This window comes from Mesoplodon densirostris, chromosome 3 (genome assembly GCF_025265405.1).
Source record: "Mesoplodon densirostris isolate mMesDen1 chromosome 3, mMesDen1 primary haplotype, whole genome shotgun sequence".
In the NCBI taxonomy this organism is placed as follows: domain Eukaryota; kingdom Metazoa; phylum Chordata; class Mammalia; order Artiodactyla; family Ziphiidae; genus Mesoplodon; species Mesoplodon densirostris.
This window is the reverse complement of record NC_082663.1, coordinates 139,485,731-139,629,909: the sequence shown is the minus strand read 5'-3', so window position 1 is coordinate 139,629,909 and position 144,179 is coordinate 139,485,731. Positions and strand designations below refer to the sequence as shown.

Genomic DNA, 144,179 nt, shown 5'->3' with positions numbered 1-144,179 from the left:
ATAGGGAACTTTTAGATGCATTATTTTAGAAACAAGAACCCAAGGTTACTTACTGTCTCTGCTGTTCTTTAACATGGAACTGAAAGCCATGAGCAGTGCTCTAAGGAAAGGAAAAGAGAGAAACTATATCAGTTAGGAAGGGAAGAAACATGATCGTGTACATAAAGAAGGTGAAAGAATCAAGATGTAATATATTAGAACAAAAAGAAGCACAATGCTGCAGAAGGCAAGATCAACTTCCGAAAAACATACATAATATTTCTCATAGTATTACATCAGTAATTATCATTCAAGACATAAAATTTAAGTAGGATAAGACTCTCAATGGTGACATAGACTATAAAGAAAAAGCCCTTGACCCATTTTAAGTAGTCATTCCCTATTTCCCTCTCTTCCAAACCCCTGGCAACCACTAATGTATAATATTTTCTCTTTCTATGGATATGCCACTGCTGGACATTTCGTATAAATGGAACCATACAATATGTGGCCTTCCGTGTCTGACTTCTTTCACTTAGCTGCATCCATGATGTAGCATGTATCAGTAATCCATTCACTTTTATGGCTAAATTCCTTGATCCTGTTTTCTTCATACTGTTTGAATACAAACTTACAAATACGTTGAGAGTGAAGCTCTGTTTTAATGGAACATCTATTAGGCCAATTCATTTAAAGAAGGTGAAAATGGAGATATTGTTGTGAAATGATAATCGTTGAGAAGCCTGAGCCAATTTGATAATGAAAAGTTTGGGAAGTGTTGCAAAACATTATCTGCTTTGTATTAAAAGCCTTTTAAACAGGGGGAAAAAAAGCCCTTGAACATTTTGTTCTCAGGATCCCCTTACAATAAAAAATTATTGAGTGCCCCAAATGGCTTTTGCTTGAGTGAGTTACAACTATCAATCTTGACCATTTCAGAAATTGAACCTGAGAATTCTTTTAAATATTTAGTAGAAGAACATTTAAAAGAACAGTAATAAACTTATTACATTCAGGCCAATATCACTGATGAACATAGATGCAAAAACCCTCAACAAAATACTAGCAAACAGAATCCAACAGCCCACTAAAAGGATCATACACTATGATCAAGTGGGGTTTATCCCAGGAATGCAAGGATTCTTCAATATACGCATATCAATCAACGTGATACACCATATTAACAAATTGAAGGAGGAAAACGATATGATCACCCCAATAGATGCAGAGAAAGCTTTCGACAAAATTCAACACCCATTTATGATAAAAACCCTACATTTTAATATAGTAACACTTTTAGGAAAATAACAACATTTTCAAAAACTAAGTAGTGAGAATAGTGGCCTTGTTTTACATTTTCACAAATACGTTCAACATCTGGCCTGATGGGAGACAACTTGATGCTGGTGTCCGATTCTTCATTTAGTCTGTGGCAATACATTGTTTTACTTGAAGCACATGACAAAAATGCATCGTCACATGGGAAAGTAAGGACCTGATGGACCCCCCCAGAAATGGTCTCTGGAACCCCCCTGCGGTCTCATATCACACTTTGAAAACCTCTGATATAAAATACCTAGGATTTAACAAAAGATATGCAATACCTCCAAAGACAAATATTTTAGCCAATAATAAAAACATAGAAGATGATTTGAATACATGGAAAAGAGTCTATGCTCTAGGATGAAATGATCTAATACGGTAATGATACCACTTCTTCCCTAAATTTCACCATCAGTACAATTGCATTTACAACTCCAGTGAATGGATTATAAACTTAATAACTGTCTTAAATTTCCACTAAAAATAAACTCAGTGCAAAACTATATTAATCATAAATTGGAGTAAACAGGAGAAATACATCCTCCCAGGTATTGTGACACATTATAGAGTCATAGCCATTTTGAAAATATAAACCAAGAACAGACATAAACACTGGTAAATTGATTAGATATCTTAGAAAATATCCCATTATTATTCAAAATCTAATATATGATAAAGGTGGCAGGAAAAATAAAGGAAAAGATGCCTTGTTTCACTAGTTTGTGGGGAGAAAACTGCTCCTTTTATGAAGGAAAGTAAATCTGAATTTCTGCCCAAGACCACATGCAAAGGTGGAATCCAGATGGATTCAAGACATAAATGTGAAATATAAACCATAAATTTAATAGGAGAAAGTGTATGAGAATTACTTTGTTGATCTAGCAGTGGAGAAAACCTCCTAAACAAAACTACTAGGGACTTCCCTGGTGGCACAGTGGTTGAGAATCTGCCTGCTGGTGCAGGAGACAGGAGTTTGAGCCCTGGTCCAAGAAGATCCCGCATGCTGCGGAGCAACTAAGCCCGTGCGCCACAGCTCCTGAGCCTGCACTCTAGAGCCCAAGAGCCACACCTACTGAGCCCGCGTGCTGCAACCACTGAAGCCCATACACCTAGAGCCCGTGCTCCGCAACAAGAGAAGCCACCACAATGAGAAGCCCGCACACTGCAATGAAGAGTAGCCCCTGCTCACCGCAACTAGAGAAAGCCTGCACGCAGCCACGAAGACCCAATACAGCCAAAAATAAATTAAATAAAAACAACTTCTAAAGCACAAGCCTTAAAGTGACTTTAATAAGACATGAAAACATCAATATTTTGAATTTCTGTTCCACAAAGGATATCCTAAATAAAGTTAACAGGCAGATAGAAAATTTGTACAAGATCATTTACATTGTCTAAAACTGACAAGGGAACACTATCAAGAAGAATAAACAAGAAGTAGGAAACTCAATATAGATATGAGCAAAGGATATGAGCAGAGAAATCACAGAAGGAGTTACTCAGGCAAATGAAAAGATGCGCGGGCTTCCCTGGTGGTGCAGTGGTTGAGAGTCCGCCTGCCAATGCAGGGGACACGGGTTCGAGCCCCGGTCTGGGAAGATCCCACATGCCGCGGAGTGGCTAGGCCCGTGAGCCATGGCCGCTGGGCCTGCGCGTCCAGAGCCTGTGCTACACAACGGGAGAGGCCACAACAGTGAGAGGCCCGCGTACCGCAAAAAAAAAAAAAAAATGAAAAGATGCGCAAAAAAAATGACTGGGTGAGATGAATGAAAGCAATGAAATTTCACTGCATACATATTCAATTCCCCAAATTAGAAAATGCTATGGTGATTGGGCAATGGAGAGAAAGGAATCCTCCGACACTGCTGGTGAGGATGGAGAATGGTGAAAATTCAGAATATACATGCTTTGTATACCAGCAAATCCATACCATATCTTATAAATTTGTTAAAATCCATAGAAATTACAACACAAAGAGTGAATTCTAAGGTAAACTCTGGACTTCAGTTAATAATAATTGATCCGTAATGGTTCATCAGTTGTAACAAATGTACCACCCTATTACGTGTTTGTACAATATTTAACAGCATCCCAAGCATCAAGCCACCAGATGTCTGTAGCATCCCTCCCTCCCAAGATAATGACAACCAAAACTGTCTGTGGACATGTCCAAATGTCCACTGTAGTGCAGAATCACCCCAGGCTAAAAACTACTGACTTAGGAGACGCAAAGGGAACCTAGGCTGGGTGAGAACCAAGGACCCAGAATGGGTAAACTGAGAAGACCCCCAGCAGCCTCTCAAGACTGAGATCCTTTCTTCTGGACCTTCTTCCCAGCCCTGACTCCATCCCCAGGCTTGGCAGTGCTATCCACAACTGTCTGATTCTGCCTTCCTACCCTCTCCCTCTGGTTCCCCTCAGCCTGGCCTGCCTCTTCCATGAAGCGGCTAGCAGGGAAGGGCAGAAGAAGGTCTCCTGCTCGATGCTGTCAGTGGTAACCACAGGCAGGTGTGGGGTCAGACATAGGGCCTCCTGGAACCGATCCTGTATGCTTTATCCCTGCTGCAGGTTTCCAGCAGGCTGCTCCCCAGGGCCTCCCCAGGAGACCAAAGTAGATTTGTCCTCAGGGTCTGGAGACGCTGGGAGGGACCTCAAGGGGCCTTTGAGAACTTGTAGCCTCTACTCTTTCCTTCAACTATCCACATAGAACAAAGATGACTAGTGTTTTCTCTGCTCAGAGAGACATTAGTCTCTGCTGAGGGCTGAGGAGCTCCCAATCTCAGGGGAAGACAAGGCTTGATGCAGATGTCCTCAATCCACTGCAAGGTAGGGTCAGAGGGAAGGCAGAAGCTGGAGGAGCCTAGAATGAGATTCCACGGCTGTGTCTTCAGGTGAGGACAGCTGGATGGCTTTTCAGAATGATTCATTTGGAGCTGGGTCTTGGAGAGTGGTTTCTCTTGTGCAATGTAAGTCTTCTGGCCAAACTGGTCAGAGGTCACCTCTCTTTCCAAATTCTACCCTATTCCCATTGCCCTGGTGGTCCAAGCCAGGCAGTCTGATATTTGCATATGCCTTCCTGTGATGTCATAAAACATAAATATTTAGTCTTTTTGTGTTGGCCTTGGTTCCTGACCCTCTGATAAAAGTGTCTTTTGTATACTAATGAGATGATTGGTGGCTGTGGGTTTATCCTTATAAAACTCAACTCAAAACTCCAACTCAAATATTTGGCCTCACCTTTGAGTTAACAACTGATATCCCACATAGGGCTCCCTTTCTGGATCCTCAGTGATCTATATTCCCAAACACCAGCATGGGGGTCAGATAGACCTAAAGTTCCCTGTGACTCCCTTCAGCCACATTTGTGTGACCTCCACCTACATTTTCCATGTGCATACTGAAGGTACCCATCTTGGCCTCTGACCTCTGTGCCATCTTGAGACAGCGCTCTAGCTTTCAACGCACCCCTCAAATAGATGCAACTTTAACACAGTAATGAAAACTGATGTTTTACTGAAAATTATGTGTGGGAAAAATGGAAAGAGATTTCCATAAGATGTCAGATAACACCCTTTAACATGTCTGTGTTCTTACCTAAGCACTGATCACTCTTCCCTTTCTCTCTCCTCCCATTCTCTCTCCATCTCTCTCTCTCTCCCTTCCTCCTTTCTTACCTCCATCATCTTCCCTTTCTTCCCCTTCCTCATATGCATATCGCCCTATTAGCAACCTCCTTCTGCTTCCTCCCATCTTGCCTGGATTTTGCCCCATATAGTTTTTAATGAATTGAATGATCAGATCTAAAGGACTCCAATCCTACTTGCCTGCTCTCTCTCTCTCTCTCTCTCTCTCTCACACACACACACACACACACACACACACTTTGACTCTCTCTCTACTTTGAATTCTAACATCCTTTACTCAGTTCACCTTGACAGAAAAACATCCATTACTGTCTATAACTCCAAAATCAAGTGAGAAATAATAAACCATTTTCTCTTAGGAAAGTATTTTCCTTTGTACATTTGTAATAATTAAAATATAATAATAATAATAAAACACTAGGCCCAGTACTTTATACATAAAAAGACTCAATTTTGGTGGCATTTATTACTATCTTTTGTTATTTTGTTTATTCTTATTTTGGGGGATGGGGGGGTAAAGTCTTCTCTTGCTAGTCCATTCAAGAAGAACCACATGCATCAGGGTCCTGACACATCCATGTGGTGCTGCCCACCGGCCTATAGATAGATAACACATTCTTAGGCATAGATAATTGGATGGAGTTCATCTCACTTGGTATAAATAAGAGGTTATGGTGATAGAGCCTAGGCAAGAGGGGGAAATATTGGAGAGAAACAAATAGCTAGTATGCATCAAACTCCTATGGAGTGTGGGTGTTTTACAGACCTGAATCATTACAACAGTTCTGTAGAGACAGGCATTATTTAAACCCAAGCCATCTGTCACACTTCCATACCACCAAACTGGCCATCAGGAGCTTAGGGGACAGAATGTTCTGTGGAAGCTTTTCTTTATGGCGCTCTTCAGCTCCTTATTCCTGAGACTGAAAAAGATCGGGCTAAGAAAGGGGGTGGAGACTGTATAGGTGGTGGCCATTGTGCTACTGTCCATAGAATGGGGGCCTTTGGGTTTGAGGTAGATGATGGAGGTAAAACCGTAGTGCACCACCACTATGGTGAGGTGGGATACACAGGTGGAGAAGGTCTTGTGCCAGCCCTCAGCAGAGGGGATCCTCAAGATGGCGGCCATGATGAAGACATAGGAGAGGATGATGAGGAATAAGCACCCCAGCAGGGCTGTGACACAAACAAGGATCACACCCATAGTGACAGAAGCTGTTTCCTTCCCATAGGCCAATTTCAAGAAAGAAAGCACGTGGCAGAGAAAATGGTGAATCATATTAGACCCACAGAAGGTGAGGTGAAAAACAACCAAGGTCACCATCATCCCCACGACTGAGCCACCAATCCACCACCAGGACACAAGATGGGCACAGTCACGTGTTCTCATGAGCACATTGTAGCCCAGGGGGTGGCAGATGGCCACATAGTGGTCATAGCCCATGATCATGAGCAGAAAGGAATGGGTGAAGCCAAACGTGGGGGAGAACATGTGACTGACACAGGCCACAAAGGTGGTGGAGTGGTGGGTGGAGCATGTAAACCAGCATTCGAGGGGTGACCGCAACAGTGAACAGTATCTCAGAGATGGAGAAGGCACACAGGAAGAGGTACATGGGTGTGTGGAGCCTGTGATCCCTCCAGATGGTGGCCATGATGAGCAGGTTCCCTAGCAGTGTGAACAGGTACATCAGCAGGTACAGCAAGAAGGTGGGCAGGAGCTGCTGAGGGAAGTTGGAGAAGCCGATGAGGATGAATTCAGACACCATGCTATAGTTCTGACCAGACAAGGATGCTGAATCTGGTGAGATCAGAAACAGAATGAAGGCACAGTGGTTAAAACATAGGCTCTAACATAAGATTAAATGGCAATTGAAGACCTCTATACTGTATAACTACTTTCTTAACTTGTCTGGGTCTCAAAATCTTCATCAGTAAGATTGAGTAAATCGTAATAGTCCTTACCATTCAGCATTGTGATAAACATAAAGTGAGAGCAGTATATTAAGTGCTTAAGACATAGTTTGGTTCCTGGGTTTTTATTAATGGTGATGAAAAGAAATAAAAGATCCAGGTGTGTAATTTTTAAGACAGGCACAGATGACCAGGGTCATATCCTCTTGAATAGTGTGCCAGTTCTAGAAAACATATTTTTGGATATTGAGGTTCTAACGTTTTTTTCTGAGTGTCATTGTCCTTTTATTGAGTGACCCATTCATATTTATTTTAATACTGTTTTATTGGTATTCATTTCTGCCATCGTATTTTGTATTAACGTATTTACTCCTCTAAAGGAAATAAGCAGAAGGTTTGAAAATAAAAGGATGGACAAATATATCCCAGGCAAATATACACCAAAGGAAAGTTTAGGCAGTACTCTTGAAAGCAGAAAAAAATGGAATTTAAGGAAACAATGATTATAATATGCGTTACCATATGCCAATAAAAGGAACCAGGTAACTTAGAGAAATGGTCTGTGCATAGATACAAGCCTAGGCCATCTCTGCAACAGTGAAATAGAACTTTCACTGAGCAATGTGTTAATGTTAAAGGATGCCAAAACAGTATGGATGGTCCTCAAAAAACTGAAAATAGAACTACCATATGATCTAGCAATTCCACTCCTGGGTGTATAACTGGAGAAAATGAATACACTAATTTGAAAAGTACATGCACCCCAATGATCATAGAAGCACTATTTACAACAGCCAGGATATGGAAGCAACCCAAGTGCTCATCAGCAGAAGAATGGATAAAGATGTGGTATATAGTTACAATGAATTATCATTCAGCCAGTAAAATAATGAAACCTGCCATTTGCAGAAACATGAAGAGACCTAGAGAATATTATTCTTAATGAAATAGATCAGATGGAGAAAGACAAATACTGTATGATATCACTTATATGTGAAATCTAAAAAACAATACAAATGAGTATATATGCAAAACAGAAATAGACACACAGAAATAGAAAACAAACTAATGGTTACCAAAGGGGAGAGGGAAGGGGGGAGGGAGGAAATTAGGGGACTGGGATTAACATATACAAACTACTCTTGTAAAATGGATAAGTAATAAAGATATATTGTATAGTATAGGAAATTATAGCCATTATCTTTTTTTTTTTTTTTTGCGGTACGCGGGCCTCTCACTGTTGTGGCCTCTCCCGTTGCGGAGCACAGGCTCCAGACGCGCAGGCTCAGCGGCCATGGCTCACTGGCCCAGCCGCTCCGCGGCATGTGGGATCCTCCCGGACTGGGGCACAAACCTGTGTCTCCTGCATCGGCAGGCGGACTCTCAACCACTGCGCCACCAGGGAAGCCCTAGTCATTATCTTATAATAACTTTGAATGGGGTATAATCAGTAAAAATACTGAATTATTGCACTTACAGCTGAAACTAATATAATGTTGTAAATTAACAAAACCTCAATACAAAATAATAAAAAAAATTACAAACACATGCACACACCATGGGACAAAGAAGAATATTTTATGAAGGATAGAAGCACATTTTAGAGACCTGCATAAATATAATTAACCTATATAACAATATACACTAGAATATTAGTAATAAATAGCACAACGTTACTGAAATAGATATAAAATACAAATAGCTAAATCAACATTGGGTAGATAGATAAAAAATTGAAGTTGGAAATTTTAAGAGTTCAGAAATGCAATTTGGGAATTATAATGCAATTAATACAGACATTAGCCCCTGAATATATTTATGTTCCTTACCAAACAGAGATTAAATATTGTTTTCAAAAACATAGAGGACTTTAACCAAATTTGACCTTGTTTTTAGACCTAGAGAAACCTCCATCCACTTCAAAGTATATATATTATATACATTATAATCTGTTAAAATTGGAAACTGATATGGGAGAATTGGTTTTCCAAATTCCATAAATTAGGAAGCTCAAGAGAGTTTTTTTAAAAAACACGTTTATTAGAGTATAATTGCTTTACAATGGTGTGTCACTTTCTGCTTTATAACAAAGTGAATCAGTTATACATATACATGTCCCCGTGTCTCTTCCCTCTTGCATCTCCCTCCCTCCCACCGTCTCTGTCCCAGCCCTCTAGGTGGTCACAAAGCACCGAGCTGATCTCCCTGTGCTATGCGGCTGCTTCATACTAGCTATCTATTTTACATAGATTCCATATATATGTGTTAGCATATGGTATTTGTTTTTCTCTTTCTGACTTACTTTACTCTGTATGACAGTCTCTAGGTCCATCCACCTCACTACAAATAACTCAGTTTCGTTCCTTTTTATGGCTGAGTAATATTCCATTGTATATATGTGCCACATCTTCTTTATCCATTCGTTATCCATTCATCTGTTCTTGGACATTTAGATTGCTTTCATGTCCTGGCTATTGTAAATAGAGCCACAATGAACATTTTGATACATGACTCTTTTTTTTTTTTTTTTTTTTTTTTTTGCGGTATGCGGGCCTCTCACTGTTGTGGCCTCCCCCGTTGCGGAGCACAGGCTCCGGACGTGCAGGCTCCGGATGCGCAGGCTCAGCGGCCATGGCTCACGGGCCCAGCCGCCCCGCGGCACATGGGATCCTCCCAGACCAGGGCACGAACCCGCATCCCCTGCATCGGCAGGCGGACTCTCAACCACTTGCGCCACCAGGGAGGCCCCATGACTCTTTTTGAATTATGGTTTTCTCAGGGTATATGTCCAGTAGTGGGATTGCTGGGTCATATGGTAGTTCTATTTTTAGTTTTTTAAGGAACCTCCATACAGTTCTCCATAATGGCTGTATCAATTTACATTCCCACCAACAGTGCAAGAGGGTTCCCTTTTCTCCACGCCCTCTCCAGCATTTATTGTTTGTAGATTTTTGATGATGGCCATTCTGATAGGGGTGAGGTGATATCTCATTGTAGTTTTGATTTGCATTTATCTAATGATTAATGATGTTGAGCATTCTTTCATGTGTTTGTTGGCAATCTGTATATATTCTTTGGAGAAATGTCTATTTAGGTCTTCTGCCCATTTTTGGATTGGGTTGTTTGTTTTTTTGATATTGAGCTTCAAGAGTTGCTTGTATGTTTTGGAGATTAATCCTCTGTCAGTTGCTTCATTTGCAAATATTTTCTCCCATTCTGAAGGTTGTCTTTTCGTCTTGTTTGTGGTTTCCTTTGCTGTGCAAAAGCTTTTAAGTTTCATTAGGTCCCATTTGTTTATTTATGTTTTTATTCCCATTTCTCTAGGAGGTGGGTCAAAAAGGATCTTGCCGTGATTTATGTCATAGAGCATTCTGCCTATGTTTTCCTCTAAGAGTTTGATGGTGTCTGGCCTTACATTTAGGTCTTTAATCCATTTTGACTTTATTTTTGTGTATGGTGTTAGGGAGTGTTCTAATTTCATTCTTTTATATGTAGCTGTCCAGTTTTCCCAGCACCACTTATTGAAGAGGCGTCTTTTCTCCAATGTATATTTTTGCCTCCTTTATCAAAGATAAGGTGACCATATGTGCGTGGGTTTATCTCTGGGCTTTCTATCCTGTTCCATTGATCTATATTTCTGTTTATGTGCTGGTAACATATTGTCTTGATTATTGTAGCTTTGTAGTATAGTCTGAAGTAAGGGAGCCTGATTCCTCCAGCTCCATTTTTCTTTCTCAAGATTGCTTTGGCTATTCGGGGTCTTTTGTGTTTCCATACAAATTTTGAAATTTTTTGTTCTAGTTCTGTGAAAAATGCCAGTGGTAGTTTGATAGGGATTACATTGAATCTGTAGATTGCTTTGGGTAGTAGAGTCATTTTCACAATGTTGATTCTTCCAATCCAAGAACATGGTATATCTCTCCATCTATTTGTATCATATTTAATTTCTTTCATCAGTGTCTTATAATTTTCTGCATATAGGTCTTTTGTCTCCTTAGGTAGGTTTACTCCTAGATATTTTATTCTTTTTGTTGCAATGTTAAACGGGAGTGTTATCTTAATTTCACTTTCAGATTTTTCATCATTAGTGTATAGGAATGCCAGAGATTTCTGTGCATTAATTTTGTATCCTGCTACTTTACCAACTTCACTGATTAGCTCTAGTAGTTTTCTGGTAGCATCTTTAGGATTCTCTATGTATAGTATCATGTCATCTGCAAACAGTGAAAGTTTTACTTCTTCTTTTGCAATTTGGATTCCTTTTATTTCTTTTTCTTCTCTGATTTCTGTTGCTAAAAATCCAAAACTATGTTGACTAAGAGTGATGAGAGTTGGCGACTTTGTCTTGTTCCTGATCTTAGTGGAAATGGTTTCAGTTTTTCACCATTGAGGATGATGTTGGCTGTGGGTTTGTCATATATGGCCATTATGATGTGGAGGGAAGTTCCCTCTATGCTTACTTTCTCAAGGGATTTTATCATAAATGGGTGTTGAATTTTGTCGAAAGCTTTCTCTGCATCTATTGACATGATCATATGTTTTTCTCCTTCAATTTGTTAATATGGTGTATCACGTTGATTGATTTGCATATATTGAAGAATCCTTGCATTCCTGGGATAAACCCCACTTGATCATATAGTATGACCCTTTTAATGTGTTGTTGGATTCTGTTTGCTAGTATTTTGTTGAGGAATTTTGCCTCTATGTTCATCAGTGATATGGACCTGTAGTTTTCTTTCATTGTGACATCTTGTTCTGGTTTAGGTATCAGGGTGATGGTGGCCTCGTAGAATGAGTTTGGGAGTGCTCCTCCCTCTGCTATATTTTGGAAGAGTTTGAGAAGGATAGGTGTTAGATCTTCTCTAAATGTTTGATAGAATTCCCCTGTGAAGCCATCTGGTCCTGGGCTTTTGTTTGTTGGAAGATTTTTTATCACAGTTTCAATTTCAGTGCTTGTGATTGGACTGTTCATATTTTCTACTTCTTCCTGGTTCAGTCTCAGAAGGTTATGCATTTCTAAGAATTTGTCCACTTCTTCCAGGTTGTCCATTTTATTGGCATATAGTTGCTTGTAGTAATCTCTCATGATCCTTTGTATTTCGGCAGTGTCAGTTGTTACTTCTCCTTTTTCATTCCTAATTCTATTGATTTCAGTCTTCTCCCTTTTTTTTCTTGATGAGGCTAGCTAATGGTTTATCAATTTTGTTAATTTCTCAAAGAATCAGCTTTTAGATTTATTGATCTTTGCTATCATTTCCTTCATTTCTTTTTCATTTATTTCTGATCTGATCATTATGATTTCTTTCTTTCTGCTAACTTTGGTTTTTTTAAAATTTTTCTTTCTCTAATTGCTTTAGGTGTATGGTTAGGTTGCTTATTTGAGATGTTTCTTGTTTCTTAAGGTAGGCTTGTAGAGATATAAACTTCCCTCATAGAACTGCTTTTGCTGCATCCCATAAGTTTTGAGTCATTGTGTTTTCATTGTCATGTGTTTCTAGGTATTTTTTGATTTCCTCTTTGATTTCTTCAGTGATCTCTTGGTTATTAAGTAGTGTGTCGTTTTGCCTCCATGTGTTTGTATTTCTTACAGATTTTTTCCTGTAATTGATATCTAGTCTCATAGTGTTGTGGTCAGAAAGGATACTTGATACGATTTCAATTTTCTTAAATTTACCAAGGCTAGATTTGTGACCCAAAATATGATCTATCCTGGAGAATGTTCCATGAGCACTTGAGAAGAATGTGTATTCTGTTCTTTTTGGATGGAATGTCCTATAAATATCAATTAAGTCCATCTTGTTTAATGTATCATTTAAAGCTTGTGTTTCCTTATTTATTTTCATCTTGGATGATCTCTCCATTGTTGAAAGTGGGGTGTTAAAGTCCCCTACTATGATTGTGTTACTGTCGATTTCCCCTTTTATGGCTGTTAGTATTTGCCTTATGTATTGAGGTGATCCTACGTTGGCTGCATAAATATTTACAATTGTTATATCTTCTTCTTGGATTGATCCCTTGATCATTATGTAGTGTCCTTCTTTGTCTCTTGTAATAGTCTTTGTTTTAAAGTATATTTTGTCTGATTTGAGAATTGCTACTCCAGCTTTCTTTTGATTTCCTTTTGCATGGAATATTTTTTTCCATCCCCTCACTATCAGTCTGTATGTGCCCCTAGGTCTGAAGTCGGTCTCTTGTAGAGAGCATATATACGGGTCTCGTTTTTGTATCCATTCATGCAGTCTATATCTTTTGGTTGGAGCAATTACATTTACATTTAAGGTAACTATCCATAAGTATGTTCCTTTTACCATTTTCTTAATTGTTTTGGGTTTGTTATTGTATGTCTTTTCCTTCTCTTGTGTTTCTTGCTTAGAGAAGTTCCTTTAGCATTTGTTTTAAAGCTGGTTTGGTGGTGCTGAACTCTCTCAGCTTTTGTTTGTCTGTAAAGGTTTTAATTTCTCCATCAAATCTGAATGAGATCCTTGCTGGGTAGCGTAATCTTGGTTGTAGGTTTTTCTCCTTCATCACTTTAAATATGTCTTGCCAGTCCCTTCTGGCTTGCAGAGTTTCTGCTGAAAGATCAGCTGTTAACCTTATGGGGATTCCCTTGTGTGTTATTTGTTGTTTTTCCCTTGCTGCTTTTAATATGTTTTCTTTGTATTTAACTTTTTTTTTTTTTTTTTTCGGTATGCGGGCCTCTCACTGTTGTGGCCTCTCCCGTTGCGGAGCACAGGCTCCGGACGCGCAGGCTCCGGACGCGCAGGCTCAGCGGCCATGGCTCACGGGCCCAGCCGCTCCGCGGCATATGGGATCCTCCCAGACCGGGGCACGAACCCGTATCCCCTGCATCGGCAGGCGGACTCTCAACCACTGCGCCACCAGGGAGGCCCTGTATTTAACTTTTGACAGTTTGATTAATATGTGTCTTGGCATGTTTCTCCTTGGATTTATCCTGTATGGGACTCTCTGTGCTTCCTGGACTTGATTAACTATTTCCTCTCCCATATCAGGGAAGTTTTCAACTATAACCTCTTCAAATATTTTCTCAGTCCCTTTCTTTTTCTCTTCTTCTTCTGGAACCCCTATAATTTGAATGTTGGTGCGTTTAGTGTTGTCCCAGAGGTCTCTGAGACTGCCCTCAGTTCTTTTCATTCTTTTTTCTTTATTCTGCTCTGCAGTAGTTATTTCCACTATTTTATCTTCCAGGTCACTTATCCGTTCTTCTGAACGCTTGTTCATCTTTAGTTCTTCTAGGTCCTTGTTAAATGTTTCTTGCATTTTCTCTATTCTATTTCCAAGATTTTGGATCATCTTTACTATCATTATTCTGAATTCTTTTTCAGGTAGGTTGCCTATTTCCTCTTCATTTGTTGGGTCTGGTGGGTTTTTATCTTGCTCCTTCATCTGCTGTGTGTTTTTCTGTCTTCTCATTTTGCTTCTCTTACTGTGTTTTGGGTCTCCTTTTTGCAGGCTGCAGGTTCGTAGTTCCTGTTGTTTTTGGTGTCTGACCCCAGTGGCTAAAGTTGGTTCAGTGGGTTGTGTGGGCTTCCTGGTGGAGGGGACTAGTGCCTGTGTTCTAGTGGATGAGGCTGGATCTTGTCTTTCTGGTGGGCAGTCCACGTCTGCTGGTGTGTTTTGGGGTGTCTGTGGCCTTATTATGATTTTAGGCAGCCTCTCTGCTAATGGATGCAGCTGTGTTCCTGTCTTGCTAGTTGTTTGGCATAGGGTGTCCAGCACTGTAGCTTGCTGGTCGTTGAATGTATCTGGGTGTTGGTTTTGAGATGGAGATCTCTGGGAGATTTTTGCCGTTTGATATTACGTGGAGCTGGGAGGTCTCTTGTGGACCAGTGTCCTGAAGCTGGCTCTCCCACCTCAGTGGGACAGCCCTGACGCCTGGCTGGAGCACCAAGAGACTGTCCTCCAGATGGCTCAGAATAAAAGGGAGAAAAAGTAGAAAGAAAGAAAGAAAGAAAGAGAGAGAGAGAGAGAGAGAGAAAGAAGGAAGGAAGGAAGGAAGGAAGGAAAGAAGATAAAATAAAAAATAGTTATTAAGAAATAAAATTTTTTTAAGAAAAAAACAAAACAGATGGATAGAACCCTAGGACAAATGGTGAAAGCAAAGCTATACGGACAAAATCTCACACAGAAGCATACACATACACACTCACAAAAAGCAGAAAAGGGGAAAAAATAATAAATCTTGCTCTCAAAATCCACCTCCTCAATTTGGGATGATTCGTTGTCTATTCAGGTATTCCACAGATGCAGGGTACATCAAGTTGATTGTGGAGCTTTAATCCGCTGCTTCTGAGGCTTCTGGGAGAGATTTCCCTTTCTCTTCTTTGTTCGCACAGCTCCCAGGGCTCAGCTTTGGATTTGGCCCCGGCACGCCGTGTGTTCTCCCTGGTAAGTTGTCCCTGGATCCCAGGACCCTGGTAGTGGCGGGCTGCACAGGCTCCCCAGAAGGGAGGTGTGGATAGTGACCTGTGCTCGCACACAGGCTTCTTGGTGGCGGCAGCAGCACCCTTAGCGTCTCATGCCCGACTCTGGGGTACGCGCTGTTAGCCGCGGCTCGCGCCCATCTCTGGAGCTCCTTTAAGCAGCGCTCTTAATCCCCTCTCCTCACGCACCAGGAAACAAAGAGGGAAGAAAAAGTCTCTTGCCTCTTCGGCAGGTCCAGACTTTTTCCCGGACTCCCTCCCGGCCAGCCGTGGTGCACTAACCCCTTCAGGCTGTGTTCACGCCTCCAGCCCCAGTCCTCTCCCTGCGCTCTGACCTAAGCCCGAGCCTCAGCTCCCAGCCCCTCCCAACCCCGGCGGGTGAGCAGACAAGCCTCGGGCTGGTGAGTGCCTGTCAGCACCGATCCTCTGTGCAGAAATTTCTCCGCTTTGCCTTCTGCATCCCTGTTGCTGTGCTCTCCTCCGTGGCTCCGAAGCTTCCCCCCTCCGCCATCCGCAGTCTCTGCCCGCGATGGGGCTTCTAGTGTGTGGAAACCTTTCCTCCTTCACAGCTCCCTCCCACTGGTGCAGGTTCCGTCCCTATTCTTTTGTCTCTGTTTATTCTTTTTTCTTTTGCCCTACCCAGGTACGTGGGGGAGTTTCTTGCCTTTTGGGAGGTCTGAGGTCTTCTGCCAGCGTTCAGTAGGTGTTCTGTAGGAGTTGTTCCACGTGTAGATGTATTTCTGGTGTATCTGTGGGGAGGAAGGTGATCTCCACATCTTACTCTTCTGCCATCTTTCCAATTCCCCCAGGCATGTTTTCAGATGCCACTGGGGATTCAACATGGAACTGATTAGATGTGACACTGATCTCAGTGCTTTCAGTTGAGAGAGGAAGATGTGGCTATTAAACAAATAATCACACTGATTAATATATATGATACATTGTGATAAAAGCTATGAGGAAAGAAAGAAGTTGCTATGAGTGCTTATAATAGGAGTGGTGACTCAGTATGGGGAAATCAGGGAAGGCTCTCCTGAGGAGGTGACATTTAAGGTCAAGTCTATGGATGTGTAGGTGATGCCAGCAGAAGGGTATTCCAGGTAGAAGCAGCAGCATGGGCAAAGCCTGTAAGGTCTGAGTGTGCTTGGTTTATTGCGGGGATAACCAGGATGTTAGAGTGGCTGAAGAGCTGGGGAGGACTGGGGTGTAATGTTGAAGATGAAGCATGGAGCTGACCACAGGAGAATTTGTACTGTGTCCCAAGGATATAAACAGACAGGGGATTTTTCAAGTTTTCCCTTTCGAAAGATCCTTCTGGCTGCTGGACAGAGGCAGCTTGTGGGGGTTGAAGGTGGAGGGGAAGAAAAACATCCTTGAGGAGGGGACTGGACTTTCATCCATAAGCATGGCTGTCAGGGTCTACACTGCAGAAGGGCAGAACAAGAGAAGAGAAGGCAGCAGGTTGCATCATTCAGGACGGTCTTTGCCTTGAGCAGTTAGCATGGAAGCCCACGGTGGCTCCATTAGCACCAGGAGGGGGGACCCCTAAAGTCTGGAGATCTCTCCATCAGCAGCCTTTCTCTGTGCTCCAGACCCTTTAATCACCTCTCTGGGCTCTGGCCCCACCTTAGGATACCAAAGCAGGTGGCATAGCAGGTACCATTAGTAAGGAATGGCAAACAGCTAGGAATGCAGGCGGTGGAAGAACATAAGAAAGTGGAAGCTGAATAATAGAGGGGAGGGGAGGACAGGCCCTCGGGGGGGGGGGCAGGGTGGTCCTAGCCAACACTAGTGGGCAGAAGGGCAGGGCTGTCTTCACTCCTGTGCTGGGAGGGTCATCACCCAAAGATGCTGGTTGTGTTGACACTGATGTTTTGGCATTTATCTCTATTTTCCATCACCAGATAAGTGAATGATGGCTTCAAATTTTTGAGCTGTTGCAGGGAAAATAAAGGCAAGGTATTTTCGGGGGTTGGGGGAGATAGGGATGTCTAACAGTATCAGGACTAGGGTCAGGCAAGTGAGACACTCACACTGACAGCTAAATTTAGGGGGCCACCACAAAATTCAGTAATTAAGATAAATCATATTTTACGCAATATTTTACAAAATCAAAATTAATGTAAAAAATTCACGATGGGCAATATATCAACATTTTAAATAAAGACAGGAAGCAGCACTGCAGTTTCATGACGTTGCCTCATTCTTCTAGTCCTGACCCAGCCCTTGGGTCTAGAATATGCCACTTAGAGAAACAGCATACATTCACTAAGTTCAACTTCTTTGGTCATTTTAAATTTACAATACAACTAACAGTAAATAAAATAAAGGAGTAAACATATGGTTTATTTAAATTTCAGAAAGCGTTGTCATTGGTCAATCAAAGTAGAATAAATTGATTTTTTCTATTATGACCACAGAGAACCACACTGGCACTCTTGGATATAATTCAGAAGTCAGCTTTGCTGTCAGCCCCTTCATATTCACATAGTCTGACTCTTACATATCTCCCAGGGCAATCGGTATGTTCGAAAAGTCTCCAGATCTGTGATTTGCCAAAGACCACTGGCTACACCTCAAGGCTTGTGCTGGCCACTTAAACATTCCTTGCATGTGACAGCTTCAAGAAGGCAGTCCTTATATCTGGTATTCCTTCACCATTTATAGGGGAAGCAAAGGATGTCCCCAAATATTGCTAATTAACTATCTTAAGTCTTCTCAGTATAACCCAGGAACCTGGCTTTAAAAGGATTCAGTTCTTTTTGTTTTGTTTGTTTTAGCTCAAGCAACTTCATGTTTAAACATGACACTCTTTTCCATATTAATACCACTGCTAAGGAAAAGCAAACACAGAATGCCTATAGCCAGTTTTTGTCAAGGTTAGGTTATGTCTCCCCAGTCCTCTCACATTGGGCATTTCTTCCTAACCTCCTGAGGTCAGCATATTTTCAAGGTCTGGGCTTATTTCATTTGGTGCCTGCTAAAACCGGTCTTTTCTTTCCAATCCAGGTTTTCATCCCTTCCTGGAACAGCTGGCCTCCCGTCCTCATAACTCCTGAGAAGTGTATGCTTCTGAGCCCCAGCTCCACCTTAATGAATTCTAGTTTTTTTCCACTTCAGGAGAAAGATTTAGCTAGCAGACTTAATCTCTTTATATCTTAATTTCCTCATCTTGAAAATGGAACTAATAATCTGACCTCCCTCGTGGAGTAAAAGAACTGATGTGTGTAAAGCATTTAAGACCTTACCTGTCTTCATCCATCAGGGAAATGCTAATCAAAACCACAATTAGATACCTCTAGAATGACTACAATCAGAAAGTTAGATAACAACAAACGTTGGTGAGGGTGTGGAGAAATTGGAACCCTCATACGCTGCTGGTGGGGATGAAAAATGGTGCAACCTCTTTAGAAAAGAGTCTAGCAGTTCCTCAAATGACTAAACATAGAGTTACTGTATGACCCATCCATTCCACTGAAAGGTATATACCTCCCAAAATGAAAACATAAGTCCACGCAAAAACCTGTACATGAATGTTTATAGCAGAAACACTCATGGTGGCCAAAATGTGGAAACAACCAAAAAATGTATCAACAGATGGATGGATAAACAAAATGTCATATATCCAAACAATGCAACTTTATTCAGCTATAAAAAAAAAGAATGAAATTAGTGATACATGCTGTGACATGGATAAACCTTGAAAACATGCTACATGAAAGAAGCCAGACACAAAATGATAAATATCGTATGATTCCATGTATATGAAATGTCCAGATAAGTCAAATCTATAGAGACAGTAGATTAATGGTTGCTTAGAACTAGAAGGAAGGGGAGAAAGAGAGGTGATAACTAAAAGGTACAGCTTTCTTTTGGAGATGAGGGAAATGTTCTAAATTCGCTGTGGTAATGATTACACATATCTTCATATGGGTTATATGGTATGTAAAGTACATTTCAATACAGGTATTTTTTTAAAGACCATAATAGCTGATGATAAATGATCAACAAATGGGAAACTGTTATCTTCATAACTATTAAAAAGAAAGGAAGAAAGGGAGGAAGGAAGGAGGGAGAGAGGGAAAGGGGGAAGGGAGGGAGAAAGAGAGAGAGAGAAAGGGTGAGACAGAAAAGCTACTTCTGCCTCCAACTCAAATATGTGGCTTCATATTTGAGCTAAGGATTCTTTAGAGCGGTGTTTCCCAAAGTGTCATCCTCAGACCAGCTGCAGCATCACCTGGGAACTTGTTAGAAATGAAGATTCTAGAGTCCCCCCTGCCCACCCCCATAGACCTGCTGAATTAGACACTCTGAGGTGAGACCCAGCAGCCTGATTCTGATGTGCCCTCAAGTTGGAGACCCATTACTACAGAAGACTCACTCAGTCGACTCCATTCTACATCCATGAACTTACCTGGCTTCTTGATTTTGGGCAAGTACCAAACCTCACTGCATCCATTGCCTCATTTAAAAATGGAGCGTAACCCAAAGCGGCTACCTGATTCTGCCTGAGCACTTCCCTTGAAGCAGGCCCAGCCTGTGGATGCATCCCCCCAATCTATCTGACTCCACAACCCATGAAAGGGAAATGGATTTTTATTGAGTATTTCAAGGGCGTTCAGAAAGGGGATTTACATCAGGTACTTTATGGCCATGTTATTAACCTTATAAAATGTCCATTTATGTCCCTGCTCTTTCCCCCTATTTCTTCACCAGCCACTGGGTCCATCATCCCCTCCTAGGTCCCCATCAACTGCTAGCAATCTGGTTTTTCTACCTGGTCCTCCCCTATTCCTCAAACCAACCACCACTTCATCTCCCCTCTCACATGTCTTCCCCCATCTCTTTCCATATTGCTTATCTTAGAAGGAGAATTTCAGATCCCCTCTCTCTTCTTTCTATAATTTGTATCCTTAGACCTATCATTCACTCAGCCAACAAAAGCAACTCATAGGAGAAGACACCCTACCTCCAAAAATGTGAAGACTTGAAATGAAAAACAACAACAGTCAACAATGCTTTCCTTCCCTCAATATGATACATGAGAGAGATGAGGTCTCCAAAGCATAGAGTGCAGTTCTTGATACACAGCAGGCACCAGATCACTGTCGCTGTTTATGTCATCATTGTTTTAGGTAGAGCAAGCATCCCTCCTTCACACAGTGAAGATAAATTATGCACGCAGATTCCCCAACACAAGACATGGGCGTCCCCTCTTTCATGCTGCTCTCAGGCACAGGAAACAGGAGGAAATTAACTCACAAGGTCAATATTGGGGAGATTGTGACTCCAGTGAATGCAGGAGGAATCAGGTCAACCAGACTGGGGAAAAGGAGAGAAAGCAGACATCTAGCATTTATAGAGAAGTTGCTGAGTGGGGACGAGTGGAAATTCACAAACAGGAATCATCACCAGTGCAGCATGATTATTCCCATTTTACAGACGATAGACTGAAATGCCTCTACATGCCACATCTCCTGTTACAAAACCTGCCATTTCAGGAGCTATGGAGAAAGAATTTGTTGAGGAAGGTCTTTTTCATGGCATTCTTCAGCTCCTTGTTCCTGAGACTGAAAACTATAGGACTGAGGAAGGGGATGAGGACTGTGTAGGTGATGCCCATCAGGGTGTCTGCTTCCAGAGACTGGGGACCCTTGGGCTTGAGGTAGATGACAGAGGCAAAGCCATAGTGCACGACCACCACAGTGAGGTGGGATGCACACGTGGAGAAGGCCTTGTGCCGGCCCTCGGCTGAGGGGATCCTCAAGATGGCAGCCACGATGAAGGCATAAGAGAGGAGGATGAGGAGCCCAGCAGGACAATGACACACACCAGGCCCACGCCCATGGCCACGGTGGAGACGTTGTCCCCACAGGCTAACTTCACTAGAGGTGGCATGTGGCAGAAGAAATGGTGGATCACATTGGGTCCACAAAAGGTGAGGTAGAAAATGGCTGATGTCACCACTAGCCCCATGACTGAGCCTCCAGCCCAGGACCAGGCCACCAGGCAGGCACAGCCATGGGGACTCATGAGCACGTTGTAGCACAGGGGGTGGCAGATGGCCACGTAGCGGTCATAGCCCATGACGGAGAGTAGGAAGGAGTGGGTGAAGCCAAACGTGAAGGAGAAGAACATCTGGCTGGCACAGGCCATGAGGGCAATGGTGTGGTGGGTGGGGAGCAGGTCGGCCAGCATGCGTGGGGTGATGGCAAAGGTGTAGAGGACCTCGGAGATGGAGAGGGTGCACAGGAAGAGGTACATGGGCGTGTGGAGGCTGGGCTGCCTCCAGATGGTGGCCATGATGAGCAGGTTCCCCAGCAGCGTGAACAGGTACATCAGCAGGTACAGCAGGAAGAACATCAGCTGAAGGTGGGGGAAGGTGGAGAAGCCGCTGAGGATGAATTCAGTCACTGCTGAGAGGTTGGCTCCCTGCATGGAGGCTGTGCCTGAAGTGAGGTGTGACATGGAGAGATCAGCTACTGTATGGAGGAAGGTCATCCGCTTCCATCATTCCTGGCCCTGCCCAAGGGGCTGCTTCTGATAAATGACAGTTGGCATTGGTTGAGTTCCTACTCTGTGCCTCCTATGATTTAATCTTCTCATCAGTGAAGTGGGGGAGGTGCTGATTTGATCACCCCATTTTGAGTGTCTTGAGAATACTCACTGAGAATATTGGGGTGCTAAATGCTAAGCAACTTGTTCAAGGTGAGCTGTCAAAATGGCAGCATTAAGACTTGAACACATGGCTGACTTTCTCCAAAGGCTATACACCTCTCTCCCTCTGGTTACCTTCGATAATATAAATGTTCCTTCACCAGAGCTTCTAACCATTTCCCTCCTGCTCCATTCTGCTAAAACTTGTTCTTCCCATAGCTTCAGATATCACAAGACCTACCTACCCATGGCTACAACACTTTGGACCAGTGTGCATATCTAACTTAAGATGAATCAATCAGATTCTTCATCTGGAGTTATCCATGCAATGAATCAGAAGCAAGAGACTGTGTAGAAATAATGTTCTAGTTGTTTTCCAGATCCCAGAAGGTGCATCTGTATCTTCTGAGGCAATGCAACATAGCCATCTGACAAAGGGAGGAGGGAGTCAGCCAACCTATGTTCGAACCCCTGCTCTGCCTGCTGTGTAAACCTGAGCAAGTGTCTTAATTTCTTTGTACCTCCATTTCCCCCTACCTAGCTCAAAGTGTTGTTGTGAGAATTAAATGAGTTATTCTTGGACTCGATCTGGAAAACAATAGGTGCTACCTTTGATAATTAATACACTCAATGAGCAAATGTATATGATCTGTGCTCAGTAAAGAACAATTTAATGGGTATTCAGTGTCTCTTTATGAATAAAAATTTTAAACCCTTTTTAAAAATACATTTATTTTATTTATATTTATTTTGGGCTGCATTGGGTCTTTGTTGTTGCGCGCAGGCTTTCTCTAGTTGTGGTGAGTGGGAACTACTCTTCATTGCGCACACGGGCTTCTCATTGTTGTGGCTTCCCTTGTTGCAGAGCACGAGCTCTAGGCACACGGGCTTCAGTAATTGTGGCTCACAGGCTCTAGAGAGCAGGCTCAGTAGTTGTGGCGCACGGGCTTAGTTGCATCCGTGGCATGTGGGATCTTCCTGGATCAGGGCTCAAACCCGTGTCCCCTACATTGGCAGGCGGATTCTTAACTACTGCGCCACCAGGGAAGCCCCAAATCCTTTTTTTTTAAATTAGGCTATGTCAAGTTTAAAAGGCAGCTAACCGCTAATCTTTTTTCTGTCTCTATGGATTTGCCTGCTCTGGACAAGTCATCTAAATGTAATCATATACTCTGTGGACTTCGGGGTCTGGCTTCTTTCACTCAGCATAATGTTTTTGAGGTTCATCCATGTTGTAGCATTGTCATAACTTCATACCTTTTTATGGCTGAGCAATATTACATTGTATTGACAGACCACATGTTGATCTATTCACCCACTGATGGACATTTGGTTCTTTTCCACTTTTTCACTATAGTGAATAGTGCTGCTATGAATATTTATGTAAGAGTTTAAGGCATGTCAATGGTTGCTGGGGGGCTAGAGGAAGGGGATAAATGGGAGTGACTTCTAATGGATATGGGGTTTCCTTTGGGGGTGCTGAGAAGATTCTGGAACTAGATAGATAGTGCTTGTACAACATCGTGAATGCATTTAATGCCACTGAATTGTACACTATAAAATGGTTAAAATGGTAAATTTTATGTTATATGTATTTTACCAGAATAAAAAAATAGGAATAAAGTAGTAAATGCCCTCTTAAGCAGGCTCATGTCCTTGATCAAGCTCTGACAAGTTGAGAACAAAACAAAGTAGGGGAACCAGACACCTTGGTGACTGAAGGTTGCTTTCCCCAAACATCACTGGTTTCCAGAGTTTCTTGGCCTCCCTCCCTTGGAGTCACTTGTTTCTTTCCCTCACTTCCGGGTCAGCACCTGCCATAGGTCCCCAGGTAGCCCCCGTGGCCTCACTCATTCCTGATACCCTGAGATCCTAGAGGGGGTGAGTCAAAGTCAATGACTTGGAAACAAGAGCCCCCAAGAAAAGGCTGAATGGGTGAGACTGGGATCATGTAGGCTGTGGTCTCAACTTCCTGTAGCTCTCCAACATCTAGTGCAAGGTTTTTCAATATTTGGTTCCGGATCATCTTTTGCTATGGATGCACTGTAAGGTGTTTAGCAGCATCCCTGGCCTCTACGAGCTGGATGCTAGTAGCTCCAGCTCAGTAGTGACAACCAAAAATGTATCCAGACATTCTAACAGGTGTGAGGTGATACCTCACTGTAGTTTTGATTTGTATTTCTCTAATGCTTAGCGATGTTGAGTATCCTTTCATGTGTTTGTTGGCCATCTGTATATCTTCTTTGGACAAATGTCTATTTAGGTCTTCTGCCCATTTTTGGATTGGGTTGTTTGTTTTTTTGATATTGAGCTGCATGAGCTGCTTATAAATTTTGGAGATTAATCCTTTGTCAGTTGTTTCATTTGCAAATATTTTCTCCCATTCTGAGGGTTGTCTTTTCATCTTGTTTATGGTTTCCTTTGTTGTACAAAAGCTTTTACGTTTCATTAGGTCCCATTTGTTTATTTTTGTTTTTATTTCCATTCCTCTAGGAGGTGGGTCAAAAAGGATCTTGCTGTGATTTAGGTCATGGAGTATTCTGACTATGTTTTCTTCTAAGAGTTTTATAGTGTCATTGCCAGTGTCCTCTTTGGGGGCAAAGTCGCCTCCAGTTGAGAACCAATGATCTAAAGAGTACAGTTGTAATTCCTTAACTGCTCTTTGTCCCTGGATCTCAGTTCTTTCCCTTCTTCAACTGGCAAACACCTGTTCATCTTTAAGTCTAAGCTTAAATGTCACCTCCTCTGTGCAGCCTTCCTGGACATCTCTTCCCCAAACAGATTTAGTCACTCATTCCTGTGTGCTTCCAAAACCGTACTCCTGAGTAAGCTTAAAACTCCTTGAGTTTAACTCTTTCATGACCTTCATTACAATGTATCATGCTGGAGACACAACTGTCTTTGGCACTGGATTTCAGTTCTTGATGAGAGTAGCTACTCTTTATTGGACGTTGGCACCTGTGCTCGTATGCTTCTTATGAAATCTTTAATCCAATATTGTGAGGCACCTGCTATGATCCCTGTTTTACAGAAGTGGCAGCTGCCTCCCACAGAGGACACACCACTTGCCGAAGGGACCATGGCTCCTGAGTGGGGGAGCCAGGATCTAAACCTACATCTGAATAACCCCAAAGCCTATCTTTTCCTAAACTCTCTGTTATACTCACCACTTACTGGTGGCTGTTAGTGAGTGTCAGGGCTACTTCCAGGACGAGGGACATGTTAGCTTCACCATACCAGACCATTCCCATACTCCTTCCCTATATTAACAAAGATCACAAAAGCCACAGCCACAACGAAAGAAAGAGGTACTGTAAGAAAACAAGAGCTCACCATGTCCTGGGAAGGTGGTCCAGGGATGCATATACACCTTCTGGGTTGATGGGGACACAGAAAACAGCTAAGATTGGTATCTGTTCATTCTGGAAAAAGGCAAAACTGTGGAGACAGTAAAAAGATTGATGGTTGTCAAGCGTTCAAGGAGAGAGCAGAAGGGATGATAAGGTGGAACTTGGGTTTTTTATTTTAAGTTGGTGAAACTCTTCTGTATGATACTGTAATGGTGGATACATGACATGGTGCATTGGTCAAAACTCATAGGATATACAGCACCAAGAGTGAACCCTATTGCAGTTATCTCACTAATGCAGGATGTTAATAATAAGGGAATCTCTGTGCTGGGAGAGAGATGGTACATAGTAATTTTCTGCACTATGTGCTCAAATTTCTGTAAACCTAAAATTACTCTTAAAAATCTACTAATTTTTTTAAAAAGAAAAACAAACAGTCATAGAACCATGGTGGGCATGGGAGTAGGACAACAGAGAGGTAGACTGAATTGTCCTAGCATTGATCCACTAGGAGAGCACGTAGTGGGTCCCTCTGTAAGTAAACTGAACAACCACAGAGAGAGTATAATCTGGCAATCTTGCACTTAGAGGAACCCACAGCAGGGCCAGCTCCCCACCCAGGAACGCAGAGGCCTAGCCTGTCCATGGACCAATCCTGTCCTCATATACCCCTGCACCAGTTTTCCAACTTCAGCATTAGGGATTTTAGGGGCCGATAATTTGGGGGGATTGGGGCTGTCCTGTGCATTATAAAATGCTGAGCAGCATCCCTGTCACCCACTACATGTCAGCAGCATCTCTCAATTGTGACCATCCAAAGTATACTTCTGATTGAGAACCACAGACCAGGTCTGTGTCATCTCTATCTTGCCTTACCTGTCTTCCCCCATCCTGGCTCTCTCTTTTCACTGAAGCTGTTTAGATTCCCCTCTCTGCATCCTCCCTTCCATTTCAGCCACCTCCTGCCTCCTTTTTTTCTCTCATTTTCATCTTTGACTCCTTACCATCACTGCACCTGTCCACCCTGGTGCTTCCCTGATACTTTATACCCTCAGAGCTGGGTGGTGATTGGAGCCTTCAGTCCTAATTCCTCTTGACTATCTATTTTCTGTGCTTCCCCACAATCCTTTTACCATTGGTTTTTGGCCAGGACAGAGAGGAGAGAGAGGTTAAAATTCAGGCAGGTGTTCTGGGTAACTTGGTGTGGCAGCTCTTTTCTCTCTGCACCTTAGTTTTCTTACTTGTCCTACAAAGCAATCATCACGTTACCTTGAAGCTAGAAAGTAGAGCCCTGCCTGCTGCTCCCACCCCATTCACACAAATTGCACAAGGAGTTGTATAAACAGGGTGGCTTCTCTGATTCTGTGGCAGATACTGGTTCCCCGGATCTCTCCTGCTCAAGTGGGAGGGAAGGAGGTTGATTCACCTAGGGCTCCAGGTTCTGCATTTGCCTCTGCCTCACTCCAGCAAGAGGCCCTGGTTTGGTGTTTCCCTTCAGGTGAGGGCTGCAAGAAAAGGAACATTCCACCCTGAGCATGCCAGCGCAGTAGGGGGATTTACCTGAGTCTGTCCTCCATTTTTTATGCTGCCTCTGCTCCCTGCCTGTTGCCTTCTCTTACTGTGTCACCACTGCTTCTGCCTCTGCTACAGGTATGCTGGGACCCCGGAGAACACTGCGAGGCATTGGGCAACCCCAGGGAGACTCTGTCCTCACTTTCCTTCCCTCCCTACTTTCCAGGGGTGAGTTGTTTACATTAGCTTCTCAGGGACTTCAACAGAGTCTAACACTCTTCAATTTGGGATTTGGGGCTCTGGCTCCTAACTTTGGCAGGAAGACAGCCCTTCTATTGCCTGCTGGGGCTGAGAAAACTACCCAATGTGCCTCTCCACCTTCATTCTTCCCTTTCCAGGTTATTTGCCCAATTAAATATCTTTTTTTAATTTAAATTATCACATAAATATTTGTTTCTTCTTATTAAATAATCAAAATGCTACGAATCGGGCTAAAAGTCATGCAATGGCCAGCCATGCTAATACCATGATGAATTTGATGGGCATCCTTACAGACCTTTGTATGCATGGGGCATGTGAACAAACACAATCCCATAAAATAAGAGTAGTATTGTGGAGTTTTGTTGTGCTTTTTGGGGTTTTGTTTTATTTTGGGGGTGAAATTCACATAACATAAAATTAACCATTTTAAAGTGAACAATTCAGTGGCGTTTAGCACATTAACAATGTTGTTAAACCGTCATGTTTATCTAGTTCTAGGACATTTTTATCACCCCCCAAATGGGAGATCCCATCCCATTAGCAGTCCTCCTCTGTCTGCTCACTAGCCCCAGATTAGCAGAAACCACTAATCTCCTTTTTTACCCTATGGATAAATAGGGTAAAAAAGGAGATTAGTAGACATCTCATAGAAATAGAATCATACAGTATGTAGCCTATGGGGTCTGGCTTTTTCACTCAGCATATTTTTGCGATTCATCCATCATGTAGCATGCATCAGTGCTTCATTCCTTTTCATAGATGAGTAATATTCCGTTGTATGGCTTGACCATATTTTGTTTATTCATTCACCCATTGATGGGCATTTAGGTTGTTTCTAACTTTTGGCTGTGTGAATAGTGCTGCTATGGATATTTGTGTACAAAGATTTAATTGAATTCTTTTTATTTCTTTGGGGGTATATTCCAAGGAGTGAAATTGCTTGGTCATATAGTAATTCAGTATTTAATTTTTTGATGAACCTCCAGACTGTTTTTCATGCTATGTGTTTTAATACAGGTCTGATTGTCCTTTAGGTACCTTTCTGTAACTTGGGGCTTTTTTACACATCATTTTGGAGTGATATTCATGTTCGTTTTTATAGTCCAAGGTTTCTCAGCCTTGGCAGTGTTGACATTTGGGGTTGGATCATCCTTTGCAGTGGGGGTTGTCTGAGCATTGCTGGATGTTTAACAGCATCCTTGGTCTCTACCCACTAGATGCCAGTAGCCTCCCCACCCCAGCCATGGCAAAAATGTCTCCAGACATTGCCAAATGTCCCCTCTTTGGCAACATCACCTCTAGGTGAGAACCGCTGCTACAGAAACACCTCATTTTTATAAAATCAGTTTAATAAATCAATTTTATAAATATATTCAGTATACATTTCACTTCCAGTTTTTTTCCATTGTTAGGAGTACATATCCTTGTATGGCTTCTACTACAAACAGGCACTATCTGATTCAAATACAAACAAGTAGTGAGATGATCATGTTGTAAAAAAAATGATTCTTAAATTTAAGAAAAATTGCCAAGCTAAACTCCCAAGTGGCTGTGCTAATTTACACTCGGAGCCCTTGTGTGTCAGAAGATCTGTTCCCCCACACTCCCACTAATGCTTGACAGTATGAAACTTAATTTTGCTGATATGGTTGTCAAGTAGCCAAGTGGTTTCCCACTGTCACTCTAAACTGCATTTCCCTAAATACTAATGGGGTTGAAAAATCTCCATTGGTTTTTCTTTTTTCTATTTTTTATTTAAAAAAATTTTAAATTTTATATTGGAGTACATTTGATTTACAATGTTGTGTAAGTTCCAGGTGCATAGCAAAGTGATTTAGTTATATACATACATATATCTATTCTTTTTCAGATTCTTTCCCCATATAGGTTATTATAGAGAATTGGGTAGAGATCCCTGTGCTATACAGTAAGCCACTGTTGATTATTTTATATATAGTAGTGTGTATATGTTAATCCCAAACTCCTAATTTATTCCTGCCCCCTCCTTTCCCCTTTGGTAGCCATAAATTTATTCTCTAAGTCTGTGAGTCTGTTTCTATTTATAAATAAGTTCATTTGTATCATTTTTTTTAGATTCCACACATAAGTGATATCATATGATATTTGTCTTTCTCTGTCTCTTTCCTCACTCAGTATTACAATCTCTAGTTACAGCCATGTTGCTGAAAATATCATTATATCATTCTTTTTTTATGACTGAGTAGTATTCCATTGTATATATGTACCACATTTTCTTTATCCATTCACCTGTCATTGGACATGTAGGTTGTTTCCACGTCTTGGCTATTGTGAATAGTGCTGCAGTGAACACTGGGGTGCATGTATCTTATCGAATTATGGTTTTCTCTGGATATATGCCTAGGAGTGGGATTGCAGGACCATATAGTAGCTCTAGTTTTAGTGTTTTAAGGAACCTCCATACTGTTCTCCATACTGGCTATATCAATTTACATTTCAACCAACAGTGTAAGAGGGTTCCCTTTTCCCCACACCTTCTCCAGCATTTATTGTTTGTAGGATTTTTAAAAACATCTTTATTGCAGTATAATTGCTTTACATTGTTGTGTTAGTTACTGCTGTATAACAAAGTGAATCACCTATACGTATACATATATCCCCATATCCCCTACCTCTTGTGTCTCCCTCCCACCCTCCCTATCCCACCCCTCTAGGTGGTCACAAAACACCAAGCTGATCTCCCTGTGCTATGCGGCTGCTTCCCACTAGCTATGTATTTTACGTTTGGTAGTGTATATATGTCAATGTCACTCTCTCACTTTGTCTCAGCTTACCCTTCCCCCTCCCCGTGTCCTCAAGTTCATTCTCTACATCTGTGTCTTTATTTCTGTCCTGGCCCTAGGTTCTTCAGAACGCCGCCCGTTTTTTTTTAGATTCCATATATATGTGTCAGCATAATTTGTTTTTCTCTTTCTGACTTACTTCACTCTGTATGACAGTCTCTAGGTCCATCCACCTCACTACATATAACTCAATTTTGTTTCATTTTATGACTGTGTAATATTCCATTGTATATATGTTCCATATCTTCTTTATCCATTCATCTGTCAATAGACACTTAGGTTGCTTCCATGTCCTGCCTATTGTAAGTAGTGTGCAATGAACATTGTGGTACATGACTCTTTTTGAATTATGGTTTTCTCAGGGTATATGCCCAGTAGTGTGACTGCTGGATCATATGGTAGTTCTATTTTTAGTTCCTTAAGGAACCTCCATACTGTTCTCCATAGTGGCTGTATCAATTTACATTGTTTGTAGATTGTTTGATGATGGCCATTCTGACTGGTGTGAGGTGATACCTTATTGTAGTTTTGATTAGCATTTCTCTAATAATTAGTGATATTGAGCATCTTTTCATGTGCTTTTTGGCCATCTGTATGTCTTATTTGGAGAAATGTCTATTTAGATCTTCTGCCCATTTTTTGATTGGGTTGTTTGTTTTTTTACTATTGAGCTGCATGAGCTGTTTGTATATTTTGGAGATTAATCCCTTGTCAATCACATCATTTGCAAATGTTTTCTCCCATTCTGAGAGTTGTCTTTTACTTTTGTTTATGGTTTCCTTTGCTGTGCAAAAGATTTTAAGTTTAATTAGTTGCAATTTATTTATTTTTGTTTTTATTTTCATTACTCTAGGAGGTGGATTATAAAAGATCTTGCTGACCTACTCACAGCAACAATACAGCATGCTGAAGTGTCTCCTTACACTCAGCCAATGCCCCTCTGCTTCCCACCTATTTGAGGCAGGTTTTCTGTCATTTCATTTTGGGTCCTGGACTGCGTCATTGAGTATGGACCTCTGTACTGGCACCTGTGTGCACACAGCTGGGACCTATTGACCTTCTTCCTTATTTGGGTCAGGGTAGCTGAGTCAGGAGCAAGGAATTCCAAAGATGGTGTGAACACAGAAAAGGAAACCATCAACAAGACGAAAAGACAACCCTCAGAATGGGAGAAAATGTTTGTAAACAAAGCAATTGACAAAGGATTAATCTCGAAAATATACAAGCAGGTCTTGCAGCTCAATATCAAAAACACGAACAACCCAATCCAAAAATGAGCAGAAGACCTAAATAGACACTTCTCCAAAGAAGATATACAGATTGTCAACAAACACATGAAAGGATGCTCAACATCATTAATCATTAGAGAAATGCAAATCAGAACTACAATGATATATCACCTCACACCAGTCAGAATGGCCATCATCAAAAAATCTACAAACAATAAATGCTGGTGAGCGTGTGGAGAAAATGGAACCCTCTTGCACTGCTGGAGGGAATGTAAATTGATACAGCCACTGTGGAGAACAGTGTGGAGGTTCCTTAAAAACTTAAAAATAGAACTACCATATGACCCAGCAATCCCACTACTTGGCATATACCCTGAGAAAACCATAATTCAGAAAGAGTCATGTACCAGAATGTTCATTGCAGCTCTATTTACAATAACCAGGACATGGAAGCAACCTAAGTGTCCATCAACAGATGAATGGATAAAGAAGATGTGGCACATATATACAATGGAATATTAGCCACAAAAAGGAAGGAAACTGAGTTATTTGTAGTGAGGTGGATGGACCTAGAGACTGTCATACAGAGTGAAGTAAGTCAGAAAGAGATAAACAAATACCATATGCTAACACATATATATGGAATCTACAAAAAGAAAAAAATGATCAGAAGAACCTAGGGGCAAGACGGGAATAAAGTTGCAGACCTACTAGAGAATGGACTTGAGGATACGGGGAGGGGGAAGGGTAAGCTGTGACAAAGTGAGAGAGTGGCATGGACATATATACACTACCAAACATAAAATAGATAGCTAGTGGGAAGCAGCCGTATAGAACAGGGAGATCAGCTCGGTGCTTTGTGACCACCTAGAGGGGTGGGATAGGGAGGGTGGGAGGGAGGAAGATGCAAGAGGGAAGAGATATGGGGAATATGTATTTGTATAACTGATTCACTTTGTTATAAAGCAGAAACTAACACACCATTTTAAAGCAATTATACTCCAATAAAGATGTTAAAAAGAAAAAAAAAAGAATGAATGGTGACCAGCTCTACATGTCAAGACAGTGAATGTGTATTATTAAGGACAGAATAAATGCACTGGATTATGCAGAGGACAGGGACATGACATTGCCATGATTTGGAAAGATTCCCAAATTCCTTCCCCACTTCCTACCTTCACTGCTTTGTTGTTGATGATGACCAGATGAGCACACTCCTCAGCCCAGTGATTCTTGGCCTTGACCCAGAAGTCTTTGCTTGTAGAAAAGTTATATGAGGAGACACCAAATTCAAGCAAGTCCTTGGGGCAGAACTCTCAGGAGGCTCCTTGGGGATGGGAAACAGGTCAGCTCTGCTGGGACTGGTAGCTGTGCTGGCCACTGAATCGACACTTCAGTCAGGCAAAATGGTTTGAATACAACCCACCTCCTGCATCCTTGAAACTTTGCAACAGGGAGCACGCTAGCTTTCCATGTATCCATTCCAGAGACGGGCATTATCAGAAGGTAACATAATGCAATGTAGCATGCCTCAAACTTTGTGTGGCATTGGTTAACATGTCCATCACACACTGATATACTGCGAGGACTGGTACTGTTAACCGTGGTGAAAAAAACCCAATATCCGTCTCCAAAACCTTACTCACCATCATCCAACTCTGTCCCCTGACTGCTTACCATTACCTGCCCACACATACTCCATCTGTTGGAACATTTCTCCCAAATGATGTCCCATTTACATCCAGCATCTACCAGCTCTTGTAAGACTAACAGACTCATGAAGAAAAGCTGGTTAAGAACCAGGAAGGAGAAAAGGTTGATATGTGGGGGGGGGGGGGGAGGGAGTTATCCCATCATTCCTATCAGCACTCACATTTGATGTCCAGTTGCTTCAGTTCATTCTGCATCTGACATATGAACAGCAAGAGTGGGGGGAGCAAAGTGATATGTTCTAGACCTTTGGACCACTTCTTGGTTCTTCCTCCCACCCTAAAAATCCTCTAGGCTGAGAGGGGGAAGATAGTTTACTTCTAAAATCCTGCTGACCAGGAATGCAACCCATCCACCCCTGCTACTCCTTCTCTACCCTAGCCCTGTAAGACCCATGTCTGTAGACTGAAGACTATGGGCCTATTTCCTTCTGATCCCAATGGTCTGGCCACCTCACCCTTGGCAAGGACCAAACCAAGGATAATGAGCAACAGAAGCAGCACCGAAGTCATTGCCAGGCAACAAGACTTCCAGAGCTCATCCCGGGGCAGCTTTTTATTCTGCTGGACAGTGGGCAATGGGTCTAGGATCCATATACACAGACTCACAAGAGTGCTATGATAGTCAAAACTTCTAGGAATGTGGAGTGATGAGGTTGAATCACTCATCACTTTAGGGGTGAGATGGTGAATGACCATGACAGTCCAGGAGGGGTCCTAGGGGTTATGAGGCTCCTAAGCTTCCTCTACCCACTATCGGTCAAACTACTCAAGTGAACGTAGTACCCAGCACATGAGAGTGGATAAAAATACTTTACCCTGAGATTCTTGACTCACCTGATTACCTGGGCATGGGCAGAGATTCTCCCCCACTGGTGTGAGGTCCTGTGAAGCCTGCCACCCACTGTGCCTGCTCCATCACCAACATGCCATTCACCTCAGAGAAAAGTTACTCAAACTTCTAAACTTCCATTTCTTCATCTACAAGCTGGGTGTAATAACAGACTTTAGCTTCCAGGGTGGTTCTGGTGATTAATTGTGTTCATATGAACACAATAGATGCCACTTACTATGCCATCAGAAAATCTGTGTGTTATTATAGGACATTCAACCCCAGGCTTGAGAGTTTGGACTCTGGACAATTGGAGAATTTTTGCCATTGAATTCTTGTAAAACAAGAGACATATATTGAGTCACTACTGTGTGTCCAGCACTGTTATAGGCCCTGGGGACACAGAGGTAAATCACGTCCAGTCCCACATGCATAATCCAGCAGCCAAAGCACGATGTGAAAGGCTGTGATGGAGACATCTGCTGGTCACTAAGGGAAAATGTGGAGGAAGAAATGTTCACCCAGGGAGTGAAGATGTTTGAAAACATGTGATTTCAGAGAGAAAAGTAAGAGAGTGGAGGGGAAGTTCACTTACTGAATATGTGCTAAGTGGCAATATCTGCGCTCACACATTGTTGCTAATTATCTCGAAATCCAAGCTTCTGTCCCAAAAGCCTGCAACTTTGTCCTGCTACCCATGCTGAGTGCTAGATCCTGCCTCAGAGCTCTGCTCCTATTCCCACTAAGCAGTAATGACAGAATCCACAAAAGTATTTTCTCTCTTCCCCAGCCAGGGAGCAGGGCCAATGAGAGAGGCTCATAAAAACACCAGGAGGACTTGCACTCACCATTCAATCTCCTTAGGCTCACGGTTCCTGAGGAGCTCTCCCACCTCCTGCCGGCAGCGTTCCTGGTATTCTTGGTGCTTTACAAGGTTGTACAGGATCCAGGAGAGGCCACTGGCTGTGGTGTCATGGCCTGAAGAGCATCCAGAAAGGCTTGGATATCTGGGCTACTTCAGCACCAGAGGGTGGACAGCACCTTCACAGTAAGGCCCGCGGGGAGGATGGGGAGGGATGGCGTGGTCCAGGGTCCACACACCAAGTCCCTGGGATGAAGAGGCACATGTCCCCTCTGTAGTCCCACACTGGGACCCTCACCCTCAAACATGAAGGTGTCAGCTTCAGCTCGGATATCGTCATCTGACAATCCCTTCCCATCTTCATCCTGGAGAGAAAGCAAGATCCGCAGAATCACACTAGCTCTGAGGGCCCCTGAGCCTAGGCTGAGAAAATCTCTGAACCTCCATCATCCACCCAGAACCCCAAGCCCACCCTGAAATCCTAGACTTCCCTCTGTCACCAGAGGCCCCACCCCGTAGGTCTCCTCCTTGATCTCCTCATCTCCTGTGTTTTCCCCGGTGAAAGGAATCAATGATCCATAAATATTTTCATGTTTCTTCATGATGAGGAATTTCTGAGAAAAAAGTTGCTGGCGACCTGGGTTACGGGATGATTGAATGGCAACTTGCCTTGGAAGCTAGAGATTGAGCATCGCCCCAAAGCCATTTGCTCACATGTTAGGATAGTAAATACAGAGATTCTTTATGTCTCCTGGAGATAAGGAATGGGTTATAAACCTATAGAACCTATAGACTTTGCCTTCTCACCAAAGAGGATTTGTTTAAGCTCCAGAACAATCTCTCTCTCCTCTTCTCTTCTCTTCTCTTTCTGTTCTCTTCTCCTCCCCTCCTCTCCCCTCTACTCTCCTCTTCTCTTCCTTTCTCTACTCTCTCCATACCTCTATCCCTATCCCTATTATCCATACAGAAGAATGGGCAGATACATCAGCTGTCCTGTATAAGTTCCAAATTTCAATATCTGGAGGTAATTCTCCTGTGACGCAACCATGGCTGCATGGACAGGTAAAAGCAGCATGGAGCCCTCAAAAGAATTTGGGAATGGGGGGAAAGAGCTAAATTCTACTCTGGCTACTGTTACTGCTGTGAGAAATAAATGCTCTGCTCTGATCCAGGGTTCTGTATGTATACAACAACAACAACAACAACAACAACAACACACACACACACACACACACAGACTAACTTATTAACTTGGAAGTAGAGTAAAATCTCAGGCCTTCAAGTTTCAGACTCAGCAATCCCCTGCAGGGGGATTCCACACACTCATCTCTAAAGCTTACCCCTGACCCATCCCTCCCTCAAGCACCTCACATGGCTCCCCAGTACCCTCTACATCCCATCCAAGTTCTTTGATCAAATAGAGGTCCATTCTAATACTTCTACTCGGATCTCAGAGGAGCCCACCTTGGTCAGCAGGAGCACATCAATGAAGTCCAAGGTCTTGGCCTTAGCCTTGGCCTTGAGGAAGTCATCAATGCCCTGACTGGGGAGGGTACGCCGCCGCTCCTGGATAACAGCATCTGTGAAGTCGTGAACCAGGCGGCAGGCCCTGCGGAAGCACCGCCCATTGGGGGTGAGGTAGTACAGGTCTATGTGCAGGCAGATCTGCTGGTGCCGCTTTGCCACTAGGGCACTGAGCTCCAAGATGGCAGCAATATATTCACTGGGCTTCCTGCAGGATGAGAGCATGAAGGGAGCCAACAATATAAAACACCTGAAGGCCAGAAGCCGGGAGCTACCTCCCTCTAGGAAACTGAAGCTCCAAGAACAGATGGCCCACAGATACAGTGTGGGGAGAAGTCAGGACATGAGTCTCTCCAGACTCTTCTCTCCTACATCCCATCTCTGTGAGCTGCCTCCATGCCCCAGGCACCCAGAGCACAGCTTAGATATCATGCTTCTTTCCTCTGTCTCTCACCCGGTATCTACCCCTTCTCCTTCCCAAAACTGTCCACACGGCTCAGAACTTATCCTCTGCTAGCTGGTCAATGGCCCAGTCCCTTCTCTATTCTCCTTACATCCAATGTCAACACCATCCACTGTCTACATTATGGTCATTCTTCTCTTGAGTCAGATGTCCAAGCTTAGCTTTGACCATGACCCTCATCTGATCAAGCACCTTCCATGGCTCCCTGGAAACCTTGGAATAAAGTTCATATCTTCTTTGTCTGGCTTCAGAATGTCCTTAAGATATAACCCTGCTCACTCCTCCAAACTTACTTCCAAAGTGTCTTCTCATGGTTGCACACAGTTTCATTGTTCTAGGCTCCTGGCCTTTATCAAACAGTTCTGCTTACCTGAAATGATCACTCCTCTTTCCCTTTCCCTGTCCTTCAATATCGAGCTTTGACCCACCTCCTCCAGGAAGGCCCTTCTGATAGCCCTGGTCAGTCCTCCCTTCCCCATCTACTCCCTTGGGTGTATGGCTCATGTACCCAGGCCCTGGGCCAAGACTCACTCCTAGCAATTGCTGTCGAAACTGAAGACGCATTTCTGCAGACTGTCCAGGGTCATGAGGCTGATGTGTTCAAACATGTCCAGATGGGTGTGGCCCTCTGTGACCAGGTGCTGCCACTTGGCCTGGACAGAGAAGGGGACAGGGTTAGGATTGGGAATTGCCTCTTCTGAGCCTCTACCCAATCCCAACCACCTGATGGGCTCCCCCAGACCCTGCCTCTTGGCCCCAGGCAGCCATCCCAGGGGAAGACCAGGCTTGGGTCGGAGTAAAAGTTGTTACTGTTAGGACATGAAGTCCCCATGGCTCGGAGTTAGGAGAGTTTGGGTTTTTGATCTTGGCTCTTCCTTCTACACTCTGTGTATCCTTGGTAAAGTTAATGAATAAAGTAAGTGCACAACAAATGTTAGCTTTCATCATCATCATTTTTATAAATTAATTAGGAAAATATCCCCTATATTGAGAGAGGTTGTCTTCCATGAGACCTGAGCACCCCTGCCCTTTAATGCTGGGTATGCCCCCCAAAATTGCAAGACTCCTATGTTCTTTACCTGGGCCATTTCTCAGAGTTGTATTTATAGAAAACAACCTTGAGGAGTGAGGTTATGTTTCCCCCTGGACAAATATCAAGCTCACTTCTAATAACTATAAAAGTCACAGAGTCCCTAAACCTATACTCCTCCCTGCTATAATACAGCATACTATATGACTGGCATCTATAGAAGCCCACCTGTGTCATCTGCATGGGATTTGGTGACTTGGAGGAAGAATGCAAACCAACAAGAAGCACATGCTCTTTGTTGTGCTGAGGGTAATAAACTGTCCTTGGTTTCTGACCCAGGAGTCTCACGTCTTCTGGCCAAATCGATGAAACAGTAACAAGCTCACTTGCAGCTCCCCAGTATGAAAAAAATCCCAACCTTCACAAAATCCTGACCTCCAGTACTTCACTTCCATATGTTTATATCCAAACCCTTTGCAATGTGATTTTTCAGCAGTTTCTCTTAGGAGGTGGAGCCTATTTCACCATCCTTTGATTCTGAGCTGGCCTTGGACCTGCTTTGGCCAATACCTTGGTGAAAATGATAAGGTGATCATCCCAAACCTAGACCCCAAAGGGCATTGCAGCTTCCTGTCAGTCTGTTGGAACCCTGTTCCTGCCATGTAAACAAGCCTGAGATGTCTTTTGGAGGGAGAGAATTGCATGAAAGAATGTCCAGTTCTCCCAGCTGAGGCCATCCTAGAGCAACCTGCAGTCAGCCAAGCCACAAACATGTGAGAGGACTGATTCCAGCCCAGCAAATCTTCCTATCTGACCCACAGCTGATCACAGATACATGAGTGGCCCCATCCACATCCAGAAGAACTAGCCAACTGATTCACAGACTTCTCAATATTAAACCCTCATTTTTTTGAAGTGATATGTTACTCCAGATGACTACTACACAATATTCATCATCATCATAAACCGTGTCTCAAGATTCCAAGGCTTTTCGGAGGGAAACAGAAAATAACACACTCTGAGCACCTACTATGTGCCAGGAACATGGCTCCATTATGTTATCTTTTTTTTTTTTTTTTTTTTCTTTTTTCGGTATGCGGGCCTCTCACTGCTGTGGCCTCTCCCGTTGCGGAGCACAGGCTCCGGACGCGCAGGCCCAGCGGCCATGGCTCACGGGCCCAGCCGCTCCGCGGCACATGGGATCCTCCCATACCGGGGCACGAACCCGTATCCCCCGCATCGGCAGGCGGACTCCCAACCACTGCGCCACCAGGGAGGCCCCCATTATGTTATCTTGATCACCCTGCCAAGCAGGGATCATATTATCCTCACTTTACAGCCGAGGAAACTGAGGCTCAGAAAGGAAGAACAATGGCCCCAAAGACACCTAGCACTGTGAGAATTCCAGACAAGAAATCTCTGAGTCCCCGTTGTCCACAAGACTCCAGCTGGGACCCTGAGTTCAAGATACTCACATGCATGATGTCTGCACTCTTGGTGAAAATCTTCATATAGGGCTTCAGGATGTTGAAGTGGAAGGCGGGTGTCAGCATGCGACGGTGCCTGTTCCACTTATCACCAGCACTCAGCAGGAGCGCATCCCCTAGCCGAGGCAGCCACGGGGAGTGGGCAAGGACAGCAACTTCCTCTGGGCTCCCAAGGTTATCCCCAGTCCCGATCACTCAGTTACTCACCCAGCCAGGGCTTCAGAAAGTCATAGAAGACCACGTCCTTGGGTGCGATGGCAGATGACATGAATGAGGGCCATCAGGGGCCAGGGAGAGTGGGAACGGAGGGCCTTTTGGTGGGGGGTGGAGGTTCCCAGCCAGGAATCTGCATTTCCCCTCCAAGCCCAGCATAACAGGAATGGGGCCAAGAGCACAGGAAACTGGGAGGAGGGGGGAGAGGGGGGGAACAGGCCAGGCTGCGGCACAGAATACAGTACAGGTAGAGCCCATAGATACAACTCTATATGCTTAGACACACCCCAACATGATACAACATCCCCCAACATGCCTGGGCATGGCTCCTACATGGTCCAGCATGTTCTGAACACACAGGCATAGCCCAGCACTTTACAAAACATCTGTACAGAGACTTAGGACATCATATCTGCCCCAGCACTCTCACCTCTCCTGAACATCTGACAGGGCCCCATGTGTTAACATGTCCTGACAAGGTCCCGACATGCATGGCACAACCTGACATGACACAACGGCTCTGCCACGGACCTGAAGACAATCTGACGTGACCTCAGTGTGCCCCAGGCAGGCTCCAGACAGGACCCAAATACACTGATTTCACAGATGTGAACCAGGTGTGACCCAGATACACCCCAAGACCTGCATCAGACATGACTCACATAAGGTCTCAGGCATTTCTCAGAGTGACTCAGACAAACCTCAGGTGTGGCCCAGACGTGACCAGCAGGAGAACCAGACAATCTCTGATGACATCTCGGAGAAGAACCAGACAGACCCTGACATGCCTCAAATATCCTTGGCCACAGCTGAGCCCCAGGCATGACTGAGACCATCTCCATTTGAGCTCAGGTGTAAACATATACCCAGTGTCACGTGTTATAACATGCACCAGCTGTAACCAGAATCCAGGTAGAAACATACGTGACCAGACGTGGCCATGCAGCAGACATTGCACAGACATGACCGCAGGTCAGGCAGGTGGGAGTCCAGGTGAGAGAGAGGCAGTGGCATCTCTGTCATAGCCCTCTCTGCACCCTGGTCACCTGCCCACCTGGAGGCAACACAGAGACCATGGCAGTGGGCAAGCTGCGGCCAGGGAGGTGTCTACCTGGAGCGAAAAGCACAGGCTTGATGCAGATGGGGTGGAAGATGTGGGTGACCACATGCCAGGGTCCAACCCACCAATGGCACACATCCCATAGGTGCTGGCCTGGCCCTGTGTGTACAGGAGACCTTCCTCCAGGCTCTGAATCTGGACAGGAACAAAAAGGACCCAATTTACACTCTTCCAGGATGCCACACTGTGTGTGTGTGTGTGTGTGTGTGTGTGTGTGTGTGTGTGTGTGTTTACTTACCACTGGTATCCATTCATTTCCCAGGCCAGTTCATTCCCTGGAACCACTGCCTTGGGCAGTGGCCTTCCCCACCCGAGGGTATGACCCCCAGCTCCTTGACCCCCAGCTTGGCACCTTCTATCAAGAGCCGCTTATCCCATACAACTTCCTCTGCCCTCCTCCTGGGACACCTTTTTCCCTGGCTGGACCTCTGAACTAGGGGAGGCTGGGCTTAGCTGAGTTAGCCAATTCCCACAGCCTCTTTACCTCCTCCCCACCTGGCAGCTGTCCAAATAGATGGTGAGAGGAAGGAAGCTAGACTGTTATTGAGAGAGGACTGTAAACCAGCTCAGAGTCACAGTGTGAAAACTGGGTCCTCAGGGCTCAGCACCTCCCATGTTAACAAGTTAGGGGGTGGGCAAAGGTGACTCCGGACGTGTTCACAGCCAGCCCTGCCCTTCCAAGGCCAGGGTACAGCAGGTAAAAGCATGAACATTCAGGTGCCAGGTGAGCAGGGCAAACATCTCCGGTGCTCATTTCCACATGTGGGCCAGGAGGACGTCATACACCACTTCTTGGCATAGAATCAAGAAAAGCTCAGGGGCTTCCCTGGTGGCGCAGTGGTTGAGAGTCCGCCTGCCGATGCAGGGGACACGGGTTCGTGCCCAGGTCCAGAAGGATCCCACGTGCCGCGGAGCGGCTGGGCCCGTGAGCCATGGCCGCTTAGCCTGTGCGTCCGGACCCTGTGCTCCGCAACGGGAGAGGCCACAACAGTGAGAGGCCCACGTACCGCAAAAAAAAAAAAAAAAAAAAAGAAAAGCTCAGAACCATGAAGCTTCTGGCCTCTGGCCTCTGGGGCACACAGCCTGGCAGGAGTTCAAGCCCTGCCACCAAGCAACCGAAAGCCTGGATTGAGACATGACTGCTGGGAGCAGAAACAGAGAATCCAGCCTGGCTGGGGGTTACCTGCATCAGCTTCAGGGGATAAAGGGCCCAATCGGAAGAGGGCACCTGGAGACACGAGGCGTAAGGCTGTGAGGGGCTGAGAGAACAGGGCCCACACAGGGAAGAGCAGAGCTGGGAGACCCTGAGTGGGCAAACTTACTGTGATTGTGGGCTGTCCCGACCCTCTCTGGGATCAGTCTTCCTATCTGGGAAATGGGACCTCAGATGAAATCCTGAGAGGTGGACAGCAGAGGATTGCATGGAAAGATGGGAAGAATCAGGAGCCCCAAAAAAGATGGAGTGAAGGAAAAGGGCTGGCAACTAGTATCCTTGCTATTGTACACCAGTACTCCACATAAAGTAAACCTAGTCTGTGCAGACAACTGTATGTAAAGAAGGCCTACTGTGTGCTGGGTACCTCAGAAAAACATGCCCCCAGTGTATCAGAAACTCTACATAAATTGTGCCTACTATGTTCCAGGTATGCTATAGAAAGTGCATCTACTGTGTGCCAAGTACTCTGCATAAATCTTGTCTACTTTATGCCAGATGTTCTACATAAAGCACACCTACTATGTGCCAGAAACTCTATGTAAAGCGTACCTACTATGTGCTGGGTACTCTATGTAAAATGCACCTACTGTGTGCTGGATTCTCTATGTAAAGTATGCCTACTCTGTGCCGGTGCCCTACATAAAACACACCTACTGTGTGTCAGGTACTCTACGTAAAGTAATCCTACTCTGTGAGAAGTAACTTTACATAAAGCATGCCTACTATATGCCAGGTCCTCTACATAAAGTGTAACCACTATACATTGTGTACTATACACAAATCCTGTCTCCTGTATCCCAGGTGTTCAACATAAATTATGCCTACTGAGTGCCCAATGTACTACACAAAGAGCAGCTACTATGACCTGGGTGCTACACGAAGCATTTCTACTGTGTGTCAGATATTGTACATGAAATACTCTGTGGGCCAGGTGCTCTACATAAAGTAATCCACTGTGTGCCAGATGTTCTGCCAGCAAGATAATATATCACCCTCCCCTCAGTGCTCTGGACCAGAACCCTGGGATCAGGCAGAGAGACGCAAGTGATAGCAAGAGGGAAGATACCTATTTAACAGAAGAGCAAACTGAGGCTCAAAGAAAACAAGCCTCTAATCTAAGTTGCAGAGCTGGAAGGTACCCAGGTCTGTCATATAACCAAGACTAAACCTTTTCCCTCTGCCAAGCTGCTCCACTCCCAACCATAAGGGAAAATGCCCTATTGATCCAGGGACATTTATAATGGTGGAATCTCAGGCAATATGGTGACCCAGTGGGGAGATTCCTTGAGGTCCTTGTATCATCACATGGATCATCTTCCCACATCCAGGATGCACCACCCAATGGATCTAGAGCTCCCCTCCCGGCCCTCTCTGGATCCTGTCCAGAACTGCCCTGTGGGGTGGTCTCCGGTGACAGAGGACTTGAAGGATGGGGCTCCTGGCAGAGCTACTGAGCAGGAGAGTGGGGGAAGGACAGTCTTCCTGACACTGGTAGGATGCTGGGGAGACCCTGAAACTCCTTCCACCTCGACACTGGCTGGGGGATTCAGGTGGAGGATCCTAAAGTCCTCAGTGGGGTGGGGTGCACCCTCCCCCCAGAATCTCGTCCCCCTTCGCAGGGGTAGACTTTGCCTCCTGGCAGGTCCCTTCACATCAGGGTCAGGCAGGCAAGGCCAGAATATAATAAATCAGGCAGAGTCCTGGGTCACAGAGGAGAAAGGGCCCCAGTGCCCAGATGGGTTCAGCTCACTTCAGACCTACTGTGTGCCAGGAATAGGCAGGCAGGCAGCCTAGAGCAGGAACAGCAACCACCACACCCGCATTTGCCAACATAAGTCACTAAGTCACTAAGTATATGAACTTTTTGTTTTTCATTTACAGATGAGAAACTGAGACTGAAAACTACACGAGTGAATCGCCCAAAGTCACACAGGTGATGGAAACAGGCTGTGCCCCAGACTTCACATTGGGTACCCTGAACCATGAAGCTCTCTTTTCATATCTGTAAATGGGCATTTCATTAGCACCACCTCCCAAGATGGTGGGAATCATTAAAAGAGACAATGCATGTAAAACACATAGGACAGAGGAAGGGCTCAATAAATGCAAGTCATTGTTATTGTTGTTGCTGTTGTCATTGTTGACGTAATCATCCAACAGCCCTGCAAGATCAATTTCATGAGCCCATTTTTACAGAAGAACAGCCGGAGATTCAGAGAGGTGAAGCACCTTGCTCCAGCCTCCCAACAAATTAGGTAAATATGACAGTGCAGGTGACAGCAAAGCCTGGCACATAGTACATGCTCATTAAATATCTGGGGAAGAGAGAAAGGTTAGCAGCAGGGGGTTTTGAGGTTCTGGCGCTAAAATTGTGGTCCTCAAACCTCCACCATCCTACCATCTGTATCACCTGACAGTTTGCAGTAAATGCAGCATCTCTCATCCTCACCCAAAATACTGACTCAGAATTGCATCTAAACAGATCTGCAGGGGAACTGTGTGCACTTCTTCAAGTTTTAGGGAGTGTTGTTTTAAGACTCCTGAGTCTGGATTCTGCAAAGGAGGCAGGGAGCACAATGCCTTCACCCCTCTAATTCTCAGAGGGTTGTTTTTTTTTTTTTTTTTTTTTTTTTTTTGCAGTACGCGGGCCTCTCACTGTTGTGACCTCTCCCGTTGCGGAGCACAGGCTCCGGACGCGCAGGCTCAGCGGCCATGGCTCACGGGCCCAGCCGCTGCGCGGCATGTGGGATCTTCCCGGACCGGGGCACGAACCCATGTCCCCTGCATCGGCAGGTGGACTCTCAACCACTGCGCCACCAGGGAAGCCCTCTCAGAGGGTTTTTTCGGTTATAAAATAAAGAGAAAATTCTATACCTTCCAGAGCTGTTCATACAACCATGATTACTGATCATTTATTATGTACTGGACACTCTTTTAGACACTAGGAATGCAGTAGTGAGCACTGCAGACCTCTTCCTGCTGTCAAGGGGCTTACGTCTTGTGAGGAGATGGGTGGTGATCAATAAATAATCAATGACTTGTCAGACAGCAGTGATTTATGTGCCTGGAGAACATCCTACCTTAGTCCAGGGGTCAGGGTGGGCAGAGACCTGAATGAGGAGGGAGAGTCTCTAAGAACAGACACTGGGTGGAACACCCAGGCTACACAGAAAGACAAGTGGTTTTTGTTCCTTTGACACTCGGGCTAACATGTGAGATCATGCAATTGCTCCCTGGAAAGGCCAAAATGGCCAGCAAATTCTGGCCCCATATGGAAGCTATAAGCGGGTTTGGAGCTTTCACTAACTGTGACCAGATACTCAAACCCTAGCAGGTCTCTGCAGCCATTACTAGGGCAGGGTCTACCTCTGATTCCTAGATCAGGTGGTAGTGATAGGGACAGAATAGGATAGTTGCACAGTTAGTTTAGAAATCCTACTAGGGGAAGATAGATAGAGAAGGACTTCGGGAGATCACCATAAGCTAGACACCAAGCAGGAAATGCCCAGAACATCTGGCAGCTAAACAACAAGCATAACACTTTAAAACTAAACAGACTTACTTAGGCCACTAATCTATATGATTAGGAACGAGGTGTACCACAGAACAATGGTTACAAGACTGCATTCGGCCTTGTGAGGTCTGCAAGACAATGGACCCTGAAAAACTGCTTTCTTGCACGTAGTTTACATAGGAATATGAGGGAAAGGTGAAAGAAACTAGGGGAAAGGTGACATACTGAAACCTGAGATGAGTCACCATAAATTTGTATATGTTGCCACCCTTCTGCTCATTTACATAGCTCTATGACAGTCCCAGTTGGGCCATATAGGGTCAAAAACTCCCCCACCCGATATGTAGGAGGAGTTAATGATGAAAGCTTGATGTCTACTCAAAAAATGAGGAAGAAGGTGGTCTTCTCCCCCTCCCCACTTTTCTTCCATTTGTAAAAATAAAGCCTACTTAGTTGTCGGGACAGAGCCCTCCTGCCTTCCCGCTTGTATCTCTCACAATCATCCTATTCTAATAAACTCAGTCCTTACATGCTACTTTGCCTCTCACTGAATTCTTTCTGCACCGAGACAAAAGAACCTATGTTTCAGTAAGTCCTGAGACAAGGTGTGTGGTTTCAGTAGAAGGGGATAGGGAACCAGCACTGGAGGCAGGAAACCATAGGTGGGGACCTTCTGTTCATCATTGGGGATGTTCTAGAGCATCCCCAAAGGTTTTTCATCAAACAAGGAACATCTCAGATGCCAAATCACACAAGCCTGCCTTATAGAATGTCCCTCAGCCAGTGTTGGAAAGAGGGGAGCCACTCACCCCCTGCCCCTTTGCCAGGGGTCCTTCCACCCCAACCCAGAGTCAGGCAGTGGGCAAGCCTGTGCCAGGCCAGTGATGGTGGTCACTGTGAGTCACTAGCTTGGGCACAGCCCATCAACCCTTTAAACCTCACTCTTCACGTCTGTCAAATAGGCCTGATAAAACCTCACAGAGAGTTGCGAGCGTCCTATTAGACACAGGCAGAGACAGTAGGGAAAAGTATGTTTCAAAATAGTATATGCATAAAGTTTGCATTTATAAACAAAACTTACAAATGTTTGTATGTGTGCACATGTTTGTATATGCATTGAAAAAAATCCAGAAGAATCCACATATCATCATGGAATTGGAGGAAGTAGAATCAGAGTCTCTATAACTAAAACACAATTTAAGAAATAAGGATTTGGCACAGTTCAGGAACACATAGCTGACACACAAAACAGATGAGCAGTTATTTTGTGTCGTCATAAAGACATGCCTCCCAGGAATCCACGTGGGGTCTCTAGAACAAGCATGCAGGCTGCCTGCTGGCTGGAGTTTTACATTTCCTTTCCTCAGCTGTTAGGAAGGAACAAGTTCTGGATTCAGCAGAACGAAGTTCAAATCCCAGCTCTGCCATTTCCTGGCTGTGTCACCTTGGGCAAGTCAATTGCCCTCTCTAAGCCTCATGTCCCCCTCTGTAAATGGAGAGGTGGATTTATACCTCCCAGGTAGTTCATTACTCAACAACAAACTGTGCTTGACCACCCAATCTGTACCAGGCACACTGCTGGGGCCCAAACACGAGATGAACAAGACGGACAAGGTCTCTGGATTGTGTGCTCATGTCTCATGGGGGAAGCCAATTGGAAATAAGCAAGTCAGATGGTGGCAGAAATGAAGGAAATGAACAGCATGAGACATGCTAGAGAGTGACCCAGGGGGCTGTTCTGGACAGGGCAATCAGGGAGGGCCTCCCTGAGGAGGTGGCCTTACTACCGAGTCCAAGCTCCTACTGCTTGATGCATGACAGGCTAATAAATCAAGAGAAGAGTTTTGGAGCAAGGAACGGTGACTTTATTCCGAAAGCCAGAAGACGAAGGAACTGATGGACTAGTGTCCCAAAGAACCATTCTAACCAAGTTAGAATTCAGGCTTCTTTCATATTAAAAGGGGGGTTGGGGGTGTGACAGGTTGTTGCAGGCTTCTTGATGCCGGAATCCTTTGCTCTTGCAGCTGTCTACAGAGGTCCAATCACAGTGTTCCTGTAAATCTCTAATAAAACAAATATTCTTTGTGCCACAACTTTTTCTCTCTATATGGATAAAAAGTTTTATACCTTTAAAAGTCAAGCCTGGGAGGCAGAGGATTGAGAATGGCTAGCATGTATATTTCAGGCTATAGGCAACATTCTTTTACAAAGGTGCAGAGCCAGCGTGACTAAGCACAGGCAGCAGAGCACAAAGGTTAGAGACAAAGGAATAGATCCAATGTGGAGTCAGGTTTGTTCTTCCCTGTTTTAATAGGAGTCTGGCCACCTACCTGCAGCCCGAGTCAGATAAGGAGATGATGTTTGGTCAATGGAAGGCACCTGCAGGCAATCGGAGGGGATTAGAGGACAGACATCCATCCTCTGCCAAAGGCCACTGCTGCTCTCAGCTTCAGCTAATCCCTCTGGGTTCCAGGAGCAGCTACTACCTGGCCTGGGGATGGTGTCAGCTCTCAGCTGATGCTAGGCCCCAGGGGGCTATACCAGCCTTGATGGTTTCCCTTGGCCCATTGTCAACTGAAATAAAAAATGCACAACGTCAGAGCAGTGAGATTCAGTTTTATTCAGGGACATTACTGAGGACTGTCGCCCAGGAGACAGCCTCTCAGGTAGTTCTGAGGAACTGCTCCAAAGAGGTGAGGAAGGAGGTCAGCATATATGTGATTTTGGCTAAGGGGTATGTGCAATCCAATATACATCATGGTAGTCATCACGAGGAACAGATTTTTTAGTTAATAGTTTTAGTACTTTTCTAAGTATGGGAGGATGCAAGAATTTAGGCTCATAAAATTTTTCCTAAATATCTAAACTATCTAAAGGCCTGTTTTCCCAATGTGCAGAGTGCCTCATCCTGGTCTCTGTCCTGAATTAGCAACTGTAGTGGCTAATGATTTAATTCTTGTAGAACCAGATGGCAAGCAACATTCCTTATTTACACAGCCAATACTTTGTAAATGGCTCCTACTTAAAGCCACTCTCATGTAACCCATCTGAGGTCTCTGCCAGGACCCGACTATTACATTCCGCAAAGGGATGGGACACCTCAGCAATCCAGTTATGTGAGTGTCGATGTTTGTGTAGGCACAGAAAAAAAATTGAAAAATTATACCCAACACCTGGAATGGCAAGGCAGAGTAGGAGGAAGAATGGTTCTGTTAAATGTCTACATTTACTCAACTATTTCCTTTTCTTAGATGAAGCCTGCAAAGCATTTTTCATTATACTTACTAATCTATGTAATTACAAATTATATATTTAAGATTTATTATTTATTCATTTTATTTATTTTTGGCTACATCGGGTCTTAGTTGAGGCATGCGGGATCTTCGTTAAGGCTCATGGGCTCTTCGTTGAGGCACTCAGGTTTTTCTGTAGTTGTGGCGCGCGGGTTCCAGAGCTTGTGGGCTCTGTAATTTGAGGCACACAGGCTCTCTAGTTGAGGCACATGAGCTCAGTAGTTGTGGCGTACAGGCTTAGTTGCCCTGCAGCATGTGGGATCTTAGTTCCCTGACCAGGGATTGAACCCGCATCCCCTGCATTGTAAGGTGGATTATTTACCACTGGACCACCAGGGAGGTCCCACAAATTATATTTTTAAAAGAAAAAATGCTTAGTGTTATGCATAGAGCATGCTTGCTGCATGCTTAGTGCCATGCCTGGCATGCGGCAGGACTCAAAATATACGACCTGTGAGAAGCCAGAAGGCATCGTGGTTAAGAACAAGGACTCCAAGTACCAGGGTTCAAATCAGGACCAGCTGAGATATTTTGGCAGGTGTCTTTACCTTTATGTGCCTCCATTTTCTTGTCTGAAAATTGAGGGTTTTGAGAAGGTTGTTGTGAAAATCAAATGAATTGAAATGAGAAAAGTGCTAATGGCACTCCCTGGCTCAGGGTCAGCACCAAGCATGAATAATTGGCATTTTCTCTTATTTTGTGACAGAATGAGGACAGGGCACCAACCATGAGCCCTAAGTCCCCCTGACACAGACATCAGCTATCTTGCAGGCTAGGAACATCCCCTGTTCTTTCCCTCCTCCCTTAGCAAGGAGAGGCTCCCAGGAGAGGAGTAAGCGCTGGGCTTGGGGTAAGATGGCTCATGGTCAAACCTGGGCTTTGCCACTCTCCAGCTCTGTGACCTTGGGCAAGTGACTTGCCCTCTCTGTGCCTCACGTTTCCTCTCAGCAAAAAGGGACTAATAACAGGCCTTTGGGGATTGCAGGAGCAAGTTTATGTGTGTGTCTTAGTTTGCGTTCTCTGGAAGTAGACCCCAGTGCAAGGATTCAAGTGCAAATACTTTATTTGGAGGTGACCCTGAGGCAAGAATTCAACTGCAAGTTGTTTCTTGGGGAAGTAATCCCAGGAAATGCCAGTTGGGCACTGTGGAAGTGAGACTGGGAAGGGAAGGCAGCAGGTAAAGGGTACTTTAGCCAGAAAGCTCACACTGTGGCACCTGGGGCTCAGTGCCTCTGCGGGACAGCAGAGAACACACACCCACTAGTCCTTAGTCAGAGTTGCTTACAAGGGCATTACTTCTGGAGAATGTCCTGCCTGCACTGCACGACTGAGGTCTGGGGACAGGACCAGAGGCCTCCCACAGTAGTTGTTGCAAGGAACACAACAGTCGTGTTGTGCAGACAGTTACAGTGGTTCAGTGACTACAGGTGCAGACAGTCACAGCGGTTCAGTGACTTCAAAACACATACACTCCCACCCTTAACAATATACATACACCCACACATGCACACAATTGCATATACGCTGTGTGCACGTGGTCACACACAAGCACAATTACATGCACCCACATGTGTTTGCAGTTAGATATACACTCTTACACACATGTTCAGGCAAACACACATGTGTGCACTGCACACCTACATGCATGTACCTGCACATACAATTACATGCATACACTCACATGTACACATGCTCACATGTATGTGCTCACAGTCACACATACACTTACACACAATCACACACAGTCACATAGCCACACACACACATTGAACTAATGGAGACCGAATTTCTTAGAGCCTGTTGTTTCTGAATCTTCCAGCAGAAGGAGCCTCCAACACACTCAGGAGAGGAACAAACACCCCACAGCAGCCAGTGACTTTACCAGGCCTGGGGTGTGTATAGAGAATTAAACACACAGGTGCAGCAGCGTCTGGGGCCCCACAGGCTCCATGCCTGCCCTCCTCCCTATCTCTCATTCATTCACTATCATGGTCCTTAGTGGAAAGTCAAAGCCCTTTTCTAGTGAAAGAGGAGACATTTGACACCCAAGTACGGATAACTCTTGAAAGGGTTAGCTCCATGGTGGGGGGAAAAAAATCATGTATTAATTGATGGGAAAATGGGGTCAAGGGAAGGTTTTTTTTTTTAAGATTGAGGTAATAAAAACATTATTTTTATTATCATGGAAATGATCCAATAGACTTCAGGATACATGGTCAACATACAAAAATTAATTCTATTTTTATACTCCAGAGGTCAGCAAACTATGGTCTATGGATGAAATCTGGCCTATGGCCTGTCTTTGTAAGATATGCAAGCAAAGAATTGTTCTATATTTTTAAAAGATTGTAAAAGAGGGGGAGGAAGAGGAGAAGGAGTTCCTGAATATGGCTTGCAGCCAATAAAGTATTTATTATACGGGTCTTCACAGAAAAAATATGCCAACCCTGCTGTACCTTAGCAATAAACAATTGGGAAATGTTTTCAAATACCATTTTTCAAGTGTCATTCACCACAAAAAGTGGAATACTCAGGTATAAATCTAACAAAACATGTGCATGATTTCTAGGATGAAAATTTCAAGACACTGATGAAAGAAATCCAACAAGACCCAAATTAGTGGAGAGATATACAATGTTCATGGAGTGAAAAACTCAATATTGTTAAGATGTTAAGTCTCCTCAAATTGATCTACAAATTCAAGAAGTCACAATCCCAGGAGGACTTTTTGTAGAAATAGAGAAGCTGATCACAAAATTTACATGAAAATGCAAAGGACTTTAGAATAGCCAAAATTTTCTGAAAAGGAAAAATGTAGTTGAAGGATTTACAGGACCCCTTTCAAGACATACTATAAAACAACAGTAATCATGACAGTGCAATATTGGTCAAAGACTGGACATATAAATCATTCAAACAGAAAAGAGTCCAAAAAATTTTTTTTTAAATCATGCAGGGCAAATCAATCCACAAAGGATAGCCTTCTCAATAAATGGTACTGGAAAAATTAGACACCCACATGCAAAATTAAAAAGTCAACACATACCTCACACCTTATACAAAATTTAACAGAACTAAATAATGTAAAATTGTAAAGTTTTTTTTTTTTTCTTTTCTTTTTTTTTTTTTTTTTGCGGTACGCGGGCCTCTCACTGTTGTGGCCTCTCCCGTTGTGGAGCACAGGCTCTGGACGCGCAGGCTCAGTGGCCATGGCTCACAGGCCCAGCCGCACTGCGGCATGTGGGATCTTCCCGGACCGGGGCATGAACCCGTGTCCCCTGCATCAGCAGGCAGACTCTCAACCACTGCGCCACCAGGGAAGCCCTGTAAAGTTTTTAGATGAAAAAATGTAAGAGAATCTTTGTAACCTTAGTTTAGACAAAGAGTTCTTATGTATAACACCATAAGCATAATCATAAAAAGAAAAAATTGATAAATTGCACTTTATAAACCTTTTAAAATTTTGCTCTGTGAAAGAAATATAAGATAAAGACCAGCCATACACTAGGAAAAAAGACTTGCAAATTGCATATCTGACAAAGGACTTGTATGTAAAATGCAACAGTGGAAGGTAAAAATCCAAAGGAAATTAACGGGCAAAAGATTTGAACAGGTGTTTTACCACAGTAGATATATGTATGGCAAATAGGCCCATGAAAAAATGCTCAACATCATTAGTCATTAGGAAATGCAAACTAAAATCACAGTGATATATCATTGCCCACCCATAAGAATGGCTGGGGAACACTGACACCACCAGGTGCCAGTGACTATGGGCAGCAACCAGAACTCTCACACATTAACAATAGGAATTTTAAATGACATGGACACCTATGGAAAACAGTATGGAGGTTCCTCAAAAATTAAAAATAATACTGCCATATGATCCAGCAAAATTGAAATCAGGATCTCATAGAGATATCTGCACTCCCATCTTCATTGCAGCATTATTCACAATAGCCAAGATATGGAAACAACCTAACTCTCCATCAATGGATGAAGAAGATGTGGTGTACATACACAATGGAATACTATTCGGCCAGGAGAAAGAAGGAAAACCTGCTTGTTTGTGACAACATGGATGGACCTTGCGAGCATTATGCTAAGTGAAATAAGTTAGAGAAAGACAAATACAGACAGAATTCCATGTCCAATCTGCATCTGCAGATTCAACCAACCCCAGTTCAAAAATATTTCTTCCCCGGATATTTAATGAGCATGTTCTATGTGCCAGGCTTTGCTGTCACCTGTACTGTTGTATTTACTTAATTTGCTCTGGGGGGGTGGAGCAAGTTGCTTCAGCTCTCTGAATCTCCTGCTCCTCTTCTGTAAAAACAGGTAATGAGTTTGATCTTGCAGGGCTGTTGAATGTTTACAACAAAAACAATGACAACAGCAATAATGACTGTGTTTATTGAGCCCTTCCTCTGTCCTATGTGTTTTACATGCATTGTCTCTTTTAATGATTCCCACCATCTTGGGAGGTGGTGCTAATGAAATGCCCATTTATAGATACAGAAGGAACAGAGCTTAGTGGTTCAGGGTACTCAATGTAAAGCCTGGGGCACAGACTAATTCCAACAGCTCTGTGGCTTTGAGTGAGTCACTCACATGATTTTCAGTCTCAGTTTCCTCATTTATAAAATGAAAAAAAAATTAATATACCTAAGGGGCTTAAAACAGCTTCAGTGGCTTATGTGGGAAATGCTGGTGTGGTGGCTGCCGTTCCTGATCCAGGCTGCCTGCCTATTCCTGGCACACAGTAGGTCTTCAGTGAGCTGAACCCATCTGGGCACTGGGGATCTTTCTCCTCTGTGTCCCAGCACCCTGCCTGATTTATTATATTCTGGCCATGCCTGCCTGACCATGATGTGGACGAACCTGCCAGGAGGCAAAGTCTACTCCTGCGGAGGTGGTAGATTTTCGGCGGGGATGGTGCACCTCACCCCACTAAGGTTTTTAGGATCCTCCATCTGATTCCCCCAGCCAGTGTCAAGGTGGAAGAAGTTTCGGGGTCTCCCCAGCATCCTACCAGTGTCAGGAAGACTGTCCTTTCCCACTCTCCTGCTCAGTAGCTCTGCCAGGAGCCCCATCCTTCAAGTCCTCTGTTACCGGAGACCACCCCACAGGGCAGTTCTGGACAGGATCCAGAGAGGGCCGGGAGGGGAGCTCTAGGTCCATTGGGTGGTGCATCCTGGATGCGGGGAGATGATCCATGTGATGATACAAGGACCTCAAGGAATCTCCCCACTGGGTCACCATATTGCCTGAGATTCCACCATTATAAATGTCACTGGATTAATAGGGCATTGTCCCTTGTGGTTGGGGATGGAGCGGCATGGCAGAGGGAAAAGGTTTAAGCTTGGTGGTATGACAGACCTGGGTACCTTCCACCTCTGCAACTTAGGTTAGAGGTTTGCCCTTTTTGAGCTTCTGTTTGCTCTTCTGTTAAATAGGTATCTTCCCTCCTGACATCACTTGCATCTCTCTGCCTGATCCCAGGGTTTTGGCCCAGTGAGGGGAGGGTGATATATTATCTTGCTGGCAGAACATCTGACACACAGTGGGTTTACTTTATGTAGTGCACCTGACACACACACAGAGAACTTTATGTATAGTACTGGCACAGAGCAGGCATGATTTTTGTAGACTGCCCAGCACATAGTAGGCGTTCTTTGTGTAGTATGTCTGGCACTCAGTAGGCATGCTTTATGTAGAACTCCTGGGATACAATAGACAGGATTTGTTTAGAGTAAGCAGCTTATAGTAGGTACACTTTATGTAGAGTATCTAGCACTTAGTAGGCATGCTTTATGTAAAGTACTTGGAACAGAGTAGGTTTATTTTATATAGAGCACTTGACACACAGCAGGTATGCTTTATGTAGGGCACCTGGCACACAGTAGACATATTTACATAGAGCACCCAACACACAAGAGGTGTGCTTTACATAGATTACCCAGCACACAGTAGGCATGCTTTATGCACAAAACCTAGCACAAAGTAGATAGGATTTATGCAGAGTACTTCACACACAGTAGATGCACTTTACATAGAGCACCTGACACATAGTAGGCATGCTTTATGTAGAGTTTGTTACACACTTTAGGCATGCTTTCTGAGGTACCCAGCCCAGAGTAGGCACTCTTTACATACAGTTGTCTGCACAGAGTAGGCTTACTATATGTGGAGTACTGGCACGCAGTAGCATGAGTACTAGTTGCCAGCACTTTTCCTTCATTCCATATTTTTGGGGCTCCAGATCCTTCCCATCTTCCAGTGGAACCCTCCCCGGTCCCTGCTCAGTTGCTCATCCAACATCCCATTTACCAGATGGGAAGACTGAGCCCAGAGAGGGTCGGCACAGCCCACAGTCACAGTGAGACTGCCCACTCAGGATCTCCCAGCTCTGCCCTCCCCTGTCTGGATCCTGTTCTCTCTCAGCCCCTTGCAGCCTTACACCTCATGCCTCCAGGTGCCCTCTTCTAGCTGAGGACACTTTGTCCCCTAAATCTGATGCAGGTAACCCCCAGCCAGGCTGGGTTCTCTGTTCTTGCTCCCAGCAGTCATGTCTCCACTCAGGCCTTGGGCTGCCTGGAGGCAGGACTTGAACTCCTGCCAGGCTGCGTGCCCTGGAGGCCAGAGGCTTCACGTCTCTGAGCTTCCTGATTCTATGACAAGAAATGGTGCAGACACCCTCCTGGCCCACACATGGAGAGGAGCCCCAGAGATGTTTGCCCTGCTCACCTGGCACCTGAATGTTCATGCTTTTACCTGCTGCACCCTGGCCTTGGAAGGGCAGGGCTGGCTGTGAACTTGGGGTCCAGAGTCACCTTTGCCCACACACCAACCTACCCATGTAAGAGGTGCTGAGTCCTGAGTAGCCAGTGTCCACACCGTGCGATCCTGAGCTTGTTCACAGGCTTCTCTCAACAACACTATAACCCCTTCCCTCCACCCTCTATTTGGGCAGCTGCCAGGTGGGGAGGAGGTAAGCAGGCTGCAGGGATTGGCTGGCTTAGCCCAGCCCCTGGAAGCTTCCTCTAGGTCAGGGGCCAGAAAAAGCCTTCCCCAGAGGAGGGGAGAGGAAGTTGTGTGGAACAAGCCACTCCTGACAGAAGGTGCCAGGCTGGGGGTCTAAGGGCTGGGGGTCCTGGCCCGGGGCACGGAAGGCCACTGCTCAAGGGAATGAGCTGGCCTGGGAGATGAGTGGATACTAGTTGGTTACTAACTCCTCTGTCTGTCTGTCTTTCTCTCTTCCTCTGGATTTCTCTGGGTCTCCCTCCCCTCTCTGAGCCCTTCTTGCACCATCCCCAGCACTCCCCATCCCTGCCCCTCACTGCCTTGTTCCCGTCCCTCTATTTGTCTCTGCCTCACAGCTCACCATCATCGCCCCCACCCCGTTCCTTCATCCTCAGGAGCTCACCCTCCACCGTGTCTGCCCCATAGAATGCTGCAGCTGAGCCTGTCCTGGCTGGGACTTGGGCGGGTGGCAGCCTCCCCGTGGCTACTCCTGCTGCTGGTCAGGGCTTCCTGGCTACTGGCCCGCGTCCTGGCCTGGACCTACAATTTACAAAATTTACTAAAAAGTAAAGTTTGCTCTATTTGGTGTACAGTTCTGAGATTTGAAATGTCTAGAGTTGTGTAAACACACTACCATAGTCACCCTTGATAGTCAAAAACTTTTCACCCCAACTCCTGCCAAATACTGATCTATTGTCCATCCCTATAGCCTGGCTTCTTTTGCCTTACAACACATTTATGATTCATTCATGTTGCATGCATCAATACTTTGTTTTTTGTTTTTTTGTTTTTTTTGCGGTACGCGGGCCTCTCACTGCCGCGGCCTCTCCCGTTGCGGAGCACAGGCTCCGGACGCGCAGGCTCAGCAGCCATGGCTCACGGGCCCCGCCGCTCCGCGGCACGTGGGATCCTCCCAGACCGGGGCACGAACCCGCGTCCCCTGCATCAGCAGGCGGACTCTCAACCACTGTGCCACCAGGGAAGCCCGATACTTTGTTTTTTTATTGCTAAGTAATATTCCATAGTATGGTGAGCCACATTTTCTTCACCAGTTGGAGGAACTGTGGATTGTTTTCAATTTTGTGCTGTTATGAATAAAGCTACTATGAATATTTGTGTGCAACTGTTCACTGCTCTTGGAATGGGACGGCTGGGTCATATTACATGTGTATGTTTAACATTAGAAGAAACAACCAAACTATTTCCAAAGTGTGCCATTTAAAATTTTTAATTTCATTAAAATTCCCAGCTTTATTGAGATATAATTGACACATAACATTTCTGTTTAAGGTATACAACACGTTGATTTAATACACTTATAACTTAGAAAGTGATGATACATAGTATTAGCTGCCACCTCTACCCCGTCACATACTTACCATTTCTTTTTTGTGGTCAGAACATTTAAGATCTACTCTTTCAGGAACATTCAAGTTTCTGGCACAATACCATTAGCTGTAGTCACCATACTGTACATTAGATCCCCAAACTCGTTCATCTTATAACTGGAAGTTTGTATCCTTTGACCAGTATCTCCCCATTTATCCAACCCCCGGTAACCATCACCCTACTCTGTTTCTTTGAGTTTGTCTTTTTTAGATTCCACATATAAGTAATATCATTCAGTACATTTATCCCTCAATATCTGCAGGGGTTGGGGGATTGGTTCCAGGACTCCCCGTGGATACCAATAATTGGGGATGCTCAAGTGCCTCATACAAAATACTGTAGCATTTGCATACAACCTACACATATCCTCCTGTATACTTTAAATCATCTCTAGATTACTTATAATGCCAAATACAACGTAAATGCTATGTAAATAGTTTCTGGTACACAGCAAATTCAAATTTTGCTTTTTGGAACTTTTTGGACTTCCCCCTCCCCCAAATCTTTTTTTTTTTTTTTTTTTGCGGTATGCGGGCCTCTCACTGCTGTGGCCTCTCCCGTTGCGGAGCACAGGCTCCGGACCTGCAGGCTCAGCGGCCATGGCTCACAGGCCCAGCCACTCCGCAGCATGTGGGATCTTCCCGGACCAGGGCACGAACCCATGTCCCCTGCATCGGCAGGCGGACTCTCAACCACTGCGCCCTCAGGGAAGCCCTCCCCCAAATCTTTTTCATCTGGGACTTGTTGAATCTGCAGATGCAGAACCCACAGATATGGAAGGCTGCCTGTATTTGTCTTTCTCTAACTTATTTCACTTAGCATAATGCTCAAGGTCCAACCATGTTGTCACAAACAAGCAGGTTTTCCTCCTTTCTACTGGCTGAATAATATTCCATTGTATGTTTGTATGTATGTGTATATATATCTCACATCCTCTTCACCCATTCATCCACTTATGGACAGTAAGGTCGTTTCAATATCTGGGATATTGTGAATAATGCTGCAGTGAACATGGGAGTGCAGATATCTCTATGAGATCCAGATATCAATTATGCTGGATCATATGGTAGTTTAATTTTTAATTTTTTTTTTTTTTTTTTTTTTTTTGCGGTACACGGGCCTCTCACTGCTGTGGCCTCTCCCATTGCGGAGCACAGGCTCCGGATGCGCAGGCTCAGCGGCCATGGCTCACGGACCCAGCCGCTCCGCGGCATATGGGATCCTCCCAGACCGGGGCACGAACCCGTATCCCCTGCATCGGCAGGCGGACTCTCAACCACTGCGCCACCAGGGAGGCCCTATTTTTAATTTTTTGAGGAACCTCCATACTGTTTTCCATAGGTGTCCGTGTCATTTAAAATTCCTCTCATTAACGTGTGAGAGTTCTGGTTGCTGCCCATACTCACTGGCACCTGAAAGTGTCAGTTTTTCCCCAGCCATTCTTATAGGTGTGCAATGATATATCACTGTGATTTTAATTTGCATTTCCTAATGACTAATGTTGTTGAACATTTTTGTATGTGCCTATTGGCCATCCATATATCTTCTATGGTAAAGCAGCTGTTCAAATCTTTTACCCATTAATTTTCCTTGGATTGTTACCTTCCACTGTTGCATTTTACACACAAATCCTTTGTCAGATATGCGATTTGCAAGTCTTTTTTCCTAGTGTGTGGTTGGTCTTTATCTTAAATTTCTTTCACAGAGCAAAATTTTAAAAGGTTTATAAAGTGCAGTTTATCAATTTTTTTGTTTTATGATTATGCTATTGGTGTTATATACAAGAACTCTCTGTTTAACCTAAGGCCACAAAGATTCTCTTCCATTTTTTCTTCTAAAAGTCTTACATTTTTACATCATTTAGTTCTATGGTTCATATTAAGTTATATTTTGTATAAGGTGTGAGGTATGGGTTGACCTTTTTTTTTGCATGTGGATGCCCAATTTTTCCAGTACCACTTATTGAAAAGACTATCCTTTGTACATTGACTTGCCCTGCATGATTTTTTTTTTAAATTTCTGGACTCTCTATTCTGTTCCACTGATTTATGTGTCTAGTCTTTGATCAGTATTGCACTGTCATGATTACTGTTATTTTATAGTATGTGTTGAAAGGGGTCTTGTAAATCCTTCAACTATATTTTTCCTTTTCAGAACAATTTTGGCTACTCTAAGTCCTTTGCATTTTCATGTAGATTTTTGAATCAGCTTATTTCTACAAAAACTCCTCCAGGGACTGTGATTTCTTTGAATTTGTAGATCAATTTGAGGCCACTTAACATCTTAACAATATTGAGCCTTCTACCCCATGAACATTGTATATCTCTCCATTAATTTGGGTATTCTTGGATTTCTTTCATCAGTGTCTTGAAGTGTTCATCCTAGAAACCATGCACACATTTTATTAGATTGATACCTGAATATTTCACTTTTTCTGGTACATGAATGAGAGAGAGGGAGGAGGGGTGGCATGGACCCCATGGGTCCCTTGCTTAATTCTCAAGACACACCCAGGCCTGTTCTAGTCACTGAGTGTGTTGGAGGCTCCTTCTGCTTGAAGATTCAGAGACAACAAGCTCTAAGACATTCGGTCTCCATTGGTTCAATGTGTGTGTGTGGCTATGTGACTGTGTGTGGGATTGTGTGTAAGTGTATGTGTGACTGTGTGACACATGTGTGAGCATGTGTGTATGTCAGTGTATGAATGTAACTGTGTGTGCAGGTACATGCATGTATGTGCGTGTGCACGTGTGTGTGCATGTGTATGTAAGAGTGTATATGTGACTGCAAGCACATGTAGGTGCATGTAACTGTGCTTGTGTGTGGCTGTGTGCACACTGTGTGTGTGTATATGTGATTGTGTATACAATTGTGTGCATGTGTATCTGTGTGTGTATGTGTTTAAGGGTATAAATATATGTGTCTTGAAGTCACTGAACCACTGTAATGGTCTGCACCAGGCTGTATTCCTGAAAACAACTGCTATGGAAGGCTCCTGCCTCTGTCCCCAGACCTCAGCCGAGCAGTGCAGGCAGGACATTCTGGAGAAATAATGCCTTTGGAAGCAGCCCTAAGGACTTGTGGGTGTATGTTCTCTGCTGTCCCCGAGAGAGAGGGACTGAGCCCCAGGTGCCACAGTGTGAGCTTTCTTGCTTAAGTACCCTTTACCTGCTGACTTCCCTTCCCAGTCTCACTTCCACAGTGCCCTACTGGCATTTCCTGGGATTATTTCCCAAGGAAACAACTTGCAGTTGAATTCTTGCCTCAGGGTCACCTCCAGATAAAGTATTTGCACTTGAATCCTTGCATGAGGATCTACTTCCAGAGGATGCAAACTAAGACACACATAGGCTCACTCCTCCAATCCCCAAGGGTCTGTTATTATTCCCTTTTTACAGAGGAGGAATGTGAGTCTCAGAGAGGGCAATTTACTTGCACAAGTTCACACAGCTGGAGAGTGGCAAAGCCTAATGTTGACAAGGAGCCCTCTGATCCCAAGCCGGTGATTGCTACTTTCTAGGGAGCCTCTTCCCTGATAAGGTCAGAGGGAATAAATGGGGGATGTTCATAGCCTGCAAGATTGCTGATGTGTATGCTAGTGCAGGCTAATGCTCATGGCTGGTGCCCATGTCCTCATACTATCATAAAGTAATGGCAGTTATTCACGTTGGTGCTGACTCTGAGCTGTGGAGTGTTATTACCACTTTACTCATTTCAATTCATTTGATTTTCACAACGACCTTGTCATTACCCTCAATTTTCAGGCAAGAAAACTGAGGTACAGAAAGGTAAAGAGACATGCCCAAATTTACTCAGCTGGTCCTGATTTGAACCCTGGCACCTGGAGTCCTTGTTCTTAACCACAATGCCCTCTGGCTTCTCACAATTCGTATGTATTGAGTCCTGCTGCCCATCAGGCATGGCACTAAGCATGCACTCAGCATGGTACTATGTATGACACTAAGCATTTTTCCTTTTGAAAATATAATTTGTAATTACATAGATTAGCAATTATAATGAAAAATGCTTTGCAAGCTTCATCTAAGAAAAGGAAACAATTGGTTCCATGTAAACATTTGACAGAACCATTCTTCCTCCTACTCTGCCCTCCCATTTCAGAAAAATTTTTCAACTTTTTCTGTGCCTACACAAACATCGACACTCACATAACTGGATTGCTGAGGTGTCCCATCCCTTTGCGGAATGTAATAGTCGCGTCCTGGCAGAGGTCTCAGATGGGCTACAAGAGAGTGGCTTTAAGTAGGGGCCATTTACAATGTACAGGCTTTGTAAACAAGAAATGTTGCTTGCCATCTAGTTCTACAAGGATTAAGGCATTAGCCATTGTAGTTGTTAATTCAGGACAGACACCAGGATGAGGTACTCTGTACATTGGGAAAACAGGCTTTTAGATAGATATATTTAGGAAAAATTTTATGAGCCAGAATTCTTGCATCTTCCCATGCTTAGAAAAGTACTAAAATTATTAACTGAGAAATCTGTTCCTCATGACAACTAGCAGTAACCATCTACCATGATGTATATTGGATTGCACATACCCCTTATGTAAAATCACAGACAACTGAGCCACGGGAAACCATCAAGGCTAGTGTAACCCCCTGGGGGCCTAGCATCAGCTGAGAGCTGACACCACCCCCAGGCCAGGTAGTAGCTGTTCCTGGAACGCAGAGAATTAGCTGAAGGTGGAAGCAGCAGTGGCCTTTAGCAGAGGATGGATGTCTGTCCTCTAATCCCCTCTGATTGCCTGCAGGTGCCTTCCACTGACCAAACATCATCTCCTTCTCTGACTTGGGCTGCAGGTAGATGGCCAGACTGCCACTGTAACAGGGAAGAACAAACCTCACTCCACAGTGGATCTATTCTAACCTTTGTGCTCTGTTGCCTGTGCTTAGTCATGCTGGCTCTGCACCTTTGTAAAAGAATGTTGCCTATAGCCTGAAATATACACGATACCCCTTTCTCAAGGCTCTGCCTCCCAGGGTTGACCTTTAAGTCTGTAACACTTTTCATTCCTACAGAGGTAAAGAGCTGCAGGACATAAAATAACATGCCTTGCTGGAGGTTTACAGAAACATTGTGACCAGACCTACAGGGACAGCTGCTAGAACAAAGGATTATCCAGGGACGGCAGCTAGAACGAAGGATTATCCCATCCATTCCGGGGATCTGGCTAGCACGAAGAAGTCTGCAACAACCAGCCACACCCCCACTCCCTTTCAGTGTAAAAGAAGCGTGAACTCTAACTCCAGTATGATGGTTCTTTGGGACACTAGTCCACCATCTCCTTGGTCTGCTGGGTTTCAGAATCAAGTCTTTTCCTTGTCCCAGCACCTCATCTCTCGATTTATTGTCTTATTGTGTGGCAAGCAGTACAAGTTTGGATTCGGTCACATTGTTGTAGCCCCTTTTCTCAACCTGGGTCAGTGTCAGCTCCACAATGTCCCCGCAGATGGGGATTCATGAACCTCCTCTGCACCTGGCCAGTCCCTTTGCCCACTGACTAAGCAGACCCCTGAATGGGGAGCAAAATTCTGTCTCTCCCCCTTCAGGCTTTTTCCTCTCCTTTGGAGTGATGTTTTGGGGCCTCCCTCCATTGGTTTTTGGATGAGAACCCTCTTTTGCCCTCCACAGGGATGTTCTCTTTTGAGCCCTGCCACAGTCCCCTCACTTCTCAGGGGAGGGGGTGGTCAGGCTACTTTTCAGAACTAGCATCACCCAATAGGTCCCATTTAGGGCAACTATCACAGGTCTTCCAGACTTTCCTGAAGTTTTCCTAGTGCCTTATTTTTTCCAAAACCAGCTCATCTGTTTTCCTGGTACCTCTGTCAAAACGTTGGCAGCCCCAGCTTACAGATCTGGCCTGGCTCAATGAGTCTTCAGGGGCTTGTGAGATTTCCTGATCTTTATTATGGTAAGTGAAATGCAGCAACTGCTTCCTGCCTGAGGTCTGGCCAGAGTTCCTGCCTGAGGTCTGGCCAGACTTGCCCCATTTTCTTAATTCATCGCCTTTGAGGAAGGAAGCAAGAATCACACATTTTTAAGTCCATTTGTTTGCCCCACTTTGTGCTGGGTATTTCCAGTGCTAGCCAGGCTTGGGGGGGTGGTGAGCTTTATTCACTCGCTACCCAATTCTCCATGTCATTCAGGTTTCTGCTCAAAGGTTGTAACAGAGAAGAACAAACCTAACTCCATATTGGATCTACTCCATTATCTCTATATAACCTCTATTCTCTGTTGTCTGTGCTTGGTCATGCTGGCCCTGCACCTTCATAAAAGAATGTTGCCTGTAGCCTGAGCTATACATGATAGCCCTTTCTCAAGGCTCTGCTTCCCAGGCTTGACCTTTAAAGGTATAACACTTTTCATTCATATAGAGATAAAAAGTTGTGGCACAAAAAATAACATTTGTCTTTTTGGAGGATTACAGGAGCCATGTGACTGGACCTCCTGGAGAGCTGCAAGAACAAAGGATTCCAGCACCAAGAAGCTTACAGCAACCAGTCACACAGACCCTCACCCCACTTTTAGTATAAAAGAAGCTTGAATTCTAACTCAGGTAAGATGGTTCTTTGGGACACTAGTCCACCAACTTCTTTGTCTGCTGACTCTCCAAATAAGGTCACCATTCCTTACCCCAAGGGCTCATCTCTCAATTCATTAAACATTTTTGTGTGGAGCAGTACAAGCTTGGACTCAGTCACAAGGCCACCTCCTCAGGGAGGCCTTCCCTGATTGCCCTGTCCAAAACAGTCCCCTTGGTCACTTTCTATTCTGTCTCAGGCTGTTAATTTCCTTCATTACTGCCACTATCTGACCCTGTCTTATTTCCTGATGGCTTCCCCCATCACACATGAGCACCACAATCCAGAGACTTTGTCTGTCTTGTTCCTCCAATGTCCTGGGTCCAAGCACTCTGCCTGGTACAGAGTAGGTGTTCAAGTACAGTTTTTTGTTGAGGAGTGAGCTACCCGAGAGATAGAAATCCATCTCTCCATTTATAGAAGAGGACATGAGGCTTAGAGAGGGCGAGTGACTAGCCCATCACATAACCATCAGGTAGCAGAGCTTGGATTTGAACTCAGTTCTGCCGATCCAGAACTTGATCCTTTCCAACAGCCCAGGAAGGAAAGATGAAACGCCAGCCAGCAGGCAGCCTGCATGCTTGTTTTAGAGACCTCACGTCGAACCCTGGGATGTATAGTAGATACACATTATGTAAGCACCTGACACACAGTAAGCATATTTACATGGAGCACGCAGCACACAGTCAGTGTACTTTACATAGAGTACCTGGCACATAGTAGGTATGCTTTATGTAGAGCACCTGACAAATAGTAGGCACACTTTATGTAGAGTATCTGACACACTGAGGGGTGCTTTTTTTTTTTTTTTTTTTTTGCTGTACGCGGGCCTCTCACTGCTGTGGCCTCTCCCGTTGCGGAGCACAGGCTCCGGACACACAGGCTCCGCGGCCATGGCTCGCGGGCCCAGCCGCTCCGCGGCATGTGGGATCTTCCGGGATCGGGGCACGAACCCGTGTCCCCTGCATCGGCAGGCGGACTCTCAACCACTGCGCCACCATGGAAGCCCTGAGGGGTGCTTTTTGAGGTGTCCAGCCCAGAGTAGGCACTCTTTGCATATAGTTCTCTGCACAGAATAGGGATACTTTATGTGGCATACTGGCACAGAGTAACACAAGTACTAGTTGCCAACACTTTTCCTTCATTCTATCTTTCTAGGAGCTCTTGATCCTTACCATCTTCCTGCAGAACTCTCCTTGGTCCCCCTCTCAGGCTCTCATCTATCAACCCATTTCCCAGATGGGAAGACATCCCAGAGAAGGTCGGCACAGCCCACAGTCACAGTGAGACTGCCCACTCAGGATCTCCCAGCTCTGCCCTCCCCTGTCTGGATCCTGTTCTCTCTCAGCCCCTTGCAGCCTTACACCTCATGCCTCCAGGTGCCCTCTTCTAGCTGAGGACACTTTGACCCCTAAATCTGATGCAGGTAACCCCCAGCCAGGCTGGGTTCTCTGTTCTTGCTCCCAGCAGTCATGTCTCCACTCAGGCCTTGGGCTGCCTGGAGGCAGGACTTGAACTCCTGCCAGGCTGCGTGCCCTGGAGGCCAGAGGCTTCACGTCTCTGAGCTTCCTGATTCTATGACAAGAAATGGTGCAGACACCCTCCTGGCCCACACATGGAGAGGAGCCCCAGAGATGTTTGCCCTGCTCACCTGGCACCTGAATGTTCATGCTTTTACCTGCTGCACCCTGGCCTTGGAAGGGCAGGGCTGGCTGTGAACTTGGGGTCCAGAGTCACCTTTGCCCACACACCAACCTACCCATGTAAGAGGTGCTGAGTCCTGAGTAGCCAGTGTCCACACCGTGCGATCCTGAGCTTGTTCACAGGCTTCTCTCAACAACACTATAACCCCTTCCCTCCACCCTCTATTTGGGCAGCTGCCAGGTGGGGAGGAGGTAAGCAGGCTGCAGGGATTGGCTGGCTTAGCCCAGCCCCTGGAAGCTTCCTCTAGGTCAGGGGCCAGACAAAGCCTTCCCCAGAGGAGGGGAGAGGAAGTTGTGTGGGACAAGCCACTCCTGACAGAAGGTGCCAGGCTGGGGGTCTAAGGGCTGGGGGTCCTGGCCCGGGGCACGGAAGGCCACTGCTCAAGGGAATGAGCTGGCCTGGGAGATGAGTGGATACTAGTTGGTTACTAACTCCTCTGTCTGTCTGTCTTTCTCTCTTCCTCTGGATTTCTCTGGGTCTCCCTCCCTTCTCTGAGCCCTTCTTGCACCATCCCCAGCACTCCCCATCCCTGCCCCTCACTGCCTTGTTCCCGTCCCTCTATTTGTCTCTGCCTCACAGCTCACCATCATCGCCCCCCATTCCTTCATCCTCAGGAGCTCAACCTCCACCATGTCTACCCTACAGGATGCTGCAGCTGAGCCTGTCCTGGCTGGGACTTGGGCCAGTGGCAGCCTCCCCGTGGCTACTCCTGCTGCTGGCCGGGGCCTCCTGGCTACTGGCCCGTGTCCTGGCCTGGACCTACACCTTCTACAACAACTCTCGCCGCCTCCAATGTTTCCAGCAGCCCCCAAAACGCAACTGGTTCTTGGGTCACCTGGGCCTGGTGAGTGCGGGTAGCAGGATGAGTCTGGAGCATCAGGGTGGGTGGACTTCCTTCAGGTCAGGAATGGGGCTCAGGGTTTGGGCTATGATCTAGGACAGCAGAGAAGCCAGGGAGGATGAGAAGCCCCCTTTTTCCTCACTCCTTCATTTGTCTGCTCTGCCATCGAGACCTTCCCCACAGCCTGTCCTTCTATCCCTAGCCTGCTTTGGGGTCCATTTCCTGCCTGTCTTCCACACATGAGGTGCGCTGTCCAGGGTCTGCTCTGCATGTGGCCCATTTCCTTGTGTCTTATTCTGGGCTACATCTTCCCCACAGGAAATAGCTATCACCTCCCCATTCCCACCTACAGGTGCACAGCTACCCACCCCCTCCCCTCTCCAGGACCCCTTCCTCTCATCTTACTCCCTTCCCCCCGCTCCCACCAAGATGTCCCAATGGGCGCCTTGACCAATCTGGATAAAGTTGGCCACTCACTTCCTCTTTCAGAAGCCTTCTTACACTTTCCCATCCTCCACGCCTGCCTACCTTGTGCCCCAGACTTGGACCTTTGACTTGGCCCCGCTCATGATTAATTCAACAGTTAATTGTCCAATTACTTATGAACCATCTTTCCAATTTGATGATAGTTCTGGAGATCAGACACTACAGTGCCAGGTCCAGGGCTGGCATACAGTAGGCATGCAAAATAAATGTTTGATGACCAAGGTGAGGAACTTGCCATCACCCGCCTCAGTCAAGGTCAAAGGGATGGGTATCCTCCTCCTATCTCCCAGACAGCTTTCCTTTCCTGCCTGGGACGAGAACTACAACTTGGGGCGAGACTTGCTGCAGTAACTGTTCATTAAGGCAAAGTTCAGAACGGGCGCATTCCAAAGTTCACCGTGAAGATGAGATTCACAGTGCTGAGATTCTAGGTCTTGGAATGGTTTCAGGACATCCTGGAAGTGGGAGGAATGTTACAAAGTTGCTGCAGTTCTGCCTTCCCCTCCAAGGGCTTGTTTGTGAGGGGCCAGTCTTGGTCACTTTTCCTTCCTCCAGCCCCTCTTGCTGTGTGACCTTGGCTGAGTCACTCTCCCTCTCCAGACCAATCTCATCTAGTGCTTTGAATCCTCACCTCAAGGTCCTTGGGGAGACAGGAGCAAGTCACAAAGGTGCAAATGATTTATGTGCACTTGTCTAGAGCACCTGGGGGTATTTGTCAGGTTTGAATGGGGCATCCTGGGGAGAGGATGCTTCACCAGGAGGCAACCCACACTTCTTCCCCTTTGGGGGCATATGGCCTCAGTTTTTTCATTTGTAAATGGCACAATTGAAAGGCATGCCCATAGCTTGCAGAGAAATAGACACACAGGATGCACTCTGCACAGAGCATGGCCAGCAGAGGGGGTTCAGAGGGCAGAATTGCTATATTGATTGATGGGCAGAATTCACGACCATCCCTTGGGGTTGGCCAGGGCTGGAAGGTCCCAGGTCTGCAGACCCTTTACCATGCAAGGAACCAGAGGCCATGTGGACCAGCCAGAATATGAAAGGATGTGGGACCAAAACCCAGTCCACAAGTCCTGAGGCCACCCTGCTACCCACAAACCTCACCACTGGGGATGTCCTCCTGTGGTCGCCCCTGGGGCTGGGACCACTCCCAGGACAAGAAAAATTTGTCTTCTCAAACCAAGGTCACCCTCCCTGTGGGCAGAGAGCGTGTCTTCTCCCTGTGCCCTGAGATACACTCGGGGGACATGAAGAGGCCCCCAGGACCCTCCTGCCCTCAGAGAGAAGGAACAGGAGGAAGCAGAGATTCCCTCCATCTGTGCAGAATCCCACACATGGTCCACTGCAGCGGTTCCTTCTGGGATTGATGGCCCTTACCTTGCTTGCAGTACCCCCCCACGGAGCAGGGCTTGAGGGGCTTAACTCAGCTGGTGGCCAACTACCCCCAGGGATACATGATCTGGATGGGTCCTATCACCCCCCTGGTCATTTTCTGCCATCCTGACTTGATCCGGAATGTCGCCAATGCCTCAGGTACCCATGCAGAGCTTGTGGTGGTGGTGCCATGACACATCTGAGGGCTTCCAGCGCCTCCCTGCCAAGCTTCAATGTGGCCCCTACAGGACCCTGGCCCTTCCTCCCCTCTTCTCTCTCAGCCATCTTCCTCTTTCCTTCAAGTATTCACCAGCCCCCATCTCACTGCCTCCTTCCTCCTCTCACTGCCGTCTGCACCCCACCCTGGTGTCCTGGGTGAAGGACACCCCCAATCTTGAGGACACAGGTCTGGACAGAGAGATCCCTGACCTGGTGTGGTCAGGAATTGGCCAGAGGGAGATGGGCTGTGGCAACCCAGAGGAGAAGCAAGGTTTTCTGCTGGGGCATCCCGGAAGGCTTCCTGGAGGAGGAGTTGCTGGAACTGTGTCTGGATCGATGAGCAGACATTTTTTAAAGCAGAGGGTAAAGCGGAGCAGTGGAAGTCCATAGCATCCCGGGCCCCCTGCCAGGCCTGCCCTCAGTCCCACCCATACCCAGGCCCAGAGCAATGAAGACTCATGGCTGGTGGAAGATCTGGACTGCTATTTCCATGACATCCACCTCTCTGGTGGGTCAGTTTCTTTGACTCTATCCTGCAGCTCGACCACTTCTAGTTCAGTGCCCTCCTTCTCCAGTCCCCAGGAATCTCCCTGAGGAGACTCCACCACACCCTGTCTCCCTTCTCTTGTCCCCTGTTCCTCCCATCCCCAGACAGACCTGGCAAGCAGAGGAATGAACAGGCAGCAACTGACAGAGATCTCGGTTGAAACACCAGAATGCTCAGTGACTCTGGGAAGGTCCCTGTCTCTCTCTGGCTGCTGAAGTCTCTTTCAGCAGTTAGTGGTGGAAATGCAACCCTCTATGTTCTAAGGAAAGAAAGCGAATCAATTGATAGTAAAGTCCAAGGAGGGTGTCTTCAAGCCCAGCTGGATCCAGGTCTTAAACAATGTCATCAGAAATCTGTCTTCATCTTTCAGTTCTGTGTTCATCTGTGATGGCTTCACTCTCATCATGGTAAAGATGAATGCCAGAAGCTCAACCCCCATGGAAAAGTGACCTCATTCAGAACATTTCCAGGAAAAGATACAGGATTCCTTTAATTTCCCTTGCCTGGGTCATGGGACCAATCTCTGTGTCCCTGAGACTCTGAGTGCCCTGTCTGAGAAGCATAGGGTCCTCTGAGCTATTGTTTTGGGGCTCAGAGAAGCTGGATGGTTAAGAACTCAGGCCCTGGATTCAGACAGACCTGGGCTGGAGTCTCAGGCTTAGTGTCTGGGAGACTGTTGGCAAGTGACTTCATTCAGAGCCTCAGTTTCCATACCTGGAATATGAGGATGGAAGAGAAGTCAGGTGAACATGGTATTTGGGGTCCAAACCCTTTCTATCCTTGCACCTAAGGGACCCCAATTGTCATGTATGGAGGGTGTGGGGAGGAGGGAGCCCAGGAGGAGGCTGAGGACAGACAAGCGGCTACTGGAGGTGATTCATAGGTTCAGGTCTGGATCCCTTCTTTGCAAGTCCTTCCCTCTGGCAGCCTGGTAGAGTGTGAATTGGGTCATTTTTGTGCCTGTCCAGATTCAGAGCCTGGAGGAAGGTCTCCTGTACACACAGGGCCAGGCCAGCACCTATGGGATGTGTGCCATTGGTGGGTTGGACCCTGGCATGTGGTCACCCACATCTTCCACCCCATCTGCATCAAGCCTGTGCTTTTCGCTCCAGGTAGACACCTCCCTGGCCGCAGCTTGCCCACTGCCATGGTCTCTGTGTTGCCTCCAGGTGGGCAGGTGACCAGGGTGCAGAGAGGGCTATGACAGAGATGCCACTGCCTCTCTCTCACCTGGACTCCCACCTGCCTGACCTGCGGTCATGTCTGTGCAATGTCTGCTGCATGGCCACGTCTGGTCACGTTTATATTTCTACCTGGATTCTGGTTACAGCTGGTGTATGTTATAACGCGTGACACTGGGTATATGTTTACACCTGAGCTCAAATGGAGATGGTCTCAGTCATGTCTGGGGCTCAGCTATGGCCAAGGACATGTGAAGCATCTTGGAGTCTCTGATTCTTATATGAGATGCCATTAGAGATTGTCTGGTTCTCCTGCTGGTCACGTCTGGGCCACACTTGAGGTTTGTCTGAGGTCTGGGACTCAGGGTCACTCTGAGAAATGCCTGAGACCTTATGTGAGTCGTGTCTGATGCAGGTCTTAGAGTATGTCTTGGTCTTGCCTGTTTCAGGTCTGTGATATGTGTATTAGATCCTGTCTGGGGCACACTGAGGTCATGTCAGATTGTCTTCAGGTCCATGGCAGAGCATGTTTTGTCATGTCAGGTTGTGTCGTGCATGTTAGGGCCCTGTCAGAGGTCTCAGGAGAGGTCAGAGTGCTGGGGCAGATGTAATGTCCTAGGTCCTGTAAAGGCGTTTTGTAAAGTGCTGGGCTATGCTTCGGTGTTTATAAGGTGCCATGTCAAGTCATGTTGGGGTATGTTGTGTCATGTTGGGGTGTGTCTAAGCATATAGAGTTGTGTCTATGGGCTCTGTCTTGACTGTATTCTGTGCTGCAGCCTGGTCTGTTCCACCCTCCCTTCCCCCCTCCTCCCAGTTTCCTGTGCTCTTGGCCCCATTCCTGCTATGCTGGGCTTGGAGGGGGAATGCAGGTTCCTGGCTGGGAGCCTCCACCCCCCACCAAAATCCCTCCCCTCCCCTTCTTCCTGGCCCCTGATGGTCCTCATTCATGTCAGCCACCGTCGCACCCAAGGACGTGCACTTCTACGACTTTATGAGGCCCTGGCTGGGTGAGTAACTGTGAGTGAAGGGGGTTGGGGACAACCTTGGGGGCCCAGGAGAAGGTGCTGCCCTTGCCCACTCCCTGTGGCTACCTTGGCTAGGGGATGGGCTCCTGCTGAGTGCCGGTGACAAGTGGAGCAGCCGCCGTCGCATGCTGACACCTGCCTTCCACTTCAACATCCTGAAGCCCTATATGAAGATTTTCACCCAAAGTGCAGACATCATGCATGTGAGTATCTTGAACTCAGGGTCCCAGCTGGAGCCTTGGGGACAACAGGGACTCAGATACATCTTGTCTGTAATTCTGGCTCTTCTAGGTGGCTTGGGCCATTGTTCTTTCCTTCTGAGCCTCAATTTCCTTGGCTATAAAATGAGTATGATGTGATCCCTGCTTTGCACGGTGGTCGAGATAACATAATGGAGCCATGTCCCTGGCACATAGTAGGTGCTGAGAAGGTAATAGTTTCTATTTTACCTTCACAGAAGCCATGGAATCTTGAGGCATGTTTGATGATAATGATGAATATCATGTAGTAGTTATTCCTGAGTAACAAATCACTTCAAAACGATAAGGGTTTAGTATTGACAGCAAGTCTGTGAGTCAGTTGGCTGGTTCCTCTGAATGTAGGTGGGGTCACTCACGTATCTATAATCAGCTGTGGGTCAGATAGTGTTGGGCTGAACCCCACAGGCCTGCAGCCTCCAACAGAGACATCAGTGGTTTAATGGACGGGGGCATCTTACATGTCTGAAGCAAGGTCCTGGAGTGACACCCCACCATGTGTGGCTGACAGCGGGAAGGACATGGCGGCAGTCTTCCTATGGGGGTGGATGGGTGGGAGGTTACCAGTTGTAGGGGAATTGACATCAGGTTGGCTCATAAGTTACCAAGGAAACCAGCAGAGGAGCATACCCCTTACTACCCCTTTGATAAGCTATCATGGTGGAGATGTTTTGATCTAAATATTAGAACAATCACTATCTGGGGCTGGAGTCGAGTATTTAGGCAGTTACTGATTAGACTCTATGATTAAGAGGGAAGGTCAGCCATGTGAATAGGGTGTAGGTGAAACAAGGACTGGTCAAGCAAGGGATGTACAGAGAACAAGAGGACAGCTATCTTGGGCGGCCTGACCATACAGATATGAAGCATTGCTGATCTGGGGTCAGTCCTCTCACATGTTTGGAGCTTGGTTGGCTGCAAGTTGATCTAGGATGACCTCAGCTAAGGCAACTAGACTTCCTTTCATGTGATCCTCTCCTTTCAGAAGACATCTCAGTCTGGTTCAAATGGCAGAGGCAGGGTTTGAAAAGACTGAGAGGAAGCTGCAGTGCCCGTGGGGTCTAGGTTTGGGATGATCACCTCATTATTTTCACCATAGTCTATTGGCCAAAACAAGTCCAAGGCCAGCTCAGAATAGAAGGATGGTGAAATAGGCTCCACCTCCTAATAGAAGTTACTGAAAAAATACATTGCAAAATGTTTGGATTTATACATGGGAATGGAGTAGTGGACGTAAAGATTTTGTGACGTGCCTCAGATTTTTCCATACCTGCAAGCTGACAAGGGAGCTTGTTACTCTTTTGTGGATTCTGCCAGAAGTCATGAGACTCCTGGGTTAGAGACAAAGGACAGTTTATTACTTTTGGCACAGAAAACAGCCTGTGCTTCTTGTTGGTTTGCATTCTTCTTCCAAGTCACCAAATACCTTGAGGATGACACAGGTGGGCTTCAATAGATGCCTGCTCATATAGTATGTTGTATTACAAGGGAAGGAGCACTAGGTTTAGGGACTCTATGACTTTTATAGCAATTAGAAGCAAGCCTGGTATTTGTCCAGGAGGAGACATTGAAACAGGAGGGAAGGGAGCAGGGCACAACCTTTAAACGAATGACATAGCCAGAGGACATGACATAAACTGATTAGAACCAAACAGATCCAAGATGGCGGACGAGTCGACTTCCACTAGACCTTGAGCCTCAATATACGCTTATTGTAACACATCAGCTCGCTAAATGACACACCCACAAGTGCGATGACAGTTCGAAGCCTGACCATAAAGGTCAAAAAGTGAGCAGTAGCCCAGTTTCTGGAAATCCCCACCCCTTCCCCAAAATAGCTGGAATACTCCTCCCACTCATTAGCCTATGAAATTACCCACCCCTATAAAAACTGACAACGCAATACCCTGGGGCCGCTCTCACCTTCTGAGATGGCTCACACTCTGTCTGTAAAGTGTTTCTCCCAAGGCCTCTTGCCTTCTGAGATGGCCCACACTCTGTGGAATGTGTTTCTCCCTAAATAAATCCTCTTCTTACCGATCACTTTGTCTCTCACTGAATTCTTTCTGCAATGAGACATCAAGAACCTGAGCTTCATTAAGTCGTGAGACCAAGTGTGTGATTTCAGTTAAAAGACCATGGGTTCAAGTCTCAATCTGGGTTACAAGGTTTCAACATTACCTCACTGCTCAAGGTTGTTTTTTACAAAAACAACTCTGAGAAATGGCCCAGGTAAAGAACATCAGAGTCTTGCAATTTTTTGGCATACCCAGCAAAAATGTGCAGGGGTACTCAGGACCCATGGAGGACTACCTCTCTCAACATAGGGGACATTTTCCTAATCAATTTATAACAATGAAGATGAAGGAAGCTAACATTTGTTGAGCATTTACTTTATGCAATAAGTTGACCAAGGATACAAAGAGTATAGTGGGCAGAGCCAGGATTTAAAAACCCAGATCTCGTGACTCTCAGCCATGGTGACTTCATGCCCTAATAATAACAGCTTTCACACCTACCCAGGTCTGGTCCTCCCTGGGGTTGTGTGCCTGGGCCCAGGAGTCAGAATCTGGGGGAGTGCATCTTGGTGTTTAGGGGTTAGGGAGGGTTCTGGGGAGTCAGTTCCCAGACCCAGCTCTGTCCCCTTCTTTGTCCAGGCCAAGTGGCAGCACCTGGTCACAGAGGGCCACACCCATCTGGACATGTTTGAACACATCAGCCTCATGACCCTGGACAGCCTTCAGAAATGCGTCTTCAGTTTCGACAGCAATTGCCAGGAGTGAGTCTCAGCCCAGGGCCCAGGAATGTGAGCCATACACCCAAGGGAGTAGATGGGGGAGGGAGGACTGACCAGGGCTATCAGAAGGGCCTTCCTGGAGGAGGTGGGTCAGAGCTGGACATTGAAGGACAGGGAAAGGGAAAGAAAAGGAGCTAAACTTTCAGGTAGGTAGAACTGTTTGATAAAGGCCAGGAAGGTAGGATGAGCAAAGTGTGTGCAACTGTGAGGAGACACCTTGGAAATAAGTTTGGAGGAGTGGGCAGGGTTATGTCTTAAGGACATTCTGAAGTCAGACATAGAGGATATGAACTTTATCTGAAGTTTCCTGGGAGCCAAGGAATGCGTTTGAGCAGATGAGGGTCTTGGTTAAAGTTGAGCTTGGACATCTGACTCAACAGAAGACCAACTGAATGTTGTTGACATTGGATGTAAGGAGAATAGGGAAGGGCTGGGCCATTGACCAGCTAGCAGAGGATAAGTTCTGAGCTGTGTGGACAGTTTGGGGAAGGAGAAGGGGCAGGTACTGGGTGAGAGACAGAGGAAAGAAGCATGATATCTAAGCTGTGCTCTGGGTGCCTGGGGCATGGAGGCAGCTCACAGAGATGGGATGTAGGAGAGAAGGATCTGGAGAGACTCATGTCCTGACTTCTCCCCACACTGTGTCTGTGGGCCATCTGTTCTTGGAGCCTCAGTTTCCTAGAGGGAGGTAGCTCCTGGCTTCTGGCCTTCAGGTGTTTTATATTGTTGGCTCCCTTCATGCTCTCATCCTGCAGGAAGCCCAGTGAATATATTGCTGCCATCTTGGAGCTCAGTGCCCTAGTGGCAAAGCGGCACCAGCAGATCTGCCTGCACATAGACCTCCTGTACTACCTCACCCCCGACGGGCGGTGCTTCCGCAGGGCCTGCCGCCTGGTTCACGACTTCACAGATGCTGTTATCCAGGAGCGGCGGCGTACCCTCCCCAGTCAGGGCATTGATGACTTCCTCAAGGCCAAGGCTAAGGCCAAGACCTTGGACTTTATTGACGTGCTCCTGCTGACCAAGGTAGGCTCCTCTGGTATCTGAGTAGAAGTATTAGAATGGATCTCGATTCGATCAAAGAGCTTGGACGGGATACAAAGAGTACTGGGGAGCCATGTGAGGTGCTTGAGGGAGGGATTAGTCAGGGGTAAGTTTTAGAGATGAGTTTGTGGAATCCCCCCTGCAGGGGATTGCTGAGTCTGAAACTGTGAAGTCCTGAGATTTTACTCTACTTACAAGCTAATAAGTTAGTCTACCACAGAGGCAGACTGTATATATACATGTATGTATATATACAAAACTCTGGATCAGAGCAGCCCATTTATTACTTATAGCAGTAACAGTAGCCAGAGTAGAATTGTAGCTATGGTTCCCCATTCCTAAATTTCTCTGAGGGCTCCAAAATGTTTTACCTATACATGCAGCCATGCTTGCATTGCAGGATAAGTAACTCCAGATTTTGAACTTTAGAACTTATACAGGACATCTGCCCCTTCTTCCCTACGGGGGGGGGAAGGAGAGGGGGAGAGAGAGAGAGAGAGAAAAGGAAAGGGAACAGGAGGGGAGGAGAGGGGAGGGGAGGGGAGAGGAGGAAGGGGAGGGGAGGGGAGGGGAGAGGAGGAAGGGGAGGGGAGGGGAGGGGAGAGGAGGAAGGGGAGGGGAGAGGAGGAAGGGGAGGGGAGGGGAGGGGAGAGGGGGGAGGGGAGGGGAGGGGAGAGGAGGAAGGGGAGGGTGGGGAGGGAAGAGAAGAGAAGAGAAGAGAAGAGAAGAGAAGAGAAGAGAAGAGGAGAGAGAGATTGTTCTTGAACTTAAACAAATCCTCGTGGGAGAGAAGGCAAAGTCTATAGATTCTACAGGTTTATAACCCATTCCTTATTCCCAGGAGAGATAAGGAATCCCTGGATTTACTATCCTAACATATGGGCAAATGGCTTTGGGGCAATGCTCAAGCTATAGCTTCCAAGTCAAGTTGCCACTCAATCATCCGGTAACCCAGGTTGCATCATGTAGAGACATGACAATATTTATAGATCATTGATTCCTTTCACCAGGGACAACACAGGAGGCAAAGAGGTCAAGAGGAGGCCTGTGGGGTGGGCTCTCGTGTGATAGCAAGCAAACGAGGTCTAGGAGTTCAGGGTGGGCTCGGGTTTCTGGATGGATGATGGAGGTTGAGATTGTCTCAGTTTAGGCTCAGGGGCCCTCAGTGATCCTGGGGATCTTGCTTTCTCTCCAGGATGAAGATGGGAAGGGATTATCAGATGAAGATATCCGAGCTGAAGCTGACACCTTCATGTTTGAGGGTGAGGGTCCCAGTGTGAGACTACAGAGGGGAAGGGGTCTCTCCCCCACCAAGGAACTTGGCGAGTGGACACTAGATCACCCCATCACTCCCCATCCTCCCCATGGGCCTTACTGTGAGGGTGCTGTCCGCCTTCTGGTGCTGAAGTAGCCCAGAGACCCAAGCTTTTCTGATGCCCCTCAGGCCATGATACCACAGCCAGTGGCCTCTCCTGGGTCCTGTACAACCTTGCAAAGCACCCAGAATACCAGGAGCGCTGCCGGCAGGAGGTGCAAGCACTACTGAGGGACCGTGAGCCTAAGGAGATTGAATGGTGAGTGCAAGTCCTCCTGGTCTTTTTCTGAGCCCCCACATTGGCCTTGCACCCTGGCTGGGGAAGAGGGCAAATCTTTTTGTTGATTCTGTCATTATTGCTTAGTGGAAATAGGAGAAGATCCCAGAAGCAGGGTCTAGTACCCAGTATGTATAACAGGGGAAAGTTTGCAGGCTCTGGGGACAGAAAGACCTGGATTTCTGAGAGAATTAGTGACAATGTGTGAGGTCTGATGATGCCACTTAGCACATATTCAGTAAGTGAACTTCCTCTCCACTCCCTTACTTTTCTCCCTGAATCACATGTTTTTAAACATCTTCATCCCTGAGTGTTTGCTGATCTCCTGCCCCCTAATTCTTCGTATTATTTAGTCCAGGATTCACAGGGAATACCTGAGGACTAAAGTCATTCAACTCCTGTCCAGGAACAGCTGCATCTTCATCCATCCAGTTCCCATTTAGGAAACACTGCCAAACTGCCTTCCTATCTCCAATTCTATGCCATTTCCAATTCTTTCCAGCCCCATTCTGTGTCCTGGAGACTCAAGAAGGACCCAGACCCAGTCTTTGCCTTCCAGGAGCTCCCAGCCTGGCGAGGAATAGCTCCAGGTCAGGACACTCCCAGTGCACATGGGCAGTGCTGGGGTTTAGAGTAAGAGAGGCAAAGTTGAGGGTGGAAAAAAGTGCCTCAGCTGAGACCCTGAAAGATGATCAGTAGATATCTGGATGCATTTGAGATGCAGTTAGGTCAAAAAGACAGCCGGGCAAAAATGAAGTGATGTGGAGAAGGGGAGAAAGAGACAGAGAAAGAGAGAGACAGAGAAAGAGAAATGAGTGAGGGAGGAGGTTTAATTGAACATATGATTGGCTTGTGGAAAAGAGATTACATCATAATATTAACACACACTATCCCAGAGTGTGGAATGAATATCCATTTTTGTATATTCAAATAATCTTTAGGCTTTTAATAGAGTTTAAAATTTTAGTATAGAGATCTTATGCAGCTTTTGCTAAATTAACCCTTAGATACTCTTGTTGCTATGGTGAATCATCTAGTCTATCTGTATTGAGAAATATTTATAAGTTCATTTGGAATACATTCACATTTCTTGTTAATTTTAATCCAGATATTTTATAACATCATCATCATCATTTCTTTCATCATCTATTCTTTCTAATACAAAAACTAATAATTTATGGATATAAATTTCTTGTGCAGTGAACATAGTAAATGCTAAATATGGAGTCCCATATCAATAGGAAAAATAAAGATCATTTAATAAAAACTTGGAACAACTGGAAAGCTACATAGAAAAAGGTTAGTTCAACCTGCTCTTATGTCATAAGAAAATAACATCTACATGAATCAAATATTTAAAATAAAAAATAAAGGAGTTTTAAAGGCTCTAGAGGAAACCATGGGAAATTATTTTATAGCTCCAGAGTAGGAAAGGCCCATTTTGGACACTGGGCCCAAGAGATGTACAAGAAAAGATTGATATGCTGTTACATGAAAAAGATACAGAGCAGTGTGTATAGTACATAGCATGCTACTATATATATTTTTTAATGCAAAAAAGTACCTCTGGAAGGATACATATAAAATAATCACTAGGCAAACTGTGAAGAGGGGAAATGAGTGCTGTTAGGCCACGGGGGTGGTGTTTTGTAGTTTTCCAATTTTGAATTAGTTAACTGTATCAACTATTAAGAAGTTAAAACACCACACAAAATGTTCAGTCCCCTTACTGAATCTTATCTTCGATGCTTATAAAAGTTTTCCAGTGAATTCTCTTGTTTTCTAAGTATAAAATCATTATCTGCTGAAAATGATATATTTACCCCACATTTCAAATGACATTACTCTCCTTTTTCCTCTAATTGCATTAGCTAGTATCTCTAGTGCTGTAATAAATGAATCAACAGTGAATCTGATCTTTTGTTTCTTACTCATTTGCCTTTTGATTTTGCTATCTTGCCATAAAGAATATTTTATTTTTATAAGAATGTGTAAACGTTTTTATGGTTGGCTCTTCGATGTTTTGCTTGGAAAAACTTCTAAAAATATCTCACTAAATTTTGTCTGGTTCTTCTGTGATATTGCTTTTCTTTATTTATTTCTAAGAACCATTTTATTGAGGTATGATGGACAAAGAAAAAGCTGTACCTATCTAATGTATACAACTTAATGTGTTTGGAGATATTTGATCCATCTGCAATTTTGTTATAGGGAGAGAGGATCTCATGGGACAGCAGGAGGGTTGCGGGGGAGGCGATATCTCTGTTTTTGCTCCCTGGATAATTGTCATGGGGATTCCTTAGGGACGATCTGGCCCAGTTGCCCTTCCTGACCATGTGCATCAAGGAGAGTCTGCGGTTGCACCCCCCAGTGACAGTCATCTCCCGCCGCTGTACCCAGGACACTGTGCTCCCAGATGGACGGGTCATCCCCAAAGGTGCCCACAATGACTAGGGGAGGAGGTTCCTGGTTAGAAAGAGGGGCCCAGTCAGGTGGCTTGGACCTAGTCCTGACTGGCCCCTCCTCTCCCACAGGTGTTATCTGCCTCATCAGTATTTTCGGGACCCATCACAACCCATCGGTGTGGCCAGACCCTGAGGTGCTGCCTCCCCTACCCCCCACCTCCCTCATCCTAGCCCACTCCCCTCGGGGGCCCTAGAGGAGGGCACAGGGTTCTGGCTTAGCAAATCAGACATCACCTCCCCCCATTATACAAACATCTGCCAAGTAGCCTTGTCTTGCCTTGCCCCCAGGTCTATGACCCTTTCCGCTTTGACCCAGAAAACATCAAGGGGAGGTCACCTCTGGCTTTTATTCCCTTCTCCGCGGGGCCCAGGTGAGGATGGGGCATCTGAGGTAGGAATGGAGTGGTGAGCGCAGGGGTCTGGGACTGAAATTCCAGCCTTGATTTTGGGGTCCGGGAAGAGGGAAAATTTAAATTGGTCAGAGTTTCCCTCCGCTCCATTGGACATTATGCGTAAGGGTCTGGGGAATGGTGGTGGGCCCGAGGAGGGGTCCGAGGTGTGTTGAGAGCCCTGTTCCCCTGTCTGCTGATCTGAGTTCAAGACTGGAGTGTGGGCTAAGCTCTGGGGATATGTAAACCCACGTGGGGGTTCCAGGCACGGTTAGCCTCCTTCTCCATCCCTGTTGGTGGGGATGGGGGTTGTGGGCCAGATACACGGTGCGCTGGGGCCCGGATGAGGGTTCCGGGCGCAGTCAGAGCTCCCGCTCTCGCCCACAGGAACTGCATTGGGCAGTCATTCGCCATGACAGAGATGAAGGTGGTCCTGGCGCTCACGCTGCTGCGCTTCCGTGTGCTGCCGGACAAGGAGGAGCCACGCAGGAAGCCGGAGCTGATCCTGCGCGCAGAGGGCGGACTTTGGTTGCGTGTGGAGCCGCTGAGTGCAAGTCAGCAGTGACCCACCACCGTCTGACCTGCGATCCACCCTGACCGTAGACACCTCACTTTGCAGATTCCTAGGAATAAAACTGTGCTGCCATGTCTGCCCCAGTTTCATTGAGAGGGATGCTTGGGGTCTGGGGGGATCCAGGCGGTCTGAGAGGCTATGAACCTGGGGGGCGGGGGAAGGGGGTGGGGGGGTGGATATTGATGTGGTAGCTGGAGCTCCATCTTGGATCACAAGGTCAAGGATACTCTTTAGGGAAGGTGCAGCAGAGAGCTAGATGCAGTCAGGTTCAGATGACGCTGGATCCACCACTTCCTCCTGTAGTAGTCACCATCCCAGTCTGCCATTTACTAGTTGCTTGGCTTGGGGAAAATCATGTCTCTCTCTAAGCCTCAGTGCCTTTATTACATAATAGTAGCCACCTTATTGCGGGTTGTGGAGATTTATAAGCAAGCATGAGCAAAATGACTGACTCAGTATCTGGTAAGCATCAGTACTCAATAGGTTCATTTCTTCCCTTCTTTTTGCATCACTTTCTCAAATTTAAAATGTTTTAAAGTTATAAAAGTTATATTTAAGTTTTGGGACGTGTGGAAACCTGCCATTGAAGGTAACTGTCATTAGAAGATTCAGTAAATTCAAAATCTCCATAGTTACATCTGTTACATAGTTACAGTGGGCTTTGATGTGAAGCTGGTCTGAAGCTAGGAACTGAAAAAAAAATTTTTCCCTCAGAGAGGCATGACCCAGGACTTCATTTTCATCTAGGAAGTGGAAGTCAAGAGGGTCCACAATAGTGAGAGGAGGTCGAGGGGGCAGGAGTGGGGCCACTTCAGCACCTGGGACAGCAGCTGCCTCAGGACTTGCCCCAATCAGGCTGTAGGAGGTCCTGGGATAGAGTCCTAGTCTCAGAGCCTTTCAGGGGCCAGAAGACTTACTGGTTGCAAAATAAGAAAGAAACACTGTAACATGAAATGAGGAAATATTTAGTATATTCTAAGCTGAAAATCACATATGTTTTCCTTTGCCTTCAGAGTTCTTATTTAAAATGTTTTTCTTTTCCCCCAAATGATACCTTGCCATAGAAGAAAACACAAATAATAAAAAGTAAGAAATAAAAATTATATCCGTAATCCAAACATGTCAAAGCAATCACTGCTCATATTCTCTCACATATATTGCCAGTTTTTAATTTTATATGTAATTCTTATACAAGTAAAATTTTGAATTTACATCTAAATTTATTACATTTACATATAATCTCCTTTTTAAAATTACTATTATACTGACTAACAAGCACATGGAAAGATACACAACATCATTCGTCATTAGGGAAATGCAAATCAATGACACAGTGTGATATCACTTCACACCCACTAGGACAGCAAGAATATAAAACAATGGAAAATAACAAGGGTTGGTGAGGATGTGGGGTAATTGGAACCCTCATACACTGCTGGTGGGGATGGAAAATGGGGCAGCCACTGTGGAAAACAGCCTAGTGTTTCCTCAATAAATTAAACCTAGAATTACCATATGACCCTGCCATCCTGCTCCTAGGTATGTACCCAAAAGAATTGAAAGCAGGGTTTAAACAAAAAGTTGTACATGGCCCTTCATAGTGGCACCATCCACAATTGCCAGAAGTTGGATATTTGGGAAACAGTTCAAACATCCATTAACAGATGGATGAATTTAAAAAATGAGGTATATCCATAACAAGAAATATTATTGGGTCATAAAAAGGAGTGAAGCACTGATACATGCTACAACATGAATGAACTTTGAAACATCATGGTAAGTGAAAGAAGCCGGACACAAAAGGTCATATATTATATGATTCCATTTATATGAAATGTGCAGAATAGGTACATCCATAGAGATAGATTCAGGTGGTGGAGGGTGGAGGAGGAAATAATGACTGCTAATGGGTACAGGTCTCCTTTGCAGGTGATGAAAATATTTTGGAACTAGATAGAGGAGAGGTGGTGGTTGCACACCGTTGTGAATGTACTAGATGCATGGAATCGACACTTTAATGTTATGAATTTTAGGAATGAATGAATTTTATATTAAGTGAGCTTTATCTCAACATAAAAAAATGTTATTTTATCTTACATTTTTCTTGTTAATCTAGGGTTTTCATATAATAATGTATTGTGAACATCCTTCAACAACATAAAATCATCCTGGGGGCCTTTAAAATCTTTGTGTTAAGTATTCAAGCCACTCTTTATTTTTGTAAATAACATTATGTCAGGAAATAATTTAGTTTGTCTCACTTTGCAAGAATTCCCTTTATGCACCTTAATGAGCTTGAGATATCACAACCAATTACATATTGAGTTACTCTTAATCACATAACTTTTGGTGTAGAAATTTCATTTTTATAGCAATAGATACACATGCATTCATGTAAGGTGTGGGTGTGGTTAAACACTTTTCATACAACACGTAAGGCTTGATGACTCCACAGACACTGATTTTGGTCCTATTAACAGAAGTAGACCACTGGAGGGGAGAAGGTTACGACACTTCAGCTCCCCCAGGTAAACACTGATTTCATCCTCACACTAATCTTATGGATTGGAGAGCTTAACTCACTTGCTCAAGGTCACTCAGTTGATGAGTGGTAGAGTGGGGGTAAGTTTGGTCAGCTTGGCTTCAGAATTCATGCCTTAGCTTCCAAGGAAGCAATTTTCAAGGTGTCTCAGCCCCAGGTGCATCAGATCACCTGGAGAACCACTGCAGGATTACTAGAAGACACTCTTGGATGAGTGGTGCCTAACTTTTTAAATGTAGTATTTTTGACAGGGGATTCATTCACTCACGTACAAAATAAGATGCTCAGTGAAAATACTTGTCTTCCATATGTCCTTTGTTTTCCCAGTTTTTTCATCTTTAGGTAAATACTTTACTTTTTGTATATCATTCCACAGTATATTTATGCAAATAATATATGTGGTTAGTTACCCTCAACCTCATTTTAAAACTGTATGTAAATTTACAAAATTTACTAAAAGTAAAGTTTGCTCTATTTGGTGTACAGTTCTGAGATTTGAAATGTCTAGAGTTGTGTAACCACCACTACCATAGTCACCCTTGATAGTCAAAAACTTTTCACCCCAACTCCTGCCAAACACTGATCTAGTCTCCATCCCTATAGTCTGGCTTCTTTCACCTAACAATGCATTTACAATTCACTCATGTTGCATGCATCAATACTTTCTTAAGTAATAGTCCATAATATGGTGAGCCACATTTTCTTCACCAGTTGGAGGACATGTGGATTGTTTTCAATTTTGCGCTGTCATGAATAAAGCTACTATGAATATTTGTGTGCAACTGTTCACTGCTCTTGGAATGGGATGGCTGGGTCATATTACGTGTGTGTGTGTTTAACATTAGAAGAAACAACCAAACTATTTCCAAAGTGTGCCATTTAAAATTTTTAATTTCATTAAAATTCCCAGCTTTATTGAGATATAATTGACACATAACATTTCTGTTTAAGGTGTACAACACGTTGATTTAATACATTTATAACTTAGAAAGTGATGATACATAGTATTAGCTGCCACCTCTACCCCGTCACATACTTACCATTTCTTTTTTGTGGTCAGAACATTTAAGATCTACTCTTTCGGGAACATTCAAGTTTCTGACACAGTACCATTAGCTGTAGTCACCATACTGTACATTAGGTCCCCAAACTTGTTCATGTTATAACTAGAAGTTTGTATCCTTTGACCAGTATCTCCCCATTTATCCAACCCCTGGTAACCATCACTCTACTCTGTTTCTTTGAGTTTGTCTTTTTTAGATTCCACATATAAGTAATATCATACAGTACAGTTATCCCTCAGTATCTGCGAGGGATGGGGGGATTGGTTCCAGGACTCCCCGTGGATACCAATAATTGGGGATACTCAAGTCCCTCATATAAAATAGTGTAGCATTTGCATACAACCTACACATATCCTCCTGTATACTTTAAATCATCTCTAGATTACTTATAATGCCAAATACAATGTAAATGCTATGTAAATAGTTTCTGGTACACAGCAAATTCAAGTATTGCTTTTTGGAATTTTTTGGACTTCCCCCTCCCCCGAATCTTTTTGATCTGGGATTTGTTGACTATGCAGATGCAGAACCCGCAGATATGGAAGGCTGCCTGTATTTGTCTTTCTCTAACTTATTTCACTTAACATAATGCTCTCAAGGTCCAACCACGTTGTCACAAATGAGCAGGTTTTCCTTCTTTCTCCTGACTGAATAATATTCCAGTGTGTGTGTGTGTGTATCACATCCTCTTCATCCATTCATCCACTGATAGACAGTTAGTTTGTTTACATATCTTGGCTGTTGTGAATAATACTGCAATGAAATGGGAGTGCAGATATCTCTGTGAGATCCTGATTTCAGTTTTGCTGGATCATATGGCAGTTTTATCTTTAATTTTTTGAGGAACCTCCATACTCTTTTCCTTAGGTGTCCATGTCATTTAAAATTCCTCTCATTAACGTGTGAGAGTTCTGGTTGCTGCCCATACTCACTGGCACCTGAAAGTGTCAGTTTTTCCCCAGCCATTCTTATAGGTGTGCAATGATATATCACTGTGATTTTAATTTGCATTTCCTATTGGCTAATGATGTTGAACAATTTTTCATGTGCCTATTTGCCATCCATATATCTTCTGTGGTAAAGCACCTGTTCAAATCTTTTGCCCATTAATTTTCCTTGGATTGTTACCTTCCACTGTTGCATTTTACATACAAATCCTTTGTCAGATATGCGATTTGCAAGTCTTTTTTCCTAGTGTGTGGTTGGTCTTTATCTTAAATTTCTTTCACAGAGCAAAATTTTTAAATGTTTATAAAGTGCAGTTTATCAATTTTTTCATTTTATGATTATGCTATTGGTGTTATATACAAGAACTCGCTGTTTAACCTAAGGCCACAAAGATTCTCTTCTATGTTTTCTTCTAAAAGTTTTACATTTTTACATTATTTAGTTCTATGGTTCATATTAAATTAAATTTTGTATAAAGTATGAGGTACGGGATGACTTTTTTTTTTTTTTTTTTGCATGTGGATGTCAAATTTTTCCAGTACTGCTTACTGAGAAGACTATCCTTTGTACATTGACTTGCCCTGCAAGTTTTTTAAAAAAATTTCTGGACTCTCTATACTGTCCCATTGATTAATATGCCTTTGACCAGTATCACACTGTCGTTATTACTGTTGTTTTATACTATGTGTTGAAAAGGGTCTTGTAAATCCTTCAACTAAATTTTTCCTTTTCCGAAAAATTTTGGCTCTGATAAATCCTTTGCATTTTCATGTAAATTTTGTAATCAGCTTATCTATTTCTACAAAAGTCCTCCTGAGATTGTGATCTCATAGAATTTGTAGACCATTTGAGTAGACTGAGCATCTTAACAATATTGAGTCTTCTCCACGAACATTGTATATGTCTCCATTAATTTGGGTCTTCTTGGATTTCTTTTATCAGTGTCTTGAAGTTTTCATCCTAGAAATCATGCACATATTTTGTTAGATTTATACCTGAGTATTTCACTTTTTCTGGTACATGATACTTGAAAAAATGGTATTTGAAAACATTTTCCAATTGTTTATTACTAGTGTACAGAAGGGTTGGCATACATTTTCTGTAAGGACCCATATTGTAAATATTTCAGGCCTTACAGCCCTCCTCCTCTTCCTCTCCTTCTTTTATAATTCTTTTAAAATATAAAACAATTCATTGCTTGTATATCTTAGAGAAACAGGGCACAGGCCAGACTTGGTCCGTAGACCATAGTTTGCCAACCCCTGGAATATATAAATACAATGAATCTTTGTATATTAACCATGTATCCTGAAGTCTATTGGGTCATTCCCAATGGAATACAAATAACGCTGCTATTTCCTCAATCTTTGAAAAAAAAAATCCTTATGCTTGATCCCATTTTCCCACCTGTTAACCCACAGTTTCTTTCCCCCACCATGAAGCTATCCCCTTCAAAGAGTTATCTATACTTGGGGTGTCAAATGTCTTTTCTCCCACTACAAACAGGCTTTGACTTTCCACTAAGGGCTGTGATGGTGAATGAATGAGAGACAGGGAGGAGGGGAGGCATGGACCCCATGGGTCCCCTGCTTAATTCTCAAAACACACCCAGGCCTGGTCCAGTCACTGGCTGTTGTGAGGTGTCTATTCCTCTTCTGAGTGTGTTGGAGGCTCCTTCTGCTAGAAGATTCAGAGACAACAAGCTCCAAGACATTCGGTCTCCATTAATTCAATGTGTGTGTGTGACTATGTGACTGTGTGTGGGATTGTGTGTAAGTGTATGTATGACTGTGAACACATATGTGTCATGGTGTGTGTATATGAGTATATGCATGTAATTGTGTGCATGGTTACATGCATGCATATATTGTGCTTTGCACTCGTGCGTGTGCACGTGTGTGTAAAGTGTGTATGTAGCTGCAAGCACACGTGGGTGTATGTAACTGTGCTTTTGTGTGTCTGTGTGTACACAGTGTGTATGTGATTGTGTATGCAGTTGTATGCACGTGTGGGTGAACGTGTGTGTATGTGTGTAAGGGTGTAAATGTATGTGTCTTGAAGTCACTGAACCACTGTAACGGTCTGCACCAGGCTGTGTTCCTGAAAACAACTGCTGTGGAAGGCTCCTGCCTCTGTCCCCAGACCTCAGCCGAGCAGTGCAGGCAGGACATTCTGGAGAAATAATGCCTTTGGAAGCAGCCCTGACTAAGGATTGGTGGGTGTATGTTCTCTGCTGTCCCCGAGAGAGAGGGACTGAGCCCCAGGTGCCACAGTGTGAGCTTTCTTGCTAAAGTACCCTTTACCTGCTGACTTCCCTTCCCAGTCTCACTTCCACAGTGCCCTACTGGTATTTCCTGGGATTATTTCCCAAGGAAGCAACTTGCAGTTGAATTCTTGCCTCAAGGTCACCTCCAAATAAAGTATTTGCACTTGAATCCTTGCATGAGGATCTACTTCCAGAGGATGCAAACTGAGACACACATAGGCTCGCTCCTCCAATCCCCAAGGGTCTGTTATTATTCCCTTTTTACTGAGGAGGAATGTGAGTCTCAGAGAGGGCAATTTACTGGCCCAAGGTCACACACCTGGAGAGTGGCAAAGCTTAGCCTTGACCAGGAGCCATCTGATCCCAAGCCAGTGCTTGCTCCTTTCTAAGGAGCCTCTTCCCTGCTAAGGGCAGAGGGAAAGAACAGGGTATGTTCACAGCCTGCAAGACAGCTGATGTGTGTGCCAGGAGGGGCTAAGGCCCATTGCTGGTGACTGTGTCCTCGTTCTGTCATAAAATAAGAGAAATAAGGCAATTACTCATGCATGGTGCTGACTGTGAGCTAGGGAATATTGTAAGCACTTTACTCATTTTAATTCATTTGATTTTCACAACCACCTTGTCATTACCCTCAATTTTCAGGTTAGAAAATTGAGGCACAGAAAAGTAAAGAGACATGCCCAAATTCACTCAGCTGGTACTGATTTGAACCCTGGCACCTGGAGTCCTTGTTCTTAACCATGATGCCTTCTGGCTTCTACAGGTTGCATATATTGCATCCTGCCTCCTCTCAGGCATGGCACTAAGCATGCTGTAGCATGGTACTATGCACAACACTAAAAATTTTTCCCTTTAAAAATATAATCTGTGGGACTTCCCTGGTGGTCCAGTGGTAAATAATCTGCCTTACAATTCAGGGGACTCGGGTTCAATCCCTGGGCAGTTAACTAAGATCCCACATGCTGCGGTGCAACTAAGCCCTCACATCGCAGCTACTGAGCTCATGCGCCTCAACTAGAGAGCTTGCGTGCCTCAAACTACAGAGCCCATGTGTTCTGGAACCCACGTGCCACAGCTACAGAGCCCATGGGCCCTGGAGCCTGCGCACCACAACTAAAGAAGAGAAAACCCCCATGCCACAACTAGAGAGAAGCCCGAGCACCACAAAGAAGAGCCCATGTACCTCAGCGAAGATCCCGCATGCAGCAACTAAGACCCAATGCCGCCAAAAATAAATTTAATTAATTAATAATAAAGAAATAAATCTAAAAATATATAAATAATTTGTAATTACGTAGATTAGTAATTATAATGAAAAATGCTTTGCAGGCTCCATCTAAGAAAAGGAAACAGTTGAGTAAATGTAGACATTTAACAGAACCATTCTTCCTCCTACTCTGCCTTGCCATTCCAGGTGCTGGGTATAATTTTTCAATTTTTTTTCTGTGCCTACACAAACATCGACACTCACATAACTGGATTGCTGAGGTGTCCCATCCCTTTGCGGAATGTAATAGTCGGGTCCTGGCAGAGACCTCAGATGGGCTACATGAGAGTGGCTTTAAGTAGGAGCCATTTACAAAGTATTGGCTGTGTAAATAAGGAATGTTGCTTGCCATCTGGTTCTACAAGAATTAAATCATTAGCTACTACAGTTGCTAATTCAGGACAGAGACCAGGATGAGGCACTCTGCACATTGGGAAAACAGGCCTTTAGATAGTTTAGATATTTAGGAAAAATTTTATGAGCCTAAATTCTTGCATCCTCCCATACTTAGAAAAGTACTAAAATTATTAACTAAAAAATCTGTTCCTCGTGATGACTACCATGATGTATATTGGATTGCACATACCCCTTAGCCAAAATCACATATATGCTGACCTCCTTCCTCACCTCTTTGGAGCAGTTCCTCAGAACTACCTGAGAGGCTGTCTCCTGGGCGACAGTCCTCAGTAATATCCCTGAATAAAACTGAATCTCACTGCTCTGACGTTGTGCATTTTTTATTTCAGTTGACAATGGGCAAAAGGGAAACCATCAAGGCTAGTATGGCCCCCTGGGGCCTAGCATCAGCTGAGAGCTGACACCATCCCCAGGCCAGGTAGTAGCTGTTCCTGGAACCCAGAGGGATTAGCTGAAGCTGAGAGCAGCAGTGGCCTTTGGCAGAGGATGGATGTCTGTCCTCTAATCCCCTCCAATTGCCTGCAGGTGCCTTCCATTGACCAAACATCATCTCCTTATCTGACTCGGGCTGCAGGTAGGTGGCCAGACTCCTATTATAACAGGGAAGAACAAACCTCACTCCACAGTGGATCTATTCTAACCTTTGTACTCTGTTGCCTGTGCTTAGTCATGCTGGCTCTGCACCTTTGTAAAAGAATGTTGCCTGTAGCTGTTTTGCCAAAAGTCTGCTTTCACTTTTAAGGTTCATTGGATTCGCTGGTAAAATAACCACTCGTCTCACACAAGTGAACAGCTTCAATCAAATCTTTAATAGGAGGAGCTTCAAGATGGCGGAAGAGTAACACGTAGAGATCACCTTCCTCCCCACAAATACATCAGAAATACATCTACATGTGGAACAACTCCTACAGAACACCTAGTGAACGCTGGCAGAAGACCTCAGACCTCCCAAAAGGCAAGAAACTCCCCCATGTACCTGGGTAGGGTAAAAGAAAAAAGAAAAAACAGAGACAAAGTATAGGGACAGGACCTGCACCTCTGGGAGGGAGCCGTGAAGGAGGAAAGGTTTCCACACACTAGGAAGGCCCTTCGCGGGCGGAGACTGCGGGTGGCGGAGTGGGGGAGCTTCAGAGCCACGGAGGAGAGCACAGCAACAGGGGTGCGGAGGGCAAAGCGGAGAGATTCCCGCACAGAGGATCAGTGCCGACCAGCACTCACCAGCCCGAGAGGTTTGTCTGCTCACCCGCCGGGGCGGGCGGGGGCTGGGAGCTGAGGCTCGGGCTTCAGAGGTCAGATCCCAGGGAGAGGACTGGGGTTGTCTGTGTGAACACAGCCTGAAGGGGGTTAGTGCGCCACAGCTAGCCTGGAGGGAATCCGAGAAAAAGTCTGGACCTGCCTAGGAGGCAAGAGACTATTGTTTCAGAGTGCATGAGGAGAGGGAATTCCTGCCCTGACTGCCCACAGAAGGCAGAGCACCGCCTAAACGAGTTCCACAGAACGGCGCGAGCTGCGGCTATCAGCTCAGACACCAAAGACGGATATGAAACACTAACACTGCTGCTGCAGCCACCAAGAATCCTGTGTGCAAGCACAGGTCACATTCACACGTGCCCCGCCCCCCGCCCCCCACCCCGGGAGCCTCTGCAGCCTGCCACTGCCAGAGTCCCGTGATTCAGGGACAAGTTCCCTGGGAAGAACACACGGCACACCTCAGGCTATTGCAACGTCATGCCAGCCTCTGCCACAGCAGGCTCATCCCGCATTCCAATTAAAACTACTGTACCACTCCCTCCCCTGCCCCACCCCACTCTGGCATGAGTAAGCCAGAGCCCCTTAATCAGCCGCTACTTTAACCCCACCCTGTCTGGGAGGCAACAGAAGCCTGAGGGCAACATACACGCAGAGGTGGGGCCAAAACCATAGCTGAATCCTAGGAGCTGTACAAACAAAGAAGAGAAAGGGAAATTTCTCCATGCACCCTCAGGAGCAGCAGATTAAATCCCCACAATCAACTTGAGGTACCCTGCATCTGTGGAATACCTAAATAGACAACGAATCAACCCAAAATTGAGGCGGTGGACTCTGGAAGCAACTGTAGCCTCAGGGTTTGCTGTCTGCGACTGACTTTTTCTGATTTTTATGTATATCTTAGTATAGTTTTTAGTGCTTGTTATCATTGGTGGATTTGTTTATTGGTTCAGTTGCTCTCTTCTTTGTTTTTATTAATTTTTTATTTTAATATATTTTTTATTTTTTAATTATTTTATTTTATATTATTTTAAAAATTATTTTTCTTTCTTTCTTTTTTCCTGCCTTTTCTTCTGAGCTGTGTGGTTGACTGGGTCTTGGTGCTCCGGCCTGGTGTCAGGCCTGAGCCTCTGAGGTGGGAGAGCCGAGTTCGGGACTTTGGACCACCAGAGACCTCCCAGCCCCACGTAATATCAATCGGCAAGAGCTCTACCAGAGATCTCCGTCTCAGTGTTAAGACCCAGCTCCACCCAACGGCCAGCAAGCTCCAGTGCTAGACGCCATATGCCAAACAGTTAGCAAGGCAGAACACAACACCACCCATTAGCAGAGAGGCTGCCTAAAATCATAAGTTCACAGACACCCCAAAACACACCACCGGACACAGCCCTACCCACCAGAAAGACAAGATCCAGCCCTTCCCACCAGAAAGACAAGATCCAGCCCCACCCACCAGAACACAGGCACTAGTCCCCTCCACCAGGAAGCCTACACAAGCCACTGAACCAACCTCACCCACTGGGGGCAGACACCAAAAACAATGGGAACTACGAACCTGCAGCCTGCAAAAAGGAGACCCCAAACACAGTAAGTTAAGCAAAATGAGAAGACAGAGAAATATGCAGCAGATGAAGGAGCAAGGTAAAAACCCATCACACCAAACAAATGAAGGCGAAATAGGCAGTCTACCTGAAAAATAATTCAAAGTAATGATACTAAAGATGATCCAAAATCTTGGAAATAGAATGGAGAAAATATACGAAACGTTTAACAAGGACCTAGAAGAACTAAAGAGCAAACAAACAATGATGAACAACACAATAAATGAAATTAAAAATTCTCTAGAGGGCTTCCCTGGTGGCACAGTGGTTGAGAGTCTGCCTGCCGATGCAGGGGACACGGGTTCGTGCCCCGGTCCGGGAAGATCCCACATGCCACGGAGCGGCTAGTCCCGTGAGCCATGGCCGCTGAGCCTGCGCGTCCGGAGCCTGTGCTCCGCAACGGAAGAGGCCTGCATAACGCAAAAAAAAAAAAAATTCTCTAGAAGGAATCAATAGCCAAATAACTGAGGCAGAAGAATGGATAAATGACCTGGAAGATACAATAGTGGAAATAACTACCACAGAGGAGAATAAAGAAAAAAGGATTAAAGGAATTGAGGACAGTCTCAGAGACCTATGAGACAACATTATATGCACCAACATTTGAATTATAGGGGTCCCAGAAGATGAAGAGAAAAAGAAAGGGTCTAAGAATATATTTGAACAGATTATGGTTGAAAACTTCCCTAATATGAGAAAGGAAATAGTCAGTCAAGTCTAGGAAGCACAGAGAGTCCCATACAGGATAAATCTAAGGAGAAACATGCCAAGACACATATTAATCAAACTATCAGAAATTAAATACGAAGAAATAAATTAAAAGCAGCAAGGGAAAAGCAACAAATAACATACAAGGGAATCCCCATAAAGTTAACAGCTGATCTTTCAGCAGAAACTCTGCAAGCCAGAAGGAAGGGTCAGGACACATTTATAGTGATGAAAGGGAAAAGCCTACAATCAAGATTACTCCACCAAGCAAGGATCTTATTCAGATTCAATGGAGAAATTAAAACCTTTACAGAAAAACAAAAGTTAAGAGAATACAGTACCACAAAACCAGCTTTACAGCAAAGGATAAAGGAACTTCTCTAGGCAGGAAACACAAGAGCAGGAAAAGGCCTACAAAAACAGTCCAAAGCAATCAAGAGGGCTTCCCCTCAGAAACTAATAAAAAAAAAAAAAATTAAAAAAAAAAAGAGGGCTTCCCTGGTGGCACAGTGGTTGAGAGTCCCCCTGCCGCTGCAGGGGACACAGGTTCATGCCCTGGTCCAGGAAGATCCCACATGCCATGGAGTGGCTAGGCCCGTGAGCCATGGCCGCTGAGCCTGCGCGTCTGGAGCCTGTGCTCCACAACGGGAGAGGCCACAACAGTGAGAGGCCTGCATACCACAAAAAAAAAAAAAAACCAATCAAGAAAATAATAGGTACAGGAATAATAGGTAATAGGAACATACATATCAATAATTACCTTAAATGTAAATGTATTTAATGCTCCAACAAAAAAACATAGACTGGCTGAATGGATACAAAAACAAGACCCATATATATGCTGTCTACAAGAGACCCACTTCAGACCTAGGGACACATACAGACTGAAAGTGAGGGGATGGAAAAAGATATTCCATGTAAATGGAAATCAAAATAAAGCTGGAGTAGCAATACTCATATCAGAAAAAATAGACTTTAAAATAAAGAATATTACAAGGCACAAAGAAGGACACTACATAATGATCAAGGGATTAATCTAAGAAGAAAATATAAGAATTGTAAATATTTATGCACCCAATGTAGGAGCACCTCGATACATAAAACAAATGCTAACAGCCATAAAAAGGGAAATTGACAGTAACACATTAATAGTAGGAGACTTTAACACCCCAATTTTACCAATGGACAGATCATCCAAAATGAAAATAAATAAGGAAACACAAGCTTTAAAAGACACTTTAAACCAGATACACTTAATTGATATGTATAGGACATTGCATCCAAAAACAACAGAATACACTTTCTTCTCAAGTGTTCATGGAACATTCTCCAGGATAGATCATATCTTGGGTCACAAATCAAGCCATGGTAAATTTAAGAAAATTGAAATCATATCAAGTATCTTTTCCGACCAGAATGCTATAACACTAGATATCAATTACAGGAAAAAATCTGTAAAAAATACAAACCCATGGAGGCTAAACAATATGCTACTAAATAACCAAGAGATCACTGAAAAAATCAAAGAGGAAATCAAAAAATACCTAGAAATAAATGACAATGAAAACACGATGACCCAAAACCTATGGGATGCAGCAAAAGCAGTTCTAAGAGGGAAGTTTATAGCAATGAAATCCTACCTCAAGAAAGAGAAACATCTCAAATAGACAACCTAACCTTAGACCTAAAGCAATTAGAGAAAGAAGAACAGAAAAACAAACAAAGAAACAAAAAATACCAAAGTTAGCAGAAGGAAAGAAATCATAAAGATCAGATCAGAAATAAATGGAAAAGAAGTGAAGGATTGATAGCAAAGATCAATAAAACTAAAAGCTGGTTCTTCGAGAAGATAAACAAAGTTGATAAACCACTAGCCAGACTCATCAAGAAAAAAAGGGAGAAGACTCAAATCAATAGAATTAGAAATGAAAAAGGAGAAGTAACAACTGACATGCAGAAATACAAAGGATCACGAGAGATTACAACAAGCAACTATACGCCAATCAAATGGACAACCTGGAAGAAATGGACAAATTCTTAGAAAAGCACAACCTTCCAGGACTGAACCAGGAAGAAAGAGAAAATACATACAGACCAATCACAAGCACTGAAATTGAAACTGTGATTTTAAAACTTCCAACAAACAAAAGCCCAGGACCAGATGGCTTCACAGGCGAATTCTATCAAACATTTAGAGACGAGGTAACACCTATCCTTCTCAAACTCTTCCAAAATATAGCAGAGGGAGGAACACTCCCAAACTCATTCTACGAAGTCAACATCACCCTGATACCAAAACCAGACAAAGATGTCACAAAAAAAAGAAAACTACAGGCCAATATCACTGATGAACATAGAGGCAAAAATCTTCCACAAAATACTAGCAAACAGAATCCAACAGCACATTAAGAGGATCATACACCACGATCGAGTGGGGTTTATCCCAGGAATGCAAGGATTCTTCACTATATGCAAATCAATCACTGTGATAAACCATATTAACAAGTTGAAGGGAAAAAACCATATCATCTCAATAGATGCAGAAAAAGCTTTCAACAAAATTCAACACCCATTTATGACTAAAAAAACTCTCCAGAAAGTAGGCACAGAGGGAACGTACCTCAACATAATAAAGGCCATATATGACAAACACACAGCCAACATCGTTCTCAATGGTGAAAACCTGAAATCATTTCCACTAAGATCAGGAACAAGACAAGGTTGTCCACTCTCACCACTGTTGTTCAACATAGTTTTGGACGTTTTAGCCACAGCAATCAGAGAGGAAGAAGAAACAAAAGGAATCCAAATTGGAAAAGAAGAGGTAAAACTGTCACTGTTGGCAGATGACATGATACTATACATAGAGAATCCTAAAGATGCTACCAGAAAACTACTAGAGCTAATCAATGAATTTGGTAAAGTAACAGGATACAAAATTAATGCACAGAAATCTCTTGCATTCCTATACACTGATGTTTAAAAATCTGACAGAGAAATTAGGGAAACACTCCCATTTACCACTGCAACAAAAAAAAATAAAATACCTAGGAATAAACCTACCTAAGCAGACAAAATACCTGTAAGGACAAAACTATAAGACACTGATGAAAGAAATTAAAGATGTTACAAGCAGATGGAGAGATATACCATGTTCTTGGATTGGAAGAATCAACATTGTGAAAATGACTATACTACCCAGAGCAATCTAAAAATTCAATGCAATCCCTATCAAACTACCAAGGGCATTTTCACAGAAGTAGAACAATAAATTTCACAATTCATATGGAAACACAAAAGACCCCGAATAGCAAAAGCAATCTTGAGAAAGAAAAACGGAGTTGGAGGAATCAGTCTCCCTTACTTCAGACTATACTACAAAGTTACACTAATCAAGATAGTATGGTACTGGCACTAAAACAGAAATATAGATCAATGGAACAGGATAGAAAGCCCAGAGATAAACCCACGCACATATAGTCACCTTATTTTTGTTAAAGGAGGCAAGAAGATACAATGGAGAAAAGACAGTCTCTTCAATAACTGGTGCTGAGAAGACTGGACTGCTACATGTAAAAGAATGAAATTAGAACACTCCCTAACACCATACACAAAAATAAACTCAAAATGGATTAAAGACCTAAATGTAAGGCCAAACACTATAAAACTCTTAGACGAAAACATAGGCGGAACACTCCATGACATAAATCACAGCAAAATTCTTTTTGACCCACCTCCTAAAGAAATGGAAATAAAAACTAAAATAAACAAATGGTACCTAATGAAACTTAAAAGCTTTTGCACAACAAAGGAAACCATAAACAAGATGAACAGACAGCCCTCAGAATGGGAGAAGATCCTTGCAAAGGAAACAACTGACAAAGGATTAATCTCCAAAATATGCAAACAGGTCATGCAGCTCAATATCAAAAAAACAAACAAACAATTCCAAACATGGGCAGAAGACCTAAATAGACATTTCTCCAAAAAAGATATACAGATTGCCAACAAACACATGAAAGAATGCTCAACATCACTAATCATTAGAGAAATGCAAATCAAAACTACAATGAGATATCATCTCACACCAGTCAGAATGGCCATCATCAAAAAATCTGCAAACAATAAATGCTGGAGAGGGTGTGGAGAAAAGGGAACCCTCTTGCACTGTTGGTAAGAATGTAAATTGATGCAGCCACTATGGAGAACAGTATGGAGTTTCCTTAAAACACTAAAAATAGAACTACCATACAACCCAGCAATCCCACTACTAGGCATGTACCCTGAGAAAACCATAATTCAAAAATAGTCATGTACCACAATGTTCATTGAAGCTCTATTTACAATAGCCAGGACATAGAAGCAACCTAAGTGTCCATCGACAGACGAATGGATAAAGAAGATGTGGCACATATATACAATGGACTATTACTCAGCCATAAAAAGAAATGAAATTGAGTTATTTGTTGTGAGGCGGATGGACCTAGAGTCTCTCATACAGAGTGAAGTAAGTCAGAAAGAGAAAAACAAATAGTATGCTAACACATATATATGGAATCTTAAAAAAAAAAGGATTCTGAAGAACCTAGTGGGGGCAGGACAGGAATAAAGACACAGACGTAGAAAATGGACTTGAGGATATGGGGAGGGGGAAGGGTAAACTGGGACGAAGTGAGAGAGTGGCATGGACATATATACACTACCAAATGTAAAATAGATAACTAGTGGGAAGCAGCCACATAGCACAGGGAGATCAGCTCGGTGCTTTGTGACCACCTAGAGGGGTGGGATAGGGAGGGTGGGAGGGAGACGCAAGAGGGAGGAGATATGGGGATATATGTATAGGTATAGCTGATTCACTTTGTTATACAGCAGAAACTAACACAACATTGTAAAGCAATTATACTCCAATAAAGATGTTTAAAAAAGAATTCTTTGGGGATAATTAGTTAGCCATCTGGGGAAAAATATAAATTCCTTCCTTAGTACTTATACCAATATAGATTTTATATGGAAGAAAGGATTAAATATAAAAATAACAACATTAAATACATTTTTAAAATTTGTATAATATATTTTTAAATAAATAAATCCAGAAGAGGAAAACAAATAAGAGTTTTACTTTTTTTTTTTTTTTTTGGCTGCTCCTCGTGGCTTGCAGGGTCTCAGTTCCGCTACCTTGGATTGAACCTGGGCCCTCACCTGGGCCCTCAGCAGTGAAAGCACAGAATCCTAACCACTGGACCACCAAAGTTTGGAGTCCTAACCACTGGACCGCCAGGCAATTCCCAAGAGTTTTATGTTGTAATCTTAGAGTATGAAAGGCTTTTTCCTAGCATGATTTAAAACACACACACACACACACACACACACACACAGAAGCTGTAAAAAAAATTAATAAATCTGACTACAAATAAATGAATGAAAAGCAAATAAGTCAAAAGATGATCTGGGGAAAAATTCTTGCATAACTGAAAAAGACTAATTTTCTTTATATTTAAAAAGTTCTTGGATAAACAACAAAGTCCTACTGTATAGCACAGGGAACTATATCTAATCTCTTGGGATAAAGCATAATGGAAAATATTTTTAAAAGAATGTATATATGTGTAAAACTGAGTCACTTTGCTGTACAGCAGAGATTGGCACAACATTGTAAATCAACTATACTTCAGTTTTTTTAAAAAGTTCTTATAGGGACTTCCCTGGTGGTCCAGTGGTTAAGACTCTGCCCTTCCAATTCAGGGGGCACGGATTCAATCTCTGGTCAGGGAACTAAGATCCCACATGAGGCGCCCCCGAAAATAAATAAATAAATAAATAAATAAAAAGGAAAAAAAAAGTTCTTATGAGTCAGTAAGGAAAAAACTCAAAGTGAAGAAGGCAAACTATGCAAACTGACCCTCCACAGAAAAAGAAATATGCAGGGTTGGTCAAATGTGATAACAGCGCTCAACTTTACCCATATTTAAAGTGATGTTCACCAAAATAACAAAGTATTATATTTCACCTAACAGAAAGCAAATTTTTAAGTTTTATGATGCACACTATCAGTGAGGATGCAAGGAAATTGGCACTCTCAAAATCTGTAGGAGTGAATTTGCCGAGAGCTATTAAATTGCAAAACTCAAATGGTCTTTGATTCAGCAACACCACTTCTAGGAATTTGTCCTAGAGACATGTCCACACATATAAGCAAAATGGATGTTCTCTATGTCATGTTTATTATAGCAAAAGGCTAGAAAACTATACACATGTCCATTGATGAGGGAATGTTTAAATAAATCATGGTACATTCATATGGTGGAATACTATACAACAATGGAAAAGGTGGATATAGGGATCAACTAGTCCTAGCACACCATGCAGGGTAAATCAGTACAGAGACACCAAAAGGCAATTTGGCAATATCTGTTCTAATTGAAAATGTTTACATAAATGTCCCCAGCAGAAGCAGCCTGGCTTAAGCAATGCTATGCAGCACTCAGAGAGAAGGAGTCTAAGGCACATTATTGAGTGAAAAGAACAAGTGACCAAATGTGTGTGTATGTGTATTTATATTAAACTGTAATAACTTAATCTTATGCAGGATGATTCATTTTGTGCAAAAAAAAACCTATTCTCATTATTGACTTTGCAATTCAAATTTAATTTTCCAAAACTTAAAAAAAAAAAGAAAGTATCTTGAAGTTATATTGTCAATGTGCATGCCTGAATGCTCTGTATATACTCTCGGTTGTAGAGAGACAAGACAGAATGAATGAATAAGGTGAGAGAGACTGTGAACAGATAAATGTAGTGATAGACTGAACAACGTCTGGAAGGACACAGGAAACCATTGAAGGAAGGGATGGGATTGGGACGCTGGCATATGACAGAGGCTTATGTGAGGTGATGGATGTGTTAACTACCCTTATTGTAATCATTTTGCAATATATACATATATCAAATCATCATGTACACCTTAAACTTACATAATGCTATACGTCAATTATATCTCAGTAAAGCTGGTGGGGGGAGTTGATGGGAGGTTTATATCCATTGTAAAGCCCTCCGTGCTATTTGGATTTTAACCAAGTGCGTAATTTTTTTTGAAATTGGAGAGACACAAAAACATTTTTCCACCTCACAGAACTGCTGTGCTGAACAAAGCCTTGCAGTTGAGGACACAACTTCCAAAACGTTTGTCCAGCCCAGTACTTCCTCTTCATCCTTCAGTCCTTGGCCCAGAATCTACCCCTGGACCCCCAGACTGCAGCTCATCCCCTCCAGTTTGCCCCTGTAGCTGCAAAGAGTTATTTCTAATACTCATATCTGACCCGACCATCCCCTGCTCAAACATCTCCCATGGCTCCCCATTGCCCTCCTACTTTAGTCATGCATCTCCCTTCAAGAAAGAACTTGCTGTACAGCTGCAAGGAGAGCTATTAGCTGATAGCCTTCAGCTATAGGGTCTCTGGGCTCTGCTGTAGCATTCAAGCCAAGTCCACACTTTCCTGGGCAGCCCACAGCCAATGACTGAGCACGGTGGGCCACTGCTGCCTGACTGTTTCTGCCCAATGTGACACTCCCCTAATGGCAGCATCCCTGCCCATTTTTATCTTTTATCCAATATTGGCTCGCCAAAGTACTTGAACTGACACCTTTGAAAACTCTTAACATGGTATCCAAAACATTCCAAGAAGGGCTTCCATTACTAGCTCCAGCCTTATTGGGGGCCCCTCTGTTCCTCACACTGTATATTTCACAAGGATCCAACCACCTTTACTTCCTCCCAAACATTCCAGGCTCACTTCTGCATGCTTCCATCCTGGCCTTTGCACAAGCTATCCCCTTGACTTGGGCACTGTCCACTACACACACCCAGAGTGGTGAATTCATATTCACTTTTTTACTAGCAAGCCTCATCTCCTTTCCTCTGTGCCCCAGCCTTGCCCATGTAGGACTCCAATGGGACTAGACACTGAGTTGGGAAAGGGCAGGCGGTGTAGACATATTTACTGAACAAAAAGATGGATGACTTTTTTACCCCCAAAGATCTCTTGTGAATCTGTGGAATAGACTATTAAGTGGGAATTAGAGGAAAGAGCAAAAATTAAGGGTAATGAGGGTCTTTGGGGGAAGACCAAAGGCAGAAAAGCAAGAGAGGGGAAAAGAATTTCATATACTGAACATGTATTGGGTGGCATCTGTTCTACACATATTGTCACAATACTCCAAGTAGCACTCTAGGGGAGAGATTCCCCACCCCACCCCCGATTTATAGAGGAGAAAAATGGTATTCAGATAAGGGAATTGGTTTTATTAAAGTCACATAGCAAGTTAGTGGGGCATTAATGTGAACACTCAGATCTTTCTGTCCCAGAAGACTACAAACTTTCACCTGCTATTCAGACTGGGTATCAGACCCTGCCTCTGGGGTCTGCTCCTATTCCCACTAAGCAGTAATGACAGAATCAACAAAAAGATCTTTCCACTATCCCAGCTGGGGAGCAGAGACAATGCGAAGGGTTCAGGAACAGACCATGAGGACCTGCACTCACCATTCAATCTCTTTAGGCTCACGGTCCCTCAGGAGCTCTAGCACCTCCTGCTGGCAGCGCTCCTGGTATTCTGGGTACTTTGCAAGGCTGTACAGGACCCAGGAGAGGCCACTGGCTGTGGTGTCATGGCCTGAGGGGCAGCCAGACAGGCTTGGGTTTCCGGGCTACTTCAGCACCAGAGGGTGGACAGCACCATGTTAAGCAACCCCCCTCCGCCCCCCCCACAAAGACGATGGGAAGGATGGGCAAGATGGGGTGATCCAGGGCCCACCTGCCAAGTCCCTGGGATGAAGAGACCTCTGCCTATTCTGTAGTCCCACACTGGGACCCTCACCTTCAAACATGAAGGTGTCAGCCTCAGGTCGGATGTCCTCATCTGACAGTTCTTTCCCATCTTCATCCTGGAGAGAAAGCAAGATCCTCCAAATCACACCAGTTCTGGGGACACCTGAGCCTAACCTGAGATAGTCCCTGAAGCTCCATCATCCAAGCAGGATTCTTCCCTCTTCATCTCCAGAACCCACCCCACAGGACTCCTCCCTAATCTCCTGCCTCCTGTTTACTCCTTCCAGACAGCCTTCTACACAGTCACATCTAAAACTTCTCTCTGACCTGTCCCTCCCTCCCTCAAGCACCCTCTATGACTCCCTAGCACTCTCTGGATCAAGTCCAAGTTCTTAGACCTGACATTTGAAAACAAGGTCCAGTCTATCTCTTGAATTTAGATACCAGAGAAGCCTACCTTGGCCAGCAGGAGCACATCAATGAAGTCCAAAGTCTCGGCCTTAGCCTTGGCCTTGAGGAAGTCTTGGGAACCCTGACTAATGAGGGTGCAGTGCCGCTCCCTGATGACAGCCTCTGTGAAGTCGTTCACCAGGTCGCAGGCCCTATGGAAGTGCTGTCCGTCGCGGGTGAGGTAGTACAGGAGGTCCATGTGCAGGAAGATCTACTCGGTCCGTTTCATCACAAGGGCACTGAGCTCCAAGACAGCAACGATATATTTGCTGGGCTTCCTGCAGGGTCAGGCCAGAGAGAGCCTTAAGAAGCAGTATTGTATATCTGTGGGCCACCTGTTCTTAGAGACTGTTTCCTGATAGGAAGTCTTGGGAACCCTGATAGGAGGAAGCTCCTGGTTTCTAGGCTTCACATATTTTAAGCTGTTGCCTCCCTTCATGATCTCATACCGCAGGAGCACTTCCAGTCAGTAACCCAGGACCACATCCCATCCAGAAAAGAGCACCCTTCAATCATGTTTCTCTCTCTGCCTCCCATCTCTGTGAACTGCCTCATGTCCTAGATCTCAGAGCAGAGCTTGGGAATCATGCTCATCTCTCCACTCTCCCACACAACATCTAGACCTGCCATTCTTTCTCAGTTTCCCCCAAATCTGCCACATTTTCTCCACCAAGCTCAAGTTTCCTCCCCTCTGGTCTTCTCACGTCCCGTGTCTACACAACAATCAGTCTTCTCTCAAGTCAGATGTTCAAGCTCAGCTTTGACCACAACTCTCATCGGGTCAAAGACCTTCTGTGGCTTCCTGGAAACATCAGGATAAAGTCCATATCCTCTTCTTCTGACTTCAGAATGTCCTTAAGATATAACTCTGCCCACTCCTCCAACCTCATACCCAAGGCGTCTCCACACCTTTACACATGTTCTGCTCATCCTAGCCTCCTGGCCTTTATCAAACAGTTCTACCTACCTGAAAGGATAGCTCCTTTTCTTTCCCTTTCCCTGTCCTTCAATGTCCAGCTCTGACCCACCTCCTCCAGGAAGGCCCTTCTGGTAGCCCTGGTCAGTCCTCCCTCTCCCATCTACTCCCTTGGGTCTATGGCTCATGTTCCCAGGCCCTGGGCTGAGACTTACTCCTGGCAATTGCTGTCAAAACTGAAGACACATTTCTGCAGACTGTCCAGGGTCCTGAGGCTGATGTGTTCAGACATGTCCAGATGAGTGCTGCCCTCTGAAGCCAGGCACTGCCACTTGGCCTGGACAGAGAAGAGGGCAGAGCTGGGGCTGAGACTTCCCCCTCCTGAGCCCCTCCCCAATCTCAACCACCTGGATGGACTCCCCCAGACCTGGCCTCTTGGTCCTCTGCCCCAAGCACCTATCTCCAGGGAAGACAAGGCTTGAGTGGGAGTGGAAGCTGTTACTATCAAGACATGAAGACCCCACAGCTGGTAGTCAGGAGACCTGGTTTCAAGGTCCAACTCTGCCTCTTATGTTCTGTGTGCTCATTGCTTTCCACTTGGCTTTTCCACTGTCAAATTTTAGTAGCAGTGAAGATGACCTGCTTTGGTGTTGGACAAACCAAGTTAGAATTCCTGCTCCACCACACACAACTCACTTACTAATGAGCAATCTTGGGCAAGTTCCCTAACCTCTCTGACCTTCCATTTCATCATCCTTAATATGGCAATGACAATCATCTCTACCTCATAGGATTGTGAAAGTAAATTAGACAACACATGCCATGGACTTGGCCCACTATTTCTGATATACAGTAAGTGTTAAATAATTGTTAACTACCATCATCATCTTCATCATTATCATAGTGGTAGACAATTGCAAAAATGTCCCCATTTCTTTATCCCTCCCTTTACCCTCACTCTTCGCTGTGAGATTTTTCAGCTCTTCCATTAGGAGGTGGAGCCTGTTTCTCTTGAATCTGAGCTGAGCTGGGACTTGCTTTGGTCAACAGGAGGTGGAAACTATCGTGTGCTAGTTCTGACACCAGGCTTCAAGAGGTACTGCATGTTTCTGCTCATTCTCTTGGAGCCCAGCCTCCACCATGCAGTCAAGCCCAGGCTAGCCTACTGGAAGATGAGAGACAAATACAGGAGTCCATTGTCCCACCAAGGCAATCCTAAACAAGCTGACAGCTAGCCGAGCCCCAAACATGTGCCAAAGCTGAACCTGGATCAGCAGAGCTGTCTACGGAACCTACCCATGACCACGAACACATGAATAATTCCAGTTAGGATGAGAAGAATGACTCAACTGACCCATCATCTCATGAACATAATAAACACTAGTTTTTTTGAGTCCATGAGTTTTAAGGTGGTACCTAATGCAGAAAGAACTACTATGCAATCTTCATCATTTCTGTCCTGAATTTACAGAGCTTCCATGAAGCAGACTAGGAACTAAAGCCTTCTGAGCACCTACTATGTGCCAGGAACATGATTGCACTACATCTTCTTGATCACTCTTTAAGAAGGGATTATTTTCCTGATTTTACAGATGAGTAAACTGAGGCTTGGAGAGGAAAATCAGTGACCCCCAAAGCCATCCAGCAGAGCCAGGATTCCAGACCATATGTGTGTAAGCCCACTCCCCCTTTCCTAAGGCTCCAGCTGGGACCCAGAGTTCAAGAAACTCACACGCATGATGTCTGCACTCTTGGTGAAAATTTTCATATACGGCTTCAAAATCTCGAAGTGGAAGGCAGGTGTCAGCAGGCGTCAATGGTGGCTCCACTTTTCACCAGCACTCAGCAGGAGCCCATCCCCTAGCAGAGGCAGCCATGAGGAGTGGGCAAGGGCAGCACCTTCCCCTGGTTCCCCAAGGTTGTCCTCACCCCCTTCACTCACAGTTACTCACCCAGCCAGGGATTCAGGAAGATATAGAAAAACATATCCTTGGGTATGATGGTGGCTGACATGAGAGATAGAACATGGAGAGGGGGAGGGAAGGACTTTTGGTGGGGGCTGGAGGCTCCCAGGGAGGGGTCTACATTTCTCCTCCAAGCCCAGTATAGCTTGGAATGGGACAATGAGCAGAGGAACAGGGAGGAAGGGGGAGGTGGGGGGGACCAGACAAGGCTGTAGCACAGAGTAGAGCAAAGGCAGACCCCAAAGACACAACCCTATGTGCTTAGACACACCCCAACATGACACAACATGTCCCAGCATGCCTTGACATGGCTCCTACATGTCTAACATGTGCTAAACACCCAAGCACAGCCCAGCACTCTACAAAATGCCTTTACAGGGACCAAGGCCACCACACTTACCTCAGCACTCTCTGACATCTCCTGGAACATCCAACATGGTAGATCAACAGTGTTGAGTTTCCACCATTCAAAACTGAAAAAGTCTTTGGCAACCAGAGAGAGCCAGGGACCTGCCTAGAGTTACCCAGCAGGTCTCTGTCAATACTGCCCATTCCCCTGCTCAACCTGGTCTGTCCAGGAGTGGGAAGGGCTGGGAGCAGGGGAAGGGGAGAAGCTGGGGTGGGGGCTCCTGGGAGAGATATCTGTGGCCTGGAGCAGGGGGGCAGTGAAGTTAGGGTGGACAAGCCACAGGATGGGATAGAAAGGCCCCATCCACCAAGGGTGGACATCGCGGAAGTAGTGGCCCAGATCTTCCACCAGCCGCATGCCCTCCTCATTGCTGTTCACCTGGGAATGGATGGGAATAAGGCCAAGCCTGGCAAGGGGCCTCAGAAGCTACAACTTCTCACTACATCCCCCTACCCACCACACCCACTCACCCTCTTCTCCCCTTCTACCCGGATTATTGATCTATACTTCTCTCCATCTCACTAAGTCAGCTTCTCTCTGTTGGCCTCTCTTTTTTTTTTCATGTCTCTCTATGAGCCTCTCTCTGTTCCCTTACTCTCTTCATCCCTGTGTTTTGACAGAAAGAGAGAGAGGAGGGCTGGGGGAGAGAGAGAAAGAGGGTGGGGGAAAGAGATGGGGAGAGATAATGGATGGATGGATAATAGATAGATAGATAGATAGATAGATAGATAGATAGATGATAGATAGATAATAGATGAATGGATGGATGGTAGAGAAATGATTAGATGATGGGTGGATAGATGGATGGATAGAAAGATGGCTGGATGGCTGGATGGATGACTAGATGATGGATGGATAAATGATGATGGATGGATAGATAGTTGTAGATAGATGATAGGTGGACAGATAGATGATGGATGGATGAATAGATGGAAAATGTTAGATAGATAGATAGATAGATAGATGTGTTTGTATCTGTGTATATGTATGTTTCTTTTGCTCCATTTATGTCTCTCTCTGTCTCTCTGTCTCTCTCTCTCACTCTTTCTCTGTATCTCTCTCTTTCTCTGCCCTATTTCTATGTCCATCTCTCCAACTCTTCATCTCTGTTTCTCATCATCTCTACACCTTCCATGGTTCCCCATCGCTCTCAGAATCAATCCCCTGACCCTACCTGGTCTTGAAGTCCTGTTCTCCCTACTCTCCTCTCCACCTTTTCTCTGCCTCTCACCTGCATCACTCTAGCTGCACTGAACTCCTCCCCATCGCTCAAAAGCCAAGTGCTCACGCTTTCACCTCCAGGCATTTGAGTGCACTAGTCCTATCCAGAGAATACACTTTCTCTTCTTCACTTAAAAGATGCCTATTAATTATTCCAGACCCACTTCCAACAGCTCTTCCTCCAAGAAACTTTCCAGCGTGCCCAAACAGCAGATGCCTTGCTTCCCCTCTGGGCTGCCCCAGCCCCTGTCTCTCCCTCAGACCCACCCTGACCACACAGGATTAGTGGTATCTCTAATCCTGTATGTCCAAGGTTGGAGGTTCCTCCACGGCAAAGCCCGGGGCTGAGTCTCCCCAAGAATCCCCAAGCAATGTCCAGAACACCAGAATGGGGTTGGCCAACAAATGAAAGAAAGAAAAAGATGACCAAGGGTGCCCAAGAGCAGGGGGGGTGTTGGGACGTGCAAGGGATGCCCAGAAACTTGGCAGGGAGGGTCTCACAGCCCTCGGATGCTGCCACAGCACCCACTACCATGTGTTCCAGGCAGGCATCTGTGGTGCTGGTGACAGACCAGGCAATGTCAGCGTGGCAGAGAACAATAAGGAAGATGATGGGGCCCAGTCAGATCATAAGTCCCTGGGGGCAGGTGGCCACCAGCTGAGTTAAGTCCCTCGAGCCCTGCTCCATTGGGGGGACCTGCAAGCAAGGCAAGGGCCATCATTCTCCAGAAAGACCCTCTGCAGTGGACCGTGTGTGGGATTCTGCACAGATGGAGGAAATCGCCGCTTGCTCTTGCTCCTTCACTCTGAGGGAGGGTCCTGGAGCCTCTTCAAGTCCCAGTGGTGTATCCCAGGGCACAGGGAGAAGACACGCTCTCTGCCCATAGGGAGGATGACTTTAGCTTGAGAAAATAGAGTTTTCTCATCTTGGGAGTGGTCCCAGCCCCAGGGGCAGCCACGGGAGGAGATCCCCATGGAAAAGGTTTGTGGGTAGCCAGGTAGCCTCAGGACTTGTTCCTGGGTTTTGGTCCCACATCCTTTCATGTTCTGGCCCATTCGCATAGCCTTCGGTTCTCTAGATGGTAAAGGGTCTACAGTCCTGGGACCTTCCAGCCCTGGCAGACCTCAAGGGACACACGTGAACTCTGCCCATCAATCAAGACAGTCCCTCTCATCTATGAGTCCCTTCTGTTGGCGAGGCTCTGTGCATAGTGAATCCTGTCTATCTATCTATCTATCTATCTATCTATCTATCTAGTACATCCTGTCTATCTATCCATTTCTCATAATACTACATCCTAGCTATCTATCTATCTCTCCTGAACCTGTGGACACTCCCATAAGTCATGTCAATTACAAATGAAACTGAGGCCATATCCCCCAAAAGGGGAAAAAGGGAGGGTTGGTTTCTGGTGAGGTATCCTTTCCCGTCCTTCAGGACACCCCATCCAAGCCCCCAGGTGTTCCAGGTAGGTGAACGTAAGTCTTTTTCACCTTTTTTTTTTTTTTTTTTTTTTTTTTTTTGCGGTACGCGGGCCTCTCACTGCTGTGGCCTCTCCCGTTGCGGAGCACAGGCTCCGGACGCGCAGGCTCAGCGGCCATGGCTCACAGGCCCAGCCGCTCCGTGGCATGTGGGATCTTCCCAGACCGGGGCACGAACCCGTGTCCCCTGCATCGGCAGGCGGACTCTCAACCACTGCGCCACCAGGGAAGCCCCTTTTTCACCTTTGTACCCTGCTCCCTCCTCCCTGAGGACCCTGAGGCACTTGATGAGATCAGTCCAAAGAGGGAGAGGGACTCAGCCAAGGTCACACAGGAAGAGAGACTGTAGGAGAGAAGAGCGATTGAGACCAGCCTCTACAGTCAAGCCCTTGGAGGGAGAATCAGAGCTGCGGTAACTTTGTAACATTCCCACCGTCTCCAGGGCTCTCTGAGAACATCCCAAGACCCATAATCTCAGGCAAACTTTACGATGAGCTTGGGACATACCGTTCTGTGATGACCTGGTCTGGGGGAGGAGAGGAGAGGAGCTGGACACTCGTGACTTTGGCCTTGGATAACAAAGGGAAGTGATGGCAATTTGCCCAGGCCTCCACCACAACATTATCAAACATTTGTTAAGTGCCTTGTGTATGTCAGCCCCTGGGCTGGGCCACTGTAGATATCGTGTCTGTCCCCAGAACTACCATCTAGTGGGAGAGATGGATAATAAACAAATAATTGAACAATTAACTATTTAAGCATGAGCAGGGCTAAGTCATAGGTCAGGGTCTGGGGGCGGTGAGGGTCAAGGGAGGCTTAGAGAAGGTAATTATACTTGAGTCGAAAATGGATAAGGAGGAATCCACCGGGTAACCGCAGGAAGGAAAGAGCTTCCAGGCAAAAGAGAAACACAAGCAAAAGCCCTGCGGAGGGAAGGGCTTGGTTCATTGAGGAGATAAAGCAGAAGCTCACAGTGACCATGACATGCACAAGGCTGAGGAGGACAGCTGGGATGAGCCAGAAAACATTTAGTCTTTATCTTCAGAGCAATAGGGGGTTAGTGAACAGTTTTTAGCCAAAAAGTGGCATGATCTAAACTGAATTTCAGAAAAATCTCTCCAGGGCTAAAGAGAGAGTGGATGAGAGGGTACAACAGTGGCAATGAGGAGCCCAGAGAGTAGGCTGGGAGAGGCTTCCTGGAGAAAGATGACGGTGGATGGGGCCATGGTGGCAGAAGATGCAGAGAGGTGACATTGAGGAGAGATTCTGGGGGCAGCACATTAGGACCAGATGCATGGGTGAGAGAAACAGGCAGGCTCAGGGGCCACAAAGTATGGGATGTGGGCAACTGGAAGGATGGACTAGACTGAGGGCAGGGGCAGGACGGGGGAGGGAGACATGAGTTCAGATTGTGACCAAGGGATGAAGTGTTTATAAGACCCCCCACATGAGGAGAGGAGGAAGGAGCTGGATGCCTAACCTTGGGCTCAGGAGAGACGTGAACTTGGAATTCACTTATGGAGGGAACTGATGGTCCACTTAGGAGTTGGAGCCCCGGGTAAGGAGATGGCTTCAGGATAGAGAGAAGAAGGAGAAGGGGTTAGGATGCTGGGGCTTTCCCCACATGGAAAGGTGGAGCAAAGGAGCAGCCAAGAGGAAAAGGAGGTTCCAGGAGGAAAGGGTGGTTCACAAGCTCAGAGAGCTGCTGGAAAGTGGATGAGATGGGCCCCAATGGAGCCCATGGGATTTGGAGACCTAGAAGTCGCAGCCATCATGCAGGAGCATGATGGAGGTGGGGACCAGACTGGAGCAGGTAGAGCAAGCAGAGAAATGGAGGCAATGAGTAAAAACATCTCTGTGCACAAGGAGACAGCGGCTCAAGCAGACCAGAGGTTTTGTGCAGAATGAAGTCCATTGGAAATAGGCAGATGGGGATGTACATGTCACCCCTCTGACCTGTTTTGTGACCTTCTCTAGTATCATCGTGGAGAAGAGATCAGAGGACGTGAAGGGTTGAGCTCACACAAGGCAAAGCTTTTCCAAAGAGCCATGAAGGAAAGCCCAATTGGCAAGAGACTTCAGCCCATGTGCAAAGGATGAGAAACTAAGCTACATGTATCCAAGGAAGTAGGATGCAAAGGAAGCCATTAAACCTGGGAGTAGAGGGGACTGGACATCCTGGCAGGGTCTAGGACAGGAGAGGAGGGAAAAAACGAAGATGGAAGGAAGAGGGGTTGTGGTCAGAGAATGTAGCCCTCAGATCAATGGCTTTGGAGGTGGCGCCTTTATGTGTGATGACAAAATCTTAAGTGTGATTGTGGACTGGGGCAAAAAGGAGGCTGATGCAGCACAGAGGAAGGGCCTCTGGGGATGAGGTTAAGAAAGTGGGCCAGAAGCCTCCACCCAGGAATTTTGGCCATTAGGGCAGAGTGATTCCTTCTGAAATGGGGAGTGGTTCACCTTTATCCAAATTTGGCAGTGGGGCTCACTGATAAGTCTTGGGCATGGAAGGCAAGATAGGAAAAGGAAGGTGCCTGAGGAAGGGGAGGAGGAGAGACTGCCCACACATCTCCTCCAACCCAGCTGTGCCCCCCTGAGGGGAAGACGGGGTGGAGGTCATAGTTAATTCTTGTGGGGAAGCAGAAGCCCACAGAGGAGCAGACACTGTCCTGAGGCCAACAGAGATGGGCCAGCCAGGGAACAGACCTCAGACAGTGGCCCTGAGGAGGCCTCAAAATGAGCAGTGGGGACTGTGAGGCCACCAGGGAACCCAGCTCTCTGCAGCCCACCCAGAGATCCCCTCAGATGTGCACCAATGTGGGGAAGACAGGTGGGAACATGACCCAAAACAGGCTTGGGGTGAGGAAAGGTAAGAACAAGAAAAGCACTGGGCATAGAGTGAACAGAGAGGACAGGATTGGACCCAGTGCAGGAGTGAGGCAAGAGGTCTCCCTCACTCCTCTACCACCCTAGACCCCAGCCGAATCCCAGACCCCCAGGTCCCTGAGCCCCATTCCTGAACCCTCAGGAAATCCATCCACCCTGATCCCCCAGACCGTCCTGCTATCCACACTCACCAGGCCCAGGTGACCCCAAAATCAATTCCGTTTGGGGGGCGCAGGAAACATTGGAGGCGGCGAGAATTGCTGTAGCAGGTGTAGGTCAAGGCCAGGATGCAGGCCAGGAGCCTGGAGGTCCCGACCAGCTTCAGGAGTAGCCATGGGGAGGCTGCCAAGGACCCAAGTCCCAGCCAGGACAGGCTCAGCTGCAGCATCCTATGGGGCAGACGTGGTGGAGGGTGAGCTCCTGAGGATGAAGGAACGGGGAGCGATGATGGTGAGCTGTGAGGCAGAGACAAATAGAGGGACGGGAACAAGGGAGTGAGGGGCAGGGATGGGGAGTGCTGGGTATGGTGCAAGAAGGGCTCAGAGAGGGGAGGGAGACTCAGAGAAATCCAGGGTGGGGAGGGGAGGGGGAGGGGGAGAGGGAGAGAAGAGAGAAGAGAAAGAAAGAAAGAACAAAAGGAGGAAAGAAAGAAAGGAAGAAAGAAGGAAGGAAGAGACGAATGAAGAAATGCCCAAACTGAATCAGTGGTGAATCAATGGAAGGTTGTCAGGGGCTCCAGTTATGAGGAAACCATCATCCCTGGGGCCGCCTCTCTCCCGGGAGCCACCCTGGCTAGGGCAGCATACACTTCCTGCCCCAGGCCAGAATCCTCAGCCCCGCCAACACTAGCCTGGCACCTTCTGTCAGAGCAGCTTGTCTATCACAACTTCTTCTGCCCTCCTCCTGGGAGGCCTTTTTCCCTGGTCCGACCTCTGAACTGGGGGAGACTGGGCTTGGCTGAGTCAGCCAATCCCTGCACACCTGGCTGCCTCCTCCTCCCCTGGCATCTGCCCAAGACTTAAAACCTGAGGCTACAGGCCAGAGAGGAACCAGCTCAGGGTCACATGGCGCAGACACTGCACTCTCAGGACACAGCACCTCCCACATGGGCTTGTTGGGGGATGGGCAAAGGTGACCCTGGGCCTCCAAGTTTACAGCCAGCCCTGCCTTTCCAAGGCCAGGGTGCAACAAGTAAAATCATGAATGTTCAGGTGCCAGGTGAGCAGGGCCTTGCCCAGTCTTGTCCCCAAACATTTCCAGGGCTCCTCTCCATGCGTGGGCCGGGAAGATGTCATGGACCATCTCTCAGCACAGAATTAGGAAGTTCAGAGGCATGAAGCCTCTGCCCTCCAGGGCACACAGCCTGGAAGGTGTTCAAGTCCTTCCTCCAAGCAGCCCAGGGCCTAGGTCGAGACATGACTGCTGAAGCAGGAACAGAGAAACCAGCCTGGCTGGGGATTACCTGCATCAGATTCAGGGGATAAAGGGTCCAATCGGAAGACAGCACCTGGAGGCATGAGGGGTAAGGCTGCAAGGGGCCAAGAGAGAGAACAGGGTCCATACAGGGGAGGGCAGAGCTGGGAGATCCTGAGTGGGCATCCTCACTGTGACTGTGGGCTGTGCCGACCCTCTCCGGGCTCAGCCTTCCCATCTGGGAAATGGGATGTCAGCGTTAAAGAGAACACATCACATCCAGATCGTGTTCCCAAATTTCCCTGTAAAGTGGTCTCAGCCCCCATGAGGTCTCCTCATGGTCAGGCTCCAAGATGAGGGTGAGTTTGAAGGATGGAGCTGCTGAATGAGAGGATTTGGACAGACAGTCTTCCTGCAACAAATACAACGTTGGGGAAAATGTCCAAATTTCCCCACCACCACCACCACCACCACCCCACATGCCTTCCAGGCCTACCCAATCTGGCTTCAGGTGGCTGATCCTGGAGCCCTCAGCAAGTTTGGGTGCGCTGCCCTAGATTCTTTCCCTCCTCTGCTGAGTTGGATCCACCTGCGGACAGGCCCGTCCAGAGAAGAGCCAGGGGCAGGGCTAGGTAGGTGACAGGCAGCAGGGCTAGCCAGATAGGGGTCGGGAGAAGCAGAGGGAAAGAAGAGGAAACAGAGGTCCAGAGAGGTGCAATAACTCCCTCCAGCCACACAGAGAAGTAATTCAGCAAGACAGCACTGGTGAGAGTGAATCCTGGCATACAATGGGTGCTCATTAACTGTTTAGGGAAGAAAGGGACCTTTATAGCCATGAACGCTAAGAACTGGCCACTCAAAATGTGGTCCTCAGACCAGCACCATTGGCTTTACCAGCAGCATCTAGGACATGCAGAACTTCGGGCTCTAACCCACAAAGGTGATGGCTGCAATTTTCTGCCGTTGTCCCCAATAAGAGAAGGAGTTTATTTCTCTTCTCCTTGAATCTCGACTGGCCTGTTACTGCTTAACTAACATTGTGTGGTCAGGTGGTGCCATGCTAGTTATGGGCCTCGAGGAGGACTGGTAGCTTAAATTTACATTTGCTCTTCAAACACTTCCCCTTGGAACCCAGTCGCCATGCGGTAGGGAAGCCCAAGCCCCATGGAAAAGCTCTGATCAACAGCCCCAGCTGAGCTCTCAGCCAACAGTTAGTGTCAATTGCCACCACGTGAGGGAGCCATCTGGATGGTCCAGCACAGCTGAGCCTCCAGATGACCACGGCCCTGGGTGACATCACATGGTACAAAAGAACCATCCATCTGAGCTCAGTCGACATGCAGAATCATAAGAGAAAATAGTCACTGTTTTAAGTCACTAAGTTTTGGGGGCTGTTCATTACAAAGTGACAGATCACTGCTGCAGGATTATACCTACCGAATCAGAATTTATGTTTTAACCAGATCCCAGAGATTCTTGTGCTTGTTAAAGTTTGAGAGTCACTGCTTTAAGAGACCTGAGTCAGGCTCTTCAAGATATCTTAGGAAAACTTACCCTGTCTGTTCCCTCAGTTCTTTCATTTGTAAAATGAGGAGAAAAATCTGTACTTGCCAGGTCTGTGTGGCTATGTGTTTATTGAGCATCTACTATGTTCCAGGTACAATTCTAGATGCTAGGATGCAGCAGTAAGCACAGCAGACATCGTCTCTTCTGTCAAGGGGCTCCTCTAAGGGGGAGAAGGGCGATGATCAGATAAATGATCAAGAATGTACCAGACAGTGACAGAGACATGAGGGCTTCCAGGAGGAGGTGACCTTCGAGAGGGACCCAACTGAAGAGGGGGAGTGGACTGTGTGGTTGAAAGGGCCCCATGGTCACAGGGTGAAGTGCCCAGAAGTAGGCACAAGCAAGCCTGTCCTTGTTCTTTCAACACCCACACTGTGTCTGCAGTTGCTGAGTCCTTGGGAGAAACAGCTAAGGTGACAAAATTTGGTCCAACATTCAATCCAGAAGCAGGTGTTGAAGATTCCTTCATCATGGCCAAGAACTCAAAACCCAGCATGCCTCTGGGGCCACCGGAGGGCAGGATCCATCACCCGGGTCTCCCAGTTTTCTGGATCAGATGGTATAAGGGTAAAGGGAGACAGCATGGGGAGAGGGAAGCCTCAAGTGGGGACACTCTGTTCTGTGCCTGAGGAGGCTGGACTGTCCCCAATGGTTTCTCATCAAACAAGGAACATCTCAGATGCCAAATCACACAAGCCTGGCTTATGGAATGTTCCCCAGCAGTGTTGGAAGGAGGGGAGCCACTCACCCCCTGCCCCTTCGCCAGGAGTCGTTCTACCCCCATCCATAGCCAGGCAGTGGGCAAAGCTGTGCCAGACTGGCGGGGGCAGTCACTGTGAGTCACCAGACTTGGGCACAGCCCACCACCCCCTGAACCTCACTCTTCACGTCCATAAAATGGGCTGATAAAACCTCACATCAGGGCTTCCCTGGCGGTCCAGTGATTAAGAGTCCATACTCCCACTGCAGGGGGCACAGGTTCAATCCCTGGTTGGGGAACTAAGATCCTGCATGACATGCAGCGTGGCCAAAAGAATAAATAAATAAATAAATAAATAGCCTCACAGAGAGTTGCAAGCGTCTTACCAGACACAGGCAGAGACAGTAGGGGAAAGTACATTTCAAAATGGTATGTGAGACACAGACCTACTAGAGAATGGACTTGAGGATATGGGGAGGGGGAAGGGTAAGCTGCGACAAAGTGAAAGAGCGGCATGGACATATATACACTACCAAACATAAGGTAGCTAGCTAGTGGGAAGCAGCCGCATAGCACAGGGAGATCAGCTCGGTGCTTTCTGACCGCCTGGAGGAGTGGGATAGGGAGGGTGGGAGGGAGACGCAAAAGGGAGGGGATATGGGAACATATGTATATGTATAACTGATTAAATTTGTTATAAAGCAAAAAATAAAAAAATTAAAAAAAACAAAATGGTATGTGAGTAAAGGTTCAATTATAAACAAAACTTGTAAACGTGTATGTGTGCACGTTTGTATATGCATTGAAAAAAAATCCAGTAGAATCCACACAACACAGTGGAATTGGAGGAAGTAAAACTGGAGTCTCTAATACATTTTTCACCCACACTGAGCTGCTATAACTTCTATCACTAAAACACAATTTTAAAAAGAAATAAGGGGGCTTCCCTGGTGGCGCAGTGGTTGAGAGTCTGCCTGCCGATGCAGGGGACATGGGTTTGTGCCCAGGTCCGGGAAGATCCCACATGCCGCGGAGCGGCTGGGCCCGTGAGCCATGGCCATTGAGCCTGCGCGTCCGGAGCCTGTGCTCCGCAACGGGAGAAGCCACAACAGTGAGAGGCCCACATACCACCAAAAAAAAAAAAAAGGATCTGGCACAGTGAAGGGCACGTAGCTGGCACACAAAACAGTTGAGCAGTTCTCATTTGGTGTCACCATAAAGACCACCTCCCAGGAATCAGCCTGGAGCCTTTCTGGAACAAGCATGCAGGCTGCCTGATGGCTGGAGTTTCACCTTTCCTTCCTCGGCTGTTGGGAAGGAACAAGTTCTGGATTCAGCAGAACTGAGTTCAAATCCAAGTGCTGCCACTCACTAGCTATGTGACCTTGGGCAAGTCAATTGCCCTCTCTAAGCCTCATGTCCTCCTCTGTAAATGGAGAGGTGGATTTATACCTCCCAGGTAGTTCACTCCTCAACAACAAAACTGTACTTGACCACCTACTCTGTACCAGGCACACTGCTAGAACTCAGGACATGGGATAAACAAGATAGACAAGGTCTCTAGATTGCTGTGCTCATGTCTGATGAGGGAAGACAAAAGGAAATAAGACCAAGTCAGATGGTGGTAATAATGAAGGAAATTAACAGAGTGAGACATGCTAGAAAGTGACCAAGGGGGCTGCTCCAGACGGGACAACCTGGGAGGCCCTCCCTGAGGAGGTTACCTTTGAGCAGAAACCTGAATGACATGGAAACGTGGGTCATCAATAAGGACCTCCCCCTGAAGCCATGTCAGGACTGTAAAGACCCAGCACAGGGTGGGGCAAGCATGTTCGTTATTAAACATGTTCATTCTTACTTCTGTCCTCAAATGTGCTGAGGTAATCAGGGCTGGTGGGGGCAGCAGGAACCAGCCATACTGGAGACCCATAGTGGCTGATGAAATCTGACCCAACTCTCAGTCCCAAAGCAGGTTTGAGATCAAGAACAGACAGGTCCCTGAGGCCACACTGAAGGCAGGAACAGCCGGCAGAGTTGCCAGATTCCTGGCCCAGGTGGCAGAAGATCAAACAAACTGGTTTGGGAGCCAGAAAGCCTGGAGGAAAACTTAGGAAAAGTACAGAGGACACACACAGCTAGGAAAAACCACTAGGGTGTATTATTAGGCAATGTAGTCATTAATAGTCTCCGTCCTCCCCTTCCTCCTCCTCCTCATCCTCCTCCTCATCATCATCCTCCTCTGCCCCCCTCTGTTTATTGGGTGATGATTGTTCACAAAAACTAGCCTGACCACCAAGGACCACCCCAAGCCACAGAAGGGAGGCTTGGAGGACGGACCCTTGGGAAGTATACTGTTATAAAAAAGACCATTTAGGGCTTCCCTGGTGGCGCAGTGGTTGAGAGTCCGCCTGCCGATGCAGGGGACACGGGTTCGTGCCCGGGTCCGGGAAGATTCCAAGTGCCGCGGAGCAGCTGGGCCCGTGAGCCATGGCCGCTGAGCCTGCGCGTCCGGAGCCTGTGCTCCGCAACGGGAGAGGCCACAACAGTGAGAGGCCAGCGTACCGCAAAAAAAAAAAAAAAAAAAAAAAAAAAAAGACCATTTGTCCCCCTCTCCTCCCCAAGTGGTAGATTAAAGGTAGCAGCAAACTGCTGTCCCTCTCCTTAAGAGATTGTGATGATTATTTTTTTGTGTGTCAACTAGGCTAGACTATAGTACCCAGTTATTTAGTTAAACACTTAACCTAGGTGTTGCTGAGAAGGTGTTTTGTAGATATAGTTAACATCTACAGTCAGTTGATTTTAAGTAAAGGAATAAATTATACTCCTTTACTTAAACATAAATTGGCCTTATGCAATCAGTTTGAAGGCCTTATGAGCAAAAATTGAGGTCTCCCAGAGAAGAAATTCTGCCTCAAGACTGCAGCATGAACTCCTGCCTGAGTTTCAAGCCATCCTACAGTTTTCAGACTTGACAGCCCTCCCAGAATTGCATGAGCCAATCCTTAAAATAAATATCTGTATTATATATCTTAAGATAAATATATAAATCTTAAGACATAAATTTACAGATAAGATTTATATCATATAGAAATCTTAAGATAAATATATATGTATAAACAGAGGATAGATAGATGATAGATGTAAATAGATTAGATAGATAGATAGATAGATAGATAGATAGATAGATAGATAGATGATAGATAGATGCTGTTCATTCTGTTTCTCTGAAGAAGCCAGACTGATACAGAGGTAAAGTCTAATTCCCCTCTCCTTGAACCTGAGCTGTCTTCAGTGACTTTGGGGACTTGGGAGTCTAGATCCTAAGAAGCCTTGCAGCTTCCTTCAAGTCCTCTTGGAATACACCCTCTTGGACCTAGCTGCCATGTTAAGAGGAAACCCAAGCCACCCCACTGGAGAGGCCCTACGCTGAGAGGAACTGGGGACCCCAGCCAATAGCCATTACCAAATTGCCATCTTGGAAGTGGATTTTCAGCTGCTCCAGTGGAGCCCTATCCAAATTATAAGTTTGTAAGCAAACTAAAGTTTGTCATTTTAAGCTACTAAACTTTCTGGGAGTTCATTATACAATAAAAGTTCACAAACAGATATATTTCCCAATATATTTGTAGTCCTCAAAAAATAGTTATGTGTGCATAATGTTTGTACATACATTGAAAATGCTCATATACACAATTTTGTAAAACTAAAAAGAAATCACACCAAACTGCTGGGCTGGGGGTTGGGGAGCAGAAGCCGAGTGGAAATTTTTCCCAGGTAATATTTGGAGAGGGAGAGAGAGAGGAGATAAATAATAAAGTGCTTACAACAACATTCCCTGACACACGGTCAGCACCAAACCTTGTGTTTGCCATTATTTCTCTTATTTTATGACAGAATGAGGACATGGGCACCAGGCATGAGCTTTGGGTCCCTCTGGTGCACACATCAGGGACCTTACTGGCTGTTTACAAGCCCCACCCCGTTCATTCCCACAGCCCTTAGCAAGGAGAAGGCTCCCAGGAGGGGAGAAAGCACTGAGTTTGGGGTCAGAAAGCCCAGTCAAAGCCCACCTTTGCCCACTCTCCAGCTGTGTGATCTTGGGCAAGCAACTAGCCCTCTCTGAGCCTCATTTCCTTCTTGGTAAAAAGGGCATAAGACTAGGCCTATAGGAATTAGAGAAGTGAACCCATGTATGTGTCTTAGTTTGGGTTCCCTGGAAGTAAACTCTGATGCAAAGATTCGAGTGATAATACTTTATTTGGAGGTGTCCCTGAGAAAAGAAATTAACTGTAAATTGTTTCCTTGGGAGGTGATTCCAGGAAATGCCAGTAAGATAGTGGGGAAATGAGACAGAAGAGGGAAGGCAGCAGGTAAAGGGTGTTTTATCAAGGAAGTTCCCACTGTGGGCACCTGGGGCTCAGTCCCTCTGGGAGACAGCAGAGAACATGCACCCACCAGTCCTCCATCAGGGCTGCTTCCAAGGGCATTATTTCTCCAGAATGTCCTGCGTGCTGCAAGCAGGAGGGAGGGAGGTTTGGACAGCAGCTCCTGCGATGAACACAGCCTGATGTGGACAGTGACAGTCCTTTGGTGAGTGAGATTCTCCTCTCCTCTCTTCCCAACACACCCATCCACACACAGCCACACACACATGCACACACCGATGCATGCACACACAATCTCACACACAGCACACATGTACTCACACAATCACACACATTTTGACTCTTACACACATACACACACTCACATACTTGCACAAACACGCATGCTCCCATATTCACCCAAATGCACCCCAACATACCAAGTCACACAAGACTGAGCGTGCGCACACGCTCACACACCCACGCCGAACTAGTGCAGACCAGACGACTTAGAGCCTGTTGTTCCCGGACCCTCCTCCCCTCCTCCCTGTCTCTTTCATTCACCATCACAGCGTTTAGCGGAAAGTCAATCTGCATTACAAGCATGATGATCCTGTAAAATCCACATGACAGGGGAGGACGGGGGTGCAGAGAGAAGCAGTCACGTGCCGAGCCCACGGCTAATAAGGTGCAGAGCCGGGGTTTGAACCCACATGTATCGCCTCCTAAGGCAAAGTTATTTTTGCTGGTGTCTGACGGAGTTGCAAGGGAAAGGGGGGTGGGGAGAGGCCGGTACAATGTTTAGGGAATGATGCGCGCTTGGAGATCCTGAGTCCGGACGAAGATGTGGAAGAGGCACATCGGCAAGAGCCGGGTGACTCCTGTAAGGCCAGGGACCGCATGTTTCCCACTCAGTCCGCGAGCAGCTTCGGACAGGGGATTCCGGCCGACGATCCCACCACGCGCCACCTGGGGGCGCCCCAGGATCGGCATCCTAGGTTTGCCTTATCTCCTCCACGCCCCCCCACAACCCTACCCCATCCCTGCGGACACCTTCTTCTGGGCAAACAGGGGCTAGGGACCCAGCCAGGACCAGGAGCCCGAGAGATGGGGTAGAAAAGAGCTCAGGGCCCCCTCTGAGGTCCCAAGGATATCGCTGTAGGACCTTAGGTGAGTCATTTCACTCCGGGGAACTCAGTTTCCCCCTCGGTTAAATGAGATAGTGACAGTACCCATTTCATGATAAGAGTTCCCTTGAGAATTAAATGAGAATATCTGGGAAGGGCACACAGGAAGCATTCAATCGAATTATATCTCATTATTAACTCTGGAGACCCCTGGGGCTTGGTCCTTAAACCCCTCCTCTGTACACACACACACACACACACACACACACACACACACCAGATGATCTCACTCAGTCTTGAGGCTTTTAAAACAACATGTAAACACTGAGCCTCCCCAGATGTACATCACGAGCCCTGAACTCTCTTCCAAGTTCAGGACCCATCTATCCAACTGCCAGCCTGACATCTCCAACTCCTCCTGGCTCAAACTAACAGGCTGATCTCACCCCCACCTCACTCCCCCCACCCACCAAAAAAAAAAAAAAACGACCACTTACTCCATTTGGGATTCTCCATCTCAACTGATAGTGCTTCCATCTTTCCAGGTGCTCAGACCCAAACATGGGGTCCTCCCACCCTCCCATACCCCACTTTCCACCCATCTGCAGACCTGCCAGCACTACCTTCATGAAACAATCATTTCTCATCATAATCCAACCACCCCTTTGCACCTCTACAGCTCCCAGCTTGGGTAGAGCCACCATCATCTCACATCACCCCCCCACCAATCTGATCTCCCTCATCGCATCCTTGCCACAGTCTCTATTCAATGTAGCAACCCAAGACTGTAAGACAAATCTTGTCCCTCCTTTGCTCAGAACCCTCCATGGCTCCCCATTTCTGTCACAATAAAACTCAAAATCCTTTCAATGACCTCCAAGGCTGTGTGAACTTATTTATTTGCTTATTTATCATTTGTCATCTGTTTCCCCCCTCTAGAATGTCAATGACGCAAGGATTCAAACACTGCTGGGCTCAGAGCAGATGCTCAAAAAATATTTGATGAATTAATATGATTATTGTAGTCATTGTCATTGGCCCACTTTCTATAGCACCATATCAGGCACTACTCCTCCAGCCAAAGACTTGGCAATCACCCTTACCTCCTCCCTCCCCTCAGCCCTCACAGCTAGACAGTCACCCCTCCTGCCCCCCAAACTCAGACTCTCACTTCCCTGAGTTTCCAGCCCCCGTGCACCCTTTCCAAGCCACCTCCCTGACAGCCCAGATCTGACCATAACCTCTCCTTCCCCTGCTCACACACACTCTATAGCTCCCTATTACCCTCTGCATAAAGCCTGAACTGTGATGCGGTCCACAGTTCTTGTGCTGTTGGGCCCTGCCCACCATTCCTCCACTCTGACCCCACTCCCCAGATCCAGCCACCCTGGCCCCTTGTGAGTTCCACAAGCATACCACACTCTCTCCCACCTCAGGACATTTGCAGATGCTGTTCCTGCTGCCTGGAATGCTCTTTTCTCCCTTGTCACCACTCAACTTTTATTCCAACTTCAGCATCAGAGTAGCTTTCCTTGAGCCACCCTCCACCCTCATTATGCTTGCACAGCACCAAGGCCTCTCTTGTCACAGGTCGCAAATAATTTTACCCATGGAATTATTTGTCCAACATATGCCCCCCCCCCATCCTCCTGAGGGCAGGAATTTGCCTGGTGTTGTGCTCCTGGCCCAGTGCCAGCAGACACTTACTATGCAGTATGTTGAAATAAATGAATGCACAAACTGTCCCCAAAAGTCTGAGTTTATGTCCAAAGACAAATGGCTTCCCAGCCTCCTAGCCCACAGCTTCCCAACTGTCCAGGACCCCTCATTTCCTTGCTGGAATCCAGGTGTAAGGATCTGACCTGGCTAGGGGATGGATGATGGGGGATGTCTGCATCCCTTGCTTTTATTCTGCAAAAATCAGGACACTCAGCAAAGGGCCTTTGAGCAAGGGAGGAAGGAAGGAGCTTGAAAGGGAGAGTCTGGGCTTACAAATCAACAACAAACAGCATGGGCCCTAGGATGCAACCTAATTCCTGAGGAGTTCATCCACATGGGCTGGGGGCCTCAAGAAGGTGATGTTCGGTTCAAGGTTCTGATCTCAAGCTCCAGTTCTCAAATCCTCAGTTTAAAAGCCATCTGGGATCTGAAGTAGACTGGGCTTGTATCCTGGAGGCCTTTGGTATCAGGTCTTAGGTCCTTGGAAGGCTCAATGGGCGGAGCCTGAAGACCTGAATCCGAAGGACGCTGGGGCGGGGCCTGAGCCCGAGGGGAGTGGCCAATCCTGGTCCTTCAAACAAGAGGGCAGAAACTGGCATTCAGGGGTCGGGACCTGGACCTCAGGGGGCGGGATCAGACCCTCCAGGGGCGGAGCCTTGCCTTAAGTGGGTGTGACCTGCGCCACCAGGCTGCTTAATGAGCCTGGACTTCGACGGGCGTGGCCTATGCCCTCAGGATCTTGAGGGCGGGGCCTGGGCCCTCGGGGGCGGAACCTGGGCCTCTCTGGGCGGGGCTTGGGCCCCCGGGGATCCTCAGGGGCGCGCCGACTCGCAGGCCCGCGGAGGCAGCGGCTCCACCTTGAGCCAGATGCCATCCTCCGTGCGCAGAATGAGCTCGGGCTTCCGCCGCACCTTGCGCGTTCGGTCCACGCTCAGGCGGAAGCGCATGAGCGTCAGCGCCACGGCCACGCGCATCTCAGCCATGGCGAAGCTCTGTCCGATGCAGTTCCTGAAGGACGGGGAACAGGGAACTCAGGCCCAGCCGCTGTGTGTGCGGGGTCCCTGGGATGTGGTAAATGACCTCCCCCTCTGAACCTCAACTTCCAGACAAAGGCATCATAGAGCCGTTAGGAGCATGTGAGCCCAGAACTCAGGGCCTGGCATAGAGTAGATAGTTGGTACCCATGGATGATATAGCAGAGTCTGATTTGGGGGCTTCCTGGTGTATTGAGGGCACGAAAAGGGTACCAGATTGGCGGGGACACCCGAGTGGACGTGGTTTCTACTCCTGATGGGTGCATCCCTGATCTTCCACTGGCCTCGATATGTCTCCTACGCTTCACCTGGACTGGGGAAAATAGAAGTTACCTGGGTCCTGCAGAGAAGGGCATGTAAGCTAGCGGGGAGCGCTGCCGTGAGTTGTCCGGGTCAAAGCGATAGGGGTTGTACACCTAGGCAAGAGTAGACTGAGGGTGAGCCTGAGGGCTGGTTCAGCCATCCCAATCTGGTTCCCGCCCTCAGCCTCTGGGCACCAGACCAGCAGGACAGAGAGAACCTCATTACAATCCAGCCACACCTGTCTCCTTCCCATTCCCACCACAGGGCCTTTGCACTTGCTGTTTCCGTCATGTGGAACACACTTTTCCCTGCTCCTCACTTTTCAGTGTGAATGTTTTCAGTTTCAGCTCAAACATCGCTTCTTTTGTAAGGCCTTTCCTCACCGTGTGAGCTAAAGTGCTCTCCCCCACCCCCCGACCCACTCCAGTTTTGTTTCCTTTGAGCATTTATTAATATCCAAAATGATCTTGTTTATTAGCTTATTTTATTCCTCTGCACTTCACTGTGAGCTCCGTGAGAGCAAAGACAGTATCTTCCTCTGTCCTCAGTGCCCAGCACTGGGTCTGACACACGGTAGATGCTCAATAAAGATTTCCTGATGTAATGAATTAAGAGTGAATGGGTGAATAAATGGGAGGAGTACTCAAGCCCTACACCCAGCCCTGCCATCTGGCTCCCTGGGGAGGAGGGGAGGGGAGGCCTTGCTGACCAAGGACTGTCCCTTCTGAGAAGAAAGAAGCTGAGAGAAGAGAGGGTTGGGGCAGGAGCTCACCTTGGAGTCAGGCCACACTGTAGGGTTATGGTGGGTCCCATAGATGCTGACTAGGCAGATGATTCCTGTGGGGAGGGGTGGGGTCATTGTGTCAGTGGAACCTAGGGAAACCAGGACCTCCTCTGGAGACCTACGCCTCCCTGGCTCTCCCTGGAGCCATGCTATTCCCACAAGCCATCTGCCACCCTTTCCTGCCCATCCTTCCCTAAAAAATTCTGCTGCCCCATCCACTCCCCCTGCTTCTCCATAAGAGGTTCCCATCCCCATCTTTCTAGCTGCCTTCCTGGCCACACAGGGATCTTTCTCACTCATATATCTGACATTGCTCCTCCTCAGCTCAAATACCTCCCATGGCTCCCTACTGCCCTGAGGATCAAGTTCAAGTGCCTCAACCTGGCATTCAAGGCCTTTCACTGTCTGCACCCTGGGGCTCTGCTCCATAAACATGCTCTCATTTCCAACCCCCAAGGCTCACCTCTCACGTCCCCTCTTCCAGGCAGCCCTCCCTGCATTCCACCCCAGATACAGCCATCGCTCCTTATTTGGGGCTGCTCCAGCCTCTGTCCCTCCCTTTAGCCCATCCCTCACCCCATGTGTCTGGGAATGTCTGTGCCCTGATGTATCTTCCCCAGTCTGGGTGGTACTCAAAGCTTGGGCCCGGGAATGAGGCTTCTCTAGATGCCCAGCATCACCCAGGACAGGACCTGGTCTCCAGGGAATATCTGGCAACGGAATGAAATCAACCTTCCCTACGTGCACCCTCACAGGACCCACCCTGCCACACCCGCTCCTTCCGTTCTGCTTGGACTCACCAACCTCTATCTCCCCAGCACACACACACAACTGAGTCTCCCCCATCACCCCAGAAGCAACAGGCTATACACTGCCTACAGGGACGGTGGACCTGGGGCATGCATGGCCAGGCCCCCATGGGCAATAGAGCAGGCAGGCAGCAGGGAGCACATAGAGGGCACCTTTGGGGATGATGCGCCCATCTGGGAGCTTAATGTCCTCCGTGCAGCGGCGGGAGACCAGGGTCACAGGTGGGAACTGGCGGAGGCTCTCCTTGATGCACAGAGTGGTGAAGGGCAGCTGGGTTAGGTCGTCCCTGGGGAATGTGGAACAGTGGGTAACTAGGGTCCAGGCCATGGTGCCACCCCCTTCCCCAGACACATATACACACACATGTGCACAGGCAATTAGGAGCAGCTGCAGGAAACCAGTCTAGGATCTCAGACTTGCCCCAACTTCAGGCATTTGCAGTTGTGCCCTGCACACACCTCTAATCCTCAGCAAGTAAAATATCTGACCCCTGACCAATCAGAGCAGCACTAGCCGGATGTCTGTGAGCCCAGCATTAACCCCTTAACTGATTAATTATGTGGAGGTCAGGGGGCATCCCTGGGGAGGTGCCAGGACAGCCAGGGGGACCTGGGGTGGCAGCGATTTACCAGCCTGTATAGATCAATTTCAGTATTTATAAACCCATACATCCTCTTCTTACAGTACATTAGTTTTTTTCCTTTGGACTTCAGGGCACAAAATTGGATTAATTATAACCCTTGGTTTATTATCTAGATTGTTTTCTTTACACTAACAGGTTATCTTTCATAGAAACTCTCTGTTGCTACCATAAAGGGCAAATGGCATGCCTGGTATAAAGGTATCCATAAATATAAACACCACTGGGAAAACAGAAGACAGTTAATAAATTCTGGCTAGATACCACCTCCTGCCCAATTCTCAGAACCTGAGGTATCTTCTCCCTTTGTTAAAAAGGCAGATTAGCAAGGATTAGCAAGGTGTTAAAGACACAATGGCACCAACTGAAAGTGTCTCCCTGAGGTCACAATCCAAATGGCTGACAATGAACCAAAAGGAACTTTCTCGCTGTTCAATGCTGTGTTTTCTTCGCATCGCCCAGAATCAGCTCCACACAGCACACATCTGAAGTAAATCGGATTATTATTCCTGATTCTTACACTTCCCCCCACATTGGAATTTTACACTATGCCCTTTGCCATGTGATTCTGAGTATCTTCTGCTCGGATGGCTGGAGCATATGTCCCACCCCTTTCATGGTGGGATTGGCCAGATGACTTGCTTTAGCTAATGGGATGTTACAATGCAAGCAGAGGTTTTAAGTTGTGTGGTTCTTTGTGCTTCTGGAGTCTGTCTTGAGGAGAACATGCCCAGCGTGGCTGCTGGTCCATGAAAAATGAGGAGATGTGGAAAAAACCTGAACCCAAACCTAAGCTTGGAAGCATCTCCACTCAACTCAGTGCAGCCCAGAGTAACAAGAGTAATATGCAGACAAGAGCAAGAAATATGTGCACACAAGAGCAATAAATAAATGCTTGCTGCAAACCACTGAACGTAGGGGGGCTGTTTGTTAGGCAGCGTTATTGCAACCATTGCTGACTAAGACACTCTTAACTAAGAACTCCTGCATTGTGAGGTAGGCATACGCGTTACCTGTCATCCCCATTTTGCAGTTGAAGAAATTGAAATTCAAGAAGCTTAAGTGACTTGTCTGAGGTTAGACAGTCAGTAAGTGGTAGAGCAGAGAGATTAATACTCAAGGCTTTGAACTCAACCTGCCCCCACTACCCCCATGACCCCAGACTAACCACTCCAGTTCCTCCAGCTCCCGACCTTTCATGACTTCCTGGATCTCTTCCCGGCACTTCTCCTGGTACTCTGGATGCTTGGCCAAGTTGAACAGCACCCACGAGAGCCCGCTGGATGTTGTGTCGTGACCTGCAGGCAGATAAGGAGCTTAAATGGATGCTGCCGAAAGATAGCGGAGATGCTGTATTCAGACAATGGGGCCCCTTCCCATCCTTCCCCAGCCACACCCCATGTCCTCACCTTCAAACATGAAGGTGTCTGCCTCAGCTCGGATGTCCTCATCTGACAGTTCCTTCCCATCTTCATCCTGGAATGGGCAGCAGACTCTGCTCAGCTCACTTCATCCCACCCGCCACATCCTAGGAGTTCTTCCAAAGTGAAGACACCCCCTTCTTTATCTTAAGCCAAGCGGCAGGGGAAAGGATCCTAGGCAGATAGATGTATGCAACTTGTCTAAGAAAGATGGAAAGAGAGCCAAAGATGAGAGGAAGAAGGGACTTTGTATTTCTTCAGCAGCTCCTAGAGCCAAGCATACTGCCAGATGCCTGACAACAACCTTGTGATCAGGTCTTATGATCATCATGCTGTAAATGAGGAAACTGAGGCTCAGAGGGAAGACTTAGATGACTAAGGTCAAACATCCATGAAGCAGCAGAACTATTATCAAACCGGAATCCAGGACTGTCTGAATCCAGAACCCAGGTGCTGCTCAGAAACTCCACAGAAGCGCCACAAATAGGTGACCACCTATCTCTGGCAAGTGTCACATTTCTTCAAGGTCTTGTATTGCATCTTTGTGTTGTGAACTGAATTCTGTCCCTCCGCAGCCCCACCCCAGAACCCTTAAGTTGAAATCCTAACCCCCAGTACCTCAGAATGTGACCTAATTTGGAGATAAGCCTTTTGCAGAGGTGATTAAGTTACAATGAGGTCATTAGGGTGGGCTCTAATCCAATATGACTGGTGTCCTTATAAGGAGAGGAGATGAAGACACAGACATGCACAGAGGGAAGACAATTGGAAAACACAGGTGAAGACAGCCAGCTACAAGCCAAGGAGAGAGGCCTCAGAAGAAACCAACACTGAGAAAATTTATTTCTGTCATTTAAGCCACCCAATGTGTGGCGCTTTTTTATGGCAACCCTAACGAACGAATACAGTCTTACGTGTTTTGCATCTGCCTGCATTCTAGATCCATGTTAGTTTGGATGTTTATCATTTTACACAATTGCTGCAACTCATGAGGAGGCTGTCCTGGGCAGAGCTCCACCCTCCAGGGTCCAGCCTCACCCTGGCCAGGAGCAGCACATCTATGAAGTCCAAGGTCTTGCCCTGCTTGGCCTTAAGCCAGGCCTCAGCCCCCAGCTGGTGTAGTGCCCGCCGCCGCTCCTGGATGACCTCCGTGGTGAAGTGATGCACGGTGTCACAGGCCTGCCGGAAACGCCGTCCGTCTGCTGTACGGTAATAGATGAAGTCAATGTGGTGATGCAGGCGATACTGACGCCGGACCACCAGTGCGCTCAGCTCAATGATGGCCGAGATGTAATCACTCATCTTCCTGCCAGGGAGAAGAAAGGCCATGAGCAAAGCCCTGCACCCTAAGACAAGCTTCCTCTCCCAAAGGGCAGGTTACAAAGAGAGGCCCTGAATTAACTCTATTTTCTTATTTCCTTGTATTCTTGATGCTCTGCCATCTGGGGCTTCAGTGACTGGAGAGATACCACCCCTCCCAGGACTAGCCATTTCTTAGAGATAGCAAATGACTCACCCAGGAGCATGCCTTTCTTTTGCAAACCAGCCAATCCAGAGTCCATACTCCAAACATTATTGGGTTGAGCCACTATCCCCCTGCCTTAATCACCCCAGGGCCAAGCACTGGATAACTTGGGGGCACCCCTGTGCCCCAGAGCCTGCTGAAATTATTCAAACTAGCCAATCTTAATCCTGCATACCCTGCCTTTCCCATTGCTTCCCGTAGAGCACCCCTAAAAATGTTTTTGCCATGCTTTCTTCTGGTGCTTCCCCATGTGGCCCTGTGTGGTGTGGCATGCCCCCTCATCTTGGGAGCAGTAAGTAACAAACTATCTTTTCAATGGCAATTGTTTCTTGATCTGTTGGCCTCACCATACCCGAATAAAACTACATTCTAGGTACATTTTAAAACAGGCCCAAAGAGGGATGAGGACTTCTCAATAGATGTAGCATCACTAAAATTAAATGGCTACAATCCACAGAGTGGGAGAAAATATTTGCCAATCATATACCTGGTGAGAAGCTTGTATCTAAAATATATAAAGCACTCTTAAAACTCAATAATAAAAAAGACAAATAACGCAATTTTAAAATGGGGAAAGAATATAATAGACATTTCTCCAAAGAAGACATACAACTGGGCAACAGGCATATGAAAAGATGCTTAACAACATTGGTCATTAGGGAAATGCAAAAAAAACCTACAATGAAATACCACTTTACCCCAACTGGATGGCTATAATCAAAAAGACAGATAATAACAAGTGTTGATGAGGGTGTGGAGAAGCTGGAGCCCTCACATACTGCTGGTAAGAATGTAAAATGGTGCAACCAACTTATGGAAAAAGTCTGGCAGTTCCAAAAAAGGTTAAACATAGAATTATCATATAGCCCAGTAATTTTACTCTTAGGTATATACTCAAGAGAATTTAAAATGTTCACACAAAACCTCTTCTACACAAATGTTTATAGCAGCATTGCTCATAATAGCCAAAAAATGGAAACAAACTTAATGTCTATAAACAGATGACTGGATAAGCAAAACGTGGTATTATGTGGTAAATGGAATATTATTCAGCAATTTTTTATTTTTATTTTTTTTTTTTTTGCGGTACGCGGGCCTCTCACTGCTGTGGCCTCTCCCGTTGCAGAGCACAGGCTCCGGACGTGCAGGCTCAGCGGCCATGGCTCACGGACCCAGCCACTCCGCAGCATGTGGGATCTTCCTGGACCGGGGCACGAACCCGTGTCCCCGGAATTGGCAGGCGGACTCCCAACCACTGCGCCACCAGGGAAGCCCTATTCAGCAATTTTTTAAACGAATTATTGATAATTCAACTACAGCATGGTTGAATCTGAAAACAATATGTTGACCGAAAGAAACCAGAAACAGAAGTCTGTGTAATTCCATCTATATGAAATTTCCATAAAAGACAAATCTATAGAGACAGAAGGAAGATTAGTTATTGCCTAGATCTGGAAGGGAAGTGGGAAGTGGGAGATGAGTGCTAAAATGTACAGGGTTTCTTTTTGGTGAAAATATTCTAAAATTGATTATGGTGATGGTTGCACAACTCTGTGAATATACTAGAAACCATTGGTTGTATACTTTAAATGGGTGAATTGTATGGTATATCAATTAATCTCAGTAAAGTTCTTATTTTAAAAAAAAGAAAAACTAAATTGCAGGGGGCAGGATTGCAAAGAGCTGTCCTTAGTTCTGAAGCATGCTTGTTGTTTTCATGCACTAATCACCAGCTGCCATTTTCTTGTTTATTTGTTCATGGTTACTGCCTGTCTTCCCACTAAAATGTAAGTTCCAGGAGAGCAAGACCTTATCTGTTTTGTTGACCACTGTATTCTACTCTAGCGCTGGTACACAGTAGGCACTCGATAAATATTTCTTGGATCAGTTAATGAATTAATTACCAAGGCCATCTCCACCTTACCCAACTGAAACAATACCACTACAAGGCCCAGAGTAACAAAGTCAGCAGCTTGTTTTTGAGGACCTACTATGTGCTACAAACTTGACAGTCATTATGTCCCTTATTCCTTATATCCCCACTTAGACTGTAAGCTCCAAGGAATTGGGCTTAGTGCTTACCACCATATCCCCAGTGGCTAGCATGGTGCCAGGCACATAGTAGGTACACAACAAATATTTGATGAATGAATGAATGAACCAGCTATGGTTATTTCATTCATTCAACAAATATTCACTCGACATCCATCATGTGCCAGGGTAGTGCTATATCATTTTATGCTTTAAACATCTCTCAGGGGCTTCCCTGGTGGCGCAGTGGTTGAGAGTCTGCCTACCGATGCAGGGGACGTGGGTTCGTGCCCCGGTCTGGGAAGATCCCACATGCCGCAGAGTGGCTGGACCCGTGAGCCATGGCCGCTGAGCCTGCGCGTCCGGAGCCTGTGCTGCGCAACGGGAGAGGCCACAGCAGTGAGAGGCCCGCGTACCGCAAAAAAAAAAAAAAAGAAAAAAAAAAACATCTCTCAGAAGGTCAGGGATTGTCATCCCTGTTTTACAAAGAAACTGAGGCTCAGAAAATGTGGGAAGGGTCTTTCCAAAGACCACATACCTTTTGTGGAGGAATGAGTGAAACTAGCGTCTACCGAGCACCTACTGTATGCCAAGCTATTGACTCACATTATCCCCTGTAATTCTCATACGATGCCTGTGGGGATGGGATGGAGATGTCCATTTTGGGGATGAGGAAACAGGCTCAGAGAGGTGATGTCAGTTTCCCGGAACCACACAGCCTGTCAGTGACAGCCGCACAGGAGTGCCTAAGAGCTAAGAGTTTCCTTTTTCCTCTCATCACCTCGCCCCTGGAGCAGCTGACTCTATGTTCCCCAGGGAGGCCACACTCACTCCTGGCAGTTGCTGTTGTAGCTGAAGACACATTTCTGAAGACTGTCCAGGGTCATGAGGCTGACATGCTCAAACATGTCAAGGGAGACTTCTGAGCCCTCTGCCAAGCGCTGCCATTTAGCCTGGAAGAGAAAGACACGTGGCAAATGGGTATGGAGACCACAGACCTTCACCCGGGCTGACAGTGACCCAGCTGCAAGTTCACTACAAGACCACTTTATAGATAAAGGAAGTGAGGCTTCCTGGCATCACATGGTTTGCCCATGAGCTCGAGCCTGGACCAGCCTCACTTCCAGGATACCCTCTTCCCAAGAAACCCTGGGACTCACATGCATGATATCAGTGCACTGGTTGAAGATCTTCATGTAGGGCTTCAGTATGTCAAAGTGGAAGGCAGGTGTCAGCAGGCGGCGGTGCCGGCTCCACTTGTCACCTTTGCTGAGCAACAACCCATCTCCTGGACCCAGAAGACCAAGGTTAAGGACCTCACCAACAAACCCCACACCCTGCCCCCTCTTTCCTGAAGCCCCAGCTCCAGGCTACCCAGTCCCGAGCTCACCCAGCCAAGGTTTCAGAAAGCCATAGAAAAGGTCATCCTTGGGGGCAATGGCAGCTGTGGAGAGAGAAGAGGTGATGATGTCTCAAAACAGAGTTCTGACCCTTGACCTCTACTTATGACCTCCTTGGGCCTCCACCTTGGGCTGTCACCTCCCATGTCACCCCTCCAGTCCAATCCTCCACACCTGCCCCAAAGAGAGCCTTATAACATGCTGATCTGAACATGAGCCTTCCCTGCTCAAACACCTCCCATGGCTCCCTAAAACCTTTGTAAAAAAGTTCAAGCTCAGGCTAGCACTGTAGGCCCTGCCCTATCTTGCTGCTGTATGCCTCTCCCATCTCATCCTTCAGCATACACCAAATAACCCCACACGTTGTCCCTCACTTCCAAACCTTTGCCCAGGCTGGGCTTTCTCTCCAGTATGGCTTTCTTCACCTGATTCTTCTCCTAATCCACCCCCTCTTTTCTGCCAACTCAGGCCATCTGAATTACATCTCCTGTGCTCCCAGCCTCCAGCCTCGCCCTTTCCAGTCTGTCCCGTACCCTAGACCCAGGGGGATCTTACTTGACTGTAGATCTGACCATGTCCTTTTCTGCCCACACTCCCATCAGCCTCAAGCACAGCTGCTCAACCCATGTACAAAGCCTTGAATGACGTATCCCAGTCCAGGCCATTCTCAGAACACCTCTCTCCTCCACCACAACCACCCCTCCCCGCACACACCCAACTTGCTTACATCATAGAACTTTTCTCAGGTCCTTGAAAAGCTGCTGTGTTCCCTCTCTGTTCTGAGTCTTTCCACCAGGCGCCTTCTCTGCCTCAAACACTCTTTCCTCATTCTTCCAGTCTCTGCCTGGATGCCATTCCCTCTCCCACCAATCACTCTGGATTGTATCCATCCAGTTACAAGCGCTTTGAAGGGAGGGACCTTGTTGATCACTAACTTATTGGTGCTAAATAAATTTTTATTGTATGAATGAATTAACCAATCAAAGGATGAATGAATGAGAACTATCAATGGGTAGATGGATGGATGGTTGGATGGTTGGATGGATGGGTGGATGGATGGATGGATAGATGGATGATGGGTGGGTGGGTGGGTGGGTGGATGGATGAGTGAAGGCATTCCCTTTCTATGTGCTGAATAGATCCGGGACAGAATGGGCAGGGCCCAGGAAGGAAGTACCTGAAACTCAAGTGATGTCACTTTTACCTGAGATATGATTCAGCTACCTACACTCCCCAGGCATTGGCCAATTGTATGCACAATCATCTGTCCACTCGTTCTCCCATTCTACACACCTCTGCTGCCACATTTCTGTGCCCAACCCATGCTGGGCAATGCTACGGCCCCAGAGATGGCTCAGCTCCACACCCTGCCTGGAGGAGCTCTGGGCGTAGTGGGAAAGGGAAGCAAAGGCATGCCATGTAATTAGCAAGGAGGTAGAATGTGTGCCAGGAGCAGAGGGGGGCACAGAGAAAGGGTTGCTAGAAGTCAAGGCAGACTTCCAGGAAGAGGCAACTTTGGAGGAGGAGGTGGGAGTCTAGTCACTCCTCTCCTCTCTGGGCTCTGGACTCCATGCTAGGCCCTTCAGGGGTCTTTCTGACACACAAACTTGTCCAATGGCTATCCTGCTCAAACACCTCCCATGGCTCCCTAACACCCCCAAGATAAAACACAAGCTCCTTCACTTTGTACATAGGTGCTCTGAGTCCAGCTCCTGTCTCATTTCCTACTTCTCCCCACATGTCATCTTCACTCCAGACACCCCAAGTCACCTGAATTCCCCTGGCACTTTCACACATCTGCACTTTTGCACTTAGGACCCTCTACCTAGGACCTCTCATCAGGCAAACTCCTATGCATCCTTCAAAGCCCAGTTTCACTGATGCCTCCTCCAGGAAACCTTCTCCAAACCTTCTCTCCAGCCGAACACTTGCTCTGTCATCCTCAGGTCCCTCCTCTAATCCAACCCTCAGCACCTAATGCCAGGAGGGCCTGTATCCAGGCTGCCTCTCCCATCACTTTCCCCTCCAGTAACAAGGAGATGGTAACATCTACCCTGAAGAAGGTCATATAAGAAAAGCCCCCACAAGTGCCCAGCAGGAAGCTGCATATTACTGTGGTTGAGAGCTTGGCCTCTGGGCTGGCCAGGTCTGGGTTCAAATCCCAGCCCTAACTGGTTGTGTAAACTTGGGCAAGAAAATCGAACAATCTTGCCTACCTCATGGCAACCCTACAAAAACTCAATGAACTAATGTGCTCCTGGCACACAGTAGGTGTTCATTAAATATTCATGCACATAAGTGAATAACTAACCAACTGTTGGCTACTTTTACTACTGTGACTATAATTATTGCTCAGTTGTGTCAAGAACTTGTGAGATGAATATCTGGGTCCCCAGCTCACAGCAGGACCCTAATAGGGAAAAATGAATGTGCAGACACCATGGAAAACAGTTTGGTGGTTCCTTGAAAAGTTAGACATAGAGTTCCCACATGACCCCACAATTCTACAACTAGGTACCTACCCAAGAGAAATGAAAATATATGTCCAAAACTTGTACACACATGTTCATAGCACCATTATTCATAACAGCCAAAAGGTAGAAACAACCCAAATGTACGTCATCAGATGAATGGATAAGCAAATATGGTATATCCATACATCCATACAATGAAATATTACTCAGCCTTAAAAAAGAATGAAGTCCTAGGGCTTCCCTGGTGGCGCAGTGGTTGAGAGTCTGCCTGTCGATGCAGGGGACACGGGTTCGTGCCCCGGTCCGGGAAGATCCCACATGCAGTGGAGCGGCTAGGCCCATGAGCCATGGCCACTGAGCCTGCGCGTCCGGAGCCTGTGCTCCGCAACGGGAGAGGCCACAACAGTGAGAGGCCCGCGTACCGCAAAAAAAAAAAAAAAAAAGAATGAAGTCCTGATCATTGCTACAATGTGGATGAACCTCAAAAACTATTCTGAGTGAAAGTCAGGTGCAAAGGACCACATTTTGTGTAATTCCTTTCCTATGATATATCCAGAAAAGGAAAATCCATAGGGACAGAAAGTATTTACCACTGGATGAAGAGAAGGGGGAATGGGAAGTGATAACGTAATGGCTATGGAGTGCTTTATGGGGTGATGAAAGGGTTTTGCAACTAGAGAGAGGCGACAGTTGCACAGCGCTGTGACCACACTAAATACCTCACACGTTAAAACAAGTAAGTATATGGTATGTGATTTCAGCTCAATGTTTACAGTGAAGATATGAAAACAAGCTACAATTAAATGCCTGTATATCCTGCCTTGTCTTCTATAAAGCATTCTCACCTACTTTCTCTGTATATCCCAAATGCCCCTTAAAAGATGAAGAAACAGAGGTTCTAAGAAGAGCCATGCCTTTCTCAGGGCCCATCAGCTATGTGGGTTTAAGCCTAGAGGAGCAAACCCCCAAGATGTGGTCCCAAAGAGGCCCCAATAGGGGATGGAATTTACGACTTAGGACCAGGTCTGTCCAATCTCAGGCAGGCAGGCATGGAGGGGCCCGGACACCTTGGGGTCACGAGGCCTGACTCCAAGTTGCCTCTCGTGACTGACACAGCCCCACCCTCCCCAAGCTGGAGTCTACCATCCAGCTTCTCCAGTGGGGGAGGCACTGGATATCCTGCCTGACCTGAGAGAGGGCAGGGGAGAGGAGAAGAGGCCCGAGCATCTACTAACTTGCCAAGCTTATGATGGGGGCTCCACTCCCTGGTTTACTTGGGGTCTCATAACCATGCAGGGTGACACTCAGAAAACAGATGCGCTGAGCTGGTAGAGAGGGGAGGGAGGGGGAAAGAAAGAAAGAAAAAAGATATTAAAAAGGTAGAAGAGGGCTTCCCTGGTGGCGCAGTGGTTGAGAGTCCGCCTGCCGATGCAGGGGATGGGGGATCAAAGGAGGCTTCCTGGAGGAGAAGGTCATTAGAGCTGCATGTTGAAGCCTGAGCAAGAGCTTGCCAAGCACACTTGGGAATCCTGCACCTTGAAATAGGTGTGGATGGCAGAAGGGAGAAGCAATCCTTCTACCTCTCCCTCTCTGCCACTCAGGGCCAGCCTGCAGGCTGCGATAGCCACAGTGGGAGTGTCAGAACCCAAATGATAGGAGTGCCATGGCTTAAAATTGAGCAACAAGCATTTAACAAAAGCTTGGGCAAACAACTGCCTATCCGAACATGTCTGCTCTGACTTTGAGAGGTGAACATCCTCTAAAAGTTCCTGGGAATTTTATTGTCACGCCTTTTCCCACGCTGCTCCCATTATCTGTATTGCCATTGTGGCTTTGGTAAATTCCTATTCATCCTTCAAATGGCCCTTCTTCTGGATAGCCCACCTGCCTAGAAACCCAGGTAGGTAGGCTCTGGGAGTTGAGGGTCTACTCATCACTCAGGGGCCCAGCCCACCTACCTGAGGCACCCACCAGGGGCTTGATGTAGTCAGGGTGCACCAGAACCAACAGTGGCAGGACAGGTCCTATCCACACCAGGATCACATGGTGCATGCTGTCCAGCACCTTCTTCTCATCTTGGAGGCCTGTCTCATTCGGGAGATACTGCAGGGGGTGGTAGAGAAGGGTAGTGAGAAGGTGTCCAGTCCTGGCTTCCCCCAGCCCTTCCCTCCCACCACTTTCCCTGCCCTCAAAACTAGCTGGGAAGAGCTGTATGATTGCGGCCAGTTGGCTGCACCACACTGAGCCTCCATTCCCTCATCTGAAAACTGGGGGGAAAGTCAACTCCCCTTCTGAGGGTAGTTGAGAGGATTCATGGAATAGCAAAGTGGAAGAGCCCCAGCACAGGGCCTGACACACGGCTGGTGTTCAAGAAATAAAAGCAGTAAGAGTAAACACAGTAATGATAACGGTTAGCATCAATCTAGTTCCTCTATGGTCGTAATAAAATATTACTAGTATTGTTCTCTTTAACACATACACATGCTTGCAGTTGGGTGCTGCTGTGGGCATTTTTCAGATATTCATGCATTCAACCCACACAAGAACCCTATGATGTAGTTGCTACTATTTTCCCCATTTTACTTTACTCAGAAGGGTCAAATGACTTGTCTTAAGTTACAGGTGAGTAAAGGGACTGTCCTGGTTTGGGCTCCCCTAGGAGCAGGACCTGAGACAAGGGTTCTAGGGCAAGCAGTTTATTTGGGTGGTGATCCCCAGAAACATGGGTGGGGAGAGGGGAAGTGAGATAGAGAGGGAAGGCAGCCAGCAAAGAGTTGTCAAGGGAATTACTCCCATGGACAACTGGGGCTCAGTCCCACCGGGGACCTCTGGGGGACATCCATCTCAGAGTTAACCCACCTGAGGGTGAGGGGGCTGGGGTGTTTTGATACCAACTCCCCTAGTCCCATAATCATGGGCTGAGGTTGAAGTTCACAGTCCGCCCGTGCAGAGTGGGCTTCAGCTGCTAGAGAAAGCCCTAGAACACAGGTGCTAGCAACTAGAAGTCAGCCCACTGCAGCCAGAAATGGGCCGAGAGGATGTGCGCAGACACTGGCATCACCTGCCATAGTGGTAAAGCCAGGATTTGAACACAGGCCCCCAAGCTCCAAAATGCCTGCTCTTAACCAACATGTTCTATGAGGCAGAGCACTTCAGGCTCAATGTCAGATGGATCTGAGCTCAGATCCACCCTCAGCAGCTGTGTGATCTTGGGCAAGTCACCTAACCTCTCTGAGCCCCAAAGATCGAATCCATAATATAGGGCAGGTCCATCCCTACTTCATAGGCTATGAGACTTGGGAGAGCTCAGATATAAAGGAGCCTAACCCAGTGCCTGGCCAGTGGTAGGGTCCAGCAATTGTAAAATGAATGAATGAATGAACAAATGACTCCTCTCTGGTTTCTGTGTCTCCTTCTTGATCAGGTTCAGCCCTGAGCCTGTCCACACCCAAGGGAGATCATGGCATCATCCAGGTCTCATGGCCTGGGAGGCAGGATGGGCCCACGGGGTCAAGGCTGGACTTCAGAACTGGCGCTGGCCAACCGCCCATGGCACCAGAGCCTGGCCACTATTTCCAGGACCACCATCCATGCCAGAGGGCTTCCTGGAGTAAGGGCATTGGATATGGGGCATGAAAAATGAGTAGAAGTTCATCTAACAGAGAAGGATATTCTGGGCAGAGGGCACAGTTTCAGCAAAGGCCATGGAGGTGGAAAGTCAGAGCCTTGTCCCAGGAGCAGAAAGTCATTCTATGGGACCAGAGGGAGATGGTAGAATAGGTGAGGAGGGTGGGGGTTGGAGTCTAAAGGGACTTGAACTCCAGCTGAGAAGCTGGGACTTTCTCAGGACAGCAATGGGGAGCCATGGAGGGTGTGTAAACAGGGGAGGGACATGGCTGGATTCAAGAATCCTTCTGGGACCAGGAAGAGGGATGGACTGGAGGGGTAAGACTAAAGGCAGGAGCCCAGTGAGGAGGCTGGACCATGGAACAGCAGGAGAGGAGGAGGCCTGAGCAGTGGTTGGAGAATGGGAAGGAGGGAGGAGATTCAGGCACAAACAGCCAAAACTTGGTGAGTGCTGGCTCCAGGAGGACAATAAAATGCATGTTTCTTGCACTATTGAGTGGAAGTATGTCTCCTGCTTCCTTCTTCTCAGACACTCACTCCAAGCAGTGTCTAAAATGTGTCTAGAATCACTTGTTACTTCCAGTCTCCGCAGGACCCAGGAATTAAGCATATACATCCACCACGGTGTAGCAGGCTCAGTGCCCAGCATGCCACAGACACGACTTCAGGAATCGTTGAAACAATCCCACGAGATTATTAGGAATGATTATAGTTCCACGTTGCAGATGAGTCAGCTGAGGCCCAGGGAGGTGAAATATCTTGTCAGGGTCACACAGGCAGCACATGGTAGAGACTGGCAAGCCCACACTGGTGACCGCTGCCCCAAAGTGCCTCTCCAAAGCCTTCCTCCAAGTTCAGCATGAGGCCTGAACCAGGAAGGTCTCCACCACTGTCCCTCAGTTTCATTTAGGCCTGGAAGGGGGATCAGCTGAGTCCAGCAGGGAAATAGGGGCTGGACTCTGGCCCCAAAAGCCTCAGCACCCTCAGGAGTCTGACTTTCTCTCTTCTGACCTCTGAAGCCCTTTTAGAAAAGTCCAGCCTTTCTCATCCAGAAGCTAGAGGGGCAAGGGTAGACAGCTAAGATCAGGGACGCTGGAGCCAGACAGCCTGGGTTTAAACCCAGATGCTGCCACTTACGAGCTCTGTGACCTAAGGCCAGCTACTTAACCTCTCTGTGCCATTGTATTCTCCAGAGAAAAATGGAGATAGTCACAGGACCTACCTTCTAAGATTGTCAAGAGGACCAAATGAGTTAATATTTATAAAGTGCCTGAAATAATACTTGGAATATATATGTGAAATAAGAAATGAAATGAAAGAAAAGGGTTGGAATCCTCGCCTGGGACCACAGCATTAAAGAGAAAGAGAGAGTGTGTGAAACCACATTGTGGGGTAGGTGGGGTGCCCCGCCTCCCACTCTGGGATTTCACAAGCACTGGTACCTGTTGCTACAGCAATAGCCTGGAATTGTAGAGAGAACTTTAGAGTCGGCTCTGCCTCATCCAAGCTGTGTGATCCTGGGTCCCTGCTTGCCCTCTCTGAACCTCAGTCTCACTCAGATCCTGTAAAATGGGTCTGTTCATGGCTCCAACTAGATTCTTGGGGGGATGAGGGAAGCCAGCAGGTCCATCATCCTTACTGAACATCTGTACCTGCCCTGCCCTACCCAGCCCACCTGCCCAGCCACACACACCATGCCCAGGTGGCCCAGCAGCCAGCTGCGCCGGGGCGGCTGGGGGAAGCAGCGCAGTCGGCAGCAGGTGATATAGAAGTGCCAGCAGAGCCTCAGGAACCGCAGCAGCAGACGGAAGAGGAAGAAGAGCAGGGAGAGAAGGAGCCCGGACAGGGCATACAAACGGAACGCCGTCTTCTCCAATCCCAGGAGGTGCAGCAGGTGCTCTGTGATGGGCAGCATCCTGGGGGGACACATAAGGTGAGGGTCAGTGCAGGTGGGAACCACCCTCTGGCCACATGTGTGCCATACACACGATGACCTGTGGAGCCAAGCATGATGTGCCTGGCACTTAGTAGGCAGTCAATACATGTAAGTCCCAGACACCAAGGATGCTTCTTCCCAGAGCAGTGACCTCCAGCCAGCTGGCCCCACCCATATGCCCTCAGCCTTGACTTCTCAGGGCATCCCTCCCAACTTCTCTGCCCATGCGCAGGTGGCCAGAGTATTAGAAAATTGAAACAAACTCCCTCCCCTCCTCCTTGCCAAAAGTAGCTCTCAATCGATGACTGATGAGCGTTGCTGGATAAATAATCCAGCTCCTTCTTTCCAGTGCAATGACCCTGAGGCGTGGGTTCTGCATGCACTGCTAGGGTTCCCCAGCAGGATTAAACTTCAGCTGCCCACAAGAGAAACCTTCTCTGTTAGCTGCCTCCTTTCCCCTGTCTTACTTCCCTCTTCTTCTTCTTCTTTTTCTCCTTCTCCTTTATTTTTAATTTTTCTTTTTTTTTTTTTTTTTTTTTGCAGTACGCGGGCCTCTCACTGCTGTGGGCTCTCCCGTTGTGGAGCACAGGCTCTGGACGCGCAGGCTCAGCGGCCATGGCTCATGGGCCCAGTTGCTCCGCGGCATGTGGGATCCTCCCGGACCGGGGCACGAACCCGTGTCCCCTGCATCAGCAGGCGGACTCTCAACCACTGCGCCACCAGGGAAGCCCGCCTTCTTCTTTTTTTAATTGAGGTAAAACTCACATGATATAAAATGAAGCATTTTAAAGTGAGCAATTCAGTGGCATTAATACATTCACAATGCTGTGCAATCACCACTTCTATCTAGTTCCGAAACATTTCCATCACCCCAAAAGGAGAACCCGTCTCCATTTAGCAGTCCACTCCCCGCTCCCCCCACCCCTGGAAACCGCTAATCTTTTTTCTGTCTCTACGGATTTGCCTATTCTGGACATTTCATATAAAGGGAATCATACACAGTGACTTTTCATGTCTTTTGTGGCTTCCTTCACTCAGAATGATGTTTTCAAGTTTCATCCACTTTGTAGCATGTATCAGTGCTTCATTTCTTATACTGCTGAGTAATAGTCCACTGTAAGAATTTATCACATTTTGTTTATCCATTCATCTATTGGACATTTGGGCTGTTTCCACCTTTTGGCTACTATGAAATGTGCTGCTATGACCATGCATGTATATGTATTTGTTTGAGTCCCTGTTTTCAGTTCTTTTAGGTTCACTGCCTTCTCCCTTATTGGTCTTTTCTGTGATCACTTCCCACATGAACTACTTGCACTCAAATCCTTGCCCTAGCGTCAGCTCCCGAAGGAACCAAAACAGAGTGGGTGTGTACCAATAATACTAATAACACAGTGACCTGCCATGCACCACCAGGGTGCATGGGTGGTGCCTCATTTCATGGAATCTTAAAGCAATCCTTGAAGGCAGGTCCCGTCATTCTCTCTATTTTCAAGACAATTCAAGCTCAGTGCCTCCAACTCACGGGAGTTGGGAGCTGGCAGGGGTCCCCTGAACCCCCACCAAGGCCAACCTCAATCAATTTGAGGGCCCATGGATCTCAGACAACACCAAGGAGACTGCTGAAAATCCTCAGGTCCTGCTCTCATCAATCTTTTCCACTCAGTCCTATGAACCAAGGGTTCCCTCTGTGCTCCCACCTCCTTGGACAACAGAGCTAAGGAAACCCTGCACTGCAGGTTCTCACCTGTGTCCTCAACATCCACCCACCTCTGCCAGGGGTGCCCCCTCCCAGGGCCTCCAACCCACTGGCTCTTCCACCAGCCAAAGTCCAACCACATCATCCAGGCAGAGGGGAAGGTTCTATTGGTTGCTGTGTCCTGGGAAAGCAGGTGGATGGGTCATTACCAAATGTGGAGGACCCCATTGGAATGGTCTGACTTACAAGGCAGATGACATGACGACTCATTAGGATGGCTACTATCAAAGAAAGAAAGTAAGAAAATAACAAGTGTTGGCAAAGATGTGGAGAAATTGGAAACCTATGCATTGCAGGAGTGAATGTAAAATGGTGCAGCCATGCTGCGGAGAACAGTATGGTGGTTCCTTAAAAAATTAAACATAGAATTACCGTATGTTCTAGCAATCCCACTTCCGGGTAGATCCCCAAAAGAAGTGAAAGCAGGGACTCAAACAGATATTTGTACACTCACGTTCATGGTGGACCTATTCGCAATAGCCAAAAAGTGAAAGCAACCCAAGCATCCATCAATGGATAAACAAAATGTGGTCCATTCAATACAGCGGAATATTTTGCAGCCTTAAAAAGGAAGGAAATTGTAACACATGCTACAACACCGATGAACCTTGATGACATTATGCTAAATGAAATAAGCCAGACACAAAAGGACAAATACTGTATGATTCCACTTATATGAGGTCCCTGGACTGGTCAAATTCATAGACACAGAAAGGAGGATGGTGGTTGCCAGGGTCTGGGGAAGGGGGAAATGGTGAGTTAATGTTAACAGATACAGAGTTTTAGCTGGGGAAGATGGAAAAGTTCTGGAGATGGATGGTAGTGATGGTTACACAACAATGTGAATGCCCTTAAGACCACTGAACTATACACTTAAATGGTTAAAATGGTAAATGTTATGTGTATTTTACCACAGTTAAGATCTTTTTTAAAATACAGAAAGCCTGGTGTAGGCAATATGCCCTCTGGAGGGCTGGATGGGAGAGGGGGAGGGGTGGGGAGTAAGCAACATTCCAAAATGAAACACAGAGAGCTCCAAGTCACGAGTCCCAGGCATATGCTCTGAACTAAGACCACTGATGTGCAATTGGGCTGCCTCTCCCATGGGCAGCTCTAGGTGACACACTCCACAGCAAGTAGCCATGGGTATTTATTTCTTTACCAATCTAACGATGGATAATGATTTTCTCCAGCAATATCGGGGAAGCCAGCTAGCGGTTACTACGGAGAATTGTGACCTTCCTCCGGCTTCCACAGGCCAGGACTTCCATAAGGGTTCTACATGCTTCTCTTCAGCGTTCAGTTGGCAAATCATTTCTGAGCCCCTGCTATGTGTGTGACTCTGTTCTAGGCATGGGGATGTAATGATGGCAGGACAGACATGGCCCTGGCCCTTAGGGGTGGTGACCACCAACAGACATGCTAGGACACCTCAGAAAGGCTACACGTTCTGAAGAAGGTAAAGTGGGGATGGGGGAGGGGCTGAATATTGGCCGCCCCCCACTGATATCCCATTCTAATCCCTAGAACCTGTGACCTCATATGGAAAAATCTTTGCAGGTGGGATTAAGGTAAGGATCTAGAGATGGGGAGATGATTCTGGATTGTCCAGGTGGGTCCTAACTGGAATCACAAGTGTCCCTCTAAGAGAGAGGCAGAGGGAGCCGAGGACCCGTGTTCAATCCCTGGTCAGGGAACTAAGATTCCGTAAGCCATGTAGCGCAGCCAAAGAAAGAGAGAGAGAGAGAGGCAGAGGGAGATTCGGCAAACAGAAGAGAAAGCCGTGTGAAGACAGAAGCAGGGATTGGGGTGAAGCAGCCACAAGCCAAAGAACACCTGGAGCCCCCAGAAGCTGGAAGAGACAAGGAAGGATCCTTCCCTAGAGCCTTCGGAAGGAGTGTGGCCCTGCCAACACCTGGATTGCAGACTTCTGGCCTCCAAGTCCAAGAGCTAAAAAATTGTGTTGTTTTAAGCCATCCAGTTCATGGAAATCTGTTACAGCAGCCACAGGACACTAATCCTCAGAGTAAGAGGATGGGGAGCAATTCTTTTAGATGAAGTAGCCCAGGGAGGCCTCTCTGGAGAGGGATATCTGGGCAGAGGCCTGAGTGAAGTGAGGAATCTATATGAAGGGGGCTTTCTTACTAAATATGCACACACACACACACATACACACACACACCATAAGCAGCTGGGTTCTAATCCTAACTCCTCCACTGACTGCTTTTACTGTCACCCCCAGTTCCCCATATGGAACTGGGGGTAGCTGTAAGAGATGATCTCTGAGTCCACCATGGTATGACCTTTCCTGTGTGTGGTCTGGAGTGGAAGGATGGGGTGGGGGTCACCATCCTGGCAGGCCCAAGACTTCTTGGGGTGGGCTGGAGTCAACATATTCAGCCAACAGGTCACATGGGTGACATCTAACCCCTGGGCAAGCTGGCTGTAGTCTGGCTTCCACCCCATCCACTACAGATACCTTTCTAAAGGCCTGTCATTCCTCTGCTCTAACTCCCTCCATGGCTCCCCACTCCCCCCAGCCTGGTATCCAAAGCCCTTTGGGAGGTGAACCCTACCCATCCTCCACCTCAGCCACAAAGATCCCCTTTCTCAGTCTGTTTTGGACCCCCCTTTCTTCAACCAATTTGTAAATGTTGGTGTTCCTTAGAGCTTGGTCCTGGGTGGTCTCCTCTCCCTCTGTGCACACCTCCTGAGGATCTCACCCCCTCCCATGGCCTCCATGACTCGTCTCTGAGTTGCCTCCCATGTCTTGGTGGCCCCCTTGATAGGTCCAGCCACCTCCTGGATATTCGCCCAGGGATATCAGATTCACCTCACCCCCTACCTCCCTCCTTCTTCCTCCATTCGATCTGTTGCCAGCTGCTGCCAGTCATCCAGCCTAAACATCTTTCACATCCATTCATTTCTCTCCATCCATCATCCCAATCTATGTCAAGTCAACACTGTGATAGCCTCCTCCCATCGGTCCCCTGAGTTCCATCCTTGGCCCCCAGCAGTCCATTCTCCACACAGAAGTCAGAGGGCTCTTCCTAAAATCCTCCTATGGCCCCCCCATTACACTCTGAAAGCAATTCAGACTCCTTTCCACGGACCCCATTGCCCTGTGTGGCCTGCCCCTGCTGACACCTCCAACTCTGTCTCCCACTGCTCTCCCCCTCACTCACTCAACTCTGGCCACTCCAGCCACAGGCTAAGCTCATTCCTACCTCAGAGCCTTTGCACATGCTGTTCCCTCCACCCTGCATGCCCCTCCCCCAGCTCTGCCCACACCAGCTTCCCCTCGTCCTGCAAGCCCAGCTCTGCCCTGACAGTCCATTTTGCACGGAAATCATCCACCTCCCTTCCTTTGCTCTCAAAAGAATTATTGAGCACCTGCTGTATGCAGTGACTTTCACAGT

At 46.2% G+C, this 144,179-nt stretch overlaps 4 protein-coding genes and 1 pseudogene across 4 annotated transcripts; 1 reads left to right on the top strand and 4 right to left on the bottom strand.

The window, feature by feature from the left end:
• Positions 1-5,796: 5,796 nt before the first annotated feature.
• On the bottom strand, positions 5,797-6,730 carry LOC132485581 (olfactory receptor 10H3-like). Its single transcript, XM_060092118.1, is given in 2 exon segments — positions 5,797-6,481; positions 6,483-6,730. Coding segments are annotated over 2 exon segments (918 nt in total). The 5' UTR covers positions 6,716-6,730.
• A 14,068-nt stretch (positions 6,731-20,798) lies between these two features.
• Positions 20,799-21,739, bottom strand: LOC132485580 (olfactory receptor 10H1-like). The gene is given in 2 exon segments (XM_060092117.1): positions 20,799-21,109; positions 21,112-21,739. Coding segments are annotated over 2 exon segments (939 nt in total).
• Positions 21,740-34,517: 12,778 nt separating this feature from the next.
• Positions 34,518-110,515, bottom strand: LOC132485579 (cytochrome P450 4F2-like; annotated as a pseudogene).
• On the top strand, positions 65,760-79,901 carry LOC132485578 (cytochrome P450 4F2-like). The gene is made up of 12 exons (XM_060092115.1): positions 65,760-65,957; positions 67,835-67,979; positions 70,721-70,774; positions 70,868-70,995; positions 73,707-73,828; positions 74,602-74,872; positions 76,086-76,152; positions 76,335-76,464; positions 78,786-78,919; positions 79,017-79,081; positions 79,236-79,318; positions 79,724-79,901. Exons 1-12 carry the CDS (start codon positions 65,760-65,762, stop codon positions 79,899-79,901), a joined length of 1,575 nt encoding a protein of 524 aa, XP_059948098.1.
• Positions 110,516-121,828: 11,313 nt separating the features above from the next.
• On the bottom strand, positions 121,829-138,980 carry LOC132485577 (ultra-long-chain fatty acid omega-hydroxylase). Its single transcript, XM_060092114.1, has 12 exons — positions 138,759-138,980; positions 135,397-135,541; positions 130,955-131,008; positions 130,725-130,852; positions 130,396-130,517; positions 127,047-127,314; positions 125,997-126,063; positions 125,756-125,885; positions 124,100-124,233; positions 123,126-123,190; positions 122,384-122,466; positions 121,829-122,024 (listed from the first exon to the last, which is right to left on the bottom strand). Exons 1-12 carry the CDS (start codon positions 138,978-138,980, stop codon positions 121,829-121,831), a joined length of 1,614 nt encoding a protein of 537 aa, XP_059948097.1.
• Positions 138,981-144,179: the final 5,199 nt, after the last annotated feature.

Bases quoted from the DNA above. Each gene is read 5' to 3' on its own strand.
- LOC132485578 (XM_060092115.1), top strand. From the start codon at position 65,760: ATGCTGCAGCTGAGCCTGTCCTGGCTGGGACTTGGGCCAGTGGCAGCC. The intron at 70,996-73,706 runs GTGAGTATCTTG...TTCTTTGTCCAG, and splicing joins AAAGTGCAGACATCATGCAT to GCCAAGTGGCAGCACCTGGT. The intron at 74,873-76,085 runs GTAGGCTCCTCT...CTTTCTCTCCAG, and splicing joins ACGTGCTCCTGCTGACCAAG to GATGAAGATGGGAAGGGATT.
- LOC132485577 (XM_060092114.1), bottom strand. From the start codon at position 138,980: ATGCTGCCCATCACAGAGCACCTGCTGCACCTCCTGGGATTGGAGAAG. The intron at 135,542-138,758 runs GTGTGTGTGGCT...CACCCCCTGCAG, and splicing joins TGCTGGGCCACCTGGGCATG to TATCTCCCGAATGAGACAGG. The intron at 130,853-130,954 runs GTGAGCTCGGGA...TTCTGGGTCCAG, and splicing joins CTTTCTGAAACCTTGGCTGG to GAGATGGGTTGTTGCTCAGC.